Source organism: Natrix helvetica (assembly GCF_964273705.1).
Source record: "Natrix helvetica genome assembly, chromosome: 1".
Lineage (NCBI taxonomy): Eukaryota > Metazoa > Chordata > Lepidosauria > Squamata > Natricidae > Natrix > Natrix helvetica.
Window position 1 is genome coordinate 258,333,194 of NC_138548.1, and position 144,179 is coordinate 258,477,372.

The 144,179-nt window shown below is 43.3% G+C and overlaps 1 protein-coding gene across 2 annotated transcripts; it reads left to right on the forward strand.

The window, feature by feature from the left end:
* Window positions 1–16,221: 16,221 nt before the first annotated feature.
* On the forward strand, window positions 16,222–99,407 carry NOTCH3 (notch receptor 3). Of its 2 annotated transcripts, none has more exons than XM_081966999.1 (34): window positions 16,222–16,457; window positions 30,645–30,726; window positions 64,255–64,397; window positions 64,587–64,922; window positions 65,499–65,621; window positions 65,967–66,200; window positions 66,404–66,559; window positions 66,782–66,967; window positions 70,573–70,686; window positions 73,766–73,879; window positions 74,628–74,861; window positions 75,151–75,261; window positions 75,820–76,012; window positions 76,227–76,372; window positions 76,572–76,685; window positions 77,572–77,691; window positions 77,826–77,978; window positions 80,121–80,349; window positions 81,209–81,410; window positions 81,595–81,748; window positions 82,805–82,989; window positions 85,117–85,249; window positions 87,150–87,401; window positions 88,608–88,720; window positions 89,128–89,669; window positions 90,017–90,337; window positions 91,858–92,006; window positions 92,135–92,354; window positions 93,030–93,168; window positions 93,413–93,575; window positions 93,866–94,170; window positions 95,266–95,413; window positions 96,185–96,282; window positions 96,746–99,407. In XM_081966999.1, the coding sequence occupies exons 1-34, from the start codon at window positions 16,361–16,363 to the stop codon at window positions 97,991–97,993; spliced, it is 7,257 nt and encodes a 2,418-aa protein (XP_081823125.1). In that variant the 5' UTR covers window positions 16,222–16,360; the 3' UTR covers window positions 97,994–99,407. The 2 variants fall into 2 exon arrangements, with proteins under 2 accessions (XP_081823125.1, XP_081823126.1); XM_081967000.1 differs by having other exon boundaries at window positions 93,030–93,114.
* The last annotated feature ends 44,772 nt before the right edge of the window (window positions 99,408–144,179 follow it).

Here is a 144,179-nt window from a genome sequence, read left to right on the forward strand (position 1 = left end):
TTCAAAGTGATAACCAGCACTTCGAATTGTACCTGAAAAGAAAGTGGAAGACAGTAGAGTTCATGCAGCAGCAGGGTAATAGGGTGAATCTTAAAACACCCAGAACTGTATGTGCCCGTGCATTCGGAACCACTTGTAATTTCTAAGTGGTCTTCAAGGGCAGCCCCATATAAAGCACATTGCAGTAATCCAGCTGTGAAGTGACCAGAGTGAAAGTAACTGGGAGCAGTGCCTTCCTGTCCAGAAATGAGTGCAAATCCGTACAAGGTCCCCCTTTCTGCTGCCACCTTCTCCTCATACAGGAACTGGGAGTCCAGAAGAACCCATCCATATATTATGCGCATGTTTTTGTCTGTGGGAGTGCTGCCCTGGTCAGAATCAGAGGTAACACATCACCAGGACCAGGAGGATCAAATAACCACTGTATCTTATTAAGTTTGAATTGTTTATTTATTTATTTCATTTTATTTAGTTAGTTTGTCAAACATGTACGAGATAACAGGTATAAGTATAAACATGGACATGGAGACAGGAAATGGGGACAAATAAATGGGGACAATAGGACAGGAACGTTAGTCAGTTCCTCTCCATTCTGACCCCTTACATACTCCAAGCATGTCTAGGGCATCAATGCTTGGCTGACCAGAGAGACAGATGTGAAATTGGTCAGGCCAGGGCTGACCAAGGGTACAAATATACAACTGTGCCACCAGATGACCTTCCCCAACAGTCTCATGTAAAAGCTGAAAAGAATGACTGAGAGATCGGAAGCCTGAGGTATCCCAAACTGCAGAGGCCTAAGGTTTATTAGCAGGTCCTCCCTCACCAACTCTGGACTGGAATTGACCACAGGCTAAGGGAGGGGAGCCAGTGCCCTCCCCAACCTCTGGAGGGAGTCCAGAAGGATACGCTGATCAACAGTACTGAAATCTGCCACCCCTGTCTTAAGTTCTCCATACACCTATATCCACAAGTATGACTAATTTATTTCAGGGCTGCTCCCAGGCCTGAAGCCTGTGTAATCCACTTCATCCAGCACCACTGCAATTCTGCCACCCCTAGGCCAGGTCAAAGAAGGGGATTCTTCCCCCCCACCCCCAAACAACGAGCTGTTAATGACTATTTGGACCCAACAGCATGGCACTTCCTGGCAGATCTTAATCAACCAGGAGGAACATAGGTCCAAAATATAGGGGGCAGAACTCGTAACCCTGAGGGCTCTGTCTACTTTCTTGGGAATAATCAGTTCAAACTCTTCTCAGATAACTGAGTATTGAACTTGGGCTATTGGAAACAAACTCAAAGTATACATTAGGTCATCCTAGTGTATACCAGATGAATTTTCTGGCTGGAAGCCCAGTTCAAGCTCAATTTCCTATATGCTGACACATTCTACCACCACCTCCCTCATCTCAACCATAAGCATCTTTCTTATCTGAGCTATATATGACAGGCTATGATGTAAGAAAGAACCTAAGATTACTTATCACTAAAACATGCTCTAATTTCCTATGTTACGGCTCAGGAAAGGGCTGCTTTTTATTCAGAATCATGATATCCTGAATGTAGTGTCCCAAAATTGCAGATTGGACTTCCCTGAATAACCAACAGCTACAACATTTGTCCTACAACTGGGCTTCTGACTTACAGTGTAAGATTCTGAAACTTGTTTGAATCTAAGCATCTTTCTTTTGACAAATTAAGCTATGGGTATAGCTTTTGATTAAGCAAATTACAGTGTAGCACACCAAAGCCAGATGTGCCTGCAGAACATGGGAAATAAACTCTGAACTAAATTAACTTGGCTGGGATCAGAACATTCACATCCAACAGAGAACAAGTGGGTGCTTGCTTTTGCTGTATAAAACGAACCATGGAACTTGTAATTTCTGGGGCATTCCTGGATCTGTAACAAATGACCTATTCCCACTGTAATGTGTAAAAAAATTTGCTTGTTCGGCTCATTATAACGTCTGGCTGCAAGAAAAGGAGGAGAGTCTTTACCAACTCAGTCGCTATTTAACTCAATTCTTCTCCAATAAGTATTAAAAATTATAATAATTTTTCCCCTCCCCTTTTCCTGTTTCCCCCCCCCCCCTGGTGTGTAACAGATGTCAGCCTGTAGATGGAGCTTGCCTTATTTTTTAATTTTATCTAGGTTTAATGATGCTGGTGATGGAAACCATTTGAGGGCCCAGCGTGTTTTCTTTCTCTGCTCTCAAAGATATATTTATAGTGCCTTGTGGCAGACATGTCCACTCAGGGGTATGTTCCATTGTCCCCTTAAAAAAGAAAATATTCAGGGATGACAAGGGACAATTGTCATTTATGGAATGAAGAACTGCTCTCTGATCCACCTTCCTTGTAATCCCTTGAGGACCAAGCATTTAAGATAAGCTGTATTTTGGTGATAGAATATCTATTTTACTTCTGGAACCTTCAGGTTGAATGATGAAAATTTGGCGCCTTTCTATGCAAACAAGGCAGAGCTAAATTGACCGATGCTCAGGAGGGCACAAGGCAAGTTCCTGTTTCTTTCTTATGTAACGCAAACAAAAGCCTGTTTAGCTGACAATGTTCATTCTTGCCCAGAGTCTTGGGAAGGAAGATCAAAGCAAAAGGGAGGTTAGTAGGGCCTACATCATTTGCAGGGAGGAAAACCTGTGAAGCAACAAAACAAAAACAAAATTGGGTTGCAAAATAGAGTGGGTTGGCCTTCATTATCTCCAAGTGCCAACGGTGATGTTCAGCTTCCTTCACCACAATCCTGGAGATGGCTCAGGAGAAATGATAGCCTATCCAGTGGATATACGTGGAAAGTGGAGTAAGCAGCTTTTTCAAACTGATTCCCCATTCCTGCACTATTAGTGATGTTTGGCATCACTAAAGCATCAGAAAGACGGAAGTAGGTAAATAGGAAAGTAAATTATCTACAGTTTTAGGGTTTTTAATTGCTAAGTAGAGAAGCAGAAGAAGAATCAAACAGGACCGTACCACAGATTGGTAGACTCTAATGCTGGGAAAGGTGGAAGAAGAGAGAAGACTAGGGTAATCCATAGCAACATGGTTAGACCCAGCTACAATGAGTCAGACAAGATCATGATGAAGACAAATCTATCTATGTGGTCCCTAGGAGTTGAAAATGACTTGAGGATACATCACCCCTCCCTCCTTCCCCCTAGATGATCTGAAGGTGTCAATCGTTTTTCCAAGGAAGATACTCCTCTAATGTTGTGAAATCTCCACAACTGCAAGCAACTTGGAAGGCCTAACTTTATAGTCTTCCTGTTTCCAGTTTTGGTTACTTTTGTGTACAGAACTCTTATCTAAGACACTGCACAAGTATAGCAATCTGTTCAGTTTCCTTTTGAAATGTAACATTCAAATATGTAATCTGGCTTGTAACTACATCAATAATATGATTGCTGATAACAGCAGGTCTCTTTCTTTGTTTAATTTTCCAAACTTAACTAGATGGCAAATGATTTATTATTAGCTAATGGACACATGGCTGTTTACTTTTTGCTATCAGGCTCATTCACAATAGCATGTTGATATGTGTGTGTGTGTGTGAGTGAGTGCGCATGCATGGGAAAGTTACATTGTGTTATTTTTCACCCAGAAGGGGCTTAATCTGCAGCATGATCCATGAACTGTCAGCATTTGTGTGCTGCCCTTCCTGCTTTGGGTGAGAGGTTGCTCCAGTTAAAGAGGAACAATTCTTCAAGCAATTGATCTGGTCAGGAATTTTTTTTTTTTTGCCTTTTTTCTCTCTCCATGTAACAGTTGGTCCTCCACTTATGACCACAATTGACCCCAAATTTTCGGTTGCTAAGTGAGACAATTATTAAGAGTGTTTTGCCCCTTTTTACGACCTTTCTTGGCACAGTTGTTAAGCAAATCACTGCAGTTGTTAAATTTGTAACATGGCGGCTAAGTGAACTTAGCCTCCCAATTGATTTTGCTGGTCAGAAGGTCGCAAAAGGTGATCCCATGATCTCGGGATACTGCAACCGTCATAAGTATGAGTCAGTTGCCAAGCGTCTGAATTTTAATCACATGATCCTAGGGATGCTGCAATGGTTGTAAGTGTAAAAAAAGCCAGTCATGTCACTTTTTTCAGTGTCTTAACTTCAAACGGTCACTGTTGTAAGTCAAGGACTACCTGTACTTCCTTAATTATGACATCTCTTTTAAAGTTTATGCTTCCGTTAATTTCTTTAGGCTCCATTTGCAGAACAGATAAGATATAGACTGAGTGTCTTATAGATGTGAAGGCAACACAATCTGCACACTAATTAGGAAGTCTGCTGCGCCACCTCCTCCTCCTTTTTCACATGAGGTCTCAATGGAAGATGCCCAGGGAATGAATGGCAAACATGGGCTGCTTTGATTTCAGGGTCAAACATGTCCTGATACGTTCTGGCTCTATCATGCACACCCTAAGCACAGTGTCTGTCTCATGGTTACATTCCCCCCCCCCCCAGACATTATTTCAAATAGATAAGACGTACATATTTAGTCCAAAAAAGAACTTTAAACCTGAGCCTAAACAATGATAGAATGTACTGTAGGAAGTTAGCACCCACCCCTCTCCTAGGAGAATGAAATATCCTGAGAAATATTGAAAAGGCAGAATATTATATTTTCCTGGATAAGAAATGGAGAAGCATGTTTTTAGGCAGGAAACCAACTCACTCTTAATAGCCCCCACCTTTGTCAAAGGGCCATTAAAAGGCCTGAGCCAGTCTATTCTACATAACAAATATCTCCCCCTTCAGCTCCAGGATGGTGTTAAGGCATGAAAGTATTATCCCTTGACCCATCTCACCACAGAGCACCTGGAAAGAAGCAATGCTCAACCAAACGTGGACTCAAAACACAGTCTACAGAGTTGCCCCTGCATGGCCCCATGGGAGTCTGACAACAATCAGAATACAAGCTCAGGTTCAAAGTCCAGAGAGGGCATAAAACCAGGGACTTTAAGCATCTCTGTCTTTTCTTCTTCACCCAACATCTTGAAGTATGTGATCATCTTTTCTGTTCAGGAGCTCAAGCCATGTGATCCTGTTCACCATTAAAACCATCTTTCCAAACAGCCTCCATGTTTCCAGTGTCTTTTTCCCTACTTGGAACTGAACTCAGAAGGATATTTCTCCCAACAGTACAATTTATTAAAAAAAAAGAAGTACAAGGAACATAACAGATAAAACAGACATGGAATTGTTCTACTGTTCATCTTGAGGTCATCTTGAAAGCATCACATTAAGATATTTACAGTTCTGTGGCTATGCTTGATAATTTTCCAATCTACATTTTGTTGATCTTTCAAATCAACAAATGTTAACAATACAGTATGGTCTCATTGTCAAATTTGAAATCAGACATTGAATGAAATTTGGAACCTATCCAACCTAAGGTTCTCCAGAGATATTCCTGGACAAACTGCTGTCTCAGTATACCGTTGGTTCTGCAGATAATTTGAGGACAAATTACAGGTAATCCTCTACTTATGAGTATAACAGAGACCAAAAATTCTGTTGCTAAGTGAGACAGTTATTAAGTTAATGTTGCCCCATTTTATGACCTTTTCTGCAACAGTTGTTAAGTGAATCACGGAAGTTGTTAAGTTAGTAATGCTGGAAGAAAAATCCAGTCTGGTTCCAGAAATAAATAAATAAATAAAAAAGCAATGGAGGCTGATTACAAGGCAAGATGGTCTCTGTTTATTTGGTTTCCAGAAACTTCAGTGACGGCATCATGTTTCTCGGGTGGCTGACAAAATGGCTGCGTGAGTAGATGTATTTTTATAGATTCTGGGATTTTGTGATTGAGATGCTCCAGGGGGTTGTGCAATGTAGTGAGCTTTGTGTCTTTTACTATTCCAATGGTGGTGGGCTAATCTATTTTGCCTTAAAGGTCATGTCCTGTCCTTAGAATTTGGGTGGGGGGATGTAAATCCCATCAGATCCAGCCTGGGGGAACTGGGCTGAAGGCGTACAGTTTATGAATAGATTGGCCCAGTCTTCCTGGATGGATACAAAATCTGCAATTCTAAAGGTTAGCCTCTTCAATTTTCTTAGTTTGAAAGCTGTTTTCCTATGGCAGGAAGACTGGGGCTGCTTTCTGCCTTTGTTAAGATTTTCCTCCATTTCTCCATTGGGGAAATATAATATTCTGCCTCTTTAAGAATAAAGAATATTTTAATCTAGAGAAAGGGGGCCTTCCTAGAGTAACATGGGGGCTATTAAGTGAATCTGGCTTCCCCATTGACTTTTGTTTGTCAGAAGGTCGTAAAAGTTGATCACATGACCTGGGGTTTACTGCAATCGTCATAAATATGAACCGGTTGCTAACCATCTGAATTTTGATCACATGATCAGGGGCTGCTGCAATGGTCATGTGACAAACGGCCATAAGTCACTTTTTTCAGAGCTGTTGTAATTTTGAATGATCACTAAACGAACTGTTGTAAGTCGAAGATTACCTGTCCTTATTACACAAGCACAAAAAACTGAAGCATATTTTCAAAGCAAAGCAGTTAAAATGTAACATTTTCCATTATTGTTCATTAGCACAGTTCTTTTTCTTTCTTTCTTTCTCTCTCTCTCTCTCTCTCTTTCTTTCTTTCTTTCTTTCTTTCTTTCTTTCTTTCTTCTTCTTCTTCTCCTTCTCCTTCTGCCATATCCTATTTTTACCAACATCCGCACAAAAAAGTGCTATTGGGTTTTGTTAAGTTCTCTCTTATTACTAACATATTTGTAAAATTACTTTTTTCTAATGCATTCAATTTTTTAAATGTATTACCAGTATGTATATTTTTGCTTTCATATTTCAATTAAGCATAGTGAGGTTGTTTCCCTTTATTCTAAAGACATTCATAAAGTGGCATTTTATTCAGAGAGAATAGCTAGAAGAGAAAGGAGAGGACAAAATGGATCTGCACAAATAAACTATACAGACTCACAGCAGTATAGAATAAGGAGTTTTGTTTCTTAGCTGCTTTGCTTAGAAACCCCAAACTTGTTGATTGAGATTTCACACAGTGTCGGGGACACTTTCCCATATAACTCCTTGAATTAATCATTTGCTTGCTTAATCAAGAATGTTGCATTGTCCAAAATATTTCCTCAAGGCAATTTATAGTATTTATCACAAAGTTCTTAAAATCAATATATAAAAAGTTTTACCGGTAATTAAAAGTACTATATAAAACAATTTAAGTCATATCCTAAGAAACATAGTATAGTAGGAGCATAGATTCTAATATAGTGCATTAAAATATGGTCAGTTGCAATAACAAAAAGGAATGATAAAAAGTCGATTTAAAGGCAAGCAGAAAAATCAAGGAGTGGATTTCCATAAATGTGGGTTACCACTGAGAAAGGCCTATCTCTGAGGTCAAATAGCCTGGATAGTGGGCCTGTGAGGAGACTTTTCATGAACATTTTAAGGCCCAGGTAGGTTGGTCTGAATGAAGGTGGTTCTTTGAAGAACTTGGTTCTAAATTGTTAATGCCAAGGATTCTCAACTTTTTAAATAATTTGTCATTAAAATGATAATTAAAAGGGTGTGACTCTTATCATAAATAAAACTAACTCAATGAATTAGGACTGGACAAGGAATAAATATACTATTATCCTATAATGTATTCATTCTTTCTTGACTTTAGCTTACTTGGTAGTAGACTGATAATCTTTAACTTTTTATAACCCCCCCACACACACACATTTTCCCCCACTTTCAAAGGCTAGAAATTTAAAATAAGGCATAAAAATATCGAGCTTCACAAACACATAGACATATATTTCTAAAGACATTTCAGAGATTACAGATATATTATGACACACAATTCTGCCAATAGGAAATCATCCATGACTCACAGCACTACGAGTGGTGGATATTTTTATATATAATTAGAGTTATAGTTTTAATCATCATTCAAAATTTTGTAGTGGGCTTGCTCAGGCAAAGCAGAGAGAAGCTTTAATAGTATCTCGCTTTAGTTGTGCAAACATGATCAACTTTAAAAACATATTAAGGCCCCTCTTTAAATTATTTGCTTTAAACTGAGCTTGGTTATGAACTAGAAAAGCAACTGACATAAAATTATCCTGTTTCCCTGAAAATAAGACCTCCCCAGATAATAAGCCCAATCAGGGCTTTTGAGCACATGGGCTAAAATAAGCCCTCACCTGAAAATATTGCAACATAGCAGCAGCCATGAAGTGACCATGCTTGCCGCCTCCTGCACCTCGAAAATAATAAGACCTCCCAAAAAATAAGGCCAAGTGCTTATTTTTAAAAGAAAATAAGACTTTATTTTCAGGGAAACATGGTAATATAACTTATCCTGAATACTCGGTCCCTGTAAGTTTCCAAGTTTCAAACTTGGGTTCCAGATGAGTTGAATGTTGTCCATCAATTTAAGCTGGATGTAACCAGGGTAGGAGTAACTGGAGCAAGGTTCATTGCCTCTGGAGAGAATTGCAGTTGATGTACTAGTCTAAATTGCTTGTCATCATCATTTCCTGAATAACATGGAATCTAGGGACATACTAAATTGATGTTAGCATTTCAAGGCAATTGTAGTTGCACCTCTCCATTCAGTCTTTCCCATAGTAGCTCCATTTTGACTGCATCAGAAGGTTATGTGGCCTCATTCATTCTAGAAACAAGACACCATTTGAATTCCTATGGATTAAATGAATGGGAACCAGAAGTACAGCTTAACAAAGCACCCATCAAGTCTCCTTGATCTGATCAATTTTTAATGTTTTGCCAATAACATGTGTGTTCCACCCACATAATTTGGCAAAAGGGGGGGGGGGTTGTAGGAAGTTAGCACTCACCCCTCTCCCAGAAGAATGAAATATTCTAGGAAATATTAAAAAGGCAGAATATTATATTTCTCTGGATGAGAAAATGAGAAACATGTTTTTAGGCAGGAAGCAGACTCACTCTTAATAGCCCCCACCCTCCTCAATAGCCCAGAGCAGATGTCAGCACTTAAGAGATCAAGAGATAGCTAGGTCTATTCATAAGCAAATGCCCTCACCCAAGATCCAACAAAGGTAGGATTAGCCCTCTACCCATCTAGCAAGGGAACTCACCACATGGCACCTGGGGAGATTATATCACCCAGCAAGATTCAACCAAGCTTGGGACTCAAGACACTACAAAGTTACCCCTGCATGGCCCCATGGGAGTCTGACAACCAATCAGAATATATTTCTTACACAGGAACAGGAAGCTCCAACACGGGGCCCAAGAGAGGGTATAAATATCTCTCTCTATCCCACCCGTGTACTTTTTCTTTTGCCCAGGATCTCAAGCCATGTGGTCCTGTCCACCATTAAACCATCTTTCCAAGCAGCTTCCATATTTCCAGTGTCTTTCTCCCCACTTCTCTGTGATGGGCCCAACCCTCTGGAACGACCTCCCCCCCCCCCCGATATTAGAACTACCGTTGATCTCCGCTCCTTCCGTAAGAAACTCAAGACCCACCTGTTCCGACTAGCCGGCCTGGCCCAATTGTAATCATAAGTAACATTTATTACTGACCTTCCTGGATGGCTTTTTAAATTTTAAATTTTGGGGTTTTAATTGGTTTTAGATTGTTTTTAACTATTAATTAGTTTGGGCTAATATACAGACTGTATGTTTACGTTGTTTGTCTGGGTTTTTCGTGTTGTGCTTTGTTGTTTTATATATGTACTGTCTGTACACCGCCCCGAGTCCCTGCGGGGAGAGGGGGCGGTTTATAAATTTAATAAACTCAAACTCAAACTCAAACTTGGAACTGAACCCAGATGGACATTCCTTTGAACCCAGATGGACATTTCTTCCAACACATTTATACATCCCTACATACAACAAACCTTACTCTCTCATGTACATGACACAGGGAAAAGAAAATGTACCGGTAGTCTTTGACGTATGACCACAACTGAGCTGCAGATTTATGTTGCCAAGTAAAACATTTGTTAAGTCAGCTTTGCCCCATTTTACGATCTTCCTTACGGCCACAGTTGTTAACTGAATCACTGTAGTTGTTATGTTAGTAATATGGTTGTTAAATGAATCTGTCTTCCGCATTGACTTCGCTTCTCAGAAAGTCGCAAAAGGGGATCACATGACCCACGGATACAGCAACCGTCATAAATATGAACCAATTGCCAAGTCTCTGAAAGGTGATCACGTGGCCATGGGGCAACTGCAACGGTCAGAAATAGTCCTAATTGATTCTTTTCAGTGCCGTTGTAACTTTGAACGGTCACTAAACGAACTGTTGCAAGTCGAGGACTGCCCGTAGCTAATGAAAAGCTCGGCAGGTCACATTAATGGCACCACTACTACTCCCATTTCCTAAAGGGTTTTTTTCCCCTCTTTTTCAATCTTCTTGGAGGCACATAAACTATCTTGCCAAACCACTTCCCTTCTTCACTCAGTGACCAATTGCAGGACGACTCGTTTCTTACCCTTATTAGAAGTGAGAAAACAATCTGATCCTTCCCCTTACCAGACAAGATAGCTGGCAGGGCCCAAACTGTTTCATTTTCAGCTGATGTCTCTTGCTGGCTAGTTGACTGGCCAGGCAGAAAGACCTCTCAAAAGCTCTAGGGCAGGGGCATCAAACTCAAGGCCCAGGGGACAGATCCAGCCCACGGGGTGCTTAGATCTGGACCACAGGGCCACTCTGGAAACAGCAAAGGACCGGGCCACGGTGCTTCTACCAGTGAAAACAAAGCTTGGGAGGGCCACATGCAACCCCCCTGAGCTCCATTTTCACTGGCAGAGGTTGCAGGAGGCCGTCGTAGCCAAAAACGGAGCTCATGTTAAAACAGGGGGCAACACAGAATTCCGAAATGCATCAAACGCTAAGAATATGCCGCAGTCTTCTGTCATTTTGAGAAAGAAAATGCACAGGAACCCTGTTTAAGGATCCAATCCGGGTGGCTCAGTGGGACTAGAGGTTTAGTCTCCTGAGCTTTTGGACTCGTGCTGGAGCCCATCTTCAAGGAACTTCTCTCTAGCAGAGTGTGGGCTTTGCCCTATTCGGTGTGTGTATTTATATAGTGCCTGTTGTGTGAGGCTTGTTTTAAGGCCTGAAATGATACACGCTCTGAAACAGATTTAATGGGATCAAAAAAATATCCCCCCCAAACCCTTTTTAAAAATTCCCACAAATCTCAGCCTAAGCCCTGAAACCCTCAAATTCCAATTTAGCCAATATTATGTGGCCTCAGCCACGATGCAAAAGGTTGATCATTTCTATTTAGTAGGATAATTTTAACGGGGGCCAGACTGAATGTCCAGAACATGAAGTTTAGATTAGAAAGGAGCAGATTTTGCTGGGCATAGGATAACAAAGCAGCATTAACAAACTAAGGACAGGGGAGACAGTGAAATGTCATTTAATCCGAATTCATATGAAATACAAATTAAAATGAATTAAATTCAAACAGAATTAACACTGAATCAGTTAAATAAATGCTATTTTTTTCTGAAGCTCTGTTTTTTAAATCAGTAGCAAAATTGGATAGATACTACTACGGGTGGGAGTTCTGCAACTTTTTCCCCAAACCCCCATCCTGATTTGTCCATGGGGAAGTGACCTTTAGAACTACCACAGAGATGCATTGGCTAGAAGGTTCTTTTATAACTCTCTCTCTTAAGGATGCTACCTCTGTCATGAATGGGGAAAGAGTTAGTTAATCCTGGCAATCAGGCATTTAGGGTTAATTGGCCTTTAAGGTTAATTGGCTGGGTCATTGACTCAGTTTTCCTGTTTGCAGGACAGCCCTCTTTCTCCCCCCCCCTTCCTGTTAACAAAGCCAAGCCACTAAGTTACAATTCGCCAGCAACTTTAAAGGCACTCAAGGATTTTTATCTGAGGCTTCGAGAGGCCACACCTAAACTAATTGCCCCCACTGACTTTTTTGTGTTGCAAATGTACGTTTTAAGGAGCTGCTGGAGCTCAGAAGCAATACCTACCAATCCTCCTTCACTCCTGGTCTTGAAAATTAGTCTGATGTAACCAAAACATAGCGCTATAGTTTTGTAAAGGTGGGGAGGGGGGAGTTAATTCTAAGGAGAGGTCCAGTTGTAGCAGGCCTTTGGTTTGGGGTACAGAAGTTGTGTGATTTGCCTCTCTCCTTCCTCTGAGAGCCTTGGCAAAGGATGAGTGGGAACGCAGCATGCAGAGTGGCAGCCTGAACATTCCTGAAAGTCCCTGGCTTCGGCTCTCTGTTCATGAGGATGGAAGGCAGCCAGGCTGCCAGATGTGAGTTATTTGCCTGTAGCAAGCAGCGGGCCTGGCTCAGACGGGTTCCACCACTTCTACGACTTGAGCACTTACTCCCCACATTAGCCCTCTGCCACAGGCAATTTCTACAGGCAGACACGTCAGAATAAATAAGGCCAACATGGAAAAAACTATGAGTAAATCTGAGATGCAAAACGTTCAGGAGCCATCTAGGATTCACAGTGGGTTGTGTGAGCTTTCATTCTAAACAAAACATTTGTAGTGTTGTGTTAACAACCTCCTGAAAAGAGTATTGTTAGAGTGAAACACTCCTAGCATGCTTTATGAATCTTGACTGGCTCTGTTAATACTAGTTGGTTTGCTCCCGTTCAGTTCTCTTCCCTCCATTCCATGGTTCAACATACTCTCACTTTAAAACCTAACAAAACATCTTATAGAGTTAGGGTTTTTCTTATATTCAGGGCAAAAATAAGATAGGAGAGATAGGCAATGTATCCATGGCCCAAAGTCATTGTTTGCTCCCAGGTATTACTGAAAGAATGTATATGTTACCATGAATATGTGAAATCAGGCATTTTACAGAACGCCTGGAAAATCTGTAGAATGCCAAAAATGGGCCGTCAAAGTATGAAATGCTTAATATTTCACAATCTCCAAGGTATTCTATGCAATGCCAAAAGACAAACTGGCAAAGTATAATATACTCCCACTAAAATGCCATTCTAGCCTTCCTTGTTTCAACAAATGGGTCAATACTGGTCTTGATTGCTTGTATTTTTCAGTAAGAAAGTCGTGTACTTTATTTTGCATTTCTTCTTTCATTTTCATATAAATCTTTTCAATAAAGACAATAACTCTAACCCTAATCCTTTTCATGACTCTCTTTTCATACTTTGCCTAAATAATCCTTGTCATTCTGTAAGGTATTATACACAATACCAGGGAAAGTATATAGCAGTGATGGCTAAACTTTTTGTTGTTGCGTGCCGAAAGTGCGAACACGCATGACAGTGCCCGCACCCCCTAGCCCCCATAATGCAATGCACGTATGACACCCCCATGCTCTGCCCCCCTGCACATGTGTGAGCGACCCCCCGCCCCATGCTCCCCCACTCCCCACACATGAGCATGTGACCCCGTTTTGGGCCTAGTAGGCCTCCCTGCAGACTCCTGGGACCAAAAATGGGTCACGGTGCCCCCCCTCACTCCCCCACCCATGTGCCCATGTCTCCCGCATGTGTCCTGCCCCACACACATGCATGGCAGAGACCTGAAAATCAGCTGGAGGTGCGCACGTCTGTGCAGTGAAGTTGAGCTGGGGCTCTGTGCCACCTTTGGCCCACGTGCCATAGGTTCGCCATCACAGGTATTAAAATAACACAGACATTTCATATTTTGCCTAAAAAAGTCACACAGTCTAGATTTCCTAGGCATTCTATAGAATACCAACATTGCCCGTTAACATAGAAACAACATTTTCAACACCTGAAGGATTCTCCAAACAGTTGTTCTCCAAATGTGTCAGTTGACATCTTCCTTGTTCTCCCATACCAGTGTACCAACTTGGATATGTTGCTAATTGCATTAGTTATTAATCAAATTTATATAGCTGCCCATCTCGTGAGAAGTGACCTTGAGTGGTGGTATACCTAAAAACAGAGATTTTAAAAATAGAAAAATCAGCATTAAAAATGGAGATAAAACCAAAAAATATATATACAAATGCCAAGCAGAGCAAGAGTACTCGCACCTCATTAGTGGAGTATACGGGCCTCATCTAAACAAGTCTCTGGTTCTCTGGAAACCCCCCCCCCCAGGACTGATGGCACAACCAGGTCTTGGTTGTGTTGTGAATATTAGTAAATATTCGAATTTGGAATTTGGAGACTGTAAACCCAACAGCCAATATTTTACAATTTTTTTCAGATTGGAGACTTGTTTGCAATTTTGTGAGCATCTGCAGAACACCTGGCATGAGACAATTGCCTCTTCCCCCAAAGGCAGCCGGGGTGGGCATGGACAGGACAAAATACTCATGTTTTAGTGATCTAGCCCCCACCCTCCGTCCTTCCCTGGATCCTTAAGTGGGATCTTTGTGAAGCTCAAGAAATATGTCATCAGAGACATGCCACTACTTCTTCATTTTAAAAAAAATTGAAAGTTTTTTGAGAGTTTAGATTTTAGAGTTTAGAATTGAGAGTTAGGGGGCCTAGAAACATATCTGAGTTCACACCGGTAACTACAGGCACCATGTTCCTATAACTTGCATTTATGGTACAAATCTCATTTTTGGAAATTGAATTTATCCATCACTTCATAGCAAAGGAATGATGTCAAGGTCCACTAATGTAGTACATAACCTCTTTGTCATCACTGCATCCTGATCTCTTAGTACTCCTCCCCACCCCAATATTATTGCAAAGCCAAGCAAGTATTTATTTCCAGTGTCAACATTTGGAAAACCAGGGACAAAGAAGTTAAATAATTCAAGTGAAACAATTCAGGAACTTAAGGGTGGAGCATGGAGCCAAACCTTCATTTCAAAAGCAAAGAGTAATCTAACTTAATTAAATTCAGCATAAAAGATTATTGAATGGGGTGGAATATATTTTACTGTATTCCTCTGGAGATCGGAATCATGCTTCCTCTGCTTCCATATTTGGTTGAGAGGGCTGTTCTCTTGGGACACTTCCACAAAGTCATTTCACCCACAAATCTGAAAAATATGTTGTACTGTGACTGTCCCCTATTCTCATTCTGCTGTTTCCCCATTTCTCAGTGCTGTACTTACTAGGAGTCACCTCTGGAACATCTAATTAACATATTCTCTACAGGATTCCCAGTTCTTTCTTAATTGTCTGTGTGCAGTCCATGCACATTTTAAAAGAAAGCAGCTTCAGGATGGTGCAATTCTCAGGGAGCTGCTAGTAATCCTTGAAGACTGAAGTCTGGTGCTATTTTTCAGTGTCTTATAATAAGCCCATCATCCCCATCCATTGTATGGATGGTTGTGGATGTTGATTGAGATGGTAGAATATCTGAGAGGCACTAAACTGGAGGACGGGGGCCTGCTTTGCACCCCAAATCTCCACCCCAAATGATGGATCCCTTTGACACATTTCAAAGATTAGAAATGAGAAATTTCTGGAAGGTTTTTTTTTAGGCTTTCTTTGTGCGCCGCACCCCCCTCTTCCTCCCCCCCTCCCCGTTTGAGCAGCAAGCGTGCCGAGTTTGGGTTACTGGAAGGAGTCAGACGCTGCTGTGTGGGCTGTTCCCTCCACCTTTCAACTGGGGGAAGGATGGAAAGTTTTCCTCTCCTTGGGGATTTCGACGCGGAGGAAAACAGCAACTGTTTTTGGTCACGTTTGGAAGACTTGGTCGGGTCGTGTGTGGGAAAATGCGAGGCAATTTGATGGTTGGAGCGTGCAACCGACGCAAGCCACCCAGCGATTTCCCGGCCTTGTCTCTTCCCTCTCCCCCCACCACTTTTTGTGTGTGCCTCAGCCCCCTTGTAGGCGATCCTTTGGACTCCCTCCTCTAAAAACCCCTCAAATCTTACCGATCGCAACCTAACGACCCACCACGGCATCAAGTGGAAAGAACTAGGCGATGAGCCTTCCTGCTCGGGTATCTCCCCCCCCCCCGTGCCCCTCCAAGAATCCAGATGCCCCTGTGGCTGTGTAAAGGGGAACGAGCCAGTAGCCCCCTTCCCCCGCATTCCAAAGAGCGGGAAGGAGAGAGGAAGAGCAGCGGTGCCCCTGCAAAGCGCCACGCTTGTCTTTGACTTTACGCACACTCCTTTCCCCGCGCCTTCCCCCCTCCCTGCCCGCCCAACAGAGGCGTGGGGTGTAGGGAAAGAAGGGAGCGTGGGAGCCTGAGCCGAAGCAGGCCAGGCGGGCTTGGGTGCGGACCCCGCCCCCGGGCGGCAGGGTCGCTCCTCCCCGTTCTAACTTGGAGAAGTTTCCCAGGGTCCGGGGAGCGAGGAGGCGGTGCCGAGCTTTCGCTGCCTTGGTGCCTGGCTCTAGCCTGAGCTTAGCCCCTTCCATGGATCTATAGTGCGGCCAGCAGGAGTTGAAGACCCGACTGGGGGGAATGGGCTCGGCGACCCGGTTCCCAGGCCTTGGGCGGGCATGGCTGCTTGGCGGCTTTCTGGTGGTCGCGTGGTTGGCCCGCCTGGCACTAGGGGCAGGTAAGGAGCCTCGGGGGTGCCGGTTTAGGATCGAGTGCGGGAATCCCCTTCCATCCAGACTTTTAGGATACTTGGGACGAACCCGTTCCGGGTTTTTTTTTTCCTGGGCACGAGAGATCATGGCCTCTCCGTTTCCTCTTTTCAAACTTCTCAAAAGAACTTGGCTGGTTCGTTTCAAACTCCGTTCTGAAAGTTTCCAGCGCTCTTTCCCAGGATCGGGAGATGCGGGTCCCTGAAGTTATTTTCCTTGTTCTCAGCTAATTCTCTGCCCTCTCTCCCTCCTTCCTCCTCCGCCCCCCGTGAGAAGAAGGGGAGGGAAAAAGTTTGCTGGAGTCCGACCACAAAGAAAATAAACGATCATTGTTTAATTCCAGATTGGGGGAAAGAGAGAGAGGGGGCAGCGATTTAGCTGGACCGGTTTGGGGGGGGGGCGTTATTTCATCGGCACTGATTTGAGCTACAAGGGAAACAATCTTACACTTTTTATTTACTTAAAGCAAACTTTCTTTGCTGCCAGCGCCAGCTTCTCAACTTGAAGCAGCTGGAAAAACTGGAGCGTGGACGCAGGATTTGGCTTCAGTCAGTCCGCGCTGTAGCTAGGCTAGCTTTCTTTTCAAATGAAATCTTATTCCTCAACCACGCCGGGTGGGGGGGGGGGGGAGATTTGCAGTTTTCTCTAATCTCCCCCTGGAGTTTAGCGGTCTTGTACGCATGTCAGTGGATAGTTCTGTATATTTGCGTTCAGAAAACGGTTAAAGGGGGAATGGGATTTAGAGAACATACTTGCTGTACAGATAAGTAACTAGAGGCATTAAATGAAGACTGTAGTCTGAATAATACATAGGATTGTGCAATTGATGCACATTAGTAGGCCCGTGTAGATATATGATACCCAGACATTTCTCTGGGAGGGGGAAAAGTGTACTAGCCTGAATGGCAGTGATTACACGATACATTTGACTGGATCAGCTAAAGAATTAGCAAGTGCAATAACACGACATATTGAACTTGATTAGCATTAAGTTTAATTTTTCATTACTTGGCTTTCATTACTTGGCCTATTGCGTAAACCTAGCCCATTTGATTAACATGTGTTTCAATATATTCTGTAAGGTGAAAAAGTGGTGTAACTTAATTACTTCGCTTTATGAGTGAACAATTTAGAAGAGGTGTGTACATAGACAAATGTGCTGATCTTAGCACCCTAGGTACTGTGAGTATTTGCATTTTCTTATGATGGGAGCCATTATGAATGAAAGGAATACTTTGGATTTTAAGGATTCCCTCCCTCCCTCTCTCTCCCTCCCTCTTTTTTTTATATTTGAGATTAAAATGAAATGATCTTGGTGGTGGTGCTTTTGTTATGTGCTGTGTTGTGTTTACAGGATAGTAAAAAGAGGCTTGGTGATGGCTTGAGCAGATGTAGTAGCAGCTGTCATCCCTGGTCTCCCTCCTTCACATTTTGTTGGACTACACAATTTTACTGTTGCTGCAAGGAATTCTGCAAAAATTGTCCAAGGACTCACTTCAGCCAGAGCTACAGGCCCAAAGGCACCAGGTTTCTTTCTGCCTGGCCTAGAAGTTGCTATCTCTTGGCTGTAAAGTAGCATCTTGGAGTCAAAACTAGGGAGTGCTTAGCAGTTGAGCCAACCAGTTCTCAGGCTTCTTGGGAGTCCAATGGCTCAGTCTGTGCCCTGAAATCTATTCCTTCTCTTCCCCACTTTCTCCCCCCCCCCCCACATACATGCTCACTCACCCATTTTTTTTCCCAATTTGTGCTCTGGGAATAAACTGAGATGCAAGCAGGAGATAAGATGATTTAATTGGGTGTCGTGCATCAACTTGCTTTGGCCCATGAATCGTGCAGCAGCGAGATGCCAGGGATGAGATAATTGCTGCAAAAGGTAAATAGAACGTAGGGCTATTATTCAGCATGGGTTTCACTCTCCCATGAAGCTGCCTGACTGGTTTGGGGAAGCCGACCTTGCTTATTACAATGTTCCCAGCCAGCTGGTTCTGCAATGCGTGGGAATGTGTGGCTCGTCCTATGCATGAGGCCAGGAGATTGTGGATGCCCGGGAATATGAATCCCTCCTCCTCTCCCCGCCAGCTTGCTGCTTGGCTGGACATAGACAGGGCTTTGTTCTTGGTTGAGCAATTCCAAAGCAGTGCTGTTGAAATCCTGGCGGTCTCTAGCAGAGGAGGGCTCGGAGCTGCTGCTCAGAGCCACTCTTGAATGTTTTTTTTAATAATGCTGGAGAATTTGCACTAAAGTGATGGGAGATTCTCATCCCGCAGCTTCCAAAGCAGCATATATAGAGAGGCCCTTGAGAACTAGGTGATAGGAAGGCCAAGTTTCTGAGTTTGGATTGGCAGAAATAAAAGTTTTCATTGTTAGGATGGTGGGCTGGGCTGAACCAGATAAAGGTCAGGGAAAGGTTGGAAGTCTGTCTTGTGGGAGGATGTAATCTGGAGGGGGACTGATTTTCTGCCATGTTATACATAGGAAATCTAGAGCTTGGCGTTTATTTATGAATTCTATTTTCTGCCTTCTGTAAACAGTACTCCAGGCGGTTAGCAACAATAGGGAAACGATGAAAACTTTGGTTTAAAACTAAAAAACCAATATTTAAGGAATAAATTATTAGCCCTCCTCGGGAAGCCAGCTTAAATGTTTAAATTTTTTTGGGGGGGGGGGGATGATGTGTATTTGCTTGTTGGCAGAAGAAGATTGGCATTTATTAGGTAGGCTTTTCTCCCTAATAGAATTCGGCTGTTGGGGGCAACCACTGAAAAGGCCCTCTGTCAAGTTCTAGGCAAACACTGTGTCTGATTGATGGGATGGAAAGAATGCTTTTTTAAAAGAGCTTGAACACTAAAACCTCCTCCCGTGTTCTTTCAAATAATGTAGTCCCTAGAACATGTAGGGCTTTGCATGATGAGAAATGTCATAGGAAAGTCAGTTTTGTTCTTTGCTGCGATTATCCAGACTAGCCAAAGTTTCCAAGTTTTTTTTTTTAAAAAGGAAAATGTATTTACATGGATCTGGCACTTATAGTTCTTTGACTTTACCTAGACCATTTAAATCTGGGCATCTAGGCTTAGAGCTAAATCTGGATATACTCTCCAAACCAGGAATTTGAGAGTTCAAGAATCTTGTAAGCTCTTTCTCTGCTGCTGTTCCTTCCCTCTGGAACAGCATCTCCCCCTGAGATTCGGTTTGACCCAACCCTGCCTGCTTTTTGGAAGGCATTGAAGTTCTGCTTTCTCCCCTCCCCCCAGTCACTAGTATAGCCCAGTGCATTATTTTCCCATAGTGCTTATATGTTTCTATGTTGTTCTTTTGGTTTGTGTTTTTTTAAGTATGTTTTTCTTTCAATTGATTATTGTTATTGAAGATTTGAGGTGCTCTGAGTCAAGTACTGAGTAAGTAACAAACAAACAGGCTCATTAATTTTGAAGGTTGCCTTGTACCCAGATGTGCTTTTTAGCACTACCTCTTTTTTATCCAGTCTCTTGCTGACATTCAATCACTGATTGAGAACATGAACAGTTTCCTTGGGTTGAGAAGGAAAAAAATATTGCCATCAACAGATGTAGTTTTGGTTAGAGTTGCCATCAACAGATGTAGAATCCATTTCCTTGCAAAGCAGACATTTTGTCTTTTCCGAGGCTGTTTCTTATTTTCTGCTTTGTTAGACTAATAACAACGTGGTGATCTAGCGCTTTACTTGAAAAAATCCTTATTTAAAAGCCGTTTCATGTGACCATAAGCAGAATTTTTTTTCAACTTTGACATACACCGCATTCCTTCAGATGAAAAAAAAAATCTGTATTCTCTGCAAAAGAGATTTTGTAAGATAAAATGTCCTACTCTTACAGAACAGGTGGAATCTGTTGCTATAAAGTATTTGGTCTAGGACTGGACATTTAAGACCTTTCAGTCAGTTGTGTCATTAAAAGGAGGGAGGATTCATTTACAAAGATGGAAGCCAGGCCTTTCTTGTTTAAGAACCAAGCTGCACAGTAATTTCTTTGATGTCAACCTGTAAAATTGAGTTTTTAAATTCAGTATGCTTCTTGCAATTGCTTCCCCTACACTCATTCATATTCCTACTTCTTTTTATATATCCTGTATGAAATTAGAAAGGACATTTTCCATGTTTCTGTAGGTTTGCTGTAGGAGTCATAGGAGCTTCGCTATTGCATAATTCTCTCTGGGGATTTGAATCTTTCCTTGTTTTTCCAGTCGTGAGGTGGACGTGCCAAATGGGGATTTTAATCTAGTTTTGTTAGAGTAGTTTCATGGATCTTCCCTGATGGCTGGATTCAGTTTGGCCCAGTTATCAACTGATTACATTTAATTGGCTTCCATTATCCTCCGTGGTGGATCAGTGGCTAAGACGCTGAGCGTGTCAATCAGAAAGGTCGGCAGTTCGGCGGTTCGAATCCCTAGCACCGCGTAAGGGAGTGAGCTCCCGTTACTTGTCCCAGCTTCTGCCAACCTAGCAGTTTGAAAGCATGTAAAAATGCAAGTAGAAAAATAGGAACCACCTTTGGCGGGAAGGAAACAGCATTCTGTGCTCCTTTGCTGTTTGGTCATGCCGGCCACATGACCATGGAGACATCTTTGGACAGCGCTGGCTTTTTGGCTTTGAAGCGGAGATCAGCACCGCCCCCTAAGGGAACCTTTATCTTTATTCTTCTTTCAGGATGCTTTGACTTCAGTATACTTCTGGAAGGGGAAATTGTGGTTTTCTTCCATATGCCGGGGTTGGGCTTTTCTGCTGGGTGCAGGGAAGAAGCAGTCCCTCCTCATTTCTGGATCCTATGAACTGAAGCTGTCTGTACTTAGAGCAGAGAGTTGTTGAGATACAGCAGCTGCCTTCCTGCTGCAGCCTCTCCAGAGGCAACAGTGAGCCAACCAGCTGGCCATTCAACTCTCAGCCTCTTTATTCTGCCCACATGGCATGCTGGTTAACAAAGGCATTGCAAAGGCAGCTGGAGAGAATTTGGGATGCCCTTAGACAGCTTTGCTGCACTCAGTCATTTCTGGAATTGACTTTCAATCAGTATCCTCTTTTTCTTTTACCAACTTGGGATTTAAAGTACATGTATGTGTTCAAACAGTCTCTTAGTTGTGTTATATCCAGATCCTACCTTATTGTGATTCTGATGCCAATTTATAGTTTGTAAACATTATGTTTAAAAGCAGCATGATGAAAATGGGGCCACTCTATAGGGACTGTAACATCTGGATAACAACTAGAGGGCAGCAAAGAGTTTGAATTTACTGTATCTCTGCTGCCATCTAGTAGTTTCCCACATTTTTTAAAGTTATAGTCGCCTTAATGAAAATAAGCGCAAATGTTGATCAGCCTTAAAACTGTGGGAAACATTGGCAGCCTGAGCCTTTTTGAGAAGGGATCTATGAAGGAGGGCACTTTGTGTCCTTGACATTTGGACCCAATCTGTTTTGAGATGTTTCACTCAAAATATCCCTTTTTTGGTCAGAATTTTACTTGTCTCTTATAAGTAAGATACTTACTCTCTCTTGCCATGTTGGGTATAATTCCATTCCAGCTATTTATGATAAGACCAGGAATGTCCAGCTCCACTATAGTTATTACTTTAAGAATTTTATGCCCCAAGAATCGTTGTTTTGTTTTGTTTTGCTGCTTTTTCATCCCTATCCCATTTTCTTTTTTTGTGTTAAAAGTACTTTAGATTATAAATGTGGGAGAGAAGTTTCTCTTGCTTTTTAAAATATATATACCCACACATACACGTATATATAAAACTTTAAATGGTGAGGAATTGTGGCGTGCTGTACTCTGCCAATTATTCTATACCACAACTAAGAATAAGTTACACAATATAATTAACATATGCAGATTTGCTCTCTCTACAATAATATTTTGGGACATTTTTTTTTTTTGGCTCAGAATAGTGTGTACTCTGGCACAGAATCTTGATTTTTTTTTGTTTGTAACAAATAATTGCACAGCCCTGTTTAAAAGTGGCAGCCAAAAAGGAGCTGAAATCACTTAACCGCACCCTACATGGTAACTAAGATGTGGGTGGTGTGCACATCCTGTGTCATTTGAGCATTAAAAAGAAAATGGGGAATTTTGGAAGGCTCATTCAGGGTTGGAAAATTGTTTTTGAGAGATGTCCCGCAGTCTAGGTATATTTGAGAAAGAGAAGCTGTGCTAAATAGCATACAGTATGCTTATTGTATTAATGTATTGTTTTCAAATCACGGTGTCTACCTCTGTCTTGAAAACTTTTCCCTGTTGTAGAACCTTATTTCAGCAATGGCATTGTCTCAGCCGTTGAGGGTTCATGGTCAACCATAGCAATGGGAATAAATGATCAATAGAAATTAAATAGCCCCTTCTGTTGAGGACTTCCACTAGAAGTTGGAAAACATATTTATCCAGCCCTTCCTTAAGTTTATTAGCAGCCCTCATTATGTTACTTTATTTGTAAACAATTGAACAGAACTAGTGTGATGCAGTGGCTAAAGTGTTGACCCAAATCTGGGAGACAGGTCCCAGGTCCGCCTTCAGTATGGTGGAAACTCACTGGGTGACTCTGGGTCTCTTAGCCCAGCAAATAGAACAAAAATAACCGCATTGAACAGTGAATTCAGTATTCACTTATACTGCAAAGTTGCCCAGAGTATCAATAGCAATAAGCAAGTTATCTTTTAAAGGAGCTTATCTTACTGCCGATTTTGATCTTCTCATTGAGACATTCCATGAGTTCCTACAGCATTCTTCGAAAAGAAAACAAGACAAGATAATAGGGGTTTGTTGAGCATGATGTGCTTGTGAGCTAGCCTGTTACTCCATCCAGATGATGACTCCTCTTTCTTAAAGGGAACAGCTGTTGCATGACCAGAATTTTGGTGTGTATAGAAATCTTTTGGGGTACTGGCAGCAGATTAGTGCCTCTTGGAAGTGAAACTCAACCTCTTTCTTAGGTAGCAATCTTTACAATCTTCATGCCTTCCTTTTGTGTTGCAAATGAATTTTTTTGTTGCAAAGAGCAACTCGATTATCATCTGGGAAGGGTTAATTCTGAAGTACACAGTGGGAATAGTAAGGTAAACCTGAACAAGGCTAAAGTTGCATAATCTATCATGTATCAAGGGCAGGCCATCTTTCAAAGCTCACTGATGAACTTACTCAGTGTTATGTCTTAAGTGCTGTAGTGACCTAAAAACCTTAATCAGCCTGTCTACCTACTTATTGAAATTACACTGTTGGTTTTAATTTAATATGACCTTGGTAGTGGGGAATCTCATCTTATTTGTTACTTCAATTGCTCCTCCGCTTTGAACAATGTGTTTATGATTATCTTGCTTAAGTCAGAAGGCATAAAGACACATCTCTCTCTAATGCTGTCTGCCACACAATTGGACGGGTGGCTTCGTGCTTAACATCGCACAGATCTCTTGAATATTTATTGCTTGCTTTGTGGTAAATTCTGTAATGTGAGATACATTGTAATGTGTCCACTGAGAGACACAGTGGACGTACCATGGGGAAATTGTAGCTCAGTGTCCTTATCCCCTTGTCTTTTCAAAGCTACATCTTAAGTTTTCTTCAGGCATTATAATGTTCTTAGTGGGTAACCTCTGTACTCTATTATGAGATAGTCCCACCTAAGCAAAGGCTACTTGATGCTTATGCAAAAGGAATTTACACGTTTTATGACAGTGGCACATGCACCAGTTCCCAAATCTGGTGGTTTATGGGTAAGAATTAAATCTTCATTCTAATCTTTTCCTGAATTAATTGCATGAATTGGAGATAGTTACCAGTAGGTTGTATTCCACCAGAAATATACAGTCCAAATGGGAGAACTAAACCCCCATTTTGAATAAGGATTTGGCAGTAAACAAGGATAGCTGCATATAACTTTGAGAAGATAAAAACATTGGTTTTAGCTGTAGCAGTTTTTATTGCACAAATATAGTAAAAACGTCATCAAACATGTACAGTGTAAATAAGGGCTCTGTATTGAATAGCTGTGATTATGGAATAGCTATGCATTTAGTTGGCCACACTAGTGAGCAGATAAGTTATGTAAAGGTTTGAACGTTGACAAGATACCAATATTGATAAAAGGAGTCAGTTTGCTTCCATTAGAATAGTCTTTAAAAAATAGTTCTTACATTCATTTGCTTTTTAAAATTATAAATATATTCTAGAACGTCTTTGTTTCCAATAAAAAACTCAATTTGATCTCCAGTCATTAACAGCTAAGCAGTTTTGTATGACTGTGCCTTTGTTGCTTCATTTTTAATTGAGGCAATGCATGAGACAGGTGCTTTATGAGACAAGATTTTAGATTGAGAACTATAGGCTTGTTCTCCTGTCCTCTGTAGAATGACCATCATAGCAGATTAGAGCATATTAATTAATATAAATCAGTCTTCTGGGCCAACGTTCTCTGCTCTTCCTTTTAGGCATAGCAAGACTTGGATTCAAAGCATTCCTTTTCTCTTGATTCAACCAGGTGTTTTCTGATTACACATTAGAACCGACTGAAATTTTAGACCAGGCCTGTCAAACTTGCGGCCTGCAGGCTGGATGCATCACGCGCTGGCCATGCCCAGTCCCAGTTTAGCAATGGGGGGAAAAAGTCCTGATATATCACGTGATGCCGCAAGTTTGAAAATCTTGTTTTAGACTAAGGGAGCTAGCACAGTCAGTTGTATTCGTGAACTAAACTAAGAGGCCTAGGGCCTGATTACGTGCGGGACCAACATAATAGCTGCAATGAGGATACAGAAGCATTTGTTTCTCATACATACATCTTGAGAAAGTTTAAATGATAACTTTGCTTTATTTGTTTTTACATGACACATCTGATAGAATCTGCCTACAATAATAGTATTATGCTATTAATTAATATGGTGCAAATGATGAAGTGAAACCAAGAGATCAGGCATTAATTACAAATTTGATAATAAGATGAACTGTCCTTCACAAGTCACATTTTGAATGAATATGCCTTGTGCTTTGTTTTTTTTAAAGCATAAACAAAATAAAGCAGCCTAAACTTGCACATAAATCAAGTAAATTTACATAGCATTATTATTATTATTATTATTATTATTATTATTATTATTATTATTATTATTATTATTATTATTATTATTATTATTATTATTATCTCTTTTATTCATTAAACATGAAACTCAGTCAACTGAACATTTAAAAATGCATCACTCATATCATTGACTGGTACTGATGGTTGATATGGGTTGCTGCCAGCATTCTAGGTATCAACCAAGTACCTTCTTAAAATAGAAGATGTTCCGAGTAGCACAGTTTTTTGCAGTTCCGCTGGTGTTATTGCAGGAAGCTGCAATTTCTTGATGCTTTTTGTAAAATTCTTGGACATGGTACCAAGTGCCCCAATGACAATGGATATTACTGTTACATGTTTCCTCCATAGCCGTGTAGTTTCGATGGCCAGGTCGCAGTATTTAGTGATTTTTTTCCAGTTCTTTTTCTTTGACTCTAGCACAGGGGTGTCCAAACTTGGGAACTTTAAGACTTGTGAACTTCAACTCCCAGAATTCCCCAGCCAGATGGCTGGGGAATTCTGGGAGTTGAAGTCCACAAGTCTTAAAGTTCCCAAGTTTGGACATCCCTGCTCTAGCATCTCCTAGTACAGCAATTTCAATAAACTCTACACTTCGGCCCTCTACAACCGTGATATCTGGTGTATTGTGTTCCAAATGAATTATTATTATCATTACTATTATTCCTCATCTTTTTAGCTGTAGGGAAGAGCAAGAGAGTTAATTCAAACTGAAAGTTGCCTGAATGCCTAATGCTGTGTTACACAACCTTGGAAAGTTTAAGATGAGTGGACCTCAACTCTTAGAATTTTGGGAATTGAAGTCCACCCATCTTAAGCTTGCCAAGTTGAGAAACACTGGTTTCATGTGTCCTCTCTCCTAACTTCTGAGGCTTTAGTTAATATCTGTTTCACAGCTGCAAGAACTTCCACCGTCCTCCCCAAATCAACCCGAGATTCTGATTTTCATCAATAAGACCAAATTCTTAACTATCATTTTCTTTATTAATTCCCAATGCAAGGAATGCAAAATAGAATCTTGTTCTTATGTTTCTTTGGAAATTAGAGATAGCCTTTTCAGGATTAGTTCTGCCATAGGAGAGGAAACAGCCCCTTCATTTGGCAGTTGGAGAAGAAAGGTGAATTGAGGCTTGTTTCATTGTTGTATATAGTTTACACAAACAGTGCTGCTTACTCGTGGGGAAAGGGTGGATGTATGGGATGAGGGTGAGAAGCCAGGACTCCTGGCACTTAGCTTAGTCATGCTAAGAACATGACAGGAGGATTAAGTGGTCAAAGCAGTGGGAGTCAGCACTTGACTGTAAAATCTCTGCCTGGATGAGTAACCTCTGCCCTTTCTTATTCCCAATGGTTCTTTCAAGGGCAGGAAACCTAATGCCTGTCCTGTTTGTTTCTGGATAGGCTGAGGCAGAGCTTTCAGGAGCTATCTTTCTAGGTTCGTTAGGGAAGCTAGTGGTGGTGGATCAAAATGAATTCGTGGGTTGCTTGAATGTGAAGGTTTAGCCTTCCCTTTGAACTGAGGGAAATCTGGATTCTCTCACATCCAAAATCTTTTCCTAGGTTTAGCTTAATAGAAAAGAAGGTATGCAGGATGGAGGTTTCCAAAATGCTGCAAATATGAAGTCCAGTGATAGGTATCTTCTTTTGTCACAGCATTCCACGTTGCACTTTCCTCCTGGATTGCATCTCAGACTTGTGCCTTGCTGTAGCACAGCTGTAGACTAACCTGTTGTTTGTTTGGCTTTTGCTGTAGCTATTAGGAGCTAGAGCTCATCACTGGGTTATAGAATTGAGATTCTCTTAGCCAGGCCCCAATGCATGGATGCTGAAAGGGTAACATGTGCTGAAATCTTGGCTGCCAAGATGGTGTGCGATGGTAGAAGCTGCAACTTTTGAGAGCAGCAAGGGATCTGGGATTGCATTCCATTGACTCAGATTTGGCTGTATGCTCTGGAAAGAAGGAAATTGTGGAGAAAAACGAGGGCTTGCACAATGCCAGGAATAATCTCTGCTGAAATTCTTAACTGTCTCTTTTGGTTCTCTGTTCCGAGAATGCATCCATGTTTAAAAGCAGGATGCTAAATTTGAAAGATGTCCTTCAGGAACTTTGAAGGACTTCCTTCCAAAGAACCCCTGCCCTTTTATTAGGACGTATGTACATATGTGTATATAGAGTATGATGTGCATACAGAGAATAGTTCTTGTTACAAAGGCGGAGAGCTAAAATAGGCTGCTTTGTTCTGCATACAAAGATGTGAGTGAGTCTCTGCAGATGCCAGCAAGGTATTTAATGTCAGAACCCTGTGACCTGTAATGTTTGTTGTCTTGTGAAAGCCGTGGGGTTGGTGAAAAGTACAGCACCTTGGCTTCAGTTAAAGTAGGGCTTATTTTACTCCAGACTGAGCACAGAGTTGCCAAGAGACATTTTGCTGCAGCATTTTTGCTGGCTCTGCATGCTGACGGAGTAAGGGGCGGCAGTGAAGGGGGGAGAGGCATTGTCTGGAACTGATCTGTGTGCTGGGCACGCACTCTCTTACAAGTGGGTCTCTGGAAAGTGGCTGAGAATGAGGGAACTGCCTGGGCCCCAACTCCTTCCATCTTCTCTCTGCTTTGAGAGGGAGGGTTTCAGCCGGGGCCCTGTTCTTCAGCTGAATTTCCCTCCTTGACTGGGCCTGGAGAACTAACAGTACCTCTCTTGCATAAGGGCTTCCTTGAGGAATAGATGTCTGTTTTCTTGTGATCTTTTCATAGGGCACTTAAGCAGTCCGCTCATATGGCTGACGGGGGTTGGGGTGCTTGCATTTGCAGTACTTTCCCTTAGGCTGAGCCCCCTACCAGGAAATATGTTGGGCAACTTACTAATTGCCTCCTTATGGCCCACTCAACACTGCTTCCAGCATTTTCAGAGGAGGCTGACTGTGGGATTCAGAGTCCCACATGTTTGGAGCCACTTTTGTTAGCATAGGTTTGTCTGCAGAAATTTCTGAACTCAGTGCTACTTGCAAATAACCGTCCCTGTGCATGCTTCTGTATGGCAGTTCTAGGGCATTGTCTAGAATTGCCCAGTCTCTGCAAAACCTCATGTTTAATGCAGAGTGATGAGAATGTAGTTGTATGTTTGTAGACCTCTGGTTGCTCCTGGAGTAGCCACTGCTGAATAAATGGCTAACTTCTGGTTGGATCTGATAAGAAATCCCCCTTCAGGTTGTTGAGCTGGCAGTGGAATCTGTCATTGTAATAAGGCCTGACATAGTGACCCAGTTCTTCAACTGAAGACATAGCCGCTCCTCTGCTAAGTTTTTTTGTGGCATTGGTCCTTGCCTTGATATTGTCATTACAAGGTTTCCCGGACACTAGAACAATCCAAGATTGAATAGAGGAGCCTACATAGTGTGAAGTAAGATAGTAATATTGTCATTTTTTAAAATAGTGTGAACATAATAGCACATAGCAATAGCACTTAGACTTATATACTGCTTCACAGTGCTTTACAGCCCTCTCTAAGCGGTTTACAGAGTCAGCATATTACCCCCAACAATCTGGGTCCTCATTTTACCCACCTCGGAAGGATGGAAGGCTGAGTCAACCTTAAGCCGATCAGGATCGAACTGCCAAACCGCTGACAGTAGGTAGTCAGTAAAATTAGCCTGCAATACTGCATTCTAACCACTGCTCTTAAACATTTGCTCTGAAGAAAAGAAATGGTATATTGAACACTTACATATCCCCTAATAAGTTGTGGATGGTAGCAGTAGACACACATATATTCCATAATTAAAATATAAACTTTAACCATAATTAAGTTATAAACTTTCCCATGCTTGTTTTTGACAGAATTCTCAGATGAATTCTAATCCCTCTTAGCCAGTGTAGTCAATGTCTCTCCTGGCTAAAATGTTTGAATATTAAAATGCATCTGACTTGGACTTTCATATACATCCCATAATTGTTCTTCTCTCTGTGAGATCTGTGCTTTGCCTTCCCACAAGACAGGAAGAGGAGAGGGGGGTCATGAGAAGAAGCCATTTTTTTTTCTACCAAGAATGTGCCAATTCATCCTTTTCCTCTGGACTTTTCCTGGGCTTCTGCTTATCTTTTGACCTTCAGCAAAGAAAGTGGCCTATAATTGCTAAGAAGTGCAGAGGTTAAGGCTGTGGAACCAATCAGGCCTATTCTATGAAAGAATCTCACTAGTTTTGCTATTCATAATTTTATTATTTGATTTTAACATGTAATATCATACTTTACTGAGGATTCCATGGTAGTTACCGGTAGGTTTTTTCTTCTTCTGCCTCTGCCCCCTCCCCTCACACACGGTGGTTAACAATGCTTGGATCTTTGAAGCCACTTATGGAGGAGTACTATTTTAATTATGCATTAACGGATTTAAGAGTCTTCCCTCTCCCCCCCCCCTCCGACTTTCACATTTTTGCAAATTCTCATGACCCTCTGTCTTTGTTCTGAAATGTCCCGATAGCAATCAATAGCCATTCCTTTGGTGAGTATTTTAGGAAGAAACATTTTCATTTGTGGGATTGTGGACAAGAATTGTTATAGCAAAACTTCATTCATGGTATCATCTTGTTTAACAATATACATAGTGTCAGGGAGGAGATAGAAGGAAACTCCCTTCCTATTTATTTGTGTAGTGTATGTTGTAAGAGAAGAACCCCTGTTGTTTTGAGTTGGGGCCGAGAAAAGTTTGCTTGAACCTCTGCAGAATTACTGCCTGATCTGATTACTACGCTGATCTGCACTGTGGATGGATCCGAGTTCTCACTTGATGGAAGGAAAGTAAATTAGAGGAGAGCTGACTGGCTGATTTTGGAGTATTACTGGAGACTAGAAAAGTAAAAGATGTACCAGATTAGAAAGGAGGTAGTCATAAATAGCAGGTTTTAGAGTTGGTTTTTAAGATCAGATCGTAGATTTCCAGTCATGTGGTTCCAGCTTATATTGGACTATAGCCTTTTGGTTTGTTCTTTTGAGCTAAAATGTAAATTTACAATTCCTGCCATTGTACATAGCTTGTTTTAACCAAGCTCTTTTTTTTCTCCTCCACAGCTGTCCAGTGTCTAGATGGAAATAAACCCTGTGAGAATGGTGGGACCTGTGTTGTTTACTCCAATGGAATTGCTGCTTGCCTGTAAGTAAACTCTATGCATGGCTTTAATAACAGCCGAACTAGCTTAAGTTATTTTTTCTTCTTCTAGTTTACATTTACTTGTTTGTTGCATTTATGTCCTGCTTTCTGTGAAAACCAAAAGCAGCTTTCACAGAATCTTCTCTCATTTTATTTCTCATTATAATCCTGTAAAGTAACTTAGGTTGAGTGATTGACACAACTCTATGATCAAGTGGGAACTTTAACCAGGATCTCCCTTTTCCAAGGGATCTTGGAAAGATCTAAGATCTTGATCTTGATTTCTGGCTCTCGCTAGATATTTTGTTGTGAAAAGCAAGTATGTAGTTTACTTTGGAAGCCCTACAATCGTCAAGTGGAAGTATGGTAAGATTGTTGTGGAATGTCATATAGAAAATAAAAGGTTTGGAAATTCTTACAATCTTCATAGTGAAGGTGGATTCGCCTGAAAGTGGATTTATTTGGAAGGGATTCACAGTGGCCTTGCCCCATTACAGGTTCTTGCTTGGTCCAGAGGAATTGTGAGGTAGTCATCCTGAGTAATATCCATTAAGTTCAGATTTATACTTGAAGTGTTTTTCAGTTGGAACACTGCTACAAGGCATCCTGTTAATTTGATCCCCCGCGTCAAAAGAGAATAAGTATAACAGAGCAGATGAAGTTAGTTTAAGGAAACTTGAGTTCAGGTTACTGCTGTACCATGAAGCATTTAGGGTGGAGCTCCACTAGACCGGTTTGTTATTTATCTGCCCATGCCACCCAATATCTTTGTTTTGAGGATAAAAAGACTAATTCTCTCTTAAGCTACGCTTGAATTACTGGAAGGGAAGATGGGATAAGCATCTGATAAACAAGCTATCAAGTGGGTGTGACTCTTCATGACCACACAGGATACACTTTCTCCATGATGATCTGGTCTCCAAACCGGGTGCTTCATGTCAATGGTACATTGCACTGATTGCTGCTGTAATCGGGTCCATCCATCTTTTTGTTGTCCTTTTTTCTTTTCTTCCTCCTTTCCTGACGTTATAAACTTATCAAGAGAGGCTATTCTTGACTGCTGGTTCCTTTATCGTTGATCTTAAAAGACATAAGCTATTCAGTGTTTTAGTATCTTCACTTTCTGTTCTAAGACTGGTTGCTGTATATATTGTCCCATATCCTTTATATTTAGTCTATTTTTTTTCACTGTGCCCCTAGATTTACTAGAGTTTGCAGATCATTTGTATTTTCAGCTGAGTAATGTCACCAGCTTAGCCCAGTTCTTCTTCCAGTTTAAAGGACACCCTCGTCTTGCAATCCAGCCTCCCGCAAGATGTATTCAGCATTTAGTTTGAATAAATAATCAGACTTTAATACACCATTGCTTCACTTCTTGGACTTTTTGGAGCATTGTCTGTCCAGACTGTGGCTTCCTGTCCTGTGTATAGTTTTTGAATGAGGAAAATGAGATGGTCTGGAATTCTTGTTTTCTTAAGGACATTCCACAGCTTGATATGATCAACACAGTAGAAGACCTTTCTACAATTGATGAAACAGATATTGACTTCTTTTTGGTATTCTTCAGCTTTCTCAATTGTCCTGCATACATCAACAGTAATAGATCTTGTTCCTTTGCCTTTTCTAAAATAAACTTGACATTAGGTAGCTTTATTTCTATTGTAGCGTCTAACCTGCAATGCAAAATCCTAAACCTTATTTTGCTAGTATGTGAAATTAAGGATATTGTATATTCTGTTTCTTTAGTATTGATATATTAGGCTGACCTTTTCTAATCTGTTGATCACTGATGTTCTCCTGATTTGCTGGCCTAGTTTATTACAATTTCTTTTTCTATTGCTTGCTATATTTCTGCAGATATTTAATCAATTCCTGTAGCCCTCTATTTGGTAATTTAGTGCTGTTTTAACTTCATCTTCTAGTACAGAGGTTCTTGTACACATGGAATATCACAAAGTAACTTGGCTGTTGACTTCTTTAATGATTTTAGTGTGCTTTTTCCATCGTTGTTTGCTCTTTCTCCATAGTCAGGGGAGAAGTATCCAGGATGGATTAACCTTGTCCTCTCTTGATTGGACTGAGTCAGATAAGCTCTTTTAGCCATGCCTTGGTCACCAGGCTCCACCCAGTTATCGACTCAGTCCATCAACGGACGGCTGTGTTCATCCTGAGATCCTGAAGAAACTTAAAGGAAAAATTTTACATTGCTGCAAAAGCGATCGAAATTGCCTTCATGCTGCCTGATCAATCACTAGAGGCTTAGGAAACCCACAGCAGGGGTAGAAAGCCTGCGCAGCAACCGCTAAGGCGGCGTGCAGCCCAGGTCACAGAACAAGACCCAGGACACTAAGTGAGGACTCTCACTAAAGACAGGCAAGCGAGCTCCGCAGAGGCCTCTGCAGCAAGGGCGACGCCCCAGGAGGCTCTAAGGGCACCGGAGTGCTCTACCGCTCCCCTTAGGGGTTGAGCGATGAACCGCGGCATTTTAAAATGCCCCGGAGCGCCCATGCTGGCAGCAATTGCCAGAGAACAAGGTGAGTGCTGGAGAGGCTCAGAAAGAGCTGTGGGAGGCAGGGGGAGGTGAGAGAGAGCCCCCAGCAGCAGCGGAAGCCGCGTGGCAGCCTGCAAAGGCACAAGCCGCTTCCACGTGCTCCAGCAAAGAGGAGCTTTTTGAATTTGGAGCCGGGAGCCATTTTGAAACCACGTGGTCCAAGATGGTGGCCCCCAGCAGCTCAGAGGAGGCCAGCAGAAGCCAAGCACTCAGCCCTGCAGCCAGCAACCACCGGAGGCACTGAGGAGCCCTTCAACCATCTCGGAGGCATCAGCCAAGGGCGGAGGAGGCAAGGCAAAGCCAAAAAGGAAGCATATCTCCACCAAGGGATATAAAGAGGCAGGCTGTGGATCCAACCCCCCCCCCCAAGCCTAGCTCCAAGTATCAAAGGCAGAGGCACAAGCCTTGGAGCGCATCGGCCACAAGGCCAGCAGCAGGAAGACCCCTCCCCCTGGCCTGGAACCTGAGGAAAGATTACCAGGTTTCTCTTCACCTGGCAGGGCTGCAGAAGGGGACCCCTTCCTCCAGATGAGGATTCCCTTCGACACCTCGGGCTTTGTCATCCTGTGTTCCGGCAACCTTGCTGTCACGATTTATGCAAGCCCTATTCAATCCTTTTCTGAGTGCCTGACTAGCCGGAGAAGCTCAGACAGGGCAACGAGGCTCAGATCGCTGCTGAGGCTTTCCCTTTAAAGAAGGTCTTCCCTTTAAGGAAAAACTTTCCCTTTAAGGAAGAGAAAGGAAAGCAGCTGGAGGAGGGGGCGGTAAGGCTCTCAGCGAGCTGCTGTTAAAAGCAGGAGGCCACAGTTGAGAGTGCGGCAGCTCTTAGTAGCACAAGCCGCTTTTTCAAGGCCCTGACCGGCAGGGCTGTTGTATTTGCCATGCAGCTCCATGTGAAAAGAAGGGGGAGGAGAGTCCCCACGTGGCCCAAGATGGCGGCCTCCTGCAGCTCAGAGGACACAGGCAGGAATCAAGTCCTCGCTTCTAAAGCCGGCAGCCCCACTGGAGGGGCAGAAGAGCCTACAATCAGGTTAGAGATTACCCCTGAAGGTCCATCCAAGGGTGGGGGCAGCAAGGCAAAGAGCAAAATGAAGCACGCCTCCTCCAGGGCGGCTAAAGAGGCAAGCTCCGGCTCCAAGTCTCCCAAACCTGCCTCTAAATATGAAAGGCAGAGGCATAAAGCCCTAGGGCGCATCTGCCATAAGGCCAACAGCAAGAAGGCTCCCCCCAGTCTGGAGCCTGATGTGATCACAGAGGAGGATCCCTCCCAGCAAGTGAGGATTCCCATTGATACCTCAGGCGTTTGGGGCTCTATCCAGGGATGGCAGTCACCCTCACTACGGGGCATTCTCTTCAAGCCTCCCTTCTACCTCTGCAGGCACGGGGGTGGGGCAACCACCCGAGGCAGAACAGTATAAAGATGAGGTTATTTTGAGCTCCTCTAGAGTAAAAGGGACATTGAAGTTGAATCCCAAACTCTGTTTCAGTCTAACTGAAATCAGCTGCCGGGATTTTCTCCACCCTCTCTTGGAGCAAAGAGGAACATCCAGTTTCAGTGAGAAAGGCTGATTATCTCTTCTGAGATGAAGGACTCTGTTGTGATTAAGAAAATATATTGGAAAGGGACCAAGAGTTGCATGAGAAATGCAGCATCTACTACCTAGCTGATTCAATCTGCTCTGAAAAGCCTGTTTTTGTTCTCTAATACACTGAGAAAGCAGATCCTGCAACGTTAGAAAAGCATGTTTCCTCTCTCTCCTTGTTTGAAAGCAAGATCGACCTTGTTTCCATCTAATTGAGCTCCAGGGGAAGGGATCCAGGAATCACATGATAAAGCAATCCCACCCTTTCCCAACCTATGTAATCTGATCTGCTGTTGTTAAGGCCAAACACATGTGACCTAACAAAGAAAGAGAAACCTGATGCAGATTCCAAGCCTTACTCTTTAAGTGGTTGTAAAAGCCTCCTGGAAAGATCTCCATGGAAATGAAACTTGAATGAGAAAGACGTCAGCTAGCCCAAATCCGGCCATCCAAATCCTTTGAACTTCAATGATAAGTTGTCCTGACACCAAGGGGCAATAAAGACGCCCCGACCATGCCAATATCAGCTTACCTTGTGTGTGCAAAGCCTTCGGGCAGCCAAAGGGCCAAAAGGCAGATGTAGTTCAGCTGAAGAGATTGTTATGCTCTTGTGGATTGGTTACTATTGTTTATGAATTATTTGGGAAGGGCTCAACCCCTACAGAAGGTACTAAACTAGCCAGGTTCCAAGTTCGGGTAAAGACCTTTAGGAATTCCAAAATTGGAGAGTCAGCTTGACTCCAAAATTGGAGAGTCAGCTTGACAAATTTAATCAGCAGAATAGCCTTGGCAACTAGAGCCGAGGTGGCACAGGGGTTAGAGTGCAGTACTGCAGGCTACTTCAGCTGACTGCTAGCTGCAATTTGGCAGTTCAAATCTCACAGGCTCAAGATTGATTCAGCCTTCCGTCCTTTAACAGCAAGGAAGGAGCCATTAGCAATCACTCCAAACAGTAGGCACAAGCAGCGCCCACTAATGGCTCCTCTACACACTGCAATCCAGTATTTCAGGCCAACACTTGCAACGCCTAGTGGCCGAAAAGTGATGTGCACCTGCATCTACAAAGCATTGCATTGTACCCTAATGGCCAATTCATGAACTGCGCCTGCATCTCCAAAGCACTGCAACACACCCTAGTGGCTGACCAGTGAACTGCATCCGTGTCTACTGAGTTTTGCAACGCACTCTAGTGGCTAACATGTGAACTGTGCCTGCATTTACAAAATCTGGCAACACACTCTAGTAGCTGACACGTGAACTGCGCCTGCATCTCCAAAGCCCTGCAACGCACTCTAGTGGCTGACCAGTGAACTGCAACTGTGTCTACAAAGTCTTGCAACGCAGCCTGGTGGCCGACAAGTGAATTGAACTCAAAGAATTCATAATACATTCAAGAAATTTTCTGAGCTAATCCTAGTCATAGAATCATAGCACCCTTCTAGCTATGGCAAAAGGGTCAGACAGGCCGGTCCCCATTCCTGAACCCACCACAAACTCAGAATTGGATATTCAATATGAGAAAACGCAGAAGCACCTCAGATAGCTTATGACCGTAGACAGCATTCATTGAGGGCAGAACATATAGCAGGGGTGGACAACTTCAGAGCCAACTGGCTCAGATGGATCGAGGTGGACAATTCGGAGTGGAAGCTGCAGCCAGCAATCTTCGAGGAGCTGGCAGAGCGCTTTGGACACCTAGAGGTTGACCTATTTTCCTGTACACCGCTTGGAGAGTCCAAGCAATGGGTTAATTCAGTCTGCTTGCCCTTAGGACTGAGGAACTATTTTTCCTTAAGCCACACCTCCTCCTGGTGTGCTCAATCCCCCAGAATTCTTCCTCAGTCAGCCCGTTTGGACGTAATTAGTTAGAGCTCTGAGCTAAATTAATCCTTTTTTTGGCTTGGACTCTCTATTGCGTTTAAATTCTATTTCCTAACATTTCCCCAACCTTGTGAGACGTTTCTCTCTTCAATTCTGCGACTCTCTCCAGTTTGAAATTGCATTTGAAGGCCAGGAGGTAAGCTGGAAGGTGGTGGGGGGTGCCCCTCAGCCGAGCCTCATGGGACGGCTTCGGAGGCCTGCCGCTTGTCGTTAAAACGGCGCGGCTGCAGCGGCGAGGTCCCTACGTTCCCAGGCCCCCCGTTTGTTGTTTTAGACGAAGTATTTTTCGTTCCCGGCCTGCTAGAAGACCTCGACCGCAGGGAGGAGTGGGCGATCGTCGCCATTCGAGGCGCGTTCGCTCCTCGCTCTCCCTTAGCCCCACGCTGTTGCGGCGGTCATTTTAGGCGCGAAAATAGCGCGCCCAGCCATGGCCGCCATTTTGCATCAGCCTCGTTATCAGGAGGCCGCTGGAGGTGGCAGGGCCTAGCAAGGGTTTCTCGGGCTAGGATCGCCACCTTCGTTTTTTGTCTATTTTTGCGAGCGGCGCTGGTTCCTGTGCCATTCCAACGGTCATCATACCGGCTCAGGGAGGAGGCCTTAAGTAAGCGCAGGCCAAGTTTTGATAGTCATTCTCCTCCCTGCTTCTCCTGCAGAGCCTTGCACTTCGGTGCAGGCTCCAATCCTACCCCTGGGCCTCCGACTGGTATTAAGCATGGGATGATGTCTTACGTATTGATTTAATTACTGTGCATATGGCAATTTTAACGAATCCTTTCGTTTTGTTTCCCATTGCAGCAATCCAGTCTATCTCTATCCTTCTGCCTTATCATAGCCTTGCTCCATCTTGTGTGGTCATTGACTATGGATCTGCCCAGTCCCCCCGATTCCCAAGATACTAGGCCGAGCCTCTCGCGGGCCCCTAGCAAGGGTTCCTCCTCATCGGGGAGTGGGGGAGCGGGCAAGAGTGGTGGGGGTAGCTCTGGGAAACAGCGTTCCAGGCTCCCTTCTGTGGCTGAGGCCAAGGATGCTGAAAGGCGCCAGCGGGCCCTTGACAAGCAATTGAGAAGGCCAGACGCCAGGCAGACAGGGAACAGTCCCTCTCAGGAATCCCTCCCTCCCGGGAAGAGCTCCAGATGGTCCTCGCCGAGGAGGTGGAGTCCCAGGACCTATCCCCAAATAGGTCATTTGCAGAGCCGGCCTCCCCGGCGCCCTCTTGGGCCTGTGAGCAGGCCCCTCCCCCTGGGGATGCTAGCATAGTCGATATGCAGGGTGAGGCTTCACCCCCCCTAGAGGAGGGGTTGGATCCTGATTCTGACTCTGAGGAGTTATCGCCCCGCATGCAGGAACTGATGGCCCGTGCCATTGCCAAGGGCATCACGGAGGCCATGAAATTTAAGAGTCCCCTGCAGTGGCCCCTAAGGGCCCCAAGACCGATCAGGCAGCTCCCCCTCCAAGCAAGCGTGCTCGCCATCCTTCCCTGGAATCCTCGGTGGTCAGCGAGGCCTCTGCCATTGAGGACCCTGACCCGGAGGTGCTAGGTCTCTCGGACGACGAGGACCTTCCCCCTGAAGCGCCCGCCTTTGCGGGTCTGTTCAAGCCCAGCCTTTTCAAATCTGTCCTGCACAAGGTCAAGGCTGCCACCAGGGTGGGGATCAAGCCCAAACCGACCGCGCCGGCGGCGGATGCCACTCCGGCTAATCCCAATGCGATCATGTTTGATGCCCCAGCGCCCCAGCTAGAGCTGGTTCCGGTCCCGGGGCTGTTTCTCGACCTAATCCAGCGCCAGTGGGATCAGCCAGCCACGCAGTCCTCTCCCAGTGGGGTAGATAGGAAGCTTATACTATGGAGCCAGTGCTGGAGGACCTTCTGGCCCTGCCCACGGTCGACCCGCCCATCGCTGCGCTCACCTCCAACTCCTCCCTACCGGCCGACCTCCTGGAAGGCCTTAAGGCGGAGGACAAGAAGGCGGAAAAGGCGTGCCACAAAACCCACCTGGCGGCTGCCTGGGCCATCAGGGCCTCTTCATCCGCCTCCTTTTTTAATAGGGCCTCTGTGATTTGGCTGCGCGAGCTCCTAACCAAGCTCCCGGCGGGAGAAGTCCGTCTCCACCAGGACGTGTCAAAAATAATCGCGGCCTCCCAGTATGCCGCTGATGCATCCCTTAATGCCACTAAATTTGCCTCCAGGGCGCTCGGCTCTAATATAACTTCTCGTCGGCTGATCTGGCTCCGGCATTGGCAAGCGGACCAGAAAAGCAAGTGGAAACTGGCTTCCGCCCCCTTTAAGGGGTCCAAATTATTTGGCGAGTCCCTGGATCCTCTCCTCATCGAGTCCAAGGACAAGAGGAAGATCCTACCTTCTCTAAACAAAAAGCAGGAACGTAAGGCCGCTCCCTATTCTAGGAGGCAGTCCTTTCGTGCCTCCGAGCCTTTTACCTCTGCCTCTTCCTTCTCTCCCTCCAATAGGTCGTTCGGCCAGCAGGGCGACAGATCCCAGGACAGGGCGTCCTTTCGGACAGAGGCAGGCAGCAGTTCGGCTTCCGCAAGTATAATCGCGGTGGGGCCTCCAGTAGGCCGTTCCGTAAGTCTAAGTGACTGTCCGGGCTTGGCGCCCATCGGGGGTCTCCTCCAGTTGTTTGCCTCCCATTGGGCCCAGAACACCGAGGATGCTTGGGTTCTGCAGACAGTCAGGGAAGGTCTATATCTGGAGTTCCTGTCCCTCCCCCCCCGGACCTTCATCCGGTGCCCTGTCCCATCCTGCCCCCAAAAAGAGGGAGCGTATGGACCAGGAAGTCAATCATCTCCTAGACATCGGGGCCGTGGAACCAGTTCCCCAGGGCAAAGAGGGGAGGGGGTTTTACTCCATCCTCTTCCTGGTGCCAAAGAACTCGGGGGGGTGGAGAGCCATCTTGGACCTCGGAATCCTCAACAGGCATATCGCCTACCGGAGGTTCGAGATGCTCTCTCTGCAGACCATTCTGGCGGGGATTCGACAGGGAGATCTACTCACATCTATAGATCTCAAAGAGGCATGCCTCCACATCCCCATCCGTCCTCAGCACAGGAAGTTCCTGCGCTTCTATTATGCGGGTCGCCACTTCCAGTACAAAGCTGTTCCATTCGGCCTCTCGTCCGCTCCTCGGACGTTTACCAAAGTGCTGGCGATAGTGGGGCCCAGCTAAGACGCAGGCCCATAAGGCTCCAGTGCTACCTGGACGACATTCTTATCCAATCGTCGTCCAGGCAGCAGGCCCTACGGGATCTCCAAACCACTATGAGATCCCTCAGAAATCACGGCTTCACTCTAAACATAGAGAAGAGCCATCTCACTCCAACAAACGGACTTGTACACCTGGGGGCGGTGATAGATACCAACTCGTGCAGGGTTTGCCTCTCCCGAGACAGGTTGGCCGGTCTAAGGTCCATGACCACAAGGTGTTGAGCTTGAGACAGGCTCCAGTGGTCCTTCTATTGCAGCTGCTGGAAAAGATGATCTCCTGCTTTTCCATAGTGCCGTGGGCCCGCCTGCATTCCAGGGCTCTTCAGTGGCTGCTGCTGCCGCACCAGAGGGCATCCAGGAGCAACTCTACCAGGCCGATTCGAGTTACGCCGGACGTAAAGAGGTCCCTCCGCTGGTGGGTGTCTCCGGCCATCCTCGAGGGCCACCTATTCAAGGAGCCCGAGAGGTTGATCATCACCACAGACGCCAGCCTCTCCGGCTGGGGAGCCCACATGGGGTCCCTGATTGTTCAGGGCAAGTGGTCCCAAGCGGAAACCAGCTACAGCATCAACCTGCTGGAACTGAGAGCTGCTCGTCTGGCCCTGCGCCATTTCAGCCGGTCCATCCATCGTCAACATGTGCTTCTGATGACGGACAATGTGGCCACCAAGGCCCACATCAACCGCCAGGGCGGCACCAGATCCAGAGCACTGATGAGAGAGGCGGAGTCCCTGGGACGCTGGGCGGAGCGCCATCTGGAGTACATTCGCTCCGACCATATCTCCGGAGTGGACAACACACAGGTCGACTGGCTGAGCAGGACGACCATAGATCCTGCGGAGTGGAAACTGGACCCTCGCCTGTTCCACCAGATGTCCGACAGATTCGGGACTCCGGCCGTAGACCTGTTTGCGTCCAGGGACAACGAGCAACTCGACCGCTTCTACTCCCGGTTCTTCACCCCGGGGGCGGAGGGGACAGACGCACTGCGTTGCAAGTGGCCCCGCGAGCTACTGTATGCCTTCCCTCCCCTGCCTCTCCTTCCTCAATTCATCTCCAAGGTCATCGCAGAGGGAGCAGAGGTCCTTCTCGTGGCCCCGCATTGGCCCCGCAGGTCGTGGTTCGCCGACCTTGTCCACCTGTCGGTGTCTCCTCCGTGGCGCATTCCTCCGGACCAGATCTCCCTCAGCCAGGGGGCCGTGATTCACCCAGAGCCCCAGTGGCTCCAGTTGGCCGTCTGGCACTTGAGGGGGACCGACTGAAAGGCCAAGGCCTGTCGGAGGAGGTAGTGAGCACCATTCAGGCGGTGAGACGCCCTTCAACCACTAGGATTTACGATGCGTCCTGGGCCGCCTTCGCCAAGTGGTGTGAGGAGCTGCTCATCGAGCCGACGACCGCGCCTGTTCCCAGAGTGCTTGACTTCCTTCAAGCGGGACTCAACAAGGGCCTGGCCCCGAACACCCTTCGACGCCAAGTGGCGGCTTTGTCTACTATCTGGTCGGGCGACCACCTTTTTTGCCTCTCAGCAAAATTCCGAAGGTGCGTCTTTTCCTCAAGGGCGCCTCTAACCTTCGCCCTCCCACCGTTCATCGCTACCCTACTTGGCAGCTGTCCATGGTCCTGCGGGCCCTATCTGGCCCTCCATTCGAGCCTCTACGCACTACTTCTCTTCGATTCCTGACGCTGAAGACGGCCTTCTTGATTGCCATCACGTCAGCTCGCCGGATTTCGGAGCTGGCAGTTCTTTCTGTTCGCCGGGATCTGTGCGTCATCCACCCTGACAGGGTCATTTTGAGGCTGGACCCGACCTTACCCCAAAGTCAACTCATGGTTCCATAGAGCGCAAGACATTGTGTTGCAAAATTTTTGTCCTCATCCGTCGCATCCCAGAGAGCGATCCTGGCACAATCTTGATGTCAGGAGAGCCCTGAAAGTCTACATCGCTCGTACTGCGGAATTCAGGAAGTCAGAGGCTCTTTTCCTCTCCTTCCAGCCCGGTTCCCTAGGGAAGAAGGTCACTTCCTCCACAATTGACAGGTGGCTTCGCGCTTGCATTGCGACTGCCTATGAAAGTCAATCCAAGGCCGTTCCGCGCGGCATCACTGCACACTCCACACGAAGTGCTGCTACCTCAGCGGCCTGGGCCACCCAGGCCTCGATCCTGGACATCTGCAGGGCCGCTACGTGGTCCTCTCCTTCTCCATTTGTGCGACACTATAAATTGGACATTTTTGCCTCGGCTGAGGCGTCCTTCGGCAGGCGTGTGCTCCAGGCGGTTGTGTCAGAGACCGAATCCCGGGAGCCTTCTTCTGCCCGCCCAGATGGACAATAACTTTGGTATGTCCCATTGCTTGGACTCTCCAAGCGGTGTACAGGAAAATGACCATTGGCTTCCTGAAGGGTCCTTTTCTGTACACCGCGGGAGAGTCCAACCCACCCTGGCTCTCAAGGCCGGGATTCGGGTTCCTCGTGTCAACAGTACATCATCTTGGACGCTTCGCTCCGTCCGCACGAACTGACTCCTTCTAAGAATTCTGGGGGATTGAGCACACCAGGAGGAGGTGTGGCTTAAGGAAAAATAGTTCCTCAGTCCTAAGGGCAAGCAGACTGAATTAACCCATTGCTTGGACTCTCCCGCGGTGTACAGAAAAGGACCCTTCAGGAAGCCAATGGTCATTCGCCACCCCTCTCAGCACCCAGCTCCCGAGGTTTTACTCCAGATACCGGACAGGGGGGCAGAGGGGGTAGACGCTCCTCCTTGGCCCCGGGGGCTCCTCTATGCCTATCCACCCTTAACCTTGATCCCCAGGGTCATATAAAAAAAATCTTGCGGGAGGGGGCGGAGGTGGTACTGATTGCCCCACACTGGCCCCGAAGGCCTTGGTTTGCTGATCTCAGTGGACAGGCCCTGGAGGATCCCCCAGGAGAGGATCTCCCTCAGTCAGGGGTCGCTGGAACACCCGGACCCTCAGTGGCTCCAGTTGACTGCTTAGCGCTTGAGCAGAGCATCCTGAGGGAAGATCACTTCTCCCCTAGGGTTATACAGACTATTCAGGCAGTTTGCAGACCCTCCACGGAGTGCATTTACGGCACTACAGGGTGGGCTTTTTCAACATGGTGCATCTCTAGGGACCACAATCCGGTCTGGGCCACAGTTGCACAAGTTCTGGACTTCCTTCAGGCGGGTTTGGACAGGAGGTTGGCTCTCAACACGATTAGGAGACAAGTCTCAGCCATTTCACCAGTACTCCTGTGCGGTAGATCTCAGACACTGACTCACCATCCGATGGTCAGGCGGTTCCTCAAGGGGGGCTCAAATCTTAAACCGCCCATGGTGCACAGGTACCCTTCCTGGGACTTACACAAGGTGTTGGACGCTCTGACAGGCCCTTCGTTCGAACCATTACGTACTATCTCTGAAGTTCCTGACACTTAAGGTGGCCTTTTTGGTGGCCATCACCTCTGCCAGGAGGATATCTGAACTGCAGGCTCTGTCTACCAGGGAAGATCTCTGCGTGTTCCACCAGGATAGGGTAATGCTAAGGTTGGACCCTTCCTTCATACCCAAGGTGTGTTCTTGCTTCCATCACTCGCAAGAGCTGATATTGCCCAATTTCTGCCCGGACCCTTCTCACCCATTAGAGAGGAAGTTGCACACCTTGGACGTGAGGAGGGCTTTGAGGATTTACATCAGAAGAACCAGGCTGAACAGGAAGTTGGAAGCCCTATTTGTTTCCTTCCAGCCAGGGTTCCTGGGGAGCAAGGTGACTTCTGCCACGATGGGCAGGTGGTTAGGAACCTGTATTGCTTCTGCCTATCAGGCACGGGGTCTGCAAACGCCAAGCTCTATCACAGCACATTCTACATGAAGCGCAGCCACTTCAGCGGTCTGGGCCATGCAGGCCTCACTATCTGAGATCTATAGGGCAGCCATGGGGTCTCCCTCCTCACCATTCATGAAGAATTACAAATTGGACTCCTTTGCTTCTGTGGAAGCCTCATTCGGACGTAAGGTGTTGCAGGCTGTTCACAGGGCGGGGGACACGCCTCACCAGGCATAATTTTGGGCATATACTCAAATGTGTAACCCTCCCTAGAGACGTGTAGGCTTTGGTACGTCCCATCCTGGATACTCCCCCCCCCACTATGGAGAAAGGGTGTTGGTACTTACCTGATATGCCTCTTCTCATAGTGGGGCAGGAGTATCCAGCCCCTCCTTGATATGGGTATGTTCCGAAATTGTTATGTTTGTTGAACTGTTCTGTTGAAGTAATAAATAAAGGTTTGAAACTAAAATAAAGTCTGGAGTGGATGTCACAGCGAATTGGATAGAGTTCTTCACCAATAACTGGGTGGAGCCTGGTGACCAAGGCGTGGCTAAAAGAGCTTATCTGACTCAGTCCAATCAAGAGAGGACAAGGTCAACCCATCCTGGATACTCCTCCCCCACTATGAGAAGAGGCGTATCAGGTACCAACGCCCTTTTTGAATCTTTTTATTATAAGCTACTATTTGTATTTGGTACCTTTTTTTCAGTTCAAAGAACTTTCTTTGAACATCTTTTTCCATCTTAAGTTTCTTCCTGAGATCGTTGTCTTTTTTGATTTTGGCTTCTCTTATTGGCAATTTGCACCATTTGTTCTGACATCCAGTTTGCTTTCTTCTGTTTCTTCATCATCAAGATTTTTCTGATTTCCTGCTCCAATTCTTTTAACTCTTCTAATTGTCAATCAGGTTCAAAACTTCAAAGTGATTCCCGATGTTCCCTTGAAAATGGTGAGTCCATCATTTTGCATCTTCTGCTTAAGTTTGACTTGGAACTTGCATTTAACCAATTTGCAGTCTATTCTGCAGTCTCTGGTCATGTCTGTTTTGTACCTGAACTCTTCTGTCTCCTTGTACCAATTTGATTTCGTCTTACTCTATCTGGTGATGTCCATGTAAAGAGGCAATGTTCTGGCTGTTTGAAGACTGTTAGCAACAAAGAAATAATTGGATTGGCAGAAACTGATAACGTAGCCTATATAATCAACTATGGTTTTTTTTTTAAACTTTGGCAGTCTCCAATCATAAGCAGCACAACTGGCATGTCCTGTTGTTTTCATTTTAAAACTTGACCATAAAACTTGACAGCTTCCTCTTCTGCATCAATGATTGATACTCAAGCACTGTGTTTGTCATATCGTTCTTTCCTGTGAAATCAGCACTGCCCTCTTTGTTTATCATATACTGCAGAGTGAACAGTACGATCTCCTGAATGAAAGTAGTCAATTCCAGTCCATTAGAATTTATTGGTGCCTAAGATACCATTCTAGCTCAGTTTATTTATTATTTCACCGTATTGAGTTTCCCCATGCTCATACTTCTTATGTTTGGTATTCTTACTATATTTCTGTCTTTGTGGCTTTGGATTTTCTTTTCCTTCATGGCAACATCAGCCACTAGACCCCCAAAGGCTTTGATCTTACTACATCATAAATACCATTAGTACTCCGAAAGATACTCAACAATTCCTCAGTAGCATATTGAGTGTTAGCTGAACTGAAGGACCCATCATCCAGCATTATATTGTCAATCACCCCACATTGCCTATCCATGTAGTTTTCTTAGTAAAACACAGTAGTTGTTTCCCATTGCCTTCTCCCACAAAATATTAAACTATTAAATATTGTTAGTAAAATTATCACCTGCTTCTTCCTTCTTTAAAAAAAATATCTATCTACAAATTTTATAAGAACTAATACAAACTGAAATAGGACAGAGAAAATCAAAAGAAAGAAATTGCAGAAAAAGCTAAGAGTGCAATGAGAAAAAAGGAGGGGAAATGGGAAAAAAAGGAGAAAGATATAAAGAAGGATATAAAGAAGTGACTTCTAATATTTTTTCACGACAATCACCATATTTTTTGGAGTATAAGATGCACCTTTTCCTCCCTAAAAGAGGGTGAAAATGTGGATGCGCTTTATACACCGAATGTAGCCCTGACCAGCCCCCACCCTTTGGTCTCTGTCTCCCAGCAATTTACTTCCTTGCAGCAAAGGGAGAAAATGGGGCTTGCCGAGGTGGCAATAGGCTATGGCAATCCCTGCTTCAACTGAAATTGAAAGTGAAACTTGCTTTTTGCTGAGAGGCAGAGGCAGATTTTTTTTTCTAATAGCTAAATTGGAACAGGTTGTTTGCTGTAAGGAGGTAAGTCAATAACTATAAATGCCTATAGAATGTTCAAATCATTAGACTTATTTTTTAAAGACTGCTTTATTATTGTTTTAAATAACAATAATAATGTATACTTCCAGAAAGCCACATCAATTTTAACAGAATCTGTACAAGTATAGTCTGAAATGTAACACCACAGTGTATATCGTTTGCTGCTTGCTGCAAGGAGGCAAATTGCTGGGAGGCAGAGGCAGATTTTTTCCCATTGTTTTCCTCCCCCCAAAACTAGGTGCGTCTTATACTTCGAAGCATTTTATACTCCGAAAAATACGGTATAAATAATCCAGCTGGTTTTTCTTCCCAAGGAAAGACTAGAATTTACAGTCTCCTGGTTTCTAATCCAATTCCATAATTGCTGTACCAGACTGATTTATGCTGATGGGGGTGCCTGCTTGCTTTAGTTAGACAGCTATGATGACCTGTATATCTATTGGGAGGTTCTGTGGTCAGTATATATTCTAGGCCAGGGGTTCCCAAACTTGGCAACTTTAAGATATGTGGACTTAAAGTTCTGGGACTTCTGAACTTCCAGAATTTCCTCAGCCAGCTAGTTCCCCATGCTGGCTTGGGAAGTTTAGGAGTTGAAGTATGTGAATGTTAAAGTTGCCAAGACTGAGAACCTTTGCTCTAGGTATATGCACAGTTCTTTGCTCATCACTCCTAGGAATTATGGCCTCCCCACCATCACAATGAGGCAGTTCAGGAGGCTAGAGAGAGTAATGCTTTCTGAATTCCACAAAGTGCTGTTAGAGCCTCGGCCAACAAAAAAAAAAAAAACCCACTATACAGTATATCACTTGGTGGATCCCAGGAGGCAGGCCTTCTCTGCAGTGTCACCCACCTGATAGAATATTTCTTCACACACACACCCCATGTTACCATTTCTGGAGTCCTCAAGGTATTGTCTCTGAAGGCATGAGACCAGGCCTCAGGTCCCAGGGGAACTGGGAACATTCTTAGAGGGCTCCATTGTGGTTTTACTGTATCTCTAGTGGTTTGTATACATTTTTTTTAAAAAAGTAGGTTTTTTTTCATTTGTAATGTTGACTTTTTAATATTTTAATTGATCGGTTTTTATATATTAGTTGTTTTTATCAATTGTTATACATTGTTGTTTTTATGAGATGGGGAGCCATAAAAATATGAGAAATAAATAAAATATCAGTATTGGGGTAGAACAGATTTGATTTGGAAAAAAAAGATCCTACTTCCAATCCTATTTGGAGCATCCTGAAGCTTTAAATAAAAATGAAACTTGGGGAGACTTTAATTCATAAATCATAGGGAATCTTTTCTTTTGACCTGTCTGTTTATAACAGGGTATATTTAAATCGTGATTTAAATCACTAGTAAAAAGGCTTGATTTAAATCAGCTCAATTTAAATCACAATTTTTAAAGAGCAACTTGACTAACGGACAGTCCCAATATTAAAGAATATACAGCCTCATGCTACATAACTAAGCCCCATTTCATGCTGAATAAACTAAATTATTAACGTACCTTAAATAGAAAACTATCTTTAGATAGATTTTTACTCCAAAATCATTTTATTTAAATAAATTTGATTTTAAAAATCTGATTTAAATTTTTTAAAAATCTGATTTTTAATTTTTTTTAAAAAAAAACATCATCCATTTGTATCCACCCTGGTTTATAAGATAGTACATTCCTCAAGCTGGATGGTTGTTATGGGGATTTGTCAATATTGGATGCTTATTGTTTTGACAAGCCACTAGGTTTACCTTGTATAGGATCTTGTGCATATTTTGCACTGCATTGCATTGTAGGAGCATACTCTTTAGAATACGTTTTATATTGCCTTACAATGTTGGCTCTACTTTCCTATAACAGGATTTCCAAGCTATACTGCTAAATTGTGAAAGTTGGAGGAGGGGGAAGGAAAAAGGAAGAGCTATTTAGAGTACAGAAGACACAGTACATTTCAGCATTGTTAATTTATAAACATCGCTTCCTGTTGAGGTGATATGGTGCAAGGTACTTTTCTGGCTTCATTGCGTGGATGGCCCAGGGCTCTTTGATTCTCACTCGCCCTGCTCCTTCAGTTGCTTCTCCTAGTGGCAGGTGAATGAACTTGTGCAGTGAGTTACTAACTTGGCACACAGCTGCCTATGTTGGAATTCAGGACAGGTGGATCTACCTGAAGTTGCCACGCCCAGAACAGGTGAATCACTGGCAGGCACAAAGTCTGGCCTGGATCCCTGGATGGGATTTGATACAACATGAAAAAGAATAGCTAGCTCGTAAACCTGATCTGTAGTCCCAAGACAGAATACTGCCACCAGCACTGTAATGGCATTTCGCCAATTTCTTTTAGGCTTTGTGAAGAATAGTGGTACGAAGGATGGGGGCGGGTGGGCTTTTGGGAAACGACAGGCGTATTTTGCTGGGGGTTCAAGAAAGTGGAAAAAATATGCAGCATGGTCTGAAACCTGTCGGACAGGTTGAGTGGGGAGGCCTGGGAGTGCCCAGTATTGAAGGGAAAATCTTTCCTCATCTCCTCCTTCTCCCCCTTCTTTCCTTTCTACCTCCTCCTCAACACCTGCACAGAGGCCTCTGAAAGGGATATGGTCACCTTTTGACTTCTTTTGGTTTGGCTATACCCATTTGGGGGAGGAAGACAATAGGTACTTTTCATTTCAGGTCAGCCTGTTTCTCCTTTCCTCCACCCTCCCTCCTTTGTGGCTTGAATGAGGAAGTGGAATTTGTTGAAGGCCTTTGGCAGTTGCTTCAAAATTGGTGCAAGTAGTTGGTTGGGAAATGAGAGGGAAAGCTTCTAAGAAAGGTGTAGAAGAAGGAAAAGAGAGCATGGTTGGAGCTGGGAGAGGAGAAATTAATGGGGGGTGGGTGGGCACGGAATGAGCTAGGATGGATATTGGAATTGAATTAAACCTGCTACAAAGGAGGTATTGGTTGACAATGTTATATACTGATGAAATACAGGTTTTAGACTTTAACGCTAACACTGAGGCTGCAGAATCTTGCACACTATTTGTAGATGTAAAAATACCGAGTGTAAAATGAAAGCCTCTCCTCAAATATGTGTATCACTTCTACTCAAGAAGTTTGTTTGCAGAGGGGTCATTATACTCCACATGGGTTTTCTCTCTTCGCGCTTGGTCCTTCATATCTATTGCTTAATCTGTTTGAGACAAACACAATTTAATATTCAGGAGAGGGAGAGAGAGAAAGAGAGAGAGAGAGAGAGAAAGAGAAAGAGAATCATCTTACTGTGGGCAGCCAGTATAAACCTTTCCATTCAGAATATGCAAATATACACATGAATTCTAATCCTAGAATTGTAGTTTCCTTGGTTTCATAGTCTGGATTTTGATATGCTAGGATTCAGGGCTAATCAGCCTCACTAGTTTTTTTATTTCTGCAAAAGAATTGGGCAGACTGGCACGAGAAGACTTAGGCTGCAGTCTTGTGCATGCTTTGATGGGAGTAAATCCAATTAAGCCCAATAGGACTTAATTCTGAACATTACCAGCATTATATTCCAGGATGGGGTTTTAGTGTTTGATGTCCTCCTTCTATAGAAGGGGACTTATTTATAACACCAGGAAGACGTTCTTGAAGAGATGGCATCTCTGCAAGTTCCTGGAGCAGAGGAAATTTGTATTTCTCACTTTTTGATGTCTGATCACTATTGGAAAGATATCTTTCTTGAACTTTTCTTTTAAAAAAAAATAGGGATCCCAAAGATAATTTCTTTCTCTTACCAGTGGGGCAGTTAGTATCCAAATTAAATATTTTAAAATCTCCTGACCCCTTTTCAGCTAAAGATACAAAGAACTGATTACAAATACCATTTACATTAAAGTCCAAAGATCCTAGCCCCTATGGTCGGTTTAAAAGACTGATTTATATATCATTTAAAGTCAGGGAAAGGGTGCTTCTGCACAAGAACTCCTTTCGATTACAGCCATTTTGGGAACAAACTTGCTCTGACAGGCCTCTCATTCACATACGTACCCCATTAACTCTGTCTGCCACCCATTCTTGATTAAAATACTGTGAGTCAGAAAGGGACAAAAATGACTCAATGACCATTTTACTGTTAAGAATTCCTTTTCCCTTGCTTTTTACTTGAACAGGACATAGATGTGGAAATAAACATTCATTTGATATTGTCATGTCTAGCTTGGTGAGTAGTATTTGTTTGAATTAACATCCCAGCAAGTAATTCTAACTGTGTCAGAACTTGGCATTTCCTTGCTTTTACATGCTCTAGATCAGTGTGGTGAACCTTTTCCGCAATGAGTACCAAAACGGGAGCAAGTATGTGCGCGCACATGCCAGAAACCAGAAGAATAGCCGGCCAGTGTGCATGCACACACCGGGAAAATGATCTTCCAGTTTCCAGCACGCGCATGTGCACCACCCAGCTGGTCTTTGCATGTACATGCACACCAGAAACTAGAAGACCAGGTGGCCGGTGCGCATGCCGGAAAGCAGAAGAGCAGCGGCTGCTCTTCTGGTTTCCGGTGCTGCCACAGGTGTGAAGACCAGTTGGCTGGTGCGCTGGAACCCGAAAGAGCAATGGGCGATGGCTCTGCGTGCCACTTCCAGCATGCGTGCCATAGATTCACCATCGCAGCTCTAGATTTTACAGGATAGATTTTGTGCTGCCACAAAATACAAATTTCAGGGCGACTGGGGGAGACAGTGGAAACAATAAAGCAAGGTAATCATTTCTTCCAGCTTAATGAGAGGTTATAAAAGATGATGAGTTGGGATATTAGCTACAAAAAACAAAATGTGAGTCACTTGCACATCCTCTGGTTTTGCTTCCTGTGTAATATGCAATGGCCCAGTTGCTTCTTTCCCCTACAGCATTAATTCTACATTTATGTGGTGTTTGCACATAAGTTAGGTTCCTTTTTCTTCTACTCATAAATATACAAAGTTACTCTCCCCCACCCCAAAGTGTAACAGATGTCTCTATTATAGGTGAAATCTTGTATTAGATTAATACAAGCATTATTAAGCATTTATCCACTTGTACATTTAAGAATTAGATAAAATGAAGTTAGCTCTTTCCTTGTTCCTTTAACTGTGGAACATGGCTGGCTGGGAATTTTTGGGAGTTAAAAGTCCACATATCTAAATTGCTAAGTTTGAGAAACATGTGTCTAACTCATGGCTTGGCAAGAGGGAGGACTGGATTTTTCAGTTTGGATCTTTGCAAACAACAGCATCAGAAATTGGGCCAGAAACCTGACAAACTACCAAGGATTAAAATATTATTTGCCAGGATTCTGCAGCAAGAAAGGCAGTCCTAGAAAGAGGCTGTGTGGCTGATCTTCTTACTTCAAGCTGTATTCTTTTGGTGCTGCTGACCAAGAAAAGTCCTCTTTGGTGGTGCACAATCTTTTTTCGGTGAGCGGAGATGAGAAAAGCTGTTGTTTTCCTTATTTGGATGGGTGTGAATGGGATTTGCCTGCAGTGCCCTCAAGCAAGCCACAGTTTTTCAGTTTTTGGCAAAGGGCTCCAGGCCTGCTACTAATGCCGGCTCAACCCTGGCGTAAGGCTGAGTCACAGAGTGCTGAGCGATGTGCACAGACAGATTTGGTGATTCACAGCCTCTGGAAGGAGAGACAGAAACTGACTCTTTTCTGAAGGTGAGCAGGCAGGGGCACAGTGCCAGCTTGGCTGCTATTACTGAAAGAAGAGGCCTTCTCGTTGGGGGAATCAAGGTACCACAGGTTATAAGATTACATGTATATTGCCCTGGGACAAGGAGGAGTGTTCCCTAGATTAACAAGGCCCTACTTGTTGGTGCAGGACAGTAGTTTGTGGCAGGTCTGCCATATGCTACAGGCCAATGTTCTTCCTTTGTGCCTCTGATTTTGATTTAGTGATACTGTGTGCGTAAGCCAGACTTCTATGCTGGCTTTTTAACAAACCATAGTTAAAGTATTACCTTTCTATATGAACAAACCCAACAGAGGACCCAGAAACTAGGTGATATTTCAAACTGAACAAATCTTTTTTTTTTCTTTTAAAGTAATAATTGAGGCAGGAAGAATCAAGTTTTTGTGACTCTGAAGTGAAGACATGAGTCTTTCTTTCTTTCCCATACCAGTGAAAATAATTAAAGCTGCTCTTTGCTCTGGAAAGGAATTTGTCATTAGTGCGAGTGGCAGCTTTCCCCCCCTCAGGGGGAAATGCCAGGTTCAAAAAGTAGTTTTCTCTGGAACTGCAGCGCAAGGGGGAAAGGTTAAATCCTTTTTGATTGTTAGTTTTTCAAAGTGAAAAAAATTTCCATCCATGCATTTAAAGTCTCTGTTTTTGATTCCAAAATAAACAAGACTAAATTGCCAGTCATTCAGGCCAACAAATGAAATCTAGAAACCAGACTGCATTTTCGGGAGCAAGGCAAGTCCAAGTTCTGTTTCTCTTTCAACAGCTGCAATGAAAGAGCTAGGATTTTAGGTGAATTTGCTGGGAGAGTTTCTCCCGGACTTCATGTGTCATAGCAGGAGACCAGGAGCCACAAGGCCACAGATGGGACCACCGATGCTCACATTCCTGACTTCTATTTTTTTTAAAAAAATGGTACCCTTTTTATCTACACAGCTACCCATGCTTACATGGATGTGCCACACGGCACACGAATGTAGCAGACCAGAACATATACTACTTGTTCTTGCTAGAGATTATGAAAATTATAGCCCAGTGCTCTTGGTATGAGATTGAATATTCTTATGAATGAAGATCAATATACGTATCCCAAGATAATGTCACCGGGATCAGAGATTTAGTCTCTTGAGTTTTTGGACTTGTGCTGGAGCCCATCCTTGGGAAACTTCTCTCCAGCAGAGTGTGCACTTTGAGCTATTCTGCGTGTGGTATTTATACAGTGCCTAGTTGCGTGTATTATGAATATTGAATATTCTCATCACCCAATATGTAGTAATGTACCTTTAGGCTTTGTTTCTGAGAACTAAGTTCTCTGTGTCCTTCAGAAACTGATTTGGCATTCCCAGGGAAGATTACAGAATAAAGAGAATTCAGATAATAATTAATGATCTGAGCAAATGAATCAAGTGCATAAAGAGAAATATCTTTTTTTCCTGACTTCTGTCGTACAGCTCTTGTGGAAGTATTTCCCAACTCTAAATATACTGATTAGTATGGTTGCTCTGAGGTTAATCCCAGCCTTTGAAAGGATTATTTTCCTTTTTTTTTATAGGGCTATGAGGAATTATACAAACTCTCTTCAAGCTGGCATCGTTCACCTTTACAACATTGTGGCAGTTTGTTAGCAAGCCAAGAAAATATTTCTAGTAATTCCTAGTGCATGTTCTTCTAGTTCAGTTCCAAATAAAATGATTGAGGATCTCTTTATGGTTGGTGCATGTATGTGATTTGTAAAAGCATCTGATTATGACAGAGCGATAGAGATAACTAGTGAGAAAATAAGGCCATTGGAAACCCCTTCAGTCTTCGGCTTTGTTTTCTTGACAAGAATAATGGTCACTTATTGGCTTTAACTTTCACAAAGAAGAAAAAGCCCTGCCATGCTTGCCTGCCTTCCACATTGCCTTCCTGGTCCCCCACGCCCACTTGCCTTCTGAGGTTGGTATCCAGGCTGGCCAGTGGGTGGGTGGGCAGTCCTTGGTGGAGATGCAGCTACTGCTCTGGGGCTGAGAGGGGCAGTGGCGCTTCGGGAGGGAAGGCGCCAGGCGGATGTCCCAGTCTGCTGCACCGTGAGCACCCCTGGCGCCACCGCCATTCTCAGCCCCAGAGCAGTGTCTGCGTTTGTACCAAGGGCTGCCCACCGTCAGCCTTACCAACATGCCGGGTCCTGCAGCTCTTTGACCCCTCTTCTGCGGTCCCCTGCTGACCCATTTGCGCAATCTGTTCTCCGCCCTGAGAAGGCATGAGCCTCTCTGCAGAGTCGTGCAGCTGAAGTGCCCCTATCATTTTCTCCGCACTGCCTGGGACCGGCTGCTTTTTGCGATTCTGCGTCCTTCACAGGACACTCAGTGTCACGATCCCCTTCATGTTGGCTCAGTAAGGAGGGGAATGGGGAGCAGCAGCAGCTCCAGCTCTCCTCCCTGCATCTGGCAATGGCAGTTGCTGCTACTCTCCATTCCCCTCCTTCCTGAGCCAACACGAAGGGGACCGTGCATGGCAGGGCTTCCTGTCCCTCGCTTAGCCCCCCGCCCCTTTTAGGGATGCAATTTGGGTGCAGGGTGGGGTGTGTTGGGGTGCAAGATGCACTTCTTACCTGAGACTTGCAGTTCTGTTGCATTCCTCGCCATTATGTCCAGGGAAACACGGTGTAAAAAAAACTACTTGCGACTTTGAGAAGTTTGATTGAACTCGTGAGAAGTTTTTTTTACAACGTGTTTCCCTGGACACAATAGCAAGGAACGCAACGGAGCTACAAGTGTCAGGAAGATGTGTGCATTGCAGCCCAACACGCCCCACCCCAACGGCAACAGCAGCCTGGCTGCTTCCCTTCCCTGCCATCTCTTTATTGAGCGGGGTGGCAGGTGGGGTGGTGGAGAAGTGAGACATGTGGAGTGAGACATGGCTCTTCTTGTTGTCTCTTTCTTATCGTCGGCGGGCATGGCAGGCTTCTGTGGTTTCCAAACCCCCGGCTGGAAACCGTTGAAGTGGAGAACAGGTCGGTCAGGCCAGCCACCTGCTGCCGAGTCTTCCGGGAGCCAGGGCAGATAGTCTTCCAGTAGCGGCCACTCTGGGAGTGCACTTCCCGCTCTATGGTTCCAGCTCCATGCGGGGCAGCTTCACCCTCACCACCTCTCTGTCCCGACTGCCAGAAGATTCTCTGTGCCGGCTGCTAGAAGACTCATGGAGGCTTCGGGAGGACAGGCAGGAAAAGGAGGACAGGCAGGAAAACCCCCCTTGCAATTTTTCGGCTGATCGACAAAAAGGCTCCCCCCCCCGGCCCCCCAAGCCTTCAGCCTTTTCTTAAACTCAGCACAGACTGAGAAAAGGACAGGCGAAAAAAATCCACTCCCTCTTTTGCTAGTTCCTAGTGTTTTCCTGCTGAGCCTTCAGCATTGCAATCCTGGGATACGCTGAAGGCTTGGGAGGAACCTTTTCAGCAGTCCTGAGTGTCATCCTGAAGCCTCCCCATCGCTTGGTTTGAGGCGGACGGCTGTGTGGCTCGGTTCTGTGGGCATGGCTTGGTGGGCATGACTCGGTGGGTTGCTACAGTGATGTAAAGTTGGCCATGACATCCCCTACCAAGCCACGCCTATCAAGCCACACCCACAGAACCAGTAGGGAAAAAATTGGATTTCACCACTGATGAGAAGCTAAATGTCTTCAAAGAAAAACCAGAAAATCCAGTTGCCTCTTGAAAAAGCACCTTTGGGACAACCATGACCTGGATGACTGAGAATCTCCATACTCATTAAAGTGAGTTTTGCTGACAGCTGAAAAGCACTAAAGTCACTTAAAGTGACAATAACTACAGATCCTCTCTGTAATAGAATAACACCAACTCAAAATCCCATCATGGCCACCAAGCAAGATCAGGAAAAGGTGATAAGAAAAGTCTCAGAATTGGTGATTAAACAGCACTTGCAACTTTTCCCCCTATGGCAACTGCTAATTAAATGCCAGTAACTTCCCAGGCAACATGAGGACATAAGACTTCCTCAGTGGTTTGGGGAGTAAGAACTGTTCATCCCATAACTTGGTATATGGTTGGGAAAGAGGAACAACTATAAAGGGGGAAAGAAGAGTTCTACATTGCAGAGGAACTGATTGGCTCTGGCTCTGCCTGTCATTTCACGCTCCAAGGAGACGAAATACAGGAATGCCTGAACAGCCTCTCCCTGCTGAAAGGTGAAGTGGGCCCTGAGTACAACATTGTCCCTTCCAGAAATAGAAATCACATGCAAAGGGACCTTTTTTGCCTTATAGACTAGTTTTGTGGCAAAAGGCTAGGCAGCAAGGGAAGATCTGGGGTACCTACCAGAGGTGGGTTCCGGTAATCACTACAGCCTGTTTGCTCGTGGCCGCAGCTGCCTGCTTCTTGCACACTGCATGCGCATGCGCAGTGCAATAAAAATTGCTCTGAGCATACGAGAAGCAAAAAAACAAGATGGTGGCACCTCTGACGCCATCCGGAGAACCAGTTCGGGGTCGTGGCAGGCCTGGGTTGCTGCCGGTTCCAGCAACCCAGGCCGCCAAACCACTACCGGTTCGGCCAAACCAGTCCGAACCAGTAGGAACCCACCACTGGTGCACCCCTCCCCAAAACGAAGCAATGAAAATACCACCATCACCATCCATCCATTAAAGAAAAGAGGCTTCTGCCTTTAGAACCCCTTTGTTTTATATTATTCCTAAACGTATTCATTTCTTACCTCTTCTAGAAGAGAAGCCTAGAAAAGATAAAAGGAATAAGATTAGATATGGGAAAGGAGCCCTTAGCAGGAGCAGATCCTATTCAGACTTCTCAAAAAACTTGAGCAGCCTCATAGTTGCTGCCATTAACTGAATCCCACCTAGCAATTAGGCAAGCTACCTTGATCCAAACTATTCCTGGCTTGGTTCCTCTGAGCCCCAAACCTAGTTAAGGTAAGGGACATCCTCCTCTTCAACTTTCCCCTGCCCATCTCACCCCTACCCCCAATCATTGCCTTTTTGGCTACCCACTGCTTTCCACTGATCCTGCTGACCCTGCCATCCTGTGTTCCTCTCACCCCGCCACCTGCAGTTGACCTTTGCTATGTTCTTTCTGCTGCTGCTGCTCATGAGACAAGCCCAGCCTGGCCTCTCAACAAGGCAGCTGCTGGCCACACCAGGCCTTTAATTTTACAACATATAGACAGACTTAACCATAGTTTCATTTGGAAAAAATTGACCACCCTAGACCAAGCCAAGTCCAAAAAACACCAGGGAGTTTCTAGAAGCCGGGCACTCTGACAAATTAGCCATCAACAGACATTAATAACATCTATCAACTATGCAAAAGAGACAATCAACCAGCCAAAAAGGGAACAAAACCCCCAAGCACCTCTCCACCAACAATCAGCACCCAGATCAACTCCAAGATTAACATCAGGTCAACAATCAAGTAAACAATACCCCAATCAAGAAACTGCCAAAGAAGCCAACAGTAAACAGCCCAATCAAAGAGAGCCTCTAAGTCCAAGACCACCCCCAGCAACATTGACAGGGAAAGCCACTAGATTGTATAAATTAACAGCAAACCACACTCCTTATTCCCGGTTGCGTTAATGGTGTGGGAACGATACTTTGGTCCTTAACACCAATAAGACCAAGGAGCTTTTAGGGGACTACAGAAGGAATAGATCAGACATCCAGCCCTTGGTTATCAATGGAGACCAAGTGGAGCGAGTCGTCAGTTTTAAGTTTTTGGGTGTTATCATAAAAGAGGACCTGACCTGGGGCAGCACTGGTCAAAAGGGTCCAGCAGAGATTATAATACCTGAGACTTCTCAGGAAACAACAACTAAATGAAAAACTGCTGGTGGCCTTCTACTCCTGCACCATAGAGAGTATTTTAACTTAGTACATCTGTGTATGGTTTGCCAATTGCACAGTGGCAGATAGGACAGCATTCCACAATGTCATTGTCCAGAGGATCATTGATTGCCCTCGCCCCTCCTTGGAAGATCTTCATAGCTCCCACTGCCTTAAGAAAGTTCAAAACCTTCTTAAAGATCCATCTCATCCTGGGCACTCTTTTTTTGAACTATTGCCATCTGGCAGGCAGGACAGGACAATAAAAACAGGGACAAATAGGCTGAAAAACAGCTGCTACCCCAGAGCAGTAACTATGTTGAATTCTACTGTATAGTACAATACTAATGCAGTGCCAGGGGTTTTCAATTCAATTGTGTATAAAGTGAAGGATGCATGTTTTATTTTTATACTTTATTCATTAAACATGAAACAGCCAACTGAACATTCAAAAATGCATCACAAATACCATTGACTGGTGCTAATGGTTGATACGGGTTTCTGCCAGGGTCCTAGGTATCAACCAAGTACCTTCTTAAAATATAAGATGTTCTGAGTAGCGCAGTTTTTTGCAGTTCCGCTGGTGTTATTGCAGGAAGCTGCAATTTGTTGATGTATCTTATAAAATTCTTGAACATGGTACCAAGTGCCCTGATGACAATGGGTATCACATCATCATCATCATCATTATGTGGTTAATCTTTGGTGAGATTCACAGCCTTTGGGGCTGATTGGTAGCTCAACAGCTCGAGTCATAACCAAGGACCTAGAAACTGTTAAGGCAACGTTGGAGGATATAAGCTGTTCCAAGTAGGGTGTTTTTTTGTAGAATCATTTTGTAAAATGTTCAAGTCTGATAAATTTAGAATTTCCAAATAGCGAGGTAGCCCTTTAGGTATTGCTCCAAGGGCTCCAATTACAATTGGGACAACACATGATTTCTTTTTCCACAGTTGCTCAACTTCAATTTGCAAGTCCCGGTACTTTGTGATTTTTTTTCTTGCTGCTTATCTTCAATTCGCGCATCACCAGGTTTTGCAATATCAATGAACCAAACTTTTTTCTTTTCAACTATTGTTATATCAGATGTGTTGTGGGCCAAGTGCCTGTCAGTCTGAATTCTGAAATTCCACAAGATGTTGATTTTTTCATTCTCTAGAACCTTCTCAACCTGATGTTCCCAGTTGTTTTTGCTGTACTCAAATCCAAACTTCTGGCAATACTACTATTACTATTACTACTACTACTACTACTACTACTACTACTACTACTACTAATAATAATAATAATAATAACAACAACAACAACAACAACAACAACAACAACAACAACAACTCAACACAGTTCAACTGTTCAGCAGTGACATCAAAATGAACTTTGGGCTTGAAAAATGTGCTATATTATCCATGCGGCGAGGAAAAATGGAAAAAACAGGAGGAATAGAACTGTGAAATGGAAATATAGTGAAAGCATTAGCGAAGGATGATGGATACAAGTACCTAGGCATATTGGAAGCAGATAACATCTTGAATGGAAAAGTCAAAGAGTCAATGCAAAAGGAATACATCAGGAGGGTCCGCAAAATATTAAAATCAAAGCTGAATGCTGGAAACATAATTAAAGCCATTAATACATGGGCAGTTCAAGTGATACACTACTCAGCTGAAATCATCAACTGGACTCTGGCTGAACTAGAAAACCTGGACCAGAAAACACACAAACGTTTGAATATGTACCATGCTTTACATCCACGAAGTGATATCGACAGGTTGTACCTGCCAATTATTATTTTTTGGCGATGGATGGGTACTTTATGTATTCAGTTACTATACTGATTTAGACTGATTGGCTATAAGTACAGATAGTCCTCTCTGACTGAAATTGAGACCAGCAACTCAGTTGGTATGTGATGTTCTTTGTAAAGTGAAGCAACACCTGATTTAACACCAATTCTGACTGTGGTTAAGTGAATCATCAGTGATCATTAAACGTGACGTCATGTCATTGTGAGTTATGATTTCCTGCTGACTTCTTCATTGACTTTGCTTGTTGGAAGCTACTAATGAAGGTTGCAAGTAGAGATCATGTGATCATATGGACACTGCAATCACAGTGTTTAAGGATCAGTTGTTAATCTACTTATTCAGTGCTATTGTAACTTTGAACAGTAACTGAACAAGCAGTCAATATTACACAGTCAGTCACCTGTGTAATAAAGAAAATAATCCATACAATTAATGTCAACTCTTGTGGAGAAGGGTCATTCTTGGCCTGCCTTCTTACCAGAAGAATAATCAACTTCATATGTTAGGTCTATTATCTGTGGACAAAAGAATACTTCACAAAACAATTGACTGTTAATCATCATTTAGACTTTTAGCAATCTCATTTACTGAGTGGGTGAGGACTGAATTTAAAGAGAGGAAAATTACTTGAAGCAAAAGTTTATGGAATTTGTTCACTAGAATGAAGTAGTTTTGAGATACCTCTTTTTTTAATTGCCTGGCTCCAGTATTTATTTTCTTTTTACCCACAAAATATGGCTTGGGCCTTATTATGAGGGGAGGGTTTATTGCTTTGGGGTTGCCGGGCGGCTGCTCTCTTCCGAGCAGGCTGTTGCACTGTCGTTGTCACTCATGCACCTCCCAGCCTCACGATGCCCTGGCCCACAACCATAGAGCGTACGCCCAGAGCGGCCACTGCTGGAAGACTCAGTTTGGAAGCCACCGAAAAAGCCATGCTGGGATGGCAGCGGCGGCAGCGAAAATGCTCTGGCTCTGCAGGGAGAGCTGGGCAGAGCATCGTGAGGCTGGGAGGTGCACGAGCGGGAGCAGAACAGCCACTCGCGCAACCCCCCTCTTCAGCCGTGCAGAGCGCCTTTCAGTGGCATTTCGAAGGCGCCAGCCATTTGGCCATTAGGCTGTGCCCAGCTCTTTGGGAGCCCGCTTGCAAGAGAGCAGCCGCCCGGCAACCCCCCTCTTCAGCTGGGCACAGCGCTGCTCACCAACCTAGCGGTATCCCGAAGTCGCCAAGCAACGCAATCACCTTTGCCTCCCCCCCCGGTTCCCGCAGCTTGGCACCTTTGGGATACCGCTAGGTTGGTGAGGGGTGCTCTGCCTGGCCGGAGGTGGGGAGTTGTCCAGGGGGCTTTTTTGCGGGGGAGGGCTTATATTCTTGCCCACCAGAAAAATGTGGCATGGCCTTATTATCAGGACATGTCGTATTTTCGGGGAAACATGGTAGGTCTTTGAGACTGTAATTTATTTGACATGAGTTCTAAGGGAGTTGACTTGAAGGCGCTGCTATTGTGATTTAGCGAAACTGAAGAGAAGCTAAACTGGTTTTAAAAAAATAAACTACTTGTAAGGTTGGGGACAAGGTTTGCTGAAAAAATACATACAGTACATATAATCTTTTGTTTACAATACCTCTTTGAATGAATGGTCAAAACTATGTGGGTTTAACCAGAACAGGATACACTTCTGGTTAGATTGCAGAATAGATTTTCTTCTAGGTTGAAACATCCCAAGATCAATAAGCAAATGTTAGTAAAATATTTGGTTTCTTAAAGAACAATGAGTGTGGGCTATGGCTCCTTTAAATCTTAAATTGCTGCTATGGTTTAATTTTATAGCACTTCACAAATCTACAAATCACATAGTAGACTCCAGTGTTTCCTCGTTTATTTTTTTTTTAACTTCCTGAGTGTTATGTGTGTATAGGCACTGAGCGCATAATGACCACACACAAACATATATAGAGCTGCCAAAGTGCTACTGGCAGCTTTCCTCCAGATACAGTTGCAGGGATGTTGGATGCCTTTTCCTTTAACCAGTTGCTGTCTGCAAGTTGTGTCTGCCTTTCTCTGGCTTTCCCCCACTCCTGGCTCAAGGTCCCCCCTTCCATTCCAGTAGAGCTGCCTTCTTGATTTTCAGACAGGCTGTTCTGAGCCTTCAAGGCAGAGCTTCTCTATGCTTCAGATGGATCTCATCCACCGCTGACCGGCTTCAATTATCTTTCTCCCTCTGAGTTTCCATGACAACTGGACCTCGTCAGAGGCCTATCTTTGGCTTTGGGTAAACTTTTTGTTGGCCCTCACTTGCACAAGATTCATGGCATCTGCTTTAGATTTGAGCTGCTGGGAAGCAGTGGTCAGCCGACAACTTCTGCAGGGAGGCTGACATTTTTGGCAAGAGGGTGGGTGGGTGGTGCCTGTGCCTCATGTGACAAGCTGGATCTGCCTTTTAGTTGGTCTGGTGTTCCCATTCCTTGCCTGATCCCTCTGTGGATTGGCAAGGCCTGGCCAGTGCATAGGACGTGCTGTTCAGGCTTGGGCAGAAAAACAAACAGGCTTTCTGTGTTGCTATGGCAATGGCAGGCTGTGGGCAGAGGCTGGGAGAGGGCTCTGAGGCCCCTGGATTTGAGTGGCCTGTTTGAATGATTCCAGGATGACTGTGGATTAGGAAAGGGAGCTGCCTAACGCTCCCACCAGCACTTCTTGATTAGCCCAGGGATGAGCTATTAATTTTCCCAAGGAGCCACATGAGAAACAGGGACTGTTTTGGAAGGCCAAACCAATAGGACCAACTCACTACTGTGAAGATTTTTTTTCAATGTAAATTGAAAAAAAATAAGTTTCCTTTAAAATCAAAGCAATTCAGTTTAAAAGCAAAATCAATGCAATTGTATTGCATGCATGGTATATATGCTTACTTACATTTGACTTCTAATTTCCGATTGACTTCACATGGGCTGGACAGCCATGCACTGGATGTGGTCCTGGGGGAGGGGGGGGATGTCAAATGCCCAGATTTGGTTAGCTATTACTTTACTGGACCCAGATTGGTGGAAAGATTTGAGAGGCAGAAGGAGCCAATTTGCAGGAAAGAATTGGCTTCTGCAAATGCCAGGTTTTAAAAACTGCAAGAGTTGAAGGAAGAATGCTTCAATATTGCAATATTGCAGGAACTGGGTATGTTTAGCTTAAGAGAAAGAAGGACTAGGGGAGACATGATAGCATTATTCCAATATCTCAGAGGTTGCCACAAAGAAGAGGGAGTCAAACTATTCTCCAAGGCACCTGAGGGTAGAACAAGAAGCAATGGGTGGAAACTAATCAAGGAGAGAAGCAATTTAGAACTGAGGAGGAATTTCCTGACAGTTAGAACAATTAATCAGTGGAACAGCTTGCCTCCAGAAGTTGTGAATGCCCCAACACTGGAAGTCTTTAAGAAGATGTTGGATAGCTATTTGTCTGAAACGGTATAGGGTTTCCTGCCTAGGCAGGGGGTTGGACTAGAAGACCTCCAAGGTCCCTTCCAACTCTACTATTGTATTGTATTGTATTGTATTAATATGTGGTTCTCTCTCTCTAGCTAGCCATGCCAAGTTTAAGCAGTCTTTCTTTCTCGGCACAGTAGCTATTTCACCCATGTTTATATGTCAGCGCAGCGCTCTCTTTTTTTGTCTGCCAGGTGTGGGCAATATTTTTCTCAGGTGCAAGCAGGATATTTCCCGTTTTTTCTATTTAATTTGAATTCAGCCTTTTGTCAAAGAGTGCCTGGAATCCATGCTATGGATTCTTGAATCCTGTAAAATCCTTCATTCTTTGACTACCTTGACTAGCTAGTCACTCGACTAGCTTTTTAAACTTGATAAAAAAAAATGTCAGGACTCCTGATACCAGGCATTACAACCATATTTTAGAAACTACATTTAGCCTGGTCTCAAGCATATATCATTATATTGGCAATGTTCAATGCCATTAAATTAAGTTGTATGCCAAATATACTAACCTGTTTTTAGCTGTGCCCTGTTTTCAATTTCTCTCTGTTTTTTTTTTTTTTTGTGTGTGTGTGTGGGGGGGGGAGGTGAGTTCTGCTGACAAAATCTTGTCCTGGACGGGAAAAGTTCTTTTCTTAGATTTGCCTGGGATCTGTTAGTAAGAGGAAATGGTTGGCTGGAACCTGAGGCAAGGCCAATATTTAAAATGTCTATTTTCAGCTTGGCAAAGGTGAATGTGGGCAGTTAGCAAAACACGCAGATGACAGATACTGGTAAACTAGGATAGTGCAAATTAGAAGAAATTGACTTCACTGAAGTGTTATTTAGTGGAGGAATAAGGTTTGCAGCAAAGCTGTGGCGTGCAGGCTTAAATGGTTTATGCACAAAGAATAAATATGCGAGTTGGTGAAAAGAGATTCTAATTGCTCATTGAAATAATTATTTATGGAAGTGTGATATGAATACGTCGTAATAGCCACATCAACTTGTGAAAGTGGAAAATGGGGGGAAGGGTTTGTGAAGTTTGAGGCTGCTATCTGATTGCGTTCTTTTTTGGAGGCTCTTTGCTTCAAGTACAACTTTTCTCTCCCCTTTTCCCCAAAGGTAACCTCTCTAGAATTGCTTTCTGTATCACCCTTGCAGCTATTTCTGACAAATTTCTCACACGCTGCCATTTCAAAATTCTTTACTTTAGAGTGAATTTGTATTCGTTGTAGGTCTTTAGAATATATGTCCAATGTATGATGGACATGGTGCCAGATACAAAACTAATAAGCTTTTCCCCCCCATTCTGCTAGATGCCAGCCTGGTCTGATTGGAGAGCACTGCCAGTTTCAAGATCCATGTCATCAATCACCCTGTGCCAATGGAGGTTCATGTGAAAGCACCTTGCGTGATGGCACTGTGCACTACCAATGTACCTGTCCCAAGGGCTTCCGAGGTGAGGATATATGGTGTGATGGAATAGGGAGATAAAAGCTTCTAGTAGAAAAGTAGTCTATTGGAATGGCAGTATAACTGGGTGATCTCCAGGAAGAATTAGCCCTGAATACAAATGAGGAAGTAGATGTTTTTTTTTTTGGGGGGGGGGAAACTTCCATATTGGTAATGTATTCACTTTTCTGTTTAGGTCAGGACTGCTCTCTGTTGGATGCATGTGCCAGCAAACCATGTGTCAATGGTGGCCGCTGTACTAACTGGAATGGCCGATATAATTGCACATGCCCATCAGGTTACCAAGGCCGCAATTGTCGGACTGATGTAGATGAATGTCGGGTGTCTGGTCTGTGTCAGCATGGCGGTACCTGTCTTAATACACCTGGCTCCTTTCGCTGTCAATGTCAAGCTGGTTATACAGGACAGCAATGTGAGAGTATCTCTACCCCTTGTGCTCCTTCTCAGTGTCTCAATGGAGGTACTTGCCGTCAGACGGGAGATCTCAGCTATGAGTGTGCTTGCTTACCTGGTGAGTGAACTTCCAAAAATGGTTGCTTACCTCTCCTCTATGAAGGCATGGTGGAGAGAGATGGTCAGCATAAAAATAACTCTCATGCAATTGGGTTATGTGAAATATGAGCATCACATGGAACACAAACTTAACTATTTGCTTTTGCTAAATTGTATTTCACTGCTTTCCTGTCAGGAAACTCATGGGAAGCTATTGAGAGCTTTGGCAGAGCAGGAAGGAAGCAATCTAAAGGGAGGCGGGGTAGGCAAGTTAGCAGACACCGCTGTGGCTGTTTGAGCCAGAATGCAGTGGGAGGCTTGGCTAAATGCTTCCTACTTGATCTAATTTATGATCAGGAATGCAGGAAGGCCTTTCACTACATAACTCTTTGGCTAATAATTCCTAACGAAACTTTAAATTGTATGTCATCTATCCTGGAAGGTATCATTGTAAGTGCTGGATAGAATTCACTCCCGCGAAAGGATGCATAATTGCGCACTCCACTTTAATACTGGAGTTTTTTGTTTTCTTTTTCTGAAGCTAATTTTCCCACTGTCCCCAATTAGGCTAAATTACCTTCTTCCCTCCTTTCAGGTTTTGAAGGACACAACTGTGAAATTAACATAGATGACTGCCCAGACCACATGTGCTTGAACGGAGGCACGTGTGTGGATGGTGTTAACACCTACAACTGCCAGTGTCCTCCAGAGTGGACAGGTACTGGAAAGCAGGGCAAGAGACAGAATGTGATTAATTTCAGGGGGCTTAATAAAATTCTGGGCAGCTTTTAAGATCTGGTTATAAATCATATTCTTTCCTTTTCTCCATAGTCTTATAAGCATATTAACTATCTAATTCGGAAATCTACCTGTTTGATGGATAAGACTATTTTTTAATCCTTCCAATTTTGGTGAAACTGTTTTATGCTGGCTTAGTGAACTAGGAGCAAAGAAGAGCAATGACAACTCCACAACTGGGAACAGAAGAGGAACTACAACTTTTGGATTCAACTCTGCTTTGGAAAACATTTCGCTAAAAGTATCCCTTTTTTCTGCACCATAGGCCAATTCTGTACTGAGGACGTGGATGAATGCCAGCTGCAGCCCAATGCTTGCCACAATGGGGGCACTTGCTTCAATACCAATGGAGGCCATTCATGTGTCTGTGTCAATGGCTGGACTGGGGAGAGCTGTAGTGAGAACATTGATGACTGCCAGACAGCTGTTTGTTTTCATGGGGCTACTTGCCATGATCGTGTGGCTTCCTTCTATTGCGCATGTCCTATGGGCAAGACAGGTAGCTAGCTTCTACCATGCATGTTACATCAACAGACTTTAATCGGTGCTAAATAAATAAACTGAAAAGGCGGTGGGTACATGGACATTGAAGAAAAAGAATATGATTATTTTGAAAGAAATAAGGAACACTGTTGCTTCAATGTTTTTTTCTTATTTCTTACCATGTATATTTCTTCTGGTGTGGTGACCTTTCTCTTTCAGGCCTCCTTTGTCACTTGGATGATGCCTGTGTCAGCAATCCTTGCCATGAAGATGCCATTTGTGACACCAACCCAATGAATGGCCGTGCCATCTGCACCTGCCCACCAGGTTTTACTGGTGGAGCCTGTGATCAAGATGTGGATGAATGCTCCATTGGTGAGAATTTCTTTTTTCTTTTTTTTTTGTATGGAGGCATTCAAGAAGGATTGGATGCATGGACTTACGCATCTTCGAAACAATGGGAGGGTCCAAAGGTTTTCTGAGATAGGCTGACCTCTGCTGGCACGCCTTTGAATTGTTTTGTCTCAAGTTGTCTCTACAAGTATAATTTTGGGCCAGTCAGCCGACCACTTTCACTTACTATTTTGCTATCTGCAGGAGCTAATCCATGTGAGCATTTTGGCAAATGCGTGAACACACAAGGCTCCTTCCAGTGCCAGTGTGGACGTGGTTATACAGGTCCACGCTGTGAGACAGACATCAATGAATGCCTCTCCATGCCTTGCCAGAATGATGCCACCTGCCTTGACCGTATTGGAGAGTTTACATGCATCTGCATGTCAGGTAGGATCCCTGAATCTGGCTCCAAAATTACTGAAATATATACTTAGGTTGCTGCCCGTGGTAGTGAGAATAATCTCAAAAGCAAGAAAAAGAATAAGTGTGCAGTTGACGGGAAAGGAAGAGAGTCAAATCTCTGAGAAAACTGGGCTCTTTAAATGAGCTTAAGTAGTTTACTTCCTTGGTTCAAATTGTTTTTTAAAAAGTTGAGAGAAGTCATTCACTGTTATTGTGAAGCTCTGTATAATGCATAAAAAGTATTATGAGTACTTTCTGAAAATAATTGAATAACCTTGACTGCTTCATATCTAGTTGTTTGTTTGGTAAGAGCCTAGCTTCTTGTGTTTTGCACTTCACATGTGTCTAATTCTGGAAGACAAAGTGGATCTTAGATTCTGATTTATCCATGTTTCCTTTGATGTATTGTTCTTTATTGGATTATTGGATTTATTGAATAATAATTCCTTATTCCTTTGGTGGAGAGGAGTCAGGTGGGATTTACTTAGGATGATGTGTCATGTTTTTATCAATCAACTTTTATTTGCCCATCGTATATCTGCAGTTTATACCATATGTTTTTTTCTTAAAATAAGAGATGCAGAACTCTTGAGGCTACAATCCTCGTGATTTCAAGTACCTACCTTGAAGTTTTTCTTTTTCTCTCTCTCTCTTGCTGATTGTGGATGTCACTTTACTATCACGAAACCACAAGTCCTTAATATTTAGATAGCCAATGTAAACTTAGATGAAGAGCTGTAGGAAGAATCATTCATGAAAAAAGCTAGAGTTTTGAATGTTGCATCTTTCATAGAAATTTCTCTGCGGCATAGCCTTGCTATGCTGTACACTGGGGCAAGAAGCCGGCTGAGCCTTTCAGAAGTTTCTCTAGAATCAAAGCATGCATACATACACACAACACATTTCATAGAAAGTGAGAGATGACTATACAGTTGCCCATTTCCCATTGTGGCAGGACTTTTAAGATTGAGGTATTGCATAAATTTGTACAATGTTCATACAGACAGTTGGGAGTGCTGCATTGTGCTTGGAATATTAATGGTCAGGCTGGCCTAGTGAGTGATGAGAATTGGCTGTTCTTTGTGCTTCCATTACCCCATATAGGGAGCAACATTCTCCTTCCTTGCTCACTCATTGGTTAATGCTGGCTTTTCATACAGGCCTGGGGGAGGGGTAAGTCTTCTTAGCTGCAAATGCCTTTGGGCAAAAGGGGAATTCATTTTAATGTTGCATGTTGCTGTCCCAGTATTGCTCGGTCCTGGAGTCATTCCTTTTGGGATTAGGATACAGTGAAAGGACTGTAATATTAAGACTACATAAGTGCCTTCAGAAATTGCCCAACATGAACCGTATTATTTTCTTGTACAATCTTCTTATCATAGCAAGAAATAGGAACCCTTAAAAAGGATGCCATCTTAAACTAGATCAAGCTATTGCTCCACTTAACATTGAGCAACAGATATTTTCTATATCACCTAACTTATCTTTTTCAGTAGATATATATATCAGAAGTTCAACCTGTAATCATGCTCATTATAAATGCATATGCTGTAACTTATGTATAATGCTGTCCTACATGAAAGGATATAAGCAGGGTTTTTGCTTACTTTATGTAGAATCCAGCATTCCACGAAACCAAACTTAATTGAAAATGGATACCATATTACAGTAGTTCTCAAACATTTTGGTCTCAGTTCTGCTTTACATCGTTAAAAATAATTGAGGACCCCAAAGAGCTTTGGTTTATGTGGATTATATCTATTGCTATTTACTGTATTAAAAATGAAAACTGAAGAAATTTTAAAATACAGTTTATGGATTTGATTTAATTGACTGAGAACCACTACAGAATTATATTGCCTGTCATTTTGGATTAGAAGATTATCTCATTTAAGTTTGAATATTCAACCTCACAGGATTGCTGTGAGAAAAAAAGGAGGCAAGAGTAATGGATATGTTAACCTTGAATTATATATTTAAAAAGTGGGATACAATAACAACAACAACAATAATAATGTTAATAATAATAATGTTACTAATAATAAGAATTGAAGATAAGCAGCAAGAAAAAATCACAAGGCACCGGACTTCCAAATTGAAGTTGAGTGACTGTGGAAAAAGCAATCATGTGTTGTCCCGATTGTAATTGGAGCCCTTGAAGCAATACCTAAATGGCTATCTCGCTATTTGGAAATTCTAAATTTATCGGACTTGAACATTCTGATTCTACAAAAAAAACACCCTACTTGGAACAGCTTATATCCTCCAATGTTACCTTAACATTACCTTCCTAGGTCCTTGGTTAGGACTCGAGTTGCTGAGCTACCAACCAGCCCCAAAGGCTGTGAATCCCACCAAAGATTAACCACATGATAATAATAATAAGTAGTAGTAGTAGTTACATAAGACATGTGCTCAATTCATCATTTGAAATAGTAAGGGTGTACTTAATGCAGTTGGCTACTATGACTATAAGGTTGGAATGTGCTGAAATATTGGGATTAGAGAGAAATAATCAAGGTTGGAATTTTCAGAAGAAAATTGTTTCTGACCAGTGAAACAATAATTCTGACAACTATTAAAGCTGTCTTTGTACAGATAGTCGTTAACTTATGACAATATGGACCTCTGAATTTCTGTAAGTCAAAAGAATAATAAATCAAGGCACCCATGTGACTGGCCTGATTTTACAACCCTTTTGTGGTGATTATTAAGCAAACATAGGTCAATGCATTCCTATGTGGTTTTTTGGGGAGGGGGGGGGGCTGAAAAGGCCAGTTTCTAGCAAAAAAGTTGTAAATTGTGTCTTGTGGCGGCGCTTTGCTACAACCAGCCATAAAGGCGAGCAGGTTGCCAAGCGTTCAAAGTGTAACTGCAGGGGAGTGTTTCCATCAGAACTCTCACAAGTATAGGTAGTCCTCAACTTACAACAGTTCACTTAGTGACCATTCAAAGTTATAACATCACTGAAAAAAGTGAGTTATCCCCATTTTTCACACTTACGACTGTTGCAGCATCCCCATGGTGATGTGACTTGCATTTGGATGCTTGACAACTGATTCACATTGAGGACAGTTGCAGAGTTCCAAGATCATGTGATCACCTTTTGCGACTTTCTGACAAGCAAAGTCAATGGGGAAACCAAGTTCACTTAACAACCGCATTACTAATTTAACAACTGCAGCGAATCACTTAACAACTGTGGCAAGAAAAGTCATAAAATGGGGCAAAATTCACTTAACAAATTTCTCACTTAGCAACATAAATTTTGGGCTCAATTGTGGTTGTAAGTTGAGGACTACCTGTACCTTTTGGAGGGGTCCATCATAAGTTGAAAACAGTCATTAAGCAACCGGTCGTTAAGTGAGGATTCAAACAGTTCCAAAAACCCCTAGATTTTATGATTGCCCAATTTTGCAAGTAAAATGCCGTTTCCTTTGGTATGTCTTTGTAAATGATGACATTCCTGATGACATGGGCTCTTTGTCCCATTATTTCCGTGGGATATATGCTGAGTACATGTTAGGGAGACAGGGTGAAAAGAGGATGAGGTTAGAGTTTACAATAGAAATTATTCTTTGTGATTGCAGGTTTCAGTGGCACTTACTGTGAGATAAATATCAACGAGTGTGAAAGCAATCCCTGTGTCAATGGGGGTGTCTGCAAGGATATGGTCAATGGATTCAGTTGCACCTGCCCCTCAGGTAAGTAGAGAAGTTTGCCAATCAGGAGCCTTACTTCAATTTCCACTTGGAAGGAAATGAAAGTAGATTGTTTTTTTCTGCATAACATTACAGATTCTATATCTAGAAACCATTTTTTCTCCCACTTGGCTTCTTCTTGCTTGACACCATATGTATGTGTTTTGAGTGTATTTGAAGTTTGCCAAGCCCTGGCGTTTCGAAGATTGGGAAACTGCAATCCCTTTTTGTAAGAAGCTTAGTTTTTCTCTTTGTAATATTTTGAGAAAGCCTGTTCCTTGAGTCAACTTAACAACATGTGCTGCTTTGTTTTTAGACTTGTGCTGCAATTTCTCTTGAATCCGTACTGCCCCCTGTGACATTTCTTGCCTATTGCCTCATTGTTTAGACTGCCTAGGTATCCAGTGCTAAGCAAAACAGCCTATCTGAAGAATTTTTGGTCAGTGACTGGGCTTCCACTGTAATTTTATGGCAATATCATTAGCTTCTTCCCCAGGACTTGCCCAGCCTTTCTGCTACAACCGGGTGGAGGTACTATGCCCCATTTAGTTGTTTTTAGGGTAGATTGGCAGACAGCCTCTAGCATGCTCTGTGGGAGCTTGGACAATGGCATCTTTGTTTCCCTAGCCTGTCGCTCAGGCCCCTGAACCCAATTTACATGTGGGATAGACACTGCAAAGCCCCCTGTGGAGAGAAGGGAGAGAGACATTAAGAGCTCTTGTTATAGGCCTCTGGTGGTAAGGCTGAGTTGTGTGACTAAGCTTTATTTTACAGTGCCAAACCTTTTCTATTACTGCCTGTCTTTTTTGGGGGGGCGGGGGGGAGGTTGTTGTTGTTCAAATTGTCAGCTTATACTGGGTTGATCTAGTTCCAGCCATTTGGAAACACTCAAAAAATTTGGCATACTGATCCTGAACCATGCTTGAAATGCTATTTATTTCTCCTAATGGCAATGGAGTGCTTATACAGGTGAAACTCGAAAAATTAGAATATTGTGCAAAAGTTCATTTATTTCAGTAATGCAACTTAAAGGTGAAACTAATATATGAGATAAGACTCATTACATGCAAAGCAAGATAGTTCAAGCCGTGATTTGTCATAATTGTGATGATTATGGCGTACAGCTCATGAAAACCCCAAATCCACCATCTCAGAAAATTAGAATATTACATGCAATCAATAAAACAAGGATTTTACATAGAACAATATCGGACCTCTGAAAAGTATAAGCATGCATATGTACTCAGTACTTGATTTGGGCCCCTTTTGCAACAACTACTGCCTCAATGTAGCGTGGCATGGAAGCTATCAGCCTGTGGCACTGCTGAGGTGTTATAGAAGACCAGGATGCTTCAATAGCAGCCTTCAGCTCTTCTGCATTGTTCGGTCTCATGTCTCTCATCTTTCTCTTGGCAATGCCCCATAGATTCTCTATGAGGTTCAGGTCAGGTGAGTTTGCTGGCCAATCAAGCACAGTAATCCCACAGTCATTGAACCAGGTTTTGGTGCTTTTGGCAGTGTGGGCAGCTGGAAAATGAAGTCAGCATCCCCATAAAGCTCATCTGGGGAAGGAAGCATGAAGTGCTCCAAAATCTCCTGGTAAACGGCTGCGTTGACCCTGGTCTTAATGAAGCACAGTGGTACAAAGTCTTGTTGCTCAGTGGTCCAAAGTCCTCTTTTCTGATGAGAGCAACTTTTGCATCTCATTTGGAAACCAAGGATCCAGAGTATGGAGGACGAATGGAGAGGCCAATCAAGCACAGGAATCCCACGGTCATTGAACCAGGTTTTGGTGCTTTTTGCAAAGTTGCTCTCATCAGAAAAGAGGACTTTGGACCACTGAGCAACAAGATTTTGGACCATTATTCTTCATTAAGACCAGGGTCAATGCAGCTGTCTACCAGGGGATTTTGGAGCACTTCATGCTTCCTTCCGCAGACGAGCTTTATTGGGATGCTGACTTCATTTTCCAGCTGCCCACACTGCAAAAGCACCAAAACCTGATTCAATGACCATGGGATTACTGTGCTTGATTGGCCAGCAAATTCGCCTGGCATTGCCAAGAGAAAGAAGAGAGACATGGGACCGAACAATGCAGAAGAGCTGAAGGCCGCTATTGAAGCATTCTGGTCTTCTATAACACCTCAGCAGTGCCACAGGCTGATAGCTTCCATGCCATGCCGCATTGAGGCAGTAATTGCTGAAAAAGGGGCCCAAACCAAGTACTGAGTACATATGCATGCTTATACTTTTCAGAGGTCCGATATTGTTCTATGTACAATCCTTGTTTTATTGATTGCATATAATATTCTAATTTTCTGAGATGGTGGATTTGGGGTTTTTATGAGTTGTACGCCATAATCATCACAATTATGACAAATCACGGCTTGAACAATCTTGCTTTGCATGTAATGAGTCTTATCTCATATATTAGTTTCACCTTTTAAGCTGCATTACTGAAATAAATGAACTTTTGCACGATATTCTAATTTTTCGAGTTTCACCTGTATAGGATTTTCCTTACAGAAAAAGGTAGCTGAAAAAAAGCATCAGAAGTAGCCATTCAGATAGTACTTCCATTCTCCCAAGGTCATATTGAATTTAAGCCCGGAAGTACTGCACATATGCATGGTGTTGCGATGCTTTACGAAGTAAATTTTGTTATCTGTGACAATTTAGGAAATTTGCATGGAGATACAAATAATATTAACTATTGGGGAACATTATTTCATTGAATACGACGTCTTTCACACTGAAGCCTATTAAATCCAGTCCTTTACTATATTTCTAAATTTCCTGGCTCCCAAAACTCTATAGATGGTTTACAATGATAAGATTAAAACTAAAATCAAAAGCCCAATAGCATAAGGAATAAAATCAAACTCTCTCACCTTTGCACTCAACAAACTTGTAAAATATGATGCAGATATATAAAATTTCTATCAGAGTGAATAGCAAACAGGAAGCACTATTTTTGTGAGTTATCGTTGGGATGTACTATCTGATGAAGTAGGACCTGTGGTTTGATTACCATTTCATTGATTTTTCTGATTTGCTTGACATATTTTCCTTTCACATTCAGGCTTCTCGGGTTCTATGTGCCAAATAGACATTGATGAGTGCGCCAGCACACCATGCCAGAATGGTGCCAAGTGCGTGGATAGGCCCAATGCTTATGAATGCCGTTGTACAGAAGGTGATTGCTTACTACAGAAGCTGATGAGGTTTCATAATAAATGCAAGGGTTTATGGGATACTAACACAGGAAGAAATAAATGCTGCCATGCTGTTTTCTATATATTGTGTGCATGATATGAGTTCTTTTCCTCATAATATATCTCTTCATCCAAAAGTTTTTTTTTTGTAAAAGAAGAATTTGAAGTAATAGTCACTAACACTTGATTCAGGGACAGTTTATTTCTATCTTTGGTATTTGTTCTTGAATCAGTGGAAAAAGAATGATAAAATGTTTTTCAAACTAAAAGTGTACATTGCATTTTTTCCCATGGATATAGTAGTGTTTCCCTATAATGGCATATGGCGTCTAATTCCTCCTACTTAGCTGTTGTAATTGGGGGCAGACTTTTATTACTCTTTGCTGTGTTTGGAATTGGCCATCTTTTGTTCAGTGTCTAAATTTCAGTTTACACATACATCAGTTACACTAAGATAACTGGAAGATGAGACATTGGTCTCTTTTTGATCAATAGCTTGGTTTGACTTTTCACTTCCTAAAATTAAAGTTAGGAGAACTTCCCCGGGAGCTGAAGAAGCTTCTTGGATGAGAAGCAAAACATTTTCAAAGAAAAATCAAAAAGTCCAGTTGTCTCTTGAAAAAGGGCATCTTCGGGACAACCATGACCAGTGTGGCTTTAGAATCGCCGTAGACATCCCCCAGGAAGTTACTGTAATCCATGTAACGCTGTTTTCTGTTTTTCTTATAGGTTTTGAAGGGGTTTTGTGTGAAAAAAACATAGATGACTGTTCCCCAGATCCTTGCCACCATGGCACTTGTGTAGATGGCATTGCCAGCTTCACCTGTATGTGTGTGGCTGGTTACACTGGGTATCGCTGTGAGAACCAGATCAATGAGTGCCACAGTAATCCCTGTCAGCACGGAGGCAAATGTATTGACCTAGTAAATAAGTATCTCTGCCACTGCCAGCCAGGGACCTCAGGTAGGAACATTTTTCTTACTCTACAAAAACTGCTCTCTCTTCCTTGCTTGGGTTCAATCCCTCTCTTAAGGGACAGAGCTCTAGAGCAGTCGCCTTACCATTTATAACACTTGCAGGCAGCACCCTTAAATGATGTTTCAAGAACCTTGCTAACGCGGGCTAGCGTACCTTATCATCTACCCATGTCATTTAGTCAACACAAAACACAAATCCAGCTATCATGGAGCCTGGTGAAGGGAAGGGTGGACTGCTGCTTTTCTGAGACCCATAATATGTCCTTTCCTTTAAGGTGCTAACTGCGAGATAAACTTTGATGACTGTGCCAGCAATCCTTGTGACTATGGGAACTGCCGTGATGGCATCAATCGTTATGATTGCATCTGCAAACCTGGCTTCACAGGTGATGGCTGGGTGATGGGTTATTCTTGGCTGGTGGGCTGGGGCGAGAAAGGAAAGGAGGCATTCGTTATAAAATCAGTAAAATTGGATTATAGCACAGATAATTCTGCTTATAGATTAGAAATTGGCTTTGCAGCTAGAAATTGGGGCGTTCAGAATGGCTGTAGGAGAGAAATGCACAAACGGTGGCTCCAGCATGTTATGCGGTTACAGTTTCCTCTCTGATAATAGATTTAGCCTTCCTAAAAATGGTTGCTGAACTGTAACAAATTGAAAAAAGATTAAATAAAAAGCACAAATTTTTACCAGTTCTTAACTTAAAAGTATTCAAAATCAAAGTATTGCTTGTGATGGACCCACTTGTTTTGGAATATACGTATATAACCCCACCCCTGATATGGCATTTAAAGGCCTAGTGCATTTGGGCCCCAAATAAATGTAGCTTTCTATGGGTTTGATTTTAATTTGTACAGGAGGCAAAGTCAAACTGACCTACTGTTCCTCAAAGCTATAAGCTTGATCGTTTCATTGCTGAGCAGTCTTTTTCCCCCCCTTTCAGGTCCTCTGTGTAACATAGAGATTAATGAATGTGCATCCAACCCCTGCAAGAATGGTGGCACCTGTGTGGATGGTGAAGATGGGTTCTCTTGCCTTTGTCCGGAGGGTTTCCATGATCCACATTGCTATTCAGAAGTGGATGAGTGCAGCAGCAGCCCCTGCGTGCATGGCACATGCCATGATGACATCAATGGGTGAGAGCTTTCACCAGGCCCAAGTCCAGATGATGGCTGCCTTTGTGGAAAACTGCTGGTCGGTCAGGAGTGAGCAGGGTTTATTCCTGTGAGAGATTTGTGACTGAGAAGAAAGCAGTGCACTAAATCTGCATCAATAAGCCATTTGAGTGGCCTTGGTGAACTGTTTTGGAAGATGTGAGGAATCTTAACTTGGTTATTTGGTTTTGTTTAGGTACCAGTGTAAATGTGAGCCAGGCTGGACTGGAACCAATTGTGACGTGAACCATAATGAGTGTGAATCCAATCCGTGTCAGCATTATGGCACCTGCACAGATTATGTCAATGGCTATCGTTGTAAATGCAAAGAAGGCTTCCAGGGTATGCTTACCTTGCTCTGCTTACCTTGCTCTGCTTACCTTGCCCATGCTTACCTTGCCCATGCTTTTCCCTAAATAATTCCACCAGGACACCAATTTCCCTTTTCTTTCAATTCTGCATGACAAGAGTTGGATGAGGGCACTGGTTTCTTCTCAAGTTTTAGTTTATAGGATTAATGAGATTATCATTTTCTCTTCAGGAACTTACTGCCAGATTAACATAAACGACTGTGCTTCTAGCCCCTGCCTCAACCAGGGCACCTGTATTGATGGCATTGCCAGTTATACTTGTCTGTGTGACTTGCCCTACACTGGTGAGTGGAGAGTTCTTTGCAATAGAGTTGGTTGGTGGATTGGATTCTTTGGGGGTTAACATAATTCTTGCTCCAGTCTGTCCTCTGGAAATTTCTTATATCAATATTGCAAAAAATAATTGATACTGAGTACTAGATTGGAAGCTGGAAGGCTCATGGCCCATATTCACAATCTGGACTTTTTCTTTCCATGATACAATCGTAATAGCTCTGGTATTCATTGTGTAAAAATCTCAGCTGTATACATAATACACAGTGGCCATTCCATGTTGTTCTTGAAGTCCAAGATGAAATAGATATGTGTCAAAACAAAGCCTAAAAGATATAAATGTATATGTGTACATACAGAGCAGGGCAAGAAGAAAGAGGCTGGCAATCTTGCCTTAGGTTTCTTGACATCTTGGTATCTTCCTTGCTTAAGTATTGATGTCAGATAATAGTATAAGAACATCTGGAGGGGAGGAAGTTGAGTGAATTCTCACAACGGGTAAGGTCGTCAGCACTGCCCAGTATGTGTCTACGACAGTTCTGCAATTCTATTTTGGGTTTCCCTTTAAATTGAAACAGTATCCATTGTTTATGGAGAGAAACCACTATTTGTAAGCATCAGTACATTATGGCTTGGATGTTTGACATATATCAAGATACGCTTTCCCATAGAAAGAGATTAGTTCTTTTCAACAAATAGTAGTAAATAAACCTTTAATTATTTATGTTTTATATATGAAACAAAATTCCCATTCATGGCACTTTGTGGCTAAACATCTGTTCATGGAATTTCCTTTGTGTTCACTTGGGAGTCTTATATTTGCAACACCAGATATTCTCATGTTGGGCCAGTGAATACCTTCATACTCTTTGACAGGCTTCTAATTTTTTCCCCCAGGACGGAACTGTGAGAATGTCTTGGCTCCTTGCTTCCCTAACCCATGTGAGAACAATGGCGTTTGTGACCATACACCTGATTATGAAGGGTTTACTTGCAGTTGTGCACCAGGCTGGCAAGGTATTATGACTATGTGTCCTTTCCCTCCCATCGCTTTCAGAGTATTGTATTTTGAATAGCTTTGAATGGAAACAAGATAAAGAAGGTGTTAAACACTTTAAAACAACTGTATACATTTTATTGTCTCCCTATAGGGCAGCAATGCCACATTGACATTAATGAATGTGACCAGAACCCATGTCGAAACAGGGGCACTTGCACCAACACCCTTGGCAGCTATAGATGCGCCTGCCGCCCTGGCTATACTGGCATCAATTGCGAGATGGATATTGATGATTGCACACCTAGTAAGTTTATAGAATGCATGGAAAAACAAGAAAGAATCTGATTAGAACTAAAGAGTTTGGTCTCCTGCCAGGTTGTTTTTTTGAGACAGGATGTATGCCATTATTTCTGACCTAAGATTCCTGCCTTCTTGTTGTCTTGTCAAACCACAGTCCCAAGGCCTTTTGTTCATCTGTTTTCTTAAAAATAATTCTGACTTATCCTGACACATGAAACCAGACCTGGAACACCTTCCTTCATTTCCAGTGAGATTTAGACATATTTAAATGTTTTGGGAATGATTCTTATGTCTGAAGTCCAGAGGCAGTTATGATGATAGATCAGTGATAGTGAACTTTTGGCCTCAGTATTATAATTTGCAGCATGCCTAAATTGACTTTGTAGGCATGTCTTTCTCTTTCACACACAAAGACCAAACAAAAAACAAAGAATTCTCTATCTCACACAAACCCGCTCCATCTATATAAGCTATTCTCCAAAGCACCCTAAGGCCAGACAAGGAATAATGGATGGAAACTGAACAAGGAGAGGTTCAACCTGGAAATAAGGAGAACTTTTCTGACAGTGAAAACAATCAACCAATGGAACAGAAGTTGCCTTCGGAAATTGTGAGAGCTTTATCACTGGAAGCTTTCAAGAATAGACTGGACTGCTCCCTGTCAGAAATGGTGTAGGGTCTCCTGCTTGGGCAGGGGGGGGGGGGTTGGACTACAAGGTCCCTTCCAACTCTGTTAATCTGTTAATCTCGATCAGTGGTGACCAACCAGTGGTCCATGGACCACTGGTGATCCGCAAAAAAATTTTGGTGGTCCGCAGAAAAATTATTTTCATTTTTTATATTGCACTAAATACTACCGTTTTTTTCAGAGTATAAGATGCACCAAGATTTTGAAGAGGTAAAATTTTTAAAAAAGTTTTTGCACTCTGCAGACCTCCCAAACCCTCTGCATGCCTCATTTTTTTTGTGAAAAACAGGGCATGCAGAGAGTTTGAGACGCCTGCAAAGTGCTCTTGGGGGCTGCCCCCCGCTCAAAATGAGCAAAAATGGTCTGTTTTTTTACAAAAAAACGGCATACGTAAGCTTTGGGAGACTTGTAGAGTGCTCTAGTCTAGGGGGGGAAATGACGGATTATCCGCTCGTTTTTGCCCTCCCCAGCCCCCAGGAGCACCTTGCAGGCCTCCCAAAGCCTCTGCACATCCATTTTTGTGAAGGGGGCAGGGTTTTGGGAGGCCAAAAATGCTTTATTCAGTGTATAAGATGCACCCAGATTTTCTCCCTCTTTTTTTGGGGGGGGGGGGAAAGTGCATCTTACACTCTGAAAAATACGTTATTTTATCTTTTTTATCTTCTTTTATTTTATCCTCTATTAGAGGTCCGCGGGATTTAAAATTATAAATTTAGTAGTCCCTGAGGTCCGAAAGGTTGGTGACCCCTGATCTAGATGACTTTCAACAGCAACAATCGATGATAGTGCTGAGGTTGGGCTTCAAGCAGATACCTTGACTTCAGCTCTCGCTCCATTGCTCCCACTCATAAAGGTCACATAAGGTGACCTTATGCCATACCCCAAGGTGTGCAAGTCTTAGGGAACAACATCATTGACTTGCAGCCCTCCCCAAAATCTGCCATGCACTACTTACCTTCAGACGGTGTTCTCTTTCTGTTTGAGAGGCTCCTGCACTCTCACAAGGTTGTTCCAGGTTGCACAAGGCCTTCAGTCTTGAAACAACTTTGGAAAAATGTTCTTCCAGGACCCAACACAAGAGCCCACCCATTCTTGCATAGCCTCCAAATATCACCCGAAAGCTTGCTCTGTTTCTCATATGGTTTTCTGAGGGTCCAGAAAGCACAGTCCTCTCGCCCAGCTTCCAGAGTGGACACAAGAGCACAACCAATTATCTTAGTGTCCAGAAGTCATGAGAATAGGGCATGCTTTTAAGAATAGTTGTTTGGTGTTGGGGAATACTGGCGTGACACCCAAAACATCATGGCATGCCTCCATGTCATAAATTCACCACCACTATGCTAAATGCATGAGAAGATACAAAATACAGAATTTAGTCATTTGTCTGAAGACTTCCTGGTAAAAGAAAAGAATGCTTATGCTTATTAAAAACATTTTGAATGTTCTCCCTGCCAACAGATCCTTGCCTGAATGGTGGCGGATGTCAGGATGGCATCAGTTCCTTCACATGCACTTGCCTGCCAGGTTTCACGGGACCACGCTGTGCAACTGAAACCAATGAGTGCCTGAGCAACCCCTGCCGCAATGGGGCCACCTGTACAGACTATGTCAACAGCTACACTTGTACTTGTTCCCCAGGCTGGGCTGGCTTACACTGTGAGCACAATGTGCAGGAGTGCACTGACAGGTGAGATTGTCAGGATTATTGTTCTAAGGGTTCAGTATCTCACGTCTTGCTCACAATCTCAGTGGTGGTGAATGCAGGTTGCTGTTGCTGAACAGTTCAGCGTGCAGTGTGGCTCCTCGATTCTCTTCATATCGCTAAAGCCAAACAGTACAGTGGTGAAAATTATTCTGGAGATTTGCATCACGTACCAAGTTACATGCCCACTTTTCTTATCTTTTTCAGTAGTTTTCAAATGGAGAAGTAGATCATTTTATATGCATGGTCCGCTTGAATTCTGAATTCTGTAACTCGGTTCCTTTGAGTTATCTGCTCCTAGACCATATAGTCCAAATGGAGAAAGCATTGGGAAAGCAAAGTGTAGGAAGATTTCCTATAATGTTCCATGAGCCAGGGTGGCGCAGTGGTTAGAATGCAGTACTGCAGGCTACTTCTGCTGACTGCCGGCTGACTGCAATTTGGCCATTCGAATCTCACCAGGCTCAAGGTTGACTCTGCCTTCCATCCTTCCGAGGTCGGTAAAATGAGGACCCAAATTGTTGGGGCCAATATGCTGACTCTTAGAGAGGGCTGTAAAGGACTGTAAAGCGGTATATAAGTTTGAGTGCTATTGTTATTGCCTGTCTATCGCAGGTAAACTGAATCCTAAATATTGAGCAAGAGGAAAGATTAATTACTAGGAGAACAGAATGGCTTTTCTTACTGTTTCATTTTTCAGATAAGAATAGAAATTATTATTTTAGATATTTGTTTGCCAAAATATTTAGCCTAGAAGAAGTTACATCTCTCTTGAGGAAACTCAGGCTAGAAAGTCTCACTGGTCTCTATGTCATTTTGTATTTCTCTGTTTGTCTTCTGGCAGCTCTTGCTTCAATGGTGGAACATGCTTGGATGGAGTAAATTCATACACATGCCACTGTCGTGCTGGCTTCACAGGCACCCACTGCCAGCATGAGATTGATGAGTGCCAGTCACAGCCCTGCCTCAATGGTGGGGTGTGCCATGATGGTGTGCAGTCCTATCGTTGCACCTGTCCTCAGGGCTATACAGGTCCTCAGTGCCAGGTAATTTGAGATGAAAACAATTTACATCTTTAGAGTTTATCTAAAGTAAGCAAGGTATCTACCAGAAAATCTGAGACTAAAGGATATATACCACACTAGCTCAATACAAAGGGAAGATGGGTGTTTGACATTGGTAAGACCACAATATTTTGTCACATACTCTTGCATTGTTTTGCCCTTCCAGAACCTTCTGGATTTGTGTAGCCGCTCCCCCTGTCAAAATGGTGGGCGCTGCATACAGTCGGGTGCTACTTTATCCTGTGATTGCCCTGGAGGCTGGACTGGCCGTTATTGTGACATCCCAAATGTATCTTGTGAAGTGGTAGCGAGGAACCGAGGTAAGGGTCTTTCTGCTCCAGTTCATTCCCAAGTTGTCTGTTCCTCTTCAACCCTGCTACTTGTGCTCATAGTGAAAATGTCTCAGCCACCAGCTCAAATGAGGGTTGTTAATTATCCAGGCTTCTGAACATCATCATCTTGTACTCACTGTTCAAATATTTCAGAGCTCCTGGGACAATGTCTTTAAATCCACTGAGCCACCAATTAATCTTCCAACTGCAGTTCCTAGGAGTGTCCATAAAATATTTCGCTTCCATGTAATTTTATTTTCTATCTTCTCCCAACCATAGTGCAAATATTGCTAAGGTTATTTGACCCAATAATAGATCCAGCATTAGCAGATGTTTCAATGTTTAGTCAGAGAGTATGTTTATTATGTTTATTTCAAAATGGGATATCGCTAAACAACACTGAATGTCTTGGTAATCAATGAACTGTACAATAGGGATTACAGTTTGTTTGGCCCTCTAGTTCACAGTGTTTCAAATTACGTTCCATGGAATCCTGGGGTCACTTGAGAATTTGAGGGTTCTGTGAAGGATTTAGGGGAAGATGTTTACTCAAACGCAGCCAATTTTCTATCACTAAAGTGTTGCGTCGTGGCCTGGTTTTTCAAGAATGTTTCTAAATCATTTTTGAATTTCTAAATCATTATGTAACCTGAAAACAATTGAAAGCCCTTGCTCTGGCTGTATCAAGTATATAATATAATCTTTCACTTTTTAAATCTGCCACACTTATTTATTTTATAAACATATTCAATTTCCACCAAATGATGCCAATGAAAACTGTAAATATAGCCTTTAAAGAGAAATTGGTATCAAGTTTCAGAAACACTGGAAAAGTGTGTTTTTCCTCAAGAAATTTGACCTTAGAATAGAAGGAATTCCAGCTATTTTCAAAGGCTCGGAGCATAAATAATTTTGATTATGTATGGTTGTTTCATTTTTCTTGACTTTCTTTGTTCTCGCTCATTCTGTTTAGTTCTTTTAGGAAGTGGTACAGAGGGTATGTTGAGAGCACACAGTGAGTAAATTCTCTTTTTCTCGGCATAGGTGTGACCAAGGAACAAGTGTGCCGTTATGGAGGCCGTTGTGTGGATGCTGGCAATACACACTACTGTATTTGCAAGAAGAGCTACACTGGCAGCTACTGTGAGAGTGAGGTCAATCACTGTCAGCACAGCCTATGTCGGAATGGGGGTACCTGCCGCAGTTTTGTGGGAGGTTATGTCTGTGAGGTGAGGAAGGCCTAGCCAGCCATATCAGGCAGACAACCTAGCTTATGTTCTAGGGAAAGTGCTGCTCCATAAAGAAAGGGTTGAAGGCCCTAACATTGCAAGAGGATTTTGCGAAGATTGGGAGCCAAGGAACTGGCACAAACCTTGTTTTTCCAATCAATGTAAAACAAGATAAAAAAAAACAACTATCTCCCAATGGTCTGCGTTGCCCCTGTGTTGAGTACATTACTTCATAAAACACTACAGTTGTTTTCTGTTGTTGCTTTCTCAACACACAGTGTAACATTTATGTATATTTTAAATTCCCCATCAGCACTGAATAACTCCCTTTTTACAACCCTGTAATCCCTTAATTCAGGGTATGTGAACAGTAAAATACTTTACGTTATTTCTTGGATTTTTGTTGCAACCATGGGCTAGATCAAACTGGTACCTTCAGTGACCTTTCAGATTTCACTAAGCAAGTAGAAACTATTTGTATACAACTAATTTGCAAAATAGAAACGAATGCAATTATTACCATGGTTGGATAGGGAAGGCTTAGAATTTAAGAAAATCTGGGAAGTTAAAAGTTTTCCATCTATACTTAACTATTCAGTACTTGGATGGCAGTTTCTATCATTCTACACCCACTTTGTCATCTTTTCTTAAACCATTGCATCTCTATAACTGTCTGGTTTGGTGCTGCAACCCAACAAGACAGACACAGATTTTAGAGGATAATCAGAACTGCACAAAAAACAATTACTGCCAGCCTGCCTTCTATTGAAGACCTGTACACTGCACGAGTCAAAAAGAGGGCGATGAAAATATTTACAGACCCCTCGCATCCTGGACATAAATAGTTTCAACTCCTACCCTCAAAACAACACTATAGAACACTGCACACCAAGACAACTAGACACAAGAACAGTTTTTTTCCCCAAACGCCATCCCTCAGCTAAACCAATAACTCCCTCACCACTGTCAAACTATTCTCTAAGGCTGCTTTACTATTACTATTAGTCTTCTCATCGTTCCTATCACCCATCTTCTCCCACTTATGACTGCAGGGCTGTAACTTAGTTGGTTGTATCCTTACAATTTATATTGGTATTGATTGTTTCCTGATTGCTTATTTGTACCCTATGACTATCATTAAGTGTTGGAGCTTATGATTCTTGCCGAATGCATCTTTGTCTTTCTATGTACACTGGCAGCATATGCACCAAAGACAAATTCCTTGTGTGTCCAATCATACTTGGCCAATAAAGAATTCTATTCTATTCTAGTCTTAATATATTTTCCTATGGTAAAAATGTTGCTGGCCTATCAAATTTAATGATAGAAGGGCTTTAGGTAATAAAAAGAGCATATTAATCTCTTCCAAATAACTCCTATAGTTATTTAGTTATTTCTACAGTATGATTGGTTCTGGAGAATGAATGCATTTACATTACTGTCTGAATCAAGGCTAAGGACAAAACTAGTTTCAGGTAGCTGCCAGCTATAGGCAGATGTCCCATGATAGGCAGGAAAGTGTTTTAAGAGTTTTCCTATAATTTACCATACGTGTAAAAGGAATGGAGAGCACCTTTCTGTTCATATATACTATGGTAAATCAGGTAGGCAACCATGGGAAGACTCTGAACATGATTGAAAGCTATTAATAGTTTCTCATTGTTTTAAACGGGAGACGTGGGGAAAATGGTGCCTCACTTGTCCTGAAATAGGCAAATCGCAGTTAAAAGGACAAATAACCAAATTCACCTCCCAACTACTATTCTGCTCATGTGCAGCCTTAACTTCTTTGCCCCCGTGCAATTCTGTCTCGTACAGCTTTCACAGCACATTAGGTAACAAAATTCTCTTCTTCCTCACAATTGAGGAATCACTACTTGCTTTTAAAAATAGGCATTTCGCACCATTGTTTACAATTATGTGGATGATATATTTTTGTTCTGCTCTATGTTACTTCTAATGCTGTTAAGGCAAAGTATGATGAGCATATATTGGAACCGTTTAAAAAAATTCTAAGAGTCTTATTCAGTATTCTTGGTTTAATGAAGAATGGAGAAGAGGTACTTTGAAAGTACGTTTTTAATAATACTTTGTCTTATTATCTTTACCTTTTTTCTCTCATTTTAGTGTCCTCTAGGCTTTGAGGGGAAAAACTGTGAATTTGATATTGATGAATGTCAGTCACATCCATGCCAGAATGGTGGGACTTGCATTGACCTCACAGGTCGCTACATTTGTTCCTGCCCACCAGGAACACTAGGTAAGCAGATGACATTTTGGGGGGAGTAGGATAAAGGCTCTTTTTGTTGCTTGTAACATTGTTAATATTTTTAGGTTGAAAGCAAAAGGCACAGAGGGACATATATTAGATTTAACCAATGCAGCTCTGACTTTCATTTACTTATGTGAAGAGGAGATCTGGATTTTTTCTTAAATCACTTAATAGAGAATATGAGCTCATTTGAAAGAACTGGACTTTTTCCAACAGTGATGAATAGTTGATGACTTTCCTGGTGTCTCTGAATATAGACTTTCATTAGTCTCTAGCCATCATGGCTGACCATCAGAGATTATTGTAATTGATTCTCCTGTGCGCTGCTTGGGGAATCCAAGCATGGGTTAACTTTGTCCATTAGCCTAGAGACTGAGTTATGTAATTGTTGACCACACCTCCTCTGACTGGGATAGTTCAGTTTTTTAACTCAGTCCAGCCTTAAAGAGACGCAAAAAACTTTCCTCTAGATAATAGACAAAATTAACTCATTGGACTCGGATTCTTCATGCTACCATATTCATCATGGAACACAGTTTGATTGTGGATTGCCGGAATTTGTTCGCGTTTGAATTTAAGGACCTTGCGGTTCCTTGAGGCTCTAGCGGACAGAGGAACGTTCGCCAGGAGGATTGCTTATCGGGCATTTGAACGGGTTTAAATCAGAAGAGTCGGTTTGCCACTCTCAATCCTGATCAGTGGCTATGGTGAGAGTCAGTTTGCCGCTCTCGAGTAGGCGCGGGGGTGAACGACCCGCTTGTTGCCACCTCCCATCCTCTGGTTGCTGCGGGGAGAGGCAGCATGCCATTCTCTCCAGCAGGCGCAGGCGCGATCACCATGCATCGGATGGCCGTTTCCTAGCGTTTCAGAGCCTTGCCGCTGCGATGTCATTTCGGCAGCCGGAGCCTTTCCTTCCAGATAGAGAAGGACGGCGGCCATTTTGGAGCTAGTTTGAATTTTGCGCCGAAATAGTTGCTAGCGCTGGCCATTTTGAGCTGTTAGTAGCTTCGCGCCAGAGAACAACAGGAAGGGGCGGAGTTTTCCTTTCGCACTCAAACAGTGGTGGAGTACAGAGAGAGTCATTGTGCTGCAGAGGTCGGTTTGCCGCCATTCTTTTAGCACTGTATTGCATCATCGCCCTAACAGAGTCAGCTCGCCACTTTGATCACCGGTTTGCCGTTTTCAGATGTGAACTTGAAGCCTTCGGAACGCTTAAAACCACCCTCCAAGCAAACCGGAAGTGACTTCCGGTTTCCTCGGAGGATGGTTTTAAGCACTGAAGCCTCCGGAGGGGCAGGTCCCTGAAGCCTCCAGAGGGGCGGGGGAGGCTCTTTTTGCCCTTCCTGGGCTCCTATAAAGCCCCTGGAGCCTGGGGAGGGCGAAAAAAACATGTAAAAATGGGGGGTTGCGCGTTGCACACGTATGCGCACTGGGGGGTCGCGCATTGCATTATGGGTGCGGCACGCCCGCACACGACCCCCCTGAGCTCCCCCCACTTGTGGCATGCGAGCCAAAAAAGGTTCGCCATCACTGCTCTAGGCTAATGAACAAAGTTAACCCATGCTTGGATTCCCCTCGCAGCGCACATAGAAGGACCATTCAGGTAAGTCAATGATTGTTTCCTTTCCAGTGTTTCCATTCAGGTAATAAGAAAGAGAAACACTGCATTACAATAGCAACCTAATGCTGTCTTGAAGATCCCTTTCTTTGGTTACATTAGTAGTATTGATGGGAGCCGGAACTGAATACATTTTGAATAGACCAGGTGGTATTTTCTCACCTTCAGAATTGTTTTTTTCTTATCACAGGCAGTTCAAGAGGTGGGGAGATGTTTGGGGGACATAGTATTAGAATGTTTGGTATGATTGTTTGTTATTTATCTCTTTAGGTGTCTTGTGTGAAATAAACGAGGATGATTGTGCCACGAATCCTGTTATCCGTGTCCCCAAATGCCTGAACAATGGGACATGTGTGGACAGAGTGGGTGGCTACCGTTGCAGCTGCCCACCAGGCTTTACAGGCGAGCGTTGTGAGGGAGATATAAATGAATGTCAGTCCAATCCCTGCCATCCACGCAACACCCTGGACTGCATTCAAGAAGCCCGTGACTACCAGTGCATCTGCAAGCCAGGCTACACTGGTGAGTAAGGGTGCCAACAAGGCCAATGTGATGGATTCAATGGATAAGAATGTGTGAAGCTGGGCTGCAGTGGAGAGCAGAGAAGACAGGCTAAAATAAATGTCAGCAGGAAAAAGCATTAAAATTGTATGAAATGTTTTATGAGTTGCCCTTGGAAAGTCACTATTTGGTGACTCGGCTTCAAATAAAACCACAAAATGAGCATTCAGGCATTCTGGCAAGGGTGTCACAAGAAAATATTTTGTTTCTCTGTGTAATTGATCATCTATTTTAGCAAAGTAGCAGATGAATAAATATGTGTATGTTTTACCTAAACTTCTCTGGATTCTCATGAGTCATGAATTGTGTATCTTTTCACGTCTTTATGTATACTGAGGGCATATGCATCAAAGACAAATTCCTTGTGTTTCCAATAACACTTGGCCAATAAACAATTCTGTTCTATTCTAGTCTATTACACTTCTATTCATGTCCTTCATGATAATCTTATGGAGCAACTTAATGCTTTTAAATAATCACATATTTATTCTGCTGGAACCTCGCCAAGTACGGTTGATTTGTTTTTCTATTTGGTCTATCTCAAGTATATTTCTTTTGCATTTTTCAGATTGAAAGCTTTGCATTCTATGGTCTGTGGGGCATTTCCAGGTTAACTTTAACTTATAAGGTTAATATATATAGTCACTTGTGTATTCTATTTCAGCCTCGCTTTCCATTTGCTTGAGTTTTGAGTTTGATTTGTACTCACATTGAATGAGTCTAAGGTCACAAATGTATAGCTGTATTTTGCTGCCATTACATTTTCCTGATAGGGAATCTAAATTACATCTGATGAGATGGTGATCACAGAGAGACAACCTCCGGGAATTGAACTATAATTCCTAGAATTGGTTAGGTTTCTTAGAAATCTTGGGAGCTATGATTCAACAATAGCACTCATATACACAGAGGGAGGGAAAGAGGGAGAGTTTGGTGATTAATAACAGAAAAGTAGCTGTGCCTGACTGGTTGAATATTTTTGTAATTTATCCATAATTGGGAAAGAATATACTCAGTTGCTAGTTAAATGTTGATAAAGCTCAGTAGGCATTTATGTGAATCAGGTACAGAAGCTGGTACTAAAATATGTGTCACATTTAATAGAGTGATGGTGTTCTGAAAAGTTTGCTGTATCATTGGCAGAATAACATTTTTTCTCCCTTTTAGGCCGCCACTGCAAAAACATTGTGAATGCATGTGAATCTCAGCCTTGCCAGAATGGTGGGCAATGTAAACTGGCAGTAAACTTGCCTCTCGGATATACCTGCCAGTGCCCTCGGGTGAGTACCTAGAATAAGGCTATATGTTCGACACCAAAGTACATTCCCTGAGTATAAATATTATAAGCAGTTAAGCAGGAAGAGTGAAATAGGGAGGAACGTAAGCTGGGTACACTGAAGCTGTGCTATGAGTGAAGAAGCTGACATTTAATCATGGTCAGAATGCTATTCCTGTTTGGGGAGTATTAGAAAACAAGTGATTCCAGATCTGGCTATAGTTTCTACAAGAGAAATATATAGCATTATAGGTATATGAATGTGATTCTTAAACTTTGGGGTGGGAAAAGTTTTTCTTACCAGGGTGACAGTTGCAAGAAGGGACACACTCTACCAGAGATACTTTATTGATGGTTATTTTGTTTGTCTGACTTTCTTTACGATCTCTTCTTCTTATGGTTCTTTTTCAGAGCTACCTGGGCATCAATTGTGAGCGCAGTGTGTTCTCTTGCCGAGAATTGTTCTGTTTCAATGGTGGCAACTGCCGGCCTTCACTTCTAGGTGCCCACTGTTACTGCCTTCCTGGATGGACTGGACCTGATTGTCGCCTCCGTGCCAATAGCAGTTGTGTGAATCGACCTTGCCACAATGGGGGTATCTGCCATGAGATTGCCACTCCCCCTTATTTTCAGTGCCTTTGTCCTGGTGACTACACAGGTGTTCGCTGTCAAACTGCACGCACCGCACGGCCATCTCTGCACCCTGAGCTCCATTGTCCATTGGAAGAGTGTGCTGCAAAGGCAGGGGACTCCTATTGTGACAAGATGTGCAATAGCCCAGCTTGTCGCTGGGATGGAGGTGACTGTTCTCTTTTGGTGGATAATCCTTGGAAGCAGTGTGAGAGCCCTCAGTGCTGGCAGTTCTTCAACAATAGTCAGTGTGATGAACTCTGCAACACCGTTGAGTGTCTTTATGACAATTTTGACTGCAAGAATCGCGAGCGCACCTGCAAGTGAGTTCTGCTTACATCTTTGAAGGGGGAGCCTGTAGGTCATATTTCCCTAGTGCTTGTTAGAACTAAGAGTATGCATTCTTCTGCTAGATTAACTGAATGACACAGTGGGATTTTGTTCCCAACATGGATGTTGTATTTTCCTCCCTCCTTGTTCTAGATATCTTTATTTGGGGGGGAGGGCGAGCTGTCTCAATATATGTAATCCTGGTGACTCAGTTGGTTGATTTGTGGTGCATATGGAAAGGTATTCCCTGCAACTCCTTTATGGTTCTTTGTCAACAAAGGATACATTTTGTGTTACGATAGGATTTGTTTTACATTTCCATCTCCTTTCCCTTTGACAGCCCTATTTATGAGAAATACTGCTCAGATCACTTTGCTGATGGGAATTGTGACCAAGGCTGTAATAATGAAGAATGCGGCTGGGACGGGCTGGATTGTGCACGGGAAGTGCCTGAGCACTTGGCAGAGGGCGTTCTCATCATCACCGTGCTGCTGCACCCTGATGAACTGCTCCGCACCAGCACCATCTTCCTGCAGAAGCTGAGCGCCATTTTAAGGACCTCCCTGAGATTCCGCATAGATGAAAATGGCAACTACATGATCAAACCTTATTATGGAACTGGACGACGACTACGCAGAGAACTGGGCCAAGAAATAATTGGGTGAGTTTTATGTAGTAGAAAAAAAAGAAGTGTTTTGAGAGTAAGATAAGTAAGCTCATTTCATTATGAACTACAGGTCACCTAAGCTTATCAGCTGCCTTGGTCAATGACATTCAAAATTACGACAGTGCTGAAAAAAATAACTTATCACAGTGTTTCTCAGTCATGTGATTGCCATTATAGTCAATATGCTATGTCCTGTGCCTGACTTGTTCTCCCTACCACCTTGCAGAGGGGAGAGATTGGAGAGGAAGGGATTACAAGAGAACAAACAAGCATATGAAGAATACACATCAAAAAGAGTGTAGTTGGGGCTGGGAGCCAGGCATGCTAAGCCTGCTGCCTGGTGTACTCCCTATGGTGTGCCTGCTTGCTCTCTTGTAATCCCTTCCTCTCCAATTTCTTCCCTTTAGGAGGAGGGGAAGAAAAAAAAAAGAGGGGAGAGTGCCTACAGAAAATGTTATATTTCCCGCCATCCCAGAGCAGAGAGATTGACGAGGAAAGGATCACATGACAATAAGGAGGCACATAATAATGAATACACTGGGCTCTTTGTGTAGTGTGCTGTTAACTCCTTTCAGTGTGTATTTCCCCTACTTGCTCTCCTATAATTGCTGCTTTTCCAGTGAACCTAAATACAGCTTTTAATTCCCTTCTTGCTAAGTTTCCAACTTACTACTGCTTTGCTCCATGACAGAGCAATCAGTCCCCTATAAAATCTGTTGCTGAATAACGGTGCTTTGTTTTTTAAACTACATTAAAACAAGTTTCTTGGAGAGTGCCAGTTTTCCATTTGTGGTTGCTAAATGAGCGCTACCTATCTACTATAATCCCTATTTGTTAAGAGGCTCTAGATAGGGCTGTCCTTGAAGATCACTTGGAAGCTATAACTGGTCCAGAATATGGCCACAGAAAAGCAATGACAAGTATAGTTCAGGTTGCCCCTGCAACATCTCTGCTCTTCAAATTACCCCAGTTACTCCTGGCTTGCAGACTGCATTTCGAAATGCTGGATTTTATCTATAAAGCCCTACATGCCTTGGGGCCCATTTATCTCTAGGGCCACTTTTATCCAGTTGTCCCTGCCTGTCCTATAAAATCTGACGGTTAATAACTCTGCTTCATTTTTTTAAAAAAAGAACTACATTAAACAAGCTTCTTAAAGAGAGTGCTCGATCCCCAGAAGCGAGTTCATGACAATTAAACAGAGAGTAGCATAAAGAGATGAACAAATGGGATAAATCGGCTGTTACACAATGGTACAGCATGCCTTTTATAAAACTTAAAATATATTTGGGTTTTCAAAACGATTAATATAACTTAGAAGCAAGTTCATCCATAATTCACATTGGGGGAATGACCGCACTAAAACCAAATGTGTCCAGTCAGGCCTATTCCGTGGACTTAAGGCCGAACGGAGAGTAAAACAAAACGCAAAGGAGGTAACTGAACTTTTGCCTTTCCCTGGAATTCTCCGGGATGCTAAAGGAGACCCTGCTAAGCCTTGCCGCTTTCTCTAGGTCTGAGGTCACCCTTGAGATTGACAACCGTCTTTGCTACCAAGCTTCAAACAAATGCTTCCCTGATGCAGAAAGTGCTGCTGATTACCTCGCTGCCCTGTCGGCAGTGGAGCGTCTGGAGTTCCCATATCCACTGAAAGCTGTGAAAGGTTAGGTTGTTGTTTTCTTTTTCTTTTCTTTTCAACAAGGGGTATGGAAAAGGCACTTCAGGAAAGCAACATCGCTTGGTTGTTCTCTTTGCAGCCAAGTCTGTAACGCAGATCTATTGCTTCTTCAGGTGCAAAAGATACAGTCGGCCCGGTCGACCCATTCAAGTTACTGCCCTTGGTGGTGGTAGCAGCCCTCATTCTCCTCGTGATCCTGGTACTGGGCGTGCTGGTGGCCCGGCGTAAGAGAGAACACAGCACTCTCTGGTTTCCCGAAGGTTTCAGTCTGAAGAAAGAGAGTAGCAACAAGAACCGGCGTGAGCCTGTGGGTCAGGATGCCCTGGGCATGAAGTAAGAGGCCCTTATTCATTCAAGAGCTATCGAGGAACAATCTCACATCTTTGTTTCAGAGGCTTGTTAAAGAAAAGAGAAAAAAAAAAGCCTCAGGGGCATTCGCTGTCAAATCATGTTAATGTCTTGCTAAGTGACAGATTTAATGTGGCAAAACCTGCTGTCCTCTTCCTGCTATGTAAACTATTAAGGAAGAGATTTTTATTTTCCTACAATAACCCTAGCAACCCGGTGGGCTAATGGAGAAGGATTCCATCCCTCTTCTACCAGATTACGTGCCTGCATGGAATATTCTTACCACTTGTGGCCATTGTATGAATTGTTTGTAGCCGTAGCTATAGTATGTTGCCTCTGCTGTAAAGGATAGTCGGCTTTCTTCTATTTTACTTCGATGCTAGCCCTTTCTCATTCATTAATTAATTAAATGTATTGGCTGCCCTTTCTCATATCCAACAACTCTGGGCGGCTGAAAAACATTAAAACCATCCATCATAAAAAAATAACAGCGGATGAAAACCTTTTAATGGATAAAAACATGGATACAAGATGGCAAAAAAGGGAACCGGGCAGACGTATGTGCCTGCAGGTGGATGTTTGGGATATAGTCAGAGGTACGATTCCATTGCCTTTTATGCTCGAGCCTCTCATCTCACTGCATACGTTTTCCTCTTTCAGGAATATTGGCAAAGGGGAGAGCCTGATACCAGACAGCTCGGAAGACTGGCTGGAAGCCGAATGCCCAGAGGCCAAGCGTCTTAAGGTATTGCCTGCTCATTGTGAGACTTTGGCTGACTTGAGAACCGGAGCTGCAAAGGTATTCCAGCTCATATTCCGAACTATTCCATTGCCTCTTCTCCTTTCCTTCCCCTTTCTGGTTTTCAAGTCTGGGCAATGTTATACGCGCAGTTCTCTGTCAAGCTCCTGGTGGCCTAACCTGTTTGGTGTTTCCCAAAAAGGACATTGTAATCAGTACATGCTACATGCTATATAATGCAGACCCTGTAGAGGAAGTACGACTCTGTGTGATAACTGTTGGGCTTTGTGTTCTTCATCGCCAGGTGGAAGAGCCAGCCCTAGATTGCGAAGACCCAGTGGATTGCCGGCAATGGACACAGCACCACTTGGTGGCAGCAGATATTCGTATGCCTCCATCTATGGCCCTGACACCACCCCAGGGTGAATTTGACACTGACTGCATGGATGTCAATGTCCGTGGGCCAGGTAACACAAAACAGCTTGTTAGATGGCCACTGTACCACATGCCCTCTGGTGGAGTCTTTATAGACAACATTTGTTCGGTCCATGATTTCTCTCTTCGTGTCCTTTTCTTAATTTTAGCATATATTCTTCTTTTATAAAAACAATTGGATTGATTTTATTGTAATTTCTTTGTAGGAGTGCTGTGAGTCATTGAGAGATGATTGGCATACAGGTTTCATAAATGATGATTGCATTAGTTCAATAAAGAACAAACTACATTAAAGTCGTCTTTGATTGTGTTATCCATACAGATGGTTTTACCCCACTTATGTTGGCCTCCTTTTGCGGCGGTGGCATGGAGACTGATCTGGCTGAGGAAGAGGAAGCAGATGACTCCTCTGCCAACATTATCTCAGACCTTATCTGCCAGGGGGCTAACTTGAGTGCCCAAACAGACCGCACAGGGGAGACTGCGCTACATTTGGCGGCTAGGTATGCCCGGGCGGATGCTGCTAAACGCTTGCTCGATGCTGGTGCCGACACCAATGCTCAAGATAACACAGGACGTACCCCGCTTCATGCTGCTGTGACTGCTGATGCCCAAGGGGTCTTCCAGGTGAGCCTTGTCCTGAAGATATTTACTCACTCTATGAATGAACCAGTGGAGCCTTCCTACTTCTAGAGATATAATTTTTCTGTTATCCCCATATTAAGAGCACAAAGGCACGGGGTCTCTTTTGTTTTAATGTGATTTCAACTTAACTTAACTTTATTGGATTTCTAGACCGCCCCTCTCTCAAAAGAGACTCGGGGCGGTGTACAGTCATATTAAAATAGTTGAACAGTAAATATACATGTTATACAATAAATAAATTAAACATAGGACTGGAGGAGGTAGTAGAAGTTCCCTGTACAATTTAGTTAAGTTAGATTAAAATTTGTTAAAAAATTTTAAAAAGTTAAAAACATTAACCTTAAAAGCTATCCCAAATAAAATATCCGCCAGAAGGTAAGAGTAGAACTATAAGTGGGCCAGGCCGGCTAGTCGGAACAGGTGAGTCTTAAGTTTTTGTCGGAAGGAGCGGAAGTCGGTAGTAGTTCTAATATCGGGGGGGAGGTCATTCCAGAGGGTTGGGCCCATCACAGAGAAGGCTCTACTCCTAGGTGCCGCCCATTGGCATTGCTTGGTGGACGGCACCCGGAGGAGTCCCTCCCTGTGTGAGCGAATTGGTCGCAGGGATGTATGTGGTAGAATGCGATCCCGCAGGTAACTAGGCCCTGTGCCATGGAGCGCTTTGAAGATGGTGATCAACACCTTGAAACGCACCCGAAAATCCACAGGTAGCCAGTGCAGCTCGCGCAGGAAAGGTGTTATGTGGGAGTACCTAGTACTCCCCATGATGGCCCGCGCGGCCGCATTCTGAACTAGCTGTAGTCTTCGGGTACATCTCAAGGGGAGCCCCATGTAGAGAGCATTGCAGTAGTCCAGACGAGACGTTACCAGCGCATGAGTAACAATACCAACTGCGAATGTTGCAATCTAGTTTGTGTGACATCGATTTGTTAACCTCCGAGATACTCCCAAAAGACATCCCTAGCTTTCCCAATAACCAAATAGCAGTTGACTTAAATATTGTAGTGTAGACAGTACTACTTTACTACGTTGAATGACATAGTTTGCTCTTCTTCTTCCGCCTAACACTCTTGATAGATCCTGATCCGGAATCGATCTACAGATTTAGATGCTCGAATGGGAGATGGTTCAACTGCACTGATCCTGGCAGCAAGGTTAGCTGTTGAAGGCATGGTGGAAGAATTGATCGCCTGTCATGCTGATGTCAATGCCGTGGACGAATTGGGTATGTAATTTGCAAAATGAATTGGTTTAGTCTCAGTTTGTCTAGGCTTGGGACAAGTTACTTAACTATGTTCTATTGATTTCCACTACATTCCACTTTAGATTCTTAGGTAGCCGCTTCATAACTCATTTACAAGATTGCCCCAGATTGATTTAGTAAAGATGCTCATAATTCAACATACATATTTTTTAACCTTTCTAACCTGGCTACCACTCTCTTCCTTAGCTTCTTTTTTAAACACATGTTGATGAAATGTACTGCTGCAGAAGCTATACAGACAGCTGGGGAGAGGGAGAGACTAGAATATGTGATAAATATTAAAAGATTTTTGTTACGAAGATGACTTGTAGTTATTAATTAGAGAGAGGGCTTCATGACCAAAAATATTATGAACAATAGAATCTGCCAGTAGATGTATCCTTCCAGTCTTTTATAAATGAATGTATTAATTTTCCCTTGCAGCAAATAAACCATAGTTCTTCACGTTTTTATTTAAGTATTTTCTTGGCTACAGATCAGCTGATTTATTGGAAGATTTTTTTTTCTGTTATCCTCATATTAGCTCATGTTAAGAACACAAAAGCACAGTGTCTCTTAATGTATACAAAGCTGAGTGTTAATGGGCAATATGGAAGGTGACAATCTGGCATGATTGAAGAAAGACAATTCCTTAAAATTAGGAAAAGAGGTGTATTAGAAGGCGTTTAGAAAAATCTAAGAATTACTAGCAAGTGGCAAATACATTTATTCTCTTGATATCACTTCTACCAGGAAAATCAGCCCTGCATTGGGCAGCAGCTGTCAATAATGTAGAGGCTACAATTGCTCTGCTAAAGAACGGGGCCAACAAGGACATGCAGGACAGTAAGGTGAGTTCTCCAGTTGCCTTTTAAAAAACCACATTAGGACTTAATGGTCATAACGGTCCCCAGAGATGGAGCTAAGAGGGCCTAGCTCCCATCTTTTCTAGCGAGAAAGCAGGGCTTAGGCTTTTGTACCAGTTGGATTGATGTCCATCCCTCTTTTCTCCCTCTTCCATTTTGGGCTGAAAAATAATCATTTTAGTTTATACTTGTTGCAGCCTAAATGATACACTTGAAAATATATTCCCATTTGACCTGGAGATTTCCTTTAGAATGAGTTGGTCTTGAATGTATATGGGAGTATTGAGGAGAGAGTGATTTGTACAGTCACTCACTGCTATTGATTTAAATTGGCCATTTCAACAATGCCTTCAGGGACTGTTGGCAATATTTAGCAGGGAATTCTGGCCCTCTGAGAATGTCAAACTGTTTGTTGAATGTGGTCATGAATTTGCCTTCTCTGCAACAGGAGGAAACCCCACTGTTTCTAGCAGCTCGGGAGGGCAGTTATGAGGCAGCCAAAATTCTACTGGATCACTTTGCCAACCGTGAGATCACTGACCATATGGATCGACTGCCACGTGATGTGGCTCAGGAGCGCTTGCACCATGATATTGTTCGACTTTTGGATGACTACAACACTGTGCGCAGCCCACAGGGAGTCCTGCCTGGTGGTCACTCTCTCTCTCCTCTCATGTGCCCTCCCAATAGCTTCTTACCTAGCCTGAAGCCCACTCCACAGGGCAAGAAGAGCCGTCGGCCTAGCACAAAGAATGTGACAGCAGGAAGCAGTGCCAGCCTGGCACGGGAGAGCAAAGAGGCCAAGGCGCGTGCCAAGAAGCTCAATTTGGAGTGTCAAGGCTCTCTCCTGGAGAGCTCTGTCACCCTGTCTCCAGTCGACTCATTGGACTCTCCCTATGTGCCTAACCCGGCCTCACCTGGGGTCTTTCACACCGCCAATGCCTCGCTGTCAGTGCCCTCTACCCCTATGGTCCATGGCATGATGGACCCACCCTTTGCTGTCAGCCTGGCACGCCTTAGTGACCTAGGAGATGGCACTCTGCTTTCCATGAACCGCCTCTCTGTGCCACCTGGCCGCATGGGGCTCAGTCTAGGCATGGTGGGCCCTGTGGCCATGCCTTTTGAGTGGCGTGCCCGTGTTCCCACTTCTCAGTGCCAACCCATCATAGGGGTAGTCCACCCTGCTGCTTCCCATCCCAACCTGCACCAGCCTGGCCAAGCTTTCCCACCAGGATTGCTTCTGCCCAACCACATGGCCATGGGGCACAGCTCTCAGGGCTTGCCCAACCCAGCTCCAGCCCAGGCCAAGGAAGCTCCCCAGCCAATGCCTCCGCCACCAGCTGCTGTGCGCAGTAACCAACCTGTCTCACCCCAAGAGGGCCAGGGTCAGGTGGCACCACCACGCGGAGGGCCCCCACCATACCTGAAGGCAGCAGGGGTAGAGGATTATCCAACCCCACCATCGCAGCACAGTTATACGCAGGGGCAGGACGCAACACCCAAGCACTTCCTTCACCCTCCCAGTGAGCACCCCTACCTGACTCCTTCGCCAGAATCCCCAGAGCAATGGAGCAGTCCCTCTCCACATTCCTTGTCTGACTGGTCTGAATCCACACCCAGCCCAACTGTATTAGGGCCAAGCCACACCCAGCTTCCTTCGGCAGAGCCCTCCGCTAAAATGCAGGTGTTCGCATGAGGCCCTTGTTGTGAAACACATCCCAGAGGCCTAGGTCCCTCCGTGGCCCCCATTGGGGCCTGTGCCAGCCTTGGGGTTCTCATAATTGTGTTTTTATAAGAAAAAACTAAAGTGTAAAAAGTTTTTTTAAGAAAAAATAATGCCTGATGGAGGAGAGGAAAGGATGGCCTCATCATTCCCACACTGCCATGGAACTCAGGCCGGCCCTTTCTTCCCCTCCCATGTTGTCTCGTCAACTAGTTTTTTGGGGAACTTTTTTTTTTTACAAGAGATCTTTTTGTATAAACCTTGCATTTAACTCTTAAGCTTTTTTTTGTTTTTTTACAATGTATTCGGTATCAGATCCTGTTGCGTGCCATTCTTCTTCCTCCGGGTCTAGGGCTGTAAGGAAGAGAGAGAATTATATCCCTTGTTCTTCCTTGGAATGGTTTTGTCTCTTGGGCTGAGCAGCCACCTCCCCTCCCACCGTGTTGGGATGGGACTCTGCTCAAGGTATTTGTGTACTGGGTACGCAGCATTAGCTCACTGGCACTGCCGTCCAGAGGATCGAGTCACAACCTTGCCTCTGTCACACAGGGATCTAAGCCCCACAGCTCCATCCTCAAACTCGGCACTTCGTCACATTCCAGGTTAATTTATTCATCTTAAATTCTGCTGCACTCCCCATCTTCCAGTCCCCCCCTCCATCTCCCGAGTTCTTTCTCCTAATGCTAGCAATAGTCCTGGCGACTTTCTAGTCTCCAGAGTATTTTGAGCCACTCTTGTATTTTTATACCTGACCCTCTTTTGTCACCCCTGGATCTTACCTAAGGCTGCCTTTGACCAATCTTATGTTTTCATCAATGTCACACGTTTTGCCCCTGTGGTACTATAGGATCTTGAGGCAATCACAGATACGAGGGCTTCACTTTGGCATAAAAGGTACTAAGTTAATATAAAATACTTTTGTTTCTCATGAAGACTTTTGGCCCAGCAGTCTGATTTTGCTTTGTATACCCTACCTCCTTGTACCCTGTACATTCCAGTTATTCCTGGCTGTAAATATTGCTGGTGGGAGCAGTGGCATGGCAGGATCTTGTTCCCCTGGGCGACCACTGCTTTCTGCTTCCTTCTCCCTTTCCATGCTATGTAGCATAGTGGGGGAACGGCTCTGCCAGTTGCCCCCCCCCCTTGCCACCATAGGACCATTTCTAGCTCATTTTAAAACTCTTTTTTTTAAAAAAAAAATCCAGTGTAAAACAAGTAGCTTTAAAGCAGCTGGGTGCTTTCTGTACAGAACGGCTTAAGCCGTGGCATAATAAACATAGCTAATAAGGAAACTGCCTTCCCTTCCTCTGTGTCATTTATTTTCCATTGTTTATTTAGACTGTGTAACAATACATTAAAGAATGTACAAATGTTCCACTAACAAAAATATTGCCTTGTTTTCTTTCCATCCAAGTCAATTCAGAGTACCAACAATTGTTCTTTCACTACAAGACACATACACTATGGCTATTCTCTGACTGGTTCGGTATGAACATCAACATTTGGACAAAAACTTTTAAAGAATAGGCCAACTCTTGAGTCAATATTCCATTGTGAGAGTTTGCAAAGAGTGAAGCGCTTAGACAGCCGGCATAATTTAAATTAGAATGTTTTGAACTTTTCCTTCCCAACAGCGATTTTTTCGACATTCATTTTCTGCTACTGAAATATAGTAGCTATTATGTCTTGCATTAGGCTTCCATTGGGGGTGGGGGGAGAGGTGTGGTTAGACATGTTTGGGGTCGTGTCCCCCCCCCCCCCCGTATTGCAGCTGTTGAGCTTCCTCAGTATATTGTTCAGAGGTAAAACAGAGGTATTGATCAAGTTTCTACCAGAAAAATATCTTCAAGAAATCGAGCACACAACATACATAAAAAGAAAAGATGTACAGAATATTTGAAAAGCAAATTTGCTGCCACAAGACAAACTATTTCTAATAAAATATTATTCTTAATGTTTTTTTACTGAAAACATTCATTTGAATTTTTAACTGCTTGACTCCTTGGACTCAGTACATCACAAGTGAACAATACATGCCTATTTTTAAGAAAAAGGTTCATACTTCCAAAGCAAGCTTTTTGCTTGAAATTTACAAAGATTAAACCTTTACGGTATATTCATCTAATGCAGAAAATCAGTGGCAGCAGAATGCACGTTCTTTTGCGCTGTTAAAAAGACAAAATAGGACACTCATTTGCAACCTAAATAATGTGGTTCATTGCCGGTTCAGTTTATTGCAACACCTACTTTTATAATTTAAACATGATTTCCCACCATCCTGCCAGAGCTGAAGAAGCTTCTAGGATGAGAAGCGAAACTTCTTCAAAAGAAAAAAACAAGAAAGTCTAGTTGCCTCCTAAAAAAGCACTTGGGACAACCATGACCTGGATGACTGAGAATCTCTACAGATGTTTAAACATGATCCATGTACTTGCTGAAATTCTTGTTCAACAGCTTTCATACTTTCTGCCCCATTTTTCACTTCTGCACACATTAATTTGTAAACAAGACAGCCATTGAAATCTTCTAAAGCAGGGGTCATCAACCCCCAGGCTGCAACCCTGTGCTGGACCACGGCCTATTCATAAATGGGCCACAGAAGAGAGGTTGTGTGTGTGCATGTGTGTGTAAAGTTGCATTTGTGAAAGTGGCATGTGTGCAAAACTATCCCCTCCCCTCCTCCTACCTCTGCCAGTTGGCCAAGCCGGAAATTTTGGAGATGAAGACAGTCTCCGAAGTGGGGCGTGGGAGGAGTCACAGCTGGGTATTAACACGGCCCATTTGCCTGGAGACTGAGGTAAAGCTTGAGGCAACACTGCTCCTCCTGACTCCCCAGATTAACCTCAGTTTTCGGCCCAGAAGGAGTACTTTCCTGACTCTCCCTTCGATTTGAAGACTTCTTACCTTTCAACTTCTGACCACCTCTCCTCACTCGCGCCAATTGCTAGCTTTGCTCAGGTGGTGCTGCGCAAGTGGAGAGCCTCTGAGCAGCTGGGCAGTCACGGGGGGGAGGCTCCAGGCCGCGAGCTGCAGACGCTCGTCGCAATCCCCGAGGAGTCACAGCCGGCAGAGGATCGCAGGAAGCCCTGAGGGACAGCAGAAGACAACCGATCGGAGCCAGCAGATTCGGACCGCATGTTCAGTGGTTGCCATCTTGGACTGTGGCCATCTTGAGAAGAGCACGTGAGTGGAGTGTGTGGTCGATGTGCCTGGTTACGGACACCGCGGGTGCTCAGAAGCTACCGCCAGAACCCCAGGAGGGAGTTCCTTGGGCCTGTGCTCCGCCAGTAATCCGGGGAGGCCCCAGCTGTTTGGCGGTGGACCGGCAATCGCACTGCGGATCAGCAACTCACTTGGGAGGTGTGCGGAACCCTTAAAGGCGCAGGACGCACAGTCAAGCCAAGGCCGGCACAACAGGAGCGAGGTGGTGAGTGTAATCGTGAAAAAGGATTATGGCAGAGGCCACGAGGAGCAGGGGAGCGGCTGGCCCTAGATCCCCATGGGATTTGGATCTGGGTGAGGGGACCTCCAGGGGGGTTCCCCCAGTCACCAGGGGGAGGTCTACCTCCAAGAAGAGCACCTCTAAGGCTGCAAGGAAGGAGATGCCTAGCAGGGAGGTGCGGACCACCGGGGTTACCAGGAGGAGGGCTAGAGACACCATCAGCACTTCTTCCAGATCCCGCTCCCCTCGCAGGCTTTCCACACTGGAGGAGGCCCAGCATGAATCCCTGGGATCACCCCAAGGGTCTAGCAGAGGGCACAGCTCCCTATCACCCCCTCTATTGCCTGCACACCCCTCAGGGGCACGGGGGATCCCTTCAGCCGCAGAGCCTCTAGTCCCACCAGGCATCGTCTAGCGCCACAATCGCCAGCCCCAGGGACAACATTGCAACTCCCTGACCTTCCCTCGGTTTATCCAGAGCTTCCTGAAAGCTTTCAGGATGTTTTAGCCAGAGCCATCGCGCAAGGGATTACCACCGGGATGAAGCACCAGTTCCAGGAGAAGGTCTTCCCGTGGGATCCCAAAAGGACATCTAGACCAATGCGGGTCCCGTCTCCAGAGAGTCCAGGTCACCTTCACCCTCCACCGCCAGTCAGGTTTAGAAGAGGAAGAGCAGAAGGATCTTGGGTTCTTGGAAGACGAGGACTCCCAGGTCCCTGAGGCACCCAATATCACAGAGCTCTTCCCTCCCACCTTGTTTAGTTCCTTGTTACGCAAGGCCAAGGCCACTGCAGACCTGGACAGCATCCCAGAGCCCACCCAAGCTGCTGCCACCCCTTGCACGAGCAGGGGGGGACAAGAAGGGGACCTTCCACAGGCCCCAGGTAGAGAAGGAAGTTTAGTTCCCAAAGGTTCGGGGAAGTGGAGGGCCATCTTGGACCTCAAGTTTCTGAACTCTAGACTGGTCTACCGCAGGTTCAAGATGCCTCCCTCAAGTCCATCCTGGAAGGTATCCGACAAGGGGACTTCCTAGCCTCCATAGACCTCACGGAGGCCTACCTACACATCATGATCGCCCCCGAGCACCGTAGGTTCCTCAGATTCTCTCACGAGAGTACTCACTACCAATACAGGGTCCTTCCCTTTGGGTTAGCATCGGCCCCCAGAATCTTCACCAAGGTATTGGCCGCAGCAGCGGGGCACCTCCATTCCATCCCAGTCCGACTACATTGCTACCTAGATAATATTCTCATCCTGGCCAAGTCAGCTGCCAGGGTTGAGGTGGATCTGGGCATCACAAATCAGCACTCTGAGGTCCCTAGGGTTCTCAATTAACCTTGAGAAGAGCCTTCAGGCCCCCTCCACCAGGCTCCAACACTTAGGGACCATCATTGACTTAGTGACCTGCAAAGTTTTTCTCTCACAGGAGCGTAGGGACAGCATTGTTCAGCTGATTCAGGAGATTCGCAAGACTCACTCTGTTCCCAGCTAGTGCAGGGCCGCTGGACCCCAACGGACCTGCGGAAGAACATCAACTGCCTCAGAGCGATCCACCTAGCCCTTCAAGACTTCAAGGCAACAGTCTCTGGTCAGCATATCCTGGTCCTGATGGACAACGTGGTGGCCAAGGCACACGTGAAAAAGCAGGGAGGCATGCACTCCAACGCGCTACGCAACGAAGCTCTTCAGCTGGGGAGCTGGGCGGAACAGAATCTCTGATCGATCCGGGTGGAGCACATCTCCGGGGTAGAGAACCAACAGTCAGACTGGCTCAGCAGAGAGACAGTGAACAACGGGGAGTGGAAGCTTCATCCCAGAATCTTTGAACAGATCTGCCAGAGATTCAGTCAGCCGACAGTGGATCTCTTCGCCTCCCTGTCAAACACCCAGCTGCTGAGATTCATCTCAAAGTTCCCGTCTCGAGGAGCAGTGGACACCGACGCCCTATGCTGCAGATGGCTGGCGGGCCTCCTCTACGCCTTCCCTCCCCTTCCCCTCCCCAGGGTCCTCAGGAAGCTAGTAGAGAGGGCAGAGGTCGTCCTAGTGGCCCCTATTGGCCCCATCGCCCCTGGTTCACAGACCTGGTGCACATGTCGAAGCTATTCCACTGGAGAATCCCAGAGAGGGAGGTGGCTCTGCACCAGGGGACTCTGGAACACCCAGATCCAGAGTGGCTCCATCTGACCGCCTGGCGCTTGAGCGGGAGCAGCTAAGGGAAGCCCACTTCATCAGGACTATTGAGGTTTCCAGAAGGGATTCCCCCACTCGCATCTACAACATGTCCTGGGCCACCTTTGTGACCTGGTGCTGGGCTGCAGGGATAAACCCGACCTCGGCCTCCATGCCCCAGGTACTGGACTTCCTTCAGGATGGCCTATAGAAGGGGTTGGCCCACAGTACACTCAGGAGGCAGGTCTCAGCCTTAGCCGCAGTTTTTTTGGGGGGGGAGGCAGGCTCCCGATCCATGTCCCAGCACCCAGTCATAAGGCGATTCCTCAGAGTGGCAGCTAACCTTTGGCCCCCGGTGGTCCACCGCTTTCCCACCTGGGACCTCCCCACGGTGCTCCAGGCACTGCTGGAGGCACCTTTAGAGCCCCTGAGGGAGGTGAGCCTACAGTTCCTGACTCTCAAGATGGTCTTCCTGGTAGCGATCACATCGGCCAGGAGGGTGTCTGAGCTTAACGCTCTCTCCAGCAGGGTGGATCTCTGGTCCTTCCACAACAACCTGGTCACCCTCAGACTCGGCCCTGCCTTCATGCCCAAGATCAACTCTCCCTTCCATAGGGATCAGGAGATAGTTCTCCCGGATGTCTGTCCAGACCCCTCCAGGAGAAGGGAAAAGTCCTGGCACCACCTCGACGTAAGAAGGGCCCTGCACATATATCTGAAACGCACGGCGGCCTTCAGGCGGTTGGAGGCACTCTTCGTCTCCTTCCAACCTTCAACCCAAGGAGCTAAGGTCTCCCCTGTCACCATCAGCAGATGGATCAGACTGGCCATCTCCAAGGCCTATGAGTCACAAGGGCTCCAGATACCAGAGGGCATCACCGTGCACTCCACCAGCAGTGCGGCCATCTCCGTGGCCTGAGCTAGCCAGGCACCCATCGAGGAGATCTGCAGAGCAGCTGCCTGGTCGTCGCCCTCGCCATTCATCAGACACTACCGGCTGGATTCCTACACCTCCGTGGAGGCTGCCTTCAGGAGGAGGATTCTGCAGGGAGTCCTGGATTCTCGGGGGGACTCAGGCCCAATGATCCCTCCCATGGACATCTAGCTTTGGTATGTCCCAGCTGTGACTCCTCCCACGCCCCACTTCGGAGACTGTCAGTTGGTCTTACCTGAACTACATGTCTCAAAGGTAGCGTGGGAGTAGTCACTTCCCACCCGTTAGGTGTGCTCTGCGCTTAGGAGCCTGAGTAGTTCTGGTCAGTCAGGGACCGGGAAGGGAGGTGTGTGTGTGTGTGTGTTCCTGTTCCCTTCCTTCCCAGGCATCTCTTCGACCAGACCATCAGTTAATCTGGGGGAGTCAGGAGGAGGAGCAGAGGTGTGGCCTCAAGATTTACCTCAGTCTCCAGGCAAATGGGCCGTGTTAATACCCAGCTGTGACTACTCCCACGCCACCTTCGAGACATGCAGTTCAGATAAGACCAACTGACATTCTCAAGATTCTATTTCAAAATAGAAACTGAAAAATCAATAGGATTTTACAAACAAATATACTACATTGCTTTGAGTTATAAATCAGCAGAGTGTAGGAGACTTGCATCCTATTATCACAGTTCATTCACTTCCATGGGGATATTGAAGTTTTCCCTGGTAAAAAGGTAGCCCAATCTCATGTGCAGAATTTCATTTTTACCACAGCTCTATATTTAGAATTTCTGGCCCTAAGTGGTTAAAAAAAACCATTGGTTCTATCTGGGGAGGGATATAAAGAATAAAAGTGAGCTCTGGGATTAATACAAGGCAGTTTTCAGGGTTCTGCAGTTAATTTAGGAGGTGTAACCCTGTGTGAGAAAGTACACAAAGATGATAGCAAAGAAAATACGCTCAATAATGGCTGTACTTCAGAAATTGGTGCAATCAGCACCCTCCCATGAAGTAAGGGAATGTAATCACATAGGAAACCGATCACATATACCTGCTACTTTGTGTTTCCCAGTGAATTACATTTTTTACATGAGTCATTTTAATTCCACCTCTGTCTCAGACGAAATAGTGAATGGGCTTCTGCACTTTTGAAAGGAAAGTAAGGCGTAAGTTGCCTAATTGCCATCCCTCTGGCTGAAAGCATTAAGATGAAAGCTTTCCTCTCATTGCTGACAAAAAGCCTGCCAAAATAGCTGCTGCATCATTGATTGGAGAAGAAATACAACTATTTGTCTATTTTTTTAAAAAAGAAACAACACATGTCCATTCTTTGGTATGCCATGGCAAGAATGCAGATCAGGTGGTGAGTGGTGAGGCAATAAGACTTTTGAGCTCAGAGCGTGCCCATGTGCCATTGGTGCTATGTTGAGGGACAGTCTGAGAGACTTCGCTGGATACAAAAGACTGCAACCAGAAGCCATACCCATGATAAAGACCACAGCCTTGAGGTGATATCTATAACTACCTCCGCTATTTTTCATGGGGTATTTTCCTCTTGATGCAATGGTGGGTTGCAGGAGGTACGCCCCGGTATGGGTGTATCAGAGCACCGGGCACTGTTCTGGTATGGTGCTCTGGAGGGCCCACCAGCCCAAGCTCCTTACCTGCCCATTAAGCCTTTGGCGCTTCCGCGCATGTGCATGGTGCGTACGGCGCCTGCGCGACACTTCGCTGAGCAGCTGGAGCATTGCAGAGGCTTGCGGAGGCATTGCAGACAGGTAGAATGATGTTGCCTCACTTTTCTTTTCAAACTTCTCTGAAGGGAATTTTTTTAAAAATGATGGTTGGTTGCACAATCAGCCAGATGTTTAGACTGGATTTGACACTTTTATCCAACTATTGAATAACAGAATGAAGGCTCTGTTTTGATCTGGGTCTCTTGTTTTTAATACAGCTTTTCAATACAGAAGGTATTTTTGTCAGGGAGCCATAGTTTTCAGGACTTAATTTGTTGAACCAGTGAAGTCTTGATGTTTTCTCTGGTCAAATGTAACACCCCACCTATTTTTCCATACATTTACATATCCACATCTTTGGAACACTTCTAAAGAAGCATAGACATTTTCACCCACAAATAAACCAAAATGTAGGTTTCCTTAACCATGAAGGAAGCTAGGCTTCTTTGTGAATAAAAGGCAGATCTTCTGAAATATTGAAAAATACTGAAATACTTGAATGGCTGAGTAACCAGTCACCCCCATTCTAATGAAAGAATCTGGAAGCGTTTCTTCCTGGGCCCCTGTATTTTAAAAGCTGTTACTTGCATCCAGAAACAGGCAATGTAAAAGCTTCCTCAAACTGTCTTTCGATTTACCTAAGTAGGCATTGCCCGTTTCTCTGCTTTTCTTTTTGACTAAAGGATAGTCTTCAATCTGTTCTATTATCCTTTTAAACCCTCTAATAATTCCTTAGTAGGTGTCATCCCTGGCCTTTTTACTTTCTTTTTTTAATTTCCTGTTTTCCCTGACATGCCACCAGGTGGGAGCAGAGATAGACATGCTTCCAGTTCAATCTACTGAGTGGGTTTCATAGGATTTTATTACACTCAACTATTACATATAAGAAATAGTAGTTGTCTAATAATGTTGAATATTTTTCTACCAGAAAAATAAGAAAAGCATTCTGGCGTAATCTGGGAATTGATGAAGTGGCTTCATCAAATACCTAAAGTTGATAAATTAATAGCTACTGTATTTTAAATGCAGAGTGATTAAAGGAAAAGGACTATTGGTTTCTGTTAAGTGAGGCTCATAAATATATTAAAATAATATGTGCGATCATACAGTTATAAAAGTAGCAATAATTTAATTTATTGATCTAATCTGTGGATTATATATTGTAATTTCTCTTCAAATTGTATAAATCATTCACCTTTTACTTAAGATCACTTATGGCAGCTGCTTTATGCATTTGCCCCTCAAACTCTTACGCTCCAATAAATGGATTCATGTTGGAATAAAGTTTTTAATTTTTTGCTATAGTATTCCAGCATGGCTTCCCCTCTGGACTGCTGCAATTTGGAAATGAAAGCTTTATGACCTTTAGGGATGAATACACCAATTATCTATCACTCCTTCCCTTCATCCAGTGGTGGGATTCAGCCAGTTCGCACATATTCGGGAGAACCGGTTGTTAACTTTCTAAGTAGTTCGGAAAACCGGTTATTGGAAGAAATCGCATTTTGGTTTTTTCACCTTTTTCACCTTTACACGGCTAATCTGATAAGGATAAGGATAAGGAAGGAAGGAAGGAAACATTCTGGTGTTGTTTCTAGCCTAATCTTTATTGCCCTGCTTACAGAAACTGCCTCTCGGGTTAACCCTTACTATATTGTAACAACTAAGGCAAAGTGTCCATCGAAGTGAGTGACACTGAGTTGGCCACACCCGCCCAGTCACATGACCACCAAGCCACGCCTACCCAGCTAGTCATTAGGGTAGAGAACCGGTTGTTAAATTATTTGACTCCCATCACTGCCTTCATCTTTGTTCTCTCTCCCTGTTTGCAAGCCATGTGGGATGAAAGCTGCAAGGACAGATGAACACGGGGCCAGGGAACTGGGGGCTGGCCCAGGGAAGATTGCTAATCAACATTTACTAGGATTCCCTCAAAATCTAGAACTGGCTTAAATATATAAGCTGTGATATTGTAGGGATGCGCTACAACATACAAAATGGTGGCAATGGCCAGAGTTGCCATTGTTACGATTCCACCAACTCATCTGGAAGTTAACTGTCCTTTGGTCTTAATTTCCCAGAGACTCAAACTTCCTTGTTTCTTCTATTAACTGAGGCAATTTACGAGGCAACCAAAGTCCAGTTCAAGTCCGAGAAATGACTTATTGAAGAAAACAAAGGGAGTTTAGGCTATCTAAATGTAGGATGTGGGAAGCTGTAAGCAAAATTAAATATATAAACACGCTTGCAGACTCGCTATGCTAAATGTGTGTTTGTGTGCCTTCAAGTCAGGGCTGATTCCTGGCAACTCTGGACTAGACCCTGCAGTTTCCTTGACAAGATTTTTGAAAGTGGTTTGCCATTGCTTTATTTCTAGTACTAAGAGAGATTGGCTGATCCAAGATCACCCAGGTGGGCTCATGCCTAAAACAAGGCTAGAACTTGAGCCTTCTGAAAACTGGACATAATTGAGAGGAAGAATCTCAGTCTCTCTCTATCATCTCCCCTGGCTGCTTCAGTGCCTTTGAGAAAAGTGTGAGTCACGCAGAATGACACAGGATGACTAGTTTGAATGAAACACACTGCAGAACTCAAGAACTCCATGAACACATACAGCAATGCTCATTTCTTCTAAAATGAGTTGAACAGCACTGCTGTGGCAAGCAATTGAGACCTGTGCTGCCACATGGGTATTTACATTTCAGGTTAGCTGAGGATGGGACCAGGAATCTAGAAGATCATAACCCTGCAGTAGCATTCTAGTGCATAACAGTAGCCAGTCTTAAGCAACCGTCTGTTGAGGAGAGAAGCAGATGGGAGCCCCTAACACTTTGGGGGCAGACAGACCTTGGGAAATGAGCCAAGGGTGTGCCAGGGTGCACTTCAGGGATGGGAGAGGTACCATTTTAAAGGCCTGCCAGGACCTGCATGGCCTGAAGCCTGAACAGGGTATGTGCGTCTATGTGCCAGGGTGGAGTCAAGTTGCACGTGTTGGCAAGTGTGTCCTAGGTAAAAATTCAGGAGAGTTGCCAAGTAGCTTCATTTTAAGCATATTTCTTTAGAATCTCTCATGAGCTCACAAAACAAAAATGCAACAGTTGTCCACCACACCTCATCCCTGCTCAGGAAATCTTTCTGCAGCTGGGCATGAGTTTTTTTGTAGCTCCACCTATACCTTTCTTCCAAAGGTTAGGGAAGCTTAAAATAAATAGGGCTCAAGACTAAGGCATTTATAATATATGCCACCCTTCTGGGTTGCAATTCATTAGTGGTATATTATCCCCAAAATGACTGGCCGATTCTCCAAATTAGCAGTGTGAAAATGTTCTAGATCAGTGTTTTTCAACCTTGGCAACTTGAAGATGTCCGGACTTCAATTCCCAGAATTCCCCAGCCAGCATTCGCTGGCTGGGGAATTCTGGGAGTTGAAGTCCGGACATCTTCAAGTTGCCAAGGTTGAAAAACACTGATCTAGATGGTTTATAGCTTGGCTCACCTTGAAAAGCCATCTAGTATTGTACCTGATTTATTCTAGGATGAGGGACAACCAGGGAATCTCAGGATTCCTACAAACTAGGATAAACAGTTGAAAAAAACACCCCAGAAAGTCAAATCACTTCCATTGTCTTGCTAAGAAACAAGACACATGTGCCAATAAAGTTACCAGAAAGTAAACTTGTCTTGAGAAAAACTTTATCTTGGTCCAAAATTGTTCCAAGAAGCAGAGGAAAAAATACTTCATTGTAACCATAGGGTTGTAACCAAATCCCAAATTATTGTAGTAAATAAAAATGGAAGAGTAGGGAATTTATGATATTCCAGTATGATCTTTCTTTTTTTAAAAAAAATATATAAATTGTGCTCCCAGTAACAGGAGGAGGAAGATAAAAAATATTTTTCTTGAATCCTTCTCTTGCCTGTGGCTCTAATGTAAGAAAGATGTTCATTGAAAACCTGCTCCAAACTCAGTTTCTTCCTTTTTCCATGGCGGGTTTGGAGATTATGGGAGAATAGCAGGTTTTGAGGTTGCTGCAAAAGAAAGCCAGCCATGGGTGACTGAGAAACTCTGCACCCAGCTCAGGATCTCCTTGAACATCTTCTGGGAATGCAGACAAAGAGAAGTGACAAGGATAGCCTTGATATTTTTTTTAAAAGATAAACTGTGAGTGTATAATAGTAATAGTAGATTGGTTCAGGCTTTGCTGAAGCTGAAACGCAAGTAGGCCGTGAGAAAATGACCTTAAAAAGTGCTTGCATAGGATGTTGGCTAACTGCAACATTTAACTATAGCTATTTGCTTGTTACAATACTTGATAACTGTTTTCTTGTTATTTGTGGGAAATTACTGAGTGTACTTTTCTTGTACGTGCCTATCTCCCAGCCTTTGTAAAACTATGCAATAAATGGGTTTGTGCAGAACACGTCAGGAGAAATGTAGCTTTCACATTCTCCGAGCATCTGTGCTTGCCTCCCTCGAGAAAACTCTTTGTGTGATGTCTTGAATTGCGGCTATCGTCCACGCGTGGACCCTCCAAATTCCCGGTGAGGACCGGGGCTCGTTCTCCCTCCCATGGGAGAACCCTGAAGACCCAAACAGGCGAATCCGGACTTGAGTGTGTCGCAAACCTTGCAGCGACATTTGGGGGCTCGTCCGGTCCTGTCTTGGCGTCTTCATGGGCACGATCGTTGTCTAGCGGTGTGCTCTCTTTCACTCCTGTGACCTTACCCGGCCGGACGCGCCACTGTGCACACGTAAGTCATGGGCACCCCGTGCTCTAAAGCTTCTGCTCATCATCGAGAGGAGCTTTTAGCTCTTGTGAAAAGTGCAAATTGTATCCAAAAGATTAATGGCATTACTGTCTACCCGCTTTCTCGCAAATCTATCGCTTCCTTTCTGTTATGTTTGCTTTAGAAACTCTCTATCCTAATCCTCCTTCTGAAAATTCCTTTTCTTCTTCCGTTCCTAACTCTTCCCCTTCGAACGTAACTCCGAAGGTGTCTCCACCTCCCTATGAGGCTCCTAAACTTTCAGTCGCTTCCTCCGCTCCCCCTGCGGAGCCCTTTGCTTCTCCTCCCTCTGAATTTCCTGTTGAATTGCCCGATGTGGATCCGCGGGCTGGCTCCTTTTCTGCTTTTGTTGCTTCTGCCAAATCCACACTTTCTCTTGAATCAGAAGCCTCAACCCCCCTCCTCCTCCTTCTCCTTCTTCTGCCTCTTGCCTCCCCTCTCCCTCCCAGGGTGGTCACGTTCCTCCCTTCTCCGTTCTCATTCCTTTTCCCTTGATTCCTCCGATCTCCCTGTCGCCTATCCTTTTACCTTTGTGCCGGGCGTCCCCGGCCCCCCTGTCCATACCAACATTGAACTGCATGTTTTAAAAGAATCTACAAACATGTGCATTTCGTCCTGCCTGAAACACGGTTGGATAATCGTGATTATAGGTGGAAAACTCTCTCAGTATCGGGTCTCACACCTAAAGGAAATGTGAGAGTTAACTGCCTCCTGCCTTAAAATCTCTTCTAATGGGGGAAAAACACTTCCCCATTTGAAAAACAAGGAATTAATTGGCCTTCTGTCTTAATCATGGCAAACTCACTAATAAACTAAAACAATTGGCTGATTTTAAAAATAATGGAAAAGTCCTGCCCGTGATATCAAAAAAGAATTTGATTTACCTTTTAACATACATTTGGTAGATATGATTAAAGTGTGTCAGGACTTAAGAACATCTTCTCATAAAACTAATTTGTTAGCAGCTGCTCTTTGCAGGCAGCAAACCTCAAGGAAAGTGTTATTTTACAAGGGAGTGTCTGTAACATCTCGCCCTCTCTTTCATCAGGGATCAAAACCCTAGTATAAAATGATTTATGTGTCTATGGATTGTACATTGCCTTGGAAAAAAGATACAACTCTCGCTCCCCTTTTCCTGACTTTTGCAATCCTCCCCTGCTGTGCATTTAATTTCCTTTGACTTACCGTTCTTTGCATCTATAATGATAGTGTGTAAAATTAATGTGGCAAAAGAAATGTAACTATAGGTGTGAATGGGTGTGTATGTAGTCAGTATTGGATGCTTGAAATGTAAGGTTTCTTGGCTGAAACAACAGAGCGTGTGTGGTGCTAAAAAAGGTGTTTTTGAATGAATGATAAATATTTTTTCCCTGTATTCCTAGGAAAAAAGAGCCTGTCGTTTTAACAAAACATTTTTTCCCTTTCCTCTCACCCCCCCCTCTTTGCCTCTGGTGAGAAGGCAGGAGGAAGGGGGGGCTGTGTTCTTTTCACCATTTTTTTTTTCTCCTCTCCCTGCGAGTCTCAGAAAGGCAGGGCTGAGGGTGATATCTGATGCCTGCATATTTCAGAGTATACTCAAACTATCTTAATTGTTTGTTTGATTTTTGAAGCTGTGTTTTTTCTCTTTTATGTTTTTATGTTTGCGCGCACTTTGTATGCTTAACAGATGTCACTCTGTTTGTTTAATTGTTTGTTAGTAGCACTGGTTGCTGTCCCTTTTAGAATTTTAACAGAGATGACCTAAAATATACAAAATGCAGTCAGAAAGAATGAGTAACATTTTTGCTAGAATCCAGATCAGTTTCACACGGACATTTAGATCAGATATTGGAGCCAGAAAAAGGTTACTTTGTATATAGATGGGAAGAGAATGTTGTAAAAGGCATCTGAAAAAGATGTGCTTTGTTGAATGGACTGGAGATGTTGCAGAAACAAAAGAGAGGAAATAGGCAAGTTGATAAGGACAGTTGAAGCTTGGCAGTTGGTGAGGTCATTTTGAGACCGAATCAATGTGCATTTTGTACAAGCAACAAGAAAGGATTTCAGAAAGTGAAAGAAAGTTAGAGATATGTTTTTTCAGAAAGTCAGAGATATGTTTTTTCAGAAAGTTAGAGATATGTTTTTTCAGAAAGTCATAGCTATGAATATGTGAGGACTTGTGTATGTGAGGACTTGTGAACTCTGGCATATGGATGATTCAATACCTTTTCTTTGCCCCATGGAAATATTTGCACATTTCCATGGATATTTATTCAGGATTTATTATGGCACCCCGCAAAGGGGTGTGATCAACCACTGCATTTGTACCTTTGCAATGTTGGGACGCCCAATTGAACTGAAAACAGACAATGGCCCTGTTTACATCTGTACTGCCCTTGCAGACCTTTGTGACAAGTGGTCCAACATGCCCTGAATAAATCAAAAGAGGAAAAATGCCTCGGCCTCCCAGCCTTGCAAAACCAAACCCAATCCTTGTTTATTTACTTTCAATCAATTGAATTTTTTCACTTTCTAATCTGACCACTTATCAGAGGCATTTTCAACAAAAAACAAGTTTGCCTCTCCCTCTGGTATATTTTTACCAGACAAAACACCGATTCCTTTAATTACTTGGGGACATATATGGAAAATTTGCTTTTTACATGTTTAATCTCAAAACCTAAACTTTACATTTTAGAATGGTTACATTTGGCTCACACCCCTAGGGCTTCTATTACTACCAAAGCCCTACAAATGGCTCTCCTTATTGAAAAGGGGAGGCGCCGCACTAAGGCACTGATGGGAATAGATTTTTGTTCTCTTTATGTACCTTTTAAATTAAGCCAGTGGGAATTTTTGTTTCAATCTTCAAATGCTTTGCAAAGTGCTCTGGAGGACTGGAATGGCAATGTCTCCTGCCATCTCCCTCCAGATCCCAGAATTCAAGTCCTTAAGACTGTTCCTATTCTCTTTACTACCCCTGTCGCTTCTTCTCCTATCAAGGAGGCTCTTACTGTGTTCACTGATGGCTCAAAATCAGTGGGCGCTTGTGCATGGCAAGATTCTGCTAACCAATGGCAGACTCGCCAAACTTCCTTACAACCCTCTGCCCAGCAGGCGGAGCTATCCGCTTTTAATCTGGCTCTGTCAGTATTCCCGAACCAACCTCTTAACATCATTACTGACAGTTTATATGTTTTTCATTTGGTGTCTTGCATCTATGATGCATATATTTCTCCTTCCACCCCTGTCCCATTAATGAAGCTTTTTTTTACAGCTCCAGGATTTGTTACACCTCCGCGCCCATCATCTGTTTGTGGCACATATCAGAAGTCATCAAAATTTACCTGGTTTCCTCTCTGAAGGGAACCATATGGCAGATGAAGCCTGTAAGCATGCTTCACCAGTCTGTCTGTTAACTCTGACGGCTGGGGAAAGCCATGACTATTTTCATCAGAACAAAAAAGCACTTGTCAAGCAGTTTGGCATTACACATCAAGAAGCCACTGCAATTATTCAACAATGCCCGACCTGTAGTCTCCAGGCTGCTGCTATCCCACAGGGCGTGAACCCCAGGGGTACCTCGGCCTGTGAGACATGGCAAATGGATGTGACTCAATATTCATCCTTTGCCCCTTGGAAATATATCCATGTTTCGGTGGATACCTATTCGGGTTTTATTATGGCTACCTTGCAAAGGGGGGAAGCCTCAAAAAATGTTATCAACCATAGTATTCGGACCTTTGTGACGTTGGGAGCTCCAAAAACATTGAAAACTGACAACGGCCCGGCCTACACCAGTTCTGCCTTTGCACAATTTTGCCACCGTTGGTCAATCGTTCATAAATTTGGCATACCATTTAATAGCAGAGCTCAAGGAATTGTTGAAAGAACTCACGGTACCTTGAAGCAAGCTCTGGACAGACATTTGGGGAAAAAGGGCCTTAGCCCCCCATCTCTCCCGGTGTTACAGAATGTGTTGAATGTTTGTTTATATTCTTTGAATTTTCTAAACTTGACTGGATCTCCTGCTTCTACTACGGCCTCTCGACACTTTTCTTCCCCTCCCCTCCCCTCTTCTCGTCCACTTGTCTATTATAGGCATCTACCTGATCCTGCCTGGAAGGGTCCTGTTCCACTCATCACCTGGGGAAAAGGATACGCTGCAGTACAATTGCAGGATCGAGTCCTCTGGGTTCCGGCTCGGTGTGTCCGTCCGTGTCACCTGACCCCCCAAAAATCAAAAAAGGAGGAATCTCCAGTCAACGAGGATGAAGACGATTCGGCTTTTTCTCTCACTCAGCTGTTTCTTTCTTCCTCTTCTTTCTGATCCTTTTGATCTTTCTTCTGACCCATCATTTTCAAAATTTTCTGACTCTTCCTTTCCTTCTCCCACCTTCCTTGAACGACTCAGCGCATACATTCGTGTGCCTCACTGCAGAGTTGCTGCACCACTAGGAGGCAAAGCTGAACTGACCTGCAAACAGCGATATCCAGTGATACATCCGGCTAACTGGTACTGGTTTAAAGAAGGAAGAACTATCCACTCTTCTGATATTACCCATATTGTGTCTTCTCCTTGTTCTACTTCTCTTTTTCTCCTTAATATTTCTTTTCAGGACTATGGTACCTATAGGTGTGCTTTAGATTTTCCAAAACTAAGACGAGATTTTGGAATGGATGTTTCTCTTCTACACCCTTCTGAGATCTCCTATCCCGTGTTCTCCCATGCCCGCCACCGGCGTGCCTTGCAGAAACGTCCTGTTAACCAGCATCGTCCTGTAAACTACACCTGGACTATTTTGGACTTTCAAGGAAACATCCTTCATTCCATTTCTAATCGAACTCTGTGGCCTTGGTTCCCTGTGCTTTCCTTTGACTTTGCTGAAATGCTGGTTGGCGCTCATGGCTTTAAATACAAGACTAAATGTGATCCTTCCCCCCGAGGTGTTTGGAAGACTGGTCCAGGCCTGTATATTTGCCCTGGACATCCCACGGACCTTTCCCACCAGGATAAATGTGGAACCTACTTAGACTATTATTGTAAGTCATGGCAATGTGTGTCAACTGGAAAGATTTGGTGGACTGCTCCCTATACCTCGGACTATATCAAAGCAGTATTAGGCCCTGATAGTAATTTGCCTTGGAACTCATGTGAGAATTGGGCCTGTTGTGGTGTTCGCCTTAACCCCATGACTGTCACCTTTACCTCATATGGCAGAAATCTTCCAATCGCTGAATGGCTTGCAGGGAAGCAATGGGGGGGAAGGTCAAATGATAACTCTAGACACAGTCACCCAGGTAATATTTTTATAATCCGCCTTACTATGACTGTAGAAACGTCCCCACCCCATGGCTTATAACTTTGCTTTCAGCACTCATGGGTCCCTTGATTTTAATCTTGCTTGCTTGTGCCATTGGCCCTTGTATAATGGGAAAATTGCTTCACTTTTTACGCACTCGTCTTGGTGATATAGATCGAGAAGTTAGTGCTACTCGAAAAGATTTAAACTTACTGCAAAACTTGCTACCCTCCTCACATGATACTTGCAAACAACCATTGTTGACATTTTCAGATTTAAACTCTGACACAGAAGGTGATCTTCAGTTCCCGGATAAGGTGAGTGGTCCTTCTCGCTGCCTACCGGAGGGTGGGTCGTTAGAGGAATGCCTAGCCTTAGAGGGATACTGACCTTTCTTAAAAAACAAAAACAGAGGAGATGTGAGTGTATAATAGTAATAGTAGATTGGTTCAGGCTTTGCTGAAGCTGAAACGCAAGTAGGCCGTGAGAAAATGACCTTAAAAAGTGCTTGCATAGGATGTTGGCTAACTGCAACATTTAACTATAGCTATTTGCTTGTTACAATACTTGATAACTGTTTTCTTGTTATTTGTGGGAAATTACTGAGTGTACTTTTCTTGTACGTGCCTATCTCCCAGCCTTTGTAAAACTATGCAATAAATGGGTTTGTGCAGAACACGTCAGGAGAAATGTAGCTTTCACATTCTCCGAGCATCTGTGCTTGCCTCCCTCGAGAAAACTCTTTGTGTGATGTCTTGAATTGCGGCTATCGTCCACGCGTGGACCCTCCAAATTCCCGGTGAGGACCGGGGCTCGTTCTCCCTCCCATGGGAGAACCCTGAAGACCCAAACAGGCGAATCCGGACTTGAGTGTGTCGCAAACCTTGCAGCGACAATAAACGAACATGCTCCATTAAATTCCTAAGGCAGGGGTGTCCAAACTTGGCAACTTTAAGACTTGTGGACTTCAACTCCCAGAATTCCCTAGCCAGCTGGCTGGGGAATTCTGGGAGTTGAAGTCCACAAGTCTTAAAGTTGCCAAGTTTGGACACCCCTGTCCTAAGGTTTCTGCTACTATGGCTCAAAGACAAATAAAACAACATATGCCTTTCAGAGAAACTGCTATAAATGGTGTAAAATTATCTTTTCCCATCCACTGTACGATCTCAGTTTAATCATGGCTACATTAAAGGGCACTTCATCTTAGTCAAGAGGCCCAGGAGCCTTTTGATAAATAGGCAGATTTATCATTCCATTTTGCAATGAACAATATTACGCAAAGTATAGAAGGGAAATAAGAATAAGCCAAAATAAATAAGTAAATAAAGGGCACATTAAAACATAGTCAATCTATTTTGCACCAAATTCATTATCTTTCTCCATGTTTTTCTGTCCTTCGAAACCATCTTTGTTTCCACCATGTCTGTACGTCACTACTTCATTTTGGCTTTTCTCAGTTTTCTTCTTTCTCTCAGTTCAGCCATTCTTTCACCATGTATTAGTTTTGCAATTCAATATTCAATAAAAGCACTGTGGAGAAGGAATTTGCAAAGGCTTGCCTCTACAATGTCCTTCTCTACAGTGCTTTTATTTTCATGCTCAGTTCCCATTCATCCAGGGCCTCCTCATTCCTAACCCTACCTCTTGTTAATAGCCACACCTCAAGGCCTCATTCTCATTGCACTGAGCTTATTTTTATGTTTCTTTTGATACTTTCAGCTCCAACTTCCATAACAAGAAGTATAGGTGGTTGATTTAATGACCACAGTTGAGCCCAACATTTCCATTGCTAAGTGAGATATTTGTTAAGTGGGTTTGCCCCATTTTATGACTTTTTTGCCATGGTTGTTAAGTGAATCACTGCAATTGTTAAATTAGTAACATGGTTGTAAAGTAAATTCTGGCTTTCACATTGATTTGAGGAAGTCAGGAGGGGGCAAAAGGTGATCACGTGACCCTGGGACACTCCAAATGTCATAAATACATGCCTGTTGCCAAGCATCTGAATTTTTGATCCCATGAGATGCTGCAATGGTTATAAGTGTAGAAAATGGTCATGTCACTTTTTTCAGGGTTGTTGTAACTTCCAAATGTTCATTAAACAAATGGTTGTAAATTGAGGACTACCTGTATACAGAAACATGTTCTTACATGCAGATATTTTTTTCCTTAAGGATTTTTTTTGTTAATTACATAGAATAATTGCTTCCATTCTTCCTGTCAATCATCATGACATTCATCTTTGATGTATTAATTTTCAAATCCATGCTCCTTCTTGCAACTTACACTCTAATATTCACTGCAACTATTTGGATTCTCAGCCAACCGCATGGCATCATCCGCATACAAACGTACATAACACTAATGTCCCCAAACAATAGCACATCTAACATTACCTTAGGCATTTCTTATGCACATAAAATAATCAAAGGAACATCACCTATCCTTGCCTTACTCCTTGCACAATGATGAACCAGTTGCTAAACATTTAATATACTCTCACACATGCTTTATGTCTATCATATCTAATTCTTAATCACCCTCAGCAATGCAATGCAATGCCAACTTGACATTTGCTGTAACCATTACACAATTCAGGTTTTTTTTAACGTAAGCAGATGCTTCATCTGTTAAACTAATGTGTGATACATTTACTTTCTCAGATTCATTTCTGCATAACTACCTAAAGAGCCAAAATTTAGTCTGTATACCTTTTGTCCATCAAAAAGCTACACTGCACTTTCTGTCAATCTTATCAAATAGACCAGAGAGGAAAAATAGCCAGATAAACTAACTCAATCTATATTATTGTAAATCTGCATTAACTGAATCTTGCAACTCTAAAAGTACAACTCTCTCACCGTCACTTTTACATTCTGAGGCTCTTGCTCTGCCCACTAAGCAGCTCTGGGCTATGCTCCCTCTTATCTGACTGTTCTTCAGTGGGTTGATTTAATTTTAGTTAAAAATGAAAACATTGGCATATAAAGGAAAATTATACAACGCCTCCACTACTATGATACTTTTTGTTAGTGCCATAGTGATATTTTAAATCACAGGGATGACATGCTTCTGATAGTCATTTAATGACCGAATAAAACTTGTTGAACTATCCATAATAAATTATGAAAATCATTCAAGAAACTATATCAAAATTTTTCTCAATATTCCAAGAAAATGATCAACAGAAAAATCATCAGGAATCTACCCACTTCCATAGATTTAATGCAGGTAATCCTCAAGTTACAACCACATGTGGGGTCAGAATTTCTGTTGCAAAGCAAGGCCATTGTAAAGTGAGTTGCACCCAATTTTACAACCTTTTTTTTTGGCCATAGTTGTTAAGCAAATTATTGCAGTGTTAAGTTAATCATTCAGTTGTTAAATCTGCAAATGTTGTAAATACATGCTGGTTTCCAGGCTTGTGACTTTTGATCCAATGATTGTGGAGATGTTGTGATGGTCATAAGTGCGAATACTGGTTATGAATCGCTTTTTTCAATGCTTTTGTGACTTCGAACAGTCACTAAACCAATGGTTATAAGTCAAGGATTACTTGTAATCATAATTTCCTGATAAGAAAGAGAAAATGTGATGTGCAATCTAGTTTTGGGGTAGCTCCACATTCTGTTTTTTAAAAATCCTTGCCCGTTGATGAGATATTGTTGTTCAATAGTTCAATTGATTCCAACTCTTTGTGACTCAACCAACATTGGTTTATGTGTCACAAACTGCTTCTCTGAGCTTGTGTAATCTCGTGTTTATGTCATCAGTGATATCAAATTGTCTTCTGTCAGCCTCTTTTTATTACCTTCAATTTTTCAAACTTTTTCCAAGAATGATGATCTTCTCCAGTAACTCTTGCTTTTTCTTTTTCTGTCCAATGTATTTAAACATTAGTTAATTACCAATGCTGTCTGATTTTACTTCATCTAGTTTTGAATCATGTGTTCCTTTCTATTCACAATATTATTTTTAATTCCCCTAATCCCTTTTTTAAATAGTTGTAATTTTATTAAAGATTACAAATACAACAACAAAATGATACAGACTAAAAAATAAAAAGGTGCAGAAAAGAAAAACATATTTGTAAAGAAAAATGAAATATATAAAAAAATGACTTTCCCCCTTTAGCACAAGTATAAACAATTTAAGTAAGTTATCCCCTTCTCTTCAAATACAACAAATGATTTCTTCCCATATATCCTATCTCTTTTCTATAAATAAATCCATAAAGCCTCATCATTTTACTCCGATGTAAGCAAAAATCTATTAAGGGTTATCGGATATAAAATATCCATCTTTTATCTAACCTTGATAAAATAAATTAACTTTATATAACTTTTTTATTTCTAATAAGCTAGATCAGGGGTGTCAAACTCGCATTGTCATATTGTCATCACCTGACGTATTGTGACTCCCTCCCTTCATTAAAACGGGGGTAGGTGTGGCCAGTGCGCGATACATCCAGCCTGCAGGTTGCAAGTTTTACACCCCTGACCTATATCTTTAGTGTCTGATTTATCTTCATTTTTTTCTCCACAAGTCCTTTTTGTAAGTCCAATATGGGAAAATTATTCAGGTTATCTTGGTTTGTTTTTTCTAAATCACTTTTCCACTTGCTTTTCTTCCATAACATCTTTTAAACATTTTTAAAGCAGATTCTATTAAATAAAATAAATACTATTAAAATTAACTTTGGTGTCCACTGTTAAAATGTAGCCTGCGAAATGTCTAATGTTAGAATACTTTGTTTCATTCTATTATTGTAACTCAAGATTATGGATTCTTTTTCATTGCAATCTTTCTAGTTCCCCCTTGTGTCCAATTTTTAAGGTCTCTTTTTTTTAATTCAAAACAAAAGCATTTTCCCATGGAAAGGATTCTTTATAATTAATTCCAAAACCTTATTCCAAATTTATTTGGACCCTTAGTCCATTTGAAACATTTCAAAACCAAAGTTTTAATCACACTTTTGTTGTTTATTCTCCAAATATATTTTAAGTTCTTAAAGTTGTCATTAAAACGTCTTTCACCAAGGAAACTTGCTTGGTTTTGGGAAATTTGTTGATCCAAAGATTTGTAATAGCTGAAAAGCAATTAACAATGTGTGGAAAGTTTTAAATCAAAATAAATTTTATTCCTTCTACTGTTTCCAACTTCCCCTTAACCATTAACAGAATTTATAATTGACAGAGACTAGAAATATTTATTGCAAACAAAGGTAATATATTGTTGCAAAAGATTACTAAATCACATCTCCATTAGATAATTGACAACTGAGCTGAAATGGATTAAATCAAATAGAACAGCAAACAGTGAAGAATCTTTTACATAAACTTCCTTGAATGTCCAAATAGGTAAACCAGACTTAATCCAAGGAACAATGGCTATAAAATACATAAAGTTAATTAAAATGTGTCTCTCAGCAAACTATAAGTCCACCAGAATGCACACCACACAACTCACACAGACTCAAGCACTGCACCTCTACAACTTTTTCTATAAATATGTCTGATTTCTGTACCTCATTTGTAGCTATCTTTCAGAGCGTGGAGTCGGGCAATTCAACTGTGTCTCCAAAAGATTTATTGCAAGCTTTAGCTCTTTACAAGAATCTGAACTACTAATGGTCAAGGGAAATTAGTGGGAGTTAAGAAGAAATTCAGTGGGTTGGACTTGGACCTCTTGTGGGCACAAAAGGAGTCATGACGGATGACACTTTTGACTCCTCCCTGGGGCTCATCCTGGTAATCTCCTACACTCTTGAAATAAACCAACTCTTTTCCACACAGCATATTGCTATCCTTGCAAAAACCCGGCTTCGATTGGGATCCCCAAATTCCTTGTACAAATGATTTCAAAAGGAAGTTGGAAAATTAGTGTCCTTTCAGAGGCACCAACTGAACAAGATGATACTCCTTCATCTCCCAGAGCTGTAAACATGCCAACAGAGATCATTGTCTTGTGGTCTCTTGACAAGAAGCATCCTTTTGAAGCACCTGTTGGCAATCTCAAGTCCTCTCCTTGTTCAAAGAGGAGATATGAAGAGCTGGTGTATTTGCTGACTCCTCATTCCACCATGCTCATCAGCTCCATCTTTTGCAGACACATCTTCACTCCACCATGTCTTCTCTGGAAGTCCCAATCCAAGGTATTCTTAACAGTTTCCCCCAGTAGCATAGTTCAAAGACACAAATTGTTTTGGTTCATTTTTTTTTAATGGTTAAGCTTTCACAGCCAGATGTTACAACTGGGAGACACGTAGCTTTGACAATGCATATCTTTTTCAATGTGACGTCTCTATCTAGAACTGTCACCCAAGTAGCAGACATCTATTAATTATATATATTAGCAACTCAATACAGACTTACAGACTATAGTCATCATTCTTTAAAAAAAATTTTTTAAACCGTCAAGTCAAAAGAAAAATACCCCACAAAGATACAATATCAGTTAAGTGAACAAAGAAATTGCAGAGTTAGTGCTCAGTTATGATCAGTTAATAAGGGATTAACCATATAAACAGAATATGTTGAAATTTTTTTAACCAAAAAAAGGGGGGATTTTAAATATCTTTTTAAACTGAATGTCAGTACCTCCACATGTTATTGGCTGGGTATCATATACATTTCATGTATAAATAATAAATGAAACTTAAAGATGCATTTATCTTTAAATTATCTATAGGTGTCACCATTCTTGTGAATGTTAATACTTACATAATGTCTTCCTAGCTGAAAGGTTAAATCTGTACAATTTAGTGCAGAATGTGAAAAACTGATAGTTGATCTAAAATCTTTAAAAACTTCCCAATGTACATCATAAAGAAACAATTACATATAATACTTTAAGTCTAAAAACCAGTAACTTACTGTAATCCTTTCCCTTGTGCAATACAATAAAAATGGATTTTTTAAAGGATCAATAAGTTGTTAGATTTAACATGCACTAAAAAAATATGTATCTTTGATGTTCTCTTATAACAATTTTACTTTAACTAGTAGGTGTTTTCTTATATGAGAAGTTTATTATAGAACATCTACACAATATTCCATTCCAAGACAGTTATGAAACTAAGTCCTTGTTTATATGAAAAATATGAATCCCTGTCTGAATTCTTTAATAAAATATTATCATTCAAAAGCTATTTGAAAAGAGAGAATTGTTTTCCAATAAGGCCAAATGAAGTAGTTATAAGATCTGTGCTGCCCACCTTGTCTTTAGAAACTTAAGAAATAAGGTACAGGAAATAATGCAAAATAAGATTTGCACTTAGAAAAACAATTTCTAGGTGCAGAAGAAGATACTGTATGTTAATATTGAAAAGGAGCACAATAATATAACTCTGGAATTTGAAAACAAAATTTAAGAGAGTAGGAATCACATTATGAAGAGGGATCTAGAGTTATTCCACATTCTTGATTGTTCTCCAATCTCTGTCTACTAAGTGTAAGAAACGTGATCTTGATACCTATCAGTGGGTGGAGACTTTGTTCAAGAGCATCCAATATACTTATATGGAAAGAGCATTAGAGAGAATGAGAAAAAATAAAACCATTCACCTTTAATAACCGGATACTATTAGCATGAAAGGCTCTCCAGGGGTTTACTTTTCTTACAAAGTACTTAGCTTAATCTTTTCAATGGCTTCAGCAGCTGCTATTGTTTTAGTTTTTCCCAGCTTGGCAGGCTACTCTTAGAGCTATGGTTTATGGCTCATAATAACTTATAAAACCACAACATTATCATGCTTCATGCAAAAGATTAAACTAAAACACAGCTATATTGCAAAGCACCAACATACAAAGAAATTGCATCAGGCATTAAAAACAGTAACGACCAATATAATATACACAGACACCTATGAATACACACACAAGCAGCACAATAAAAAGGGGGAATTAGTTCAACATTAAGTGTTTAAATATTAATAATTAGTAACCCCAAATAAAAATGTTCAAAATCTCTTAAAGACATTAATATACGGTCCTGCTTTCCAAGGAGTTCCATAAATGAAGGTTCACTTAAATCTCCCAGTTTAATCCTCCTCAAATAGAGGTGGTATTCAGCAGGTTCTGTTCAGTTCTGGAGAACCGGTAGCAGAAATTTTGAGTAGTTTGGAGAGCCGGTAAATACCACCTCTGACTGGCCCCACCCCCCATATATTCTCTGCCTCCCGAGTCCCAGCTGATCGGGAGGAAATGGGGATTTTGCAGTAACCTTCCCCTTGAGGGGGGAAGGGAATGCAGATTTTACAGTATCCTTCCCCCGCCACACCCACCAAGCCACACCCAGAGAACCTGTAGTAAAAAAAATTAAATCCCACCACTGTCCTCAAGGATAGGTCTGTAAGAAAACATCATCTCTTTCTGCTGGAGAAGAACTAGGCAAATTGTTAAGGTTTAGGCTAAGAAGTCCTTTTCTCTAATCACTAGTTGCCAGAGGACTGAGCAGGAATGTGTTGCAATGGCTAAAAATCAAAACAATTATGAAAGCTATCACTGAAAGACCCAAGGCAAAAATTAGACTAGAATGCTAACTAAGTCCAGCAATGTAAGGTTAGAATCCAGGCAGCTGGTCATGGGATACGTTGCCTCAAATCTTGGGTCAGTGCCAAATTGCAAACTTTATCCTAGAGCTTAGAAACCTCTTTACAGCTGGCCTGCTTCTACCAGGATTTCTGAGACGTTCCTTCAAAAAGCCTTGCTGGCACACACCATTCTACTTCTTAGCCTTCTGAATGATCGTCTGTCAATGCCCTGGAAGGAATCCAGGTGACTTTAAATGCAATAGGTAATTCTTCAGACAATTTAGCCATACGTTTTATTCTGAGCTTTGAAGATTTTTCAACCCAGTAAAAAATTGACAAGTCAACACAGCTTTTACAAAATAGGTATAATATATTCTGACAGCCTGGAGTAACAATATGGATATTTTATTCTGTCTAAACAAGCATGCTAATTGCACAGTATTCAAAGTAGACTTGTAAAATGGAATACAATCGTCTAGTTTCTATATAACTAGAGGATAGATGGTTTGGGCACTATTCCTAGATAACAGCTTTCTGCACATATTCAGCCTTTCCTCACTAATGATTTAATGAACCACCAGCTCTTGCTTGTGGTTATAAGAGTGACTGCTATTCCTTCCATGGTAGACTCTAGAGCATGGGTGTCAAACATGCGGTGTCATGTAGCTGTCATGCGACATTTCACAACGTTTTTCCCCTTCATGGGGCTGAGATGGGTGCGATGGGCACATGACGCATCTGGCCCATAGGCCACCAGTTTGATACCCCTGATCTAGAATCTTGATTGGGTCCATACCGCCTTTCTAATCAAATACCTTGTCCTCATGTGTTGGGAGCAATATTTTCAGGTAAAAGTTTCTTCAATGGCGAGATTGGCATATACCATCAGCCAGTGATCTAAAGAAGGGAGCATGATAATACCTTCCCACACCTCACATCCTGCAGAAAGTTACCTGTCCTTTCTTTAAAAAGGATGCTGAAGCACTATGAACTTTTCACACTTAGGTGTTATGGACACACACATCAGCTTAAGCAGGAAAACTTGCTCTTTTTCAGGACTTCTCCAGACTGCTTAAATCATGGGCTGGGAACAATAACATGAGGTCAACATCAGGCAATCAAAAAGTTACCAAGTTGTTCTGAGATAGCAAAGGACTAAGAAAGGACTGAGGTCAAAATGGCAAATCAATCTAAGCAGGTGGAAGGCTGCTTCATCTGACTACTGAAGCCATCTGAGCATCTGCAGAAACCAACAAGAGACTCTTGGTACTGAACTTGTTGTACTACTCCATCCCAGTTAGCAGATTATCCCAGCCAGGGTGTCTTCTTATCTAGATCATTGTAGTTTCTTTGGGAAACAATAGAAATAAATACCTCTTTAAATTCCCATACCTTCCCTGCACTAGTAAGAACACAGAGGTAGAAGAACATTCATAAGCTGAAGAGAATTCAGCTAAAAGGTTTATATGATTTTGATAGTATGGATGGTAGAATGTACCTATGGCAGCTAAAAGTCATCAAGTCATGGAACACAGTAGTCATCACCTTCTTGGTTGCAACTTGCAACCATCATTAGCCTTAAAAAGTCTTGCCAAGAACGATGGGCCTGAAGCTAATACACAATCCCTTGCATGGCAGTTACATCTTATTTCAAATCATTTTTGGCTTCCATCAGCTCTTACAATTCTTCCAAAGATGATCACCCCCTATAGAGACTTCATGACTCTCCTTTGTTATGAATGGAGAGGATCTCCTGGAAGGCCACAAGAAATTTACAGGAAATCACAACTGCTGAAACCATGACACTGGTCTATTGTTGAAATACCAAGTACAACAGGGGACATTTCCTCTCCATAGCTTTCTCGTTTAAAAAAAAGTAATAGGAATCCAGTCACAGCATAATTTTCTGTTTTGGAGAAACTGAAACTTCTTTCATTGCCCTTCCCATTTATGTCCACAAGGAAGGGAAAATTATGAGTGAGTGAGCACCCTACCCACTTACAATTTCAATTTCAATTTCAATTTATTAGCGCTTATAGACCGCCCCCTCTCCCAAAAGGGACTCGGGGCGGTGTACAGTCCATGTCAAAGAACACAATTAAAACAGTTAAAATTACTACATGGGGAATATATATATACAAATATAAAATGCATGGATGGATAAGAGGAGGATAAAAGATGTGCAGGACTGTATTGCTAATAAATAATTAAAATAAACAGACATTAAGATCCCAATACCCAATAAAATTAAGACTATAGAATAATACCCTTAAAAACCAGTAAAATATAAATGCCAGGAGATAGGTGTTGAAATTATGCCAGGCCAGCCAGTCGAAACAGGTGAGTCTTTAGTTTCTGCCGGAAGGAGCGGAAGTCGGTGGTGGTTCTAATGTCGGGGGGAGGTCATTCCAGAGGGTTGGGCCCATCACAGAGAAGGCCCTACTCCTTGGCGTCGCCCGCTGGCATTGCCTGGCGGACGGCACCAGGAGAAGCCCCTCTCTGTGAGAGCGAATTGGCCGCAGGGATGTATGTGAGAGGACGCGATCCCGCAGGTAACTGGGCCCTATGCCATGGAGCGCTTTAAAGATGGTGGTCAAAACCTTGAAACGCACCCGAAAGACCACAGGCAGCCAGTGCAGCTCACGCAGGAGCGGTGTCACATGGGAGTACCTGGTACTCCCCATGACCGCCCGCGCGGCTGCGTTCTGGACTAGCTGCAGTCTTCGGGCGCGTCCCAAGGGAAGCCCCATGTAGAGAGCGTTACAGTAGTCCAGGCGAGACGTCACCAGTGCATGAGTGACCGTGCGTAGGGCATCCCGGTCCAGGAGGGGGCGCAATTGGCGCACCAGGCGAACCTGGTGGAACGCCCCCCTTGCCACGGCTGCCACATGATCATCCATTGACAGCCGGGCATCTAGGAGGACGCCCAAATTGCACGCCCGTTCCACAGGGGGCAGCTGCTCGCCCCCTATGGCCAGCGTTGGAATTAGCTGACTGAACCGAGGTGCCGGTAGCCACAGCCACTCAGTCTTGGAGGGGTTGAGTTTGAGTCTGTTGTCCCCCATCCAGACCCCGACGGCTTCCAAACACCGGGACATCACTTCGACAGCCTCACTGGGGTGGTTTGGGGTTGAAACGTACATCTGAGTATCATCAGCGTAGAGGTGGTACTCAACCCCAAAACCACGAATGATCTCACCCAGCGGCTTCACATATGTGTTGAACAGGAGAGGCGAGAGGACCGACCCCTGTGGCACCCCACAAGTGAGTGACCTCAGGGTCGACCTCTGCCCCCCCGTCAACACACATTGCGACCGGTCGGAGAGGTAGGAGCCGAACCACCGTAAAACGGTGCCTCCGACTCCCATCCCCTCCAGCCGGCGCAATAGGATACTATGGTCGATGGTATCAAAAGCCGCTGAGAGATCTAATAGGACCAGGATAGAGGAGCAACCTCTATCTCTGGCCCTCCAGAGATCATCAACCAGCGCGACCAAGCCTGTCTCTGTGCTGTGTCCGGGTCGGAAGCCGGACTGGCGTGGGTCTAGATATTCGGATTCGTCAAGGTGTCGCGGAAATTGCTGCGCCACCACATTCTCGACAACCTTCGCTAAAAAAGGAAGGTTGGAGACTGGACGATAATTAGCCAGCTCCATTGGGTCCAGTGAAGGCCTCTTGAGTAAGGGCCTCACCAGCGCCTCTTTCAAGGCAGTTGGTAAGGATCCCTCACCCAATGAAGCGTTCACCAGGCCCAGAAGCCAGCCTCGTGTCACCTCCCAGGATGCCAGTACCAGCCAGGAGGGACACGGGTCCATTAAACATGTGGTGGGCCGCAGCCGTCCACGCAACCTGTCCAAATCCTCGGGGGCAACAGAGTCAAACTCCTCCCAGAGTGGTCTTACAAGACTCACTGTTGACGGCTCGTCTGGGCCACTGGAGGGGGCCCATCCGCTCCGGATCTGAGCGACTTTGTCCTGCAGATATTCTCCAAACTCCTCTGCTCTACCCTGCAAGGGCGCCACCCGCGCCCCCTGTGATAGGAGAGAGCGGGTTACCCTAAACAGGGCGGCAGGGTGGTTATCCGCGGACGCAATAAGAGCGGCACAATGTCTACGTTTGGCCGCTCTCAATGCCACAAGGTAGGTCCGTAAATAGGATCTTACCTGTGTTCGATCAGACTCGGAGCGTGAGGACCTCCACCTGCTCTCTAGACGTCTCCTATGGCGCTTCATCGCCCTCAGCTCCTCGGTGTACCAAGGGGCTCGGGCGGATCGCTGCCGCAGGAGAGGTCGCAAAGGCGCAACCCGGTCCAAGTGAGATTCCCTTCTCCTCACTCTACTCAAGAATTTATCCCATATATATTTTATGTTTATTTTTTGACAACTGAAAAGAGCTGTAGAGGACTTTGGATCTAAACTGCAAAAGATGCTTTGGAGTGAGGATGTAACATCAATCGGGAATACTTAAAAAAGCAATTTGGAAGCACTTTATGGAGGCTACATACCAGTGGTGGGTTCCTACCGGTTCGCACCGGATCGCGCGAACCGGTTGAAGAACGAACCCGGAAGTAACCGGACCCGGAAGTAACCGGGAACCGGCACCGGTCCTGTCACTTTATCCCCCTTGCCATCCCAACGGAGCTCGCTCGCTCCCCCGCCCGTCCGCACTAAGCTAGCTAGCCCAGCTAGCCGCTCATTGATTGGCTGGAGTTCAGCCAATCAGTGAGCGGGCTGGAGGCGACCCTTTTAAAAACGGGTCGTCCTCCATTTCAAAACTCCCTTCTCTTCGCTGAGAGCTTGCTGCTTCCCTCAGGTAAGCAACTAAGCACGAGGGGGGGCGGCGGGAGGCTTGCTTCGCCGAGGAAACGCCTCTGGGCCTTTCCGAGACGAAGCGCCATGCTCGCGTGGACGACGCGGCCGGCGGGAGGCTTGCTTCGCCGAGGAAACGCCTCTGGGCCTTTCCGAGACGAAGCGCCGTGCTCGCGTGGGCGACGCGGCCGGCGGGAGGCTTGCTTCGCCGAGGAAATGCCTCTGGGCCTTTCCGAGACGAAGCGCCATGCTCGCGTGGGCGACGCGGCCGGCGGGAGGCTTGCTTCGCCGAGGAAACGCCTCTGGGCCTTTCCGAGACGAAGCGCCGTGCTCGCGTGGGCGGCGCAGCCGCCCGGAGCTTTGCATCGCCTCGGAAAGGCCTTCGGGCCTTTCCGAGACGAAGCGCCGTGCTCGCGTGGGCGGCGCAGCCGCCCGGAGCTTTGCATCGCCTCGGAAAGGCCTTCGGGCCTTTCCGAGACGAAGCGCCGTGCTCGCGTGGGCGGCGCAGCCGCCCGGAGCTTTGCATCGCCTCGGAAAGGCCTTCGGGCCTTTCCGATACGAAGCGCCGTGCTCTCGTGGGCGGCGCAGCCGCCCGGAGCTTTGCATCGCCTCGGAAATGCCTCTGGGCCTTTCCGAGACGAAGCGCCGTGCTCGCGTGTGCGGCGCAGCCGCCCGGAGCTTTGCATCGCCTCGGAAAGGCCTTCGGGCCTTTCCGATACGAAGCGCCGTGCTCTCGTAGGCGGCGCAGCCACCTGGAGCTTTGCATCGTCTCGGAAAGGCCTTTGGGCCTTTCCGATACGAAGCACCGGGCTGGCGTGGGTGGCAAGCCTCCGCGAGGCTAGGCCAAAAGCCCCCCCCACCCCTCTCCAGCCCTAAGCAGTCTTAAACATTCTTACCTGTCCTCCTGCCTCTCTGCCTGTCTGCTGCCTGTTGCATCGGAGAGCTGCTGATTCTGCCTGCTGGTAAGTAACCTGGCTTTTTTTCTTTTATTTTTTAAATGTATTTTAAAATAATATTTTATTTATTGTGCATAGAATTTTTTTAAATAATTTTACTTAAAAGTATTGAGTGTAGAATATTTTAAAATGGTTTACTTCAATTTATTGTGTGTGGATTCTTTTTTTAAAATTGTCTTAGACTACTTAAAAAAAGATTCTATCCAAAATAAATTAAAATAAACCATTTTAAAATATTCTATACTCAATACTTTAAAATGTATTGTGCATATAATTGTTTTAAATTGTTTAATTGTAGTATGGAATATTTTTAATGGTTTCATTTTAAATTATTGTGTGTGGAATAGTTTGAAATGGTTACAGTATAAATTATTGCTGGTGGAATAATGGTTACAGTTGGTACAATACCTTAAAATAGTTATAGTATAAATTATTGCTGGTGGAATACTTAACAATGGTTTTTAAGGATTTTTTTTTATTTATAGAATATCTTTTTTAAATTATTGTTTGGGAATTTTTATGTTTTAATTGTTTATAAAATATATTTACTACAAGAAATGTTATTCCTTTTTGCAAATGTTTTATTTGTGATGCAATATGTTGCTTTTAAGTGTACAGGTTGGTGTATGGTATGTGTCTCAAGGTGGCTTCTTTTCTGTGGGCAGGCCAGGTTGGTGCAAGGCAGCTTTGCCAGATTTTGTGTGTTTCTGTGTGATACCTGGTTGTTTATGTAATTGTGATGTGGTTGCTGGTTCTGTGAGCTTCCTGGCACTGTCCTTTATAATTTCCCACAATGGTTTCATTTGCAGTCTTTGGGGGGGGGGGGACAAAAAGGAGAAAGAGGGAGGAGGTGGGGGAAAGTGGGATCCTTGCTGCTTTCTGAGCTTGGTGGTTTTTTTACAGACATTTCACTACCAAACTAGGTAACATCATCAGTGCTAGATGGGGTTGTGGGGAAAGGAGGAGGAGGAGGTCGAAGGACAAAAAGGAAAAAGATAAGGAGGGAGAGGACTGTGGGGTCCTTTGGTGTTCTCTGAACTTGGTGGTTTTTAATTATTTTTAGGGAATTTTTATTTATTTATTGTTTATAGAAAGTTTATTACAAGAAATGTTATTCCTTCTTGCAAATGTTTTATTTGTGATGCAATATGTTGCTTTTAAGTGTACAGGTTGGTGTATGGTATGTGTCTCAAGGTGGCTTCTTTTCTGTGGGCAGGCCAGGTTGGTGCAAGGCAGCTTTGCCAGATTTTGTGTGTTTCTGTGTGATACCTGGTTGTTTATGTAATTGTGATGTGGTTGCTGGTTCTGTGAGCTTCCTGGCACTGTCCTTTATAATTTCCCACAATGCCTTGATGGTTTTGATTCCAGTGGCTTTGTCTTTCCTGTTCTTAGGGTTAGGGAAAAAAACTGGTTTCATCTGCAGTCTTTTGGGGGGAAATTGTTTGTGTGTGTGTGTGTGTTTGTTTTCCTGGCACTGTCATAGTTTGTGTTTGTGGGTATGTAATGTCCCGCAGTTATCTACACATTAATAATGATCAAGTGCTAATAATATTTCCTTATACATTTTAGTGACCTTTCCTTTCATAATTGGTGTTTTCTTTCATACTTTTAGATTTCTAATTGCTGTTTTTGTTAGTTAGCAATTGATAAAACAAATTCCACGTGAAAAAGTATTCAAAGCCTTCTTGGTTTTAATTGTCAATTTATTCATTCTTGCACATTCTAATATTTATTCATTTTCATATCTTTGTTTTTTCCACTGTTGTGCAAACACAATTCCAACAGCTGTTAACATGTGTAAAATTAAATATGTATTTATTCCCTTTGAAATACAAGTAGTAAGTAGTAAGCTACTTACCTTCTGTAAGTAGCTCTTTTATTGTTTTGTGTACTTATTTTAATCTTATTTAAGTAGTAAGTGCACAAAATAATAAATTTCCTTTTTTATATCTTCTTTTTGTAGATCATTCATTGGGGCAAAAAATTCAGTGACATTGTCTTGGCCACTCCCATCCGGTCACATGATTGCCAAGCCACTCCCACCCGGTCACATGGCCGGCAAGCCACTCCCACCCGGTCACATGGCCGGCAAGCCACTCCCACCCGGTCACATGGCCGGCAAGCCACTCCCACCAGGTCACATGGCTGGCAAGCCACTCCCACAAAGGAGGCCACACCCACAGAGTAGGTTCCAAAAATTTTTGAAACCCACCACTGCTACATACCAAAATGATACATAGGTCTATGACAAAATAGTTCTGATCATCATATGTCAACATTCAGAGATTAGAGGATGGAAGTAGAAGAATATTTTTATGAATGAATGTAACCATCTTAAAATAGGTTCATTTTTTAAGAATTGTATTTGCACAAAATTGGAAAGCAGACAAAATCCCATTGGAAGGGGAGGTAATAAAGAAGATATTAGATCATGCAGAAATGAACAGGTTGACATTGAGAATAAAGGACAAGGAGGAATCAGTGTACATAGGGGCGATTTTATGATTGGCTTGAAAAAAGATACAAATAGAAAGAGAAAGGAACAAAGCATAAAACAAATAACTCAGATGACACATTATTAAATCAGGGGGAGGGGAAATAAGGAAGTATGAAGATGTAAATATACATGTGGAAAAATGATATGAATTGACAAATGTTAAATAGCAATGATAAGAATGTATATTTAAGAATGAATTTGAAAGGAAAAATAAAAAAACTTTTTTACAATAAAAAATAGGTTCATTTTTAATGGGTTTGCCTCCAAGGACAGAACATATTGAAAAGATGGGCCCAAGTTTAATAAATCAACAGATTAACAGAGTTGGAAGGTACTTTGTAGGTCATCTAGCCTAACCCCCTGCCCAAGCAGGAGACCCTACCCCATTTCTGACAGATGGCAGTACAGTCCCTTCTTGAAAGCTTCCAGTGATGAAATTCCCACAACTTCGGAAGACAAGCTCTTACATTGGTTGATTGCTCTTTCTGTCTAAAGTTAATTTAGAGCTTTTTCCTATCTAGAATACTTTACAGCAAACTGGTCTGTGCTGTGACAAAATTGGTTATAGTATTTGGGCACTGTAGTAAAACATCCTGACCTTACCCTCCTTGTCCTCCAGCTATCCAAATGTGTTATCCATGTGGTTAGAGGACAAATAATTTGAGGTTGCTGACTAGTGAATGAGTGCAGTTATGCAATGCATTATATATTTTACTGGACTGTAATACAGGCATTTCGAAATTGCACCACCACACACTATCTGGAGTTCACATGACAGAATGAAACATAAAGTAACCACACAAGTTACATTCATCACAAAGGAATGGTTCCCAAACAGTGTGTGGTGAACTTTTGGAGGGCCAGAGTCTTTGCAAGAGTTCTATGCACTGAATAAGCAGAAGGAAAAAAAAACACCCCACCCCCACCGCTTACACAGCTTTTCCCAGGGGCACAGAGGGATACTTCAGGGCCTCAGTTGCAGTGGGAGAGAGAGAGAAATGCTGGGCTGTCCTAAGAGGAAGCTTAGAAGGAACAGGGTCAGTTTTTTTGACGGATTCCTCCTTCTTTCCTCCTGCACCAGCTGGGATTTCTCTCTTTCTCAATGTATACATTATTTTACCCAGGAGGGCCATGCTTCGTGCATTGTACTTGAATGTGATTCCTGCAAAATGGATGCAGCCTCATCTCTAATCACGCACAAAGGGCTTCTCCCCCCCAAAAAATGAAAAAAGGAAGGTCTTGTGGGAGGAATCATAGCAAGAATATATTTGGTTGTTTCTTCTGAACAAGTGTGGTGGTGGTGGGGGGATGGGGCAGGGGTGTCCAAACTTGGGAACTTTAAGACTTGTGGACTTCAACTCCCAGAATTCCCCAGCCAGCATGTTTGGACACCCTTGGGATAGGGAAAAGAATGGGAAAGGGAAAGTTGTCGTTGCCCTTTCAGATCTTTTAGCAGATTGCCAATGGGATTTCCTTGTGTGAAAAAGACTAAACTTCTATGGCCTGAGTACATATTTGTGCATAAATTTAATATAATTTCTACAATTCATGGATGCTTGTTGTTGTGAATATTTAAAATGCCGCTAGTCCTCAACTTACGACCACAATTGAGCCCAACATTTCTGTAGTCGAGTGAATTTTGCCCCATTTTATCATCTTTCTTGCTGCAGTTGTTAGGTTAGTAACATGGTTGTTAAGTGGCTTTCTGATTAACTTTCCACGTCAGAAGACCGCAAAAGATGATCACATGATGCTGAGATAGTGCACCCGTCATAAATATGAGCCAGTTGCCAAGTATCTAGATTTTGATCACATGACCAAGGGGATGCTGTAAAAGTCATGGGTTAAAAACAGTCTTGTCACTTTTTTCAGTGCCATTGCAACAGTGGTGAAATTCATTTTTTTTTACTACCGGTTCTGTGGGCGTGGCTTGGAGGGTATGGCAGGGGAAGGATACTGCAAAATCCCCATTCCCACCCCACTCTGGGGCCATCCAGAGGGAGTATTTGCCGGTTCTCCGAACTACTCAAAAGTTCCGCTACTAGTTCTCCAGAACCTGCTGGATTTCACCCCTGCATTGCAACTTTGAACGGTCACTAAATTAACTGTTATAAGTCAAGGACTACCTATAATTAATCATGATTTCTGAAATCATTGCCTTTTTTGTCGCTATGTTTTAATTCAGTCTGCAAAGGACAAGGTGAGAGTCCACAACCTTTTTGATGTTTTTAAGAAAGGTTTTTTTTTAAAAAAAAATATTTGACAACTACTCTGCTGGTTAAAAGGTGACCGATTAGCGTTTTGCCTGAGTGCATCTTGCAAAGGTGAGCTGTACCATGTCTGTTTGAGTGGCTGCCTTTTCTTTTTCCTTTGAAACAGGGACTTGGAAATAATTAATCAAATAAGTCTATTGGAATGTTTGCAGGAGTTGGACTGACTGTGTAATAAAATTGTGTGGTTAGCTTATCTGGCTGTGAAAGGCACCAGATATTGAAGTGAATAATAACCTGACACAGCACAGGGAGCACTTTCTTAGCTGAGTTATGGAAATCAGAAGAAAGGTCAGGATATAAAGCTATGATTCACTCTCCACAAACTGAAACTGAATTCAGAAAAATATTCAAAGTATTTCAAAATCCATTGTTGCACCCAAGAGAGACTAATGGTGCTGAGAAGTACCTGATTCAAAATGCCAAGTGTAGGAGTGGGTAGTGAACATGTGAAATCAGAAAATGGGAACATGCATCTTAATTGCACTGTCCCTACATATTGAGTAGCAGTCCCCTTACTAATGGTTGGACTTATGCTAAGCTGTGGCTTGTTTTTATAACTACACTTGGCTGCACTAAGCAATACACCCCAAATGATATACCACGTGGCTAGGTTTATTTCACATGCTAAGTCAAACACACACACTCCACCTTGTGATTATCATGTGAACCTGTTCAATGGCTAACTTTTAGCCTATTATGGAGTATTAGGGCTAAGAGCTCTCCATCCTTTCCTGGAGTTTCCAGCTAAACTGCTAAAATGTGAATGAACATGTTTGTATAATTCTCTGTCTCCACAGCTAGACCACAAGGAAAGCAGCATCACAGTGATGGTTTCTCATTGTCTATATATACTACAGACAAAGATTTTTCACACACACTCATCTCCCCCACTTTAATCAATTGCAATAAGCACATCTGTTTGTTATCCCATAATGCTGTCGTTTCAGCACACAGCCATTTCCTTGTATTTCTTACATTGATATACAGACTATAGAAACACTGGTAAAAGTTGGAATAAAGGTTTTTTTTTGTTTTTTGTTTTGGGTAAGCAGTTTAACACAGAAGTTGTGAGATGGCTTTATTGAAGGGAAAGTTCTGGAAATGCAAATAAATCTGAAATAGAAAATGATTAACTTGAAAATTGTAGAAACCAAAACTGTCTTCCAGGTTTTGTGGAAATCTCCACCCTATCTTGCAAATCATCCTTGATGATTTTTTTCAAGCATATATATATATATACACACACACACACACACACACATACACACGCACACACACACATATACCGTAGGTATATTTATTCTGTTAAATTTTATTTAAGTGTTTGGCAATGTCAATAACTTCAGCCAGCAAACCATTTTTCCCTCAAAAGGCAGCTGAAATTGGTTATGTGATTACACAAGCCATATGTTGCCACCACTTTCAAAAAAGAGATGGGTGAGCACTATTTACTTTTTTGCTATGCATCAGAAGTGTTTCTCATCCCTTGAGGAAGATGATCTAATTTGTCCATGGAACAGAAAATAAACTCTAAACTGCAAAGCTTGGTGGATTTGTCAGAAATATTTGTAGTTCCTTATATGATAGCATCAGTTCTGTAAATAGCCAACACTTAGGTTCCAGATCAGTTTGTTCAATCTATTAAAACCGAAGGCAAGATGAAGAAAAAAAAAACTGTTCATAAATCCTAATCTGGAAAAAAAAAGGGCAGGAAGGAAGAGTTCTGTGGAAGAACCTGGCTTACAAAGCACTTCTATCGCACTCACAAAAAATGAGAACATTATTTGTGTAATTCATAACATCTTTCAATAATACTGTGTGCCATCAAGTGATTTACTGTAGACCTGGAGTGTCAAACCTGTATTTGACACCGTGACGTCACCGACACTACGTGACATATCGTGACTTTCCTCCTTCCCTAAAATGGGGGTGTTCGTGGCCAGTGTATAATACATCTGACCCACAGATGCCGTGAGTTTGACACCCCTGCTATAGACAAATCACCATTACCTCACTCATGCTACAAATTTTACTGGGTTCCGTTCCTATTATCTTCTATTATGTTCAACTCTATTTTTTCTGGGTATAATACATTCATGGTTAATTATATTTTTTGGAGTTAGTCCAAATCCCTGAGTTGATTTAATACCAAACTATGAATATCATTTAAGTGGCTAGTTTGGAGTTCAGTGTGCTGGGTGAGATTAGTTGAAGGGCTTATCCACATGCCCTAAGTTCCTCCCGATGTGAGAACAGCTCACTATTCTCAAGGTCAGGACAAAGATGTCATGTTTAACCTACCCCAACCTACTGTGAAAGCAGCCTCTGCACATATTTTCTTCAACCATATGAAAATTAGTCTTTTTCCCTTGTGCCTGCAAGAGAGATATTATGCAGACTGCCTGCTGCTCTTCATTTTCTTTTTCAGGAAAATCCCTCCAGTTACTTACTGTGCATTCCTTCTGATCACTGGTTGCAATCCCCCACAGGTTTCACTCAGGGATGCTTGAATAACCACTGAAACTGTGGTGGTTTTTTTCTTCTTCTTTTAACCCTAGTGACAAGAAGAATAATTTAACTCTTTGTCTTCTTTTTATTTCCCATCTGGTAGACATATTGAGGAGGAAGTTGTCAAGTGTTATAGAGTAAGATGACAGTTCCTGCACATCTTCATTAAAGTTATCTTACTCTATAACACTTGACAAAATGGGAGGAAGCATTTTTAAAGTCTGCAATAGCAATAGCACTTAGACTTATATACCGCTTCACAGAGCTTTTACAGGCCCTCTCTAAGAGGTTTACAGAGTCAGCATCTTGCCCCCAACAATCTGGGTCCTCATTTTACCCACCTTGGAAGGATGGAAGGCTGAGTCAATTTTGAGCCTGGTGAGATTTGAACTTGCCAAACTGCAGCTAGCAGTCAGCTGAAGTAGCCTGCAGTACTACACTCTAACCACTGCACCACCTCAACTCTTGATGAGATAACATTCAGAAGTGGCTAAGGAAAACACCTCTCTAATTGACTGAACTATTAGAAAGAAGAGAAGTATAGGACAATTATATTTGAGATATTGTATTATTACAGCCAGTCATAATAACAATGTAGTTTTAGTCTACTTAAGGAGTTGGTTGTTTTTTTTGTCTGGTCTGCCTAGTAGGTCTAACAAGTATGAGGAGTAGTGAATGGACAGAGACTCATACAAATGCCTTGGTAAGGCCACACTTGGAATACTGCATTCAGTTCTGGTCGCCACGATGTAAAAAAGATGTGGAGACTCTAGAAAGAGTGCAGAGAAGAGCAACAAAGATGATTAGGGGACTGGAGACTAAAACATATGAAGAACGGTTGCAGGAACTGGGTATGTTTAGCTTAAGTCATGTTTAGCTTAAGAGAAAGAAGGACTAGGGGAGACATGATAGCATTGTTCCAATATCTCAGGGGTTGCCACAAAGAAGAGGGAGTCAAACTATTCTCCAAGGCACCTGAGGGTAGAACAAGAAGCAATGGGTGGAAGCTAATCAAGGAGAGAAGCAACTTAGAACTGAGGAGAAATTTCCTGACAGTTAGAACAATTAATCAGTGGAACAGCTTGCCTCCAGAAGTTGTGAATGCCCCAACACTGGAAGTCTTTAAGAAGATGTTGGATAGCTATTTGTCTGAAACAGTATAGGGTTTCCTGCCTAGGCAGGGGGTTGGACTAGAAGACCTCCAAGGTCCCTTCCAACTCTACTATTGTATTGTATTAAATGGTCCATCAAATGGAAACCACATGACCTCAAAGACATGGACGAGTGGGATAAAGGGAAATTCACCAGCCAAAGGCCATTTTAACATTTGGCCAGCATCATTGCCAAACCCAAAGTATGGATTGAAATCTGAACAGCATTTTTTTAAAGCTGTTTTCATTTCTAGTTGATTTCTGCATGAGAAACAAGCAATGTGACGGTCCTATATTGAAGAGTCCTAAGCATTAGTTTGTTTGCATTATGAGTTAGACACTCAAGCTGCTTCAACTAGAAGAACAAGCCATTAATCAAAAGTCCTATAACAGTTAAATCACAGAGTAATCACCTGCACAATGTAAAGTGCTCTTGTGAGTTGCACAAGCAGGCAGGCAGCACAGACTTTCAGTCTGGCTGAGAAAAATGTTGCCACAATGAAAATGCTAAATGTGTGGTTTCCATCTCCTTATAGGCAATACTACAATTCAAAATACCCTTTCAGGTTATCAGTTTATAAGTTCAGAAATATATAGCTGTTTGTTACACCGGCTGCAGCTTTGTCTAAATTAGGAACTCCTACTGCAATAGGAGGGTACAGTATATAATATTTTCCTAGCACACACATTATCCTTCCATTCTACACGACCTTATGATCAAACATCAGTCTGGAAAAAATACTTGTGAGGGAACTGAAACTGTCCATTTCCAAATTTACTTTAGAAACAAATCTCTAAGTAATCATGGTAAGCCAATTTTCTGTTTAGCTCTTCATTGTGAGAGAAGTAATGATCTCCTTTACTGGGTTTGGAAGGATTAATGTGTTCAGGCACAATGCAGTGCATTGGCATGGCATCCAAGCCAAACTTAACTGTTCTGGTTTGGTTACAATGTGGGCCTATCTATCTGCAATATTACCAGGGGTTGGTTGCTGGGGGTTTGCAGGGGTTCTGGAGAACCTCTTGCTAAGATTCTGTGCAGTTTGGAGAACCCCCAGATCCCACTTCTGGGCTGGCCCCGCCCACCCCTCCCCTCCCAGGGATCCCCATGCAGCCCGTTTTGGATGCAGAAAGTTTGGGAAGGCTGAAAACGGGCCTATTTCTGGACTCTTAAGAGCCTGGGGAGGCCGTTTTTGCCCTCCCGGAGGCTCGAAAAAAACCTCCAGAGCCTGGGGAGGGCAACACCCCCCACCATGGTGCAGGAGGCCCATTAGGCCACACCCACCATGGCCACGCCCACCCAGCAACCAGGCAGAGAACGCCTTGCTAAAAATTTTGAAGCCCACCCCTGAGTATTACTCTTGCATAGCAAAGAAAGAAAGTAATAAAAGACATGGGAGATGGTCACAGAAGTGAAACTTTGTGGCTTGTAGGTTCCTTTCTTTCTTTTAACCTGTGTACATCTGTAACATTCTGAATATTTAGAGTCGAATAAGTCTGCTTTACTTTCCAAAGGGGGAAATGCCTGTTGGGTTCTCCTGCAGAGAATGCTCATGGGCCTATGTGCAGTTTGGAGGCAAGCCATGTATGCAAAGGGGCAGGCTTTGTTCATGACTTCTGTATAATATGGGAATGGGAGAAAAACTGTTAATTAGGAACTAATTAATTATTTCTAACTTTATTTGACATTGCAATAAACATGGAAGAAGTCATCAGAACTAGAAGTTTCCTTCTATCTCAAAAGTTAGATATTAAATTTTTATGATTTAGCATGAGGTGCAAAATCTTCCAATGGCTGAAAACTGCTTTCTACTTCCCACCTCATGTTGGCCCTGAGAGAACTACAATTATTCCAGATAGAGATGATTTCCAAATAGGACGGAAGTGTCTAAGTAAACAACTATGATAAGGAAGAAGATACCAGTTAGTTGCGGGATTTGAAATAGTGGTTATTATCTCACTCCAGTGACTTTGGAGATAGTCCTGTTTGCATGGGAGCTGACATTTACACTGATTGGGCACTAATAGCAAACCAAGGATGATATCCTAAAAAGCCTTACTGTACTCCCTACAAACCTTTTTGTGTGTGTCATAATTTATTCCAGGCATTTTAAGCTCTCTTAGTTATATGTCATGTCCAAGTCAGTAAACATGAAATGGATTTGTACGAGTATTTCTTACTCTGACTGACTTCCTTTCCTTCTCCTTGCTAAGGCCCCTTCTTTCTTTCTTTCTGAAACAAGAGTGAAATTAACAACATAGAGCCCCAATGTCTAAATAGTTAAGTAGGGGTTTCAATGAGCACAAAGGAACAGGAGAAAGGCTGCATGGGAAATGTACAGATACAACTACCAATTTAAAAAATCCTGCCTCCCAGCCAGAAACAAAACAAAACAAACATATCACCACCCCCGTTTAAATGTACTTTTCAACAAGCATATTTTCTAGTATTCTAATTTATAGGTAGAGATGTAGTATATTTTAATTAGGGAAGAAATCTTATAACTGGAGATGTGCCAGCTTGGGAAGGGTGGAGCGGGAGATCAAACAGCTGGCTATGACAGCTGTTTGGGCTATTCCAGTCAAATGCCTCTAATACCCTGCAGAAACAGCTAAAATTGATCAGAGTTGGGAGAAGACGGTAAGGAACAATTCACATGTAACAATTCACAGTGCCATAACCATGCTTTTGTGGACTATGCGACTTGTACATCAATACCAGAGGTACAATGAGGAAACCTGTTCATTAAAATGCTTACATGGTGATTCATGTTGTACAGAATACTCCTGTGTGGCTCACTGTAAGATCAGTAAAAAAAAAGAAAAAGAAAAAACAGCCATACTACACAACATTAATAGAGAAAACATACCTCCAAGGTTCTACCAGATTACAACATTTAAGAGAAGAGTCCTGGAACATTCTCACACTATCACACTTTCACTATGGGGTGGGCAGATAACCTCAGAGGAAGGCAGATCCTCAAATAACCTGGCCCTCTGCTGTTTAGGCTTTAAAGGTGATAACTAGCACCTTGAATTGGACCTGGAAAAAACCTAGGACCCAGTGCAGCTCATACAGCAGCAGTATAATATGGGCAAATTACAGGACAGTCAGACTTGTGCAGGCTTTTGCACTCTAGACTAGCTATAACTTCTGGATGGGCCATGCGTTCAATGCATTGTCGTAATCCAGGAGGAAGATGTAGGAGGAGACATGACTGTAAGGCCTTCCATTCAACGTTAGGCACAATAGGCACACCAGATGAATTTGTCTAAAGAGTCTCCTAGCCATGGCTACACCTATCTCAGGAGCAGAAGTTGTACCCCTAAATTGTGCACAGGGGAGTGCTATCCCATCAAAAGTCAAAGACAGCACCCAGGAAAGCCAAAAATCCAAACCACTCCATCTTGCCAAGATTGAATGAGAGCTGGTTCATCCTCATCCTTCCTTCATAGCCTCCAGCATCTCCTGGGTGGAGATGTATGGGTGAATATCTTCAGCATACTAATCAGATGTGGGTTCCTACTGGTTTGGACTGGTTCGGCTGAGTAGGTAATAATTTAGCCTGCCACGCCCCTGAACCGGTTCCATCGGCGGCGCCATAGGAACCGCCATCTTGGTTTTTTTGCTTCTGCGCATGCGCAGAAGCATTTTTTACTACATAGAGAAGCGTGCCCCTGAACGAACCAGCAGTAGCAGAAGCCAGATACTAATGATACTGCACCTCATGTTGCTGAATTGTCCAGCGTTTTCATGCAGGTGTTAAGACAGAGTAGGGAAAGACCTGAGGCACTCTTCAAACAAAGACCCCTGTCCCATAATACAGATTGGAATCAGCCATGAAGGAAAGGAGTCCTTTTCATTCCCTCACTTTCAACTCCAACATGGTAGGTGCTATTGAAAGCCACTGGTAGATCAAAGAGTGTGCGGATGGATGCACAGTACACATTCCCATCACAAGCTATTCACGGTTCTAATGTTGCTTCGCTACTGTATTCCCTTCTGAAACCTGACTGAGAAGAGATCAGATAATTTCCCTCTTGGTAGTGGTGGTGGGTAGACCTGCAGGCCTGTTAATTATGTGCCTTTGTCTCCTGAAACCTGACTGAGAGTTAGGTTGGGGGTTGGGTGGAGGGAGGGTTTGGTGGATGACTATTGATTTATTTACACTTTGTATTCACTCATATTAAGCACACGCGTGTGTTCTGCTATATTCTTTCCAACAGCCCTAGAGAAACTGATATACCTCCTATTATTCTTGACTATGCTCTATATCGTATGATTCCATCTAACAGCCTTTTGAGGACCACCTATGTCCCCATAATTATTTATCAATATGCAGGATTTCTATCCTGCCCATTTAAGTAATTTTCTGATCTGCTGCTGAGGAAAAGACAATGCTTGCTAAGACAAAGCAAGTGTGACTTCTCCTCTCTTGCAGTGGGATTTCATGAGTCATGACAAAGATACTGCAATAAACCCAGATGTCTACTTTGCTCCACGTTTATATCAACAGTTTCACATAAAAAGCTAGAGCCTCCTTCTCATACTCTTCCTCCAATAACTGTCAGCAATGTTTCTCTGGATTCTGTGTAGGAGAAACAGGTCAGAGTTTGTACACAGTCGTCTTTAGTGGAAGACTTGATTATATAGATTGGGGGATTAGTGTGACTCTTAGATTTCAAACAGTTGAAATTGCTAACCAATTCTCTTAGTTCAGGAAACAAGAACTAGCATGAGAATCTTTCACATATAGCCTTCAATGGGCAAAACCTGCTTCTGATTAAGTAAAATGTGTGCTATGCATTGCATGACATTGCACTGAAATTCTTTTTCCTGCTATTGTTTTCCAGTCAGGATGAATCCAAGGCAGAATTTATTACAGCTGGATCATCCGCTCAACTCATCACAGAAATAATAACCGCTGGGGTCATGTGGATTAGACAATGGCAGGATCATTTCAGTGATAATAAAACTATTTACATGGAGATAACCTGATAAAGCAAACATACTCTGACCCTGGAAGACAGAATGGCTGGGATTGTGCTAGTAATTAGAGAGAGAAAACATTTGCCCCACTTCCTTATCATTCCT

Bases quoted from the DNA above. Each gene is read 5' to 3' on its own strand.
- NOTCH3 (XM_081966999.1), top strand. From the start codon at position 16,361: ATGGGCTCGGCGACCCGGTTCCCAGGCCTTGGGCGGGCATGGCTGCTT. The intron at 88,721-89,127 runs GTGAGTACCTAG...GTTCTTTTTCAG, and splicing joins ATACCTGCCAGTGCCCTCGG to AGCTACCTGGGCATCAATTG. The intron at 89,670-90,016 runs GTGAGTTCTGCT...TCCCTTTGACAG, and splicing joins AATCGCGAGCGCACCTGCAA to CCCTATTTATGAGAAATACT.